Here is a 143,719-nt window from a genome sequence, read left to right as displayed (position 1 = left end):
TTAGATCCGAGCCCAATGACTTGTGAGAGAAAAAGGAAACAGAATAAAACCATGGAACTGATTAGCAGTAGAGAATACCCCCTGGGATTGTTTAGCTAGAGAAGAAAATGAAACTGAGGAGAAACAGGACAACACGCTTCATACCAAGAATGGTCAAAATAATGGGAGATGAAAAAAGTTTACAAGTCCTGTTTGTGTTTGCTTGAAGCAAAAGGCAGTCAGCAAACACAAACAGGACATTTCCTGACAGTTGCTCAGTATTGAAATTGATTATATCCACAGTAGTTCTTTACTTGCAGAATTTAAGAAAAATGCAAATTCATTGCTAAACTGTATAGAGCTGTGGTTTACATTCTTGAGTACATCTGAGGAATACTGTATAAGAACAAACACCCAGGAGGCTCAGATGCTAGTGTCAGCCAATTGCAATCTGAGACTGCCTTTTAAAGATCCTTCTTCCTGCCTCCCGCCCCCATATGGGGTTGCTGACTTAGAATTTGTGAGCATCTTGATGTCTTATTCAGATAGTGATTCTTCTCTATTTCACACGGACCACACTTAATAGGATCATCATGGATAAGTCAGTTTTTCCTACCCTGTCACCGAAAGAAGCATCCTACATCATTGATCAGTAGAACCAGAAAGTTCTGCCTTGGCTGGAACTGACCAATGTAGGTGTCCTTTACCCCTGCAAGGCCATAGAATATCAAGTTGAAATTTGCAAAAGCCATCTAAAATGATCAAAGTCATTTTTATCTTTTAATTGAAAACCCACTTTGGGTGTGATTTATCACTGCCTATAAAGTATAAAAGCACAACCATAACACAGAGTTGTTTTTTTTTTTCAGGTTTTTATTATCTGTTTTATGCATATTAGTGTATACATGTCAATCCCAATCTTCCAGTTCATCCCACCACCCCCACCCCTCCCCCCACTTTCCCTCCTTGGTGTCCATACGTTTGTTCCCTACATCTATGTCTCTATTTCTGCCTTGCAAACCGGTTCATCTGTACCGTTTTTCTAGATTCCACATATATGCGTTAATATATGGTATTTGTTTTTCTGTTTCTGGCTTACTTCACTCTGTATAACAGTCTCTAGGTCCATCCACGTCTCTACAAATGACCCAATTTCGTTCCTTTTGCACCACATCTTTATCCGTTTGTCTGTCGATGGGCATTTAGATTGTTTCCATGACGTGGCTATTGTAAATAGTGCTGCAGTGAACATTGGGGTGCATGTGTCTTTTGGAATTATGGTTTTCTCTGGGTATATGCCCAGTAGTGGGATTGCTGGGTCAAACGGTAATTCTATTTTTAGTTTTTTAAGGAACCTCTGTACTGTTCTCCATAGTGTCTGTATCAATTTACATTCCCACCAACAGTGCAAGAGGGTTCCCTTTTCTCCACACCCTCTCCAGCATTTGTTGTTTGTAGATTTTCTGATGATGCCCATTCTGACTGGTGTGAGGTGATACCTCATTGTAGTTTAGATTTTCATTTCTCTAATAATTAGTGATGTTGAGCAGCTTTTCATGTGCTTCTTGGCCCTCTGTATGTCTTCTTTGGAGAAATGTCTATTTAGGTCTTAGGCCCACTTTTTGATTGGGTTGTTTCTTTTTTTGATGTTGAGCTGCATGAGCTGTTTATATATTTTGGAGATTAATCCTTTGTCCAACACAGAGTTTTAAAGAATGGTTTGTATGAGGAAACAACAGAAAAAGATATTAATATAAAAGTGGAAAATCAGTTGGATGCGGCAAAGATTATTGTTGATGTTAGACCAAAAGAGGAATAAACTGTATGTACAACACTGCCTTGAACTTGAAAGTAGGGTTTTTTTAAAACCAGAGGATAAACAGAAACTCCAGAATGTCAAATCCAAAGAGCAGTGCTCATGACACTATTTCCGAGGTAGGTGGATGACCCCGTTGGATAGTTCTGTGATAAATCATTCTTAATTATCTTTTTCACAAACACAACTTGGCAGATTTTACAGTTAACTATTGGCATACATATTTGGGCTGATTGTCAGAGTAATTACAGGTCAATACAGGTTTTAATGTGTTACTAGAAATGTAAAGTAACTTGTTTTTTAAAATAAAAATTGTGACCACACAGGTACTTTCTTTTACCACAAGAGGGCACTCTGGTGCCTTTGAAAAGCAAACAGTTTCTTCCCCTCACTCCACCCATGGTTGGTTATGAAATATACAATTTAGAGAAGCCCATTGTGATTTGTAGTATTTTGTTACAAGTGTTTATTAACTTAATCCAGCCTCGTGTGTGTGTGTGTGTGTGTGTGTGTGTGTGTGTGTGTGTGTGTGTGTGTTTGTAGAACCCAAACACCTTTCAGGTGACTGGTGCCAGTCAGTGACAAAGTTTTCACCAAAAATAAAATGAAAAAAATAAGTATGTCTATGTGTGCATGTATAATCACTTATCTAGCAAATAATTACTGAGCACATACTATGAACCAGGCATTGTTTTAGGTACAGGGGATATGATGCTGGGCAGTAAAAAGGCACGATGTGCGCCGTGATGGGCCTTACAGGCTAGTAATCTGGTGGCAACCTTACTTGACAAAAATGTTAACTTGGCAACCCCAAATGAGAAAAAGTATTTTACTGATCTGTCAAATCCAGAGTCTGAAAACATACTTAAGGATATCTGTCCAGAAAAGTCAACCTGTAATGTCAGTCAGTGGGTACAGAATAGAGCCATGTTTTTTTCAGATCTGACCACATGGCTGGTCTGGCTCAGCACTGTCAGAGATTTTTCTATGGTGATGGATATTCTGTATCTCTGCCGCCCAGTGTAGCCTCTGCCACACGTGGCCATAGATCACTTGAAATGTGGCTGGTGTGAGTAAGGGGTTGCATTTTTAATCTTACTTAGCATTGATTAACGTGGATAGCTACAGGTGGCTTAGTGGTTACCACACTGGACAGCGCATGTCTGGTTGGACACATTGGAGTAATGAACTGTTCTGCCCTTGAGTTTCCAGTATGCTGCATATCCTTTGGCTCTCTTTGTTTCTTAACTGGCAGAGCCAGCCTAGCTTCTTTTCACTTTGATTGCCAGGTTTAATTTCCCAGGAGAGGAAAGAGTTGCTTTCTGAATCATTGTTGATGGGCCTCAGATTGCTGCACAGACAGCTTTCTCTTTGATCACAAAAGACAACTACATATACTTCGTGCCTTTATGTGCACGAGGGTAAACCAGTTGCAATATTGAAACACCACAAGCTGTTTCTGATGGGAAATATTGAATCAGCGGAATTGAAAACACAGCTGTGCGGTGCTAATGGTAATGTAATTTCTTCTGTCAGTCAGTGCTCACTTAGTGTTCATTGTGTGCAGGGCAGTCGCCATGCCACGCTCTGCAGGGAGACTTCAAGGGGACGATCAGTACATGTTCTTGAATGACACTTTCTGTCTCTATTGACTCTTTTAGGAATTTAAGAGGTTCATAAAATAGTGAACAGTTCAGGTCTCCAGCGAGAAGTCTAGCACTTTACAGAGCAGCCTTGGAAAGAGGCAAGTTGTGTACGAACGGGAGGGCACCCTGTGCGTGGGTGGTTTTCATCAGTGATGTGTTGGCAAGGATCTTGCCTCATTCTTGAGCCCAGTGACAGGACCGCTGGCCGCAGGAGGTAGGGGTGACACCCAGACCAAGCTCCTCCCTGCCCCAGCCGCGTGCGCACACCTCTGCTCTCTGCTCCTTGTCTCTCTCATCCTTTGCATCCAGGCACTCCAGCATTCTCGAAGTTCCTCTTCCTCCTCCACTCCCAGCCCTCCCTTTCCCCAGCCTGCTTTGACAGCCTCCTAACTGGCCTTGTCCCCAGCCCTGCTCACCCTCAGTCCACCTGAGCACCGCTGCCAGAGGAATGTCCACTCACCGCTCACAGACCTGAAGAGCTCACATACCCACAGAATAATGTCCCTTTGTGCAAATTGCATGTTTTCCTTCTTCTTAATTTAGCTTCTCTATGTGTTTTCCAAAAGCAGAATATTGTTTAATGTTTGTTTTTTAATTTCACCCGAGTCTCTTTGATGGGGAATTTAGACCATGGGTGCTGGTGAGGAATGTTCCAGTGGTCTGCTGTCTCTGCTGGCCCCTCGGAGCCAGACACACCTGCCATGTTCAGATCTGTGCTCCCTCCTTGCGTGATCTTGGGGAGCCTGACATCCTGGGGTCTGAACCCATTTCTTCATCTGTAGGAGAGAGATAATTGTAACACTGTAGGATTATTGTGAGGATTAAACCTCATGGTATGTACCAATTTCCTAGCGAGATACATGGCATAGAGGAGGGCGCATGGCAACATGTTAACTGCTCTTTTTATTGTTAGTATTATCCTTTTTTTAAAAAAAATAGTATTTGATGTTTGTTTCCTTTTTGTTTCTTCTAATGTGAATTGAAATCAGTTTCTCTTTAGCTACATCTATTTATTTTTAAAGTACATTGCTCTTTTTTTATGTTTTTTAAAATTTATTTTATTTATTTATTTTTGGCTGTGTTGGGTCTTTGTTGCTGCGTGCGGGCTTTCTCTAGTTGTGGTGCACGGGGGCTACCCTTCGTCGCAGTGCGTGGGCTTCTCATTGTGGCTTCTCTTGTTGCCGAGCACGGGCTCTAGGTGTACAGGCTTCAGTAGTTGTGGCACGCGGGCTCAGTAGTTGTGCCATGAGAGCTCTAGAGCGCAGGCTCAGTAGTTGTGGCGCATGGCTTAGTTGCTCCGCAGCACGTGGGATCTTCCTAGATAAGGGCTCGAACCCGTGTCCCCTGCATTGGCAGGCGGATTCTTAACCACTGCGCCACCAGGGAAGCCTGCTACATCTATTTTGAAGCAAATTCCCCGATTAAAAACCCACCAGGATCATGTGACTGGCAATTCTACTCCAAGGTACAATCCCCAGAGCACTGAAAACATACATCCTCACAAAAACCTGTACATGAAGGTCCATAGCAGCATTATTTATAACAGCCAGAAAGTGGACACAACCCAAGTGTCCCTCAACTTATGATGGATGAGTGGATAAACAAATAGTGGTATATCTACCCAATGGAATATTACTCAGCCATAAAAAGGAACAAAAAGCCATAACATGGATGAAACTTGAAAACATTATGCTAAATGAAAGAAGGCAGACACAAAAGGTCATATATTGTATGATTCCATTTATATGAAATGTCAGGAATAGGCAAAGCCAAAGGTACAGAAAGATTGATGGTTGGCAAGGACCAGGGAGAGGGAGGGGTTAGGGTTTAGGGTTAGGGAGGGGTTTGGGACTGTCTGCTATTGGGTATAGAGTTTCTTTGTTTGGGTTTCTTTTTTGGATTAGATAGTGGTGATGGTTGCATAGCTTTGTGAATATACCAAAACCCACTGAATTATACATTTTAAAAAGGTGCATTTTATGATATAGGTATTATTTCTCAATTTAAAAAGCCTGCCAAGATTTCTTAAATTTTCTACAAATTCTTTGAATTGTCTGCTCATATGTTTATATCAATGTAGTTTAAAAAACTTACTTTGAATTCCGCTTAATGAAAGATGTGGAGTTTTGCACTTCAGGTTTTTATTCCTTTCAGTACTCTTGCTATTTATTCTGAGGTCAGTGTCTCTATTTTTTGTGCTTTCCTTTGTTCCACTCATCATCCCAGTTGCACTTAGCTGCAGCAGGCAGCAGACCCCACCTCCCTTCCGGGGCTGTCACACATCTGTTTCAGGGAACTCTGATATCACCGGTTGTGAGGACCACAGTCAGCACTCCTTCCTAGCAGTCTCTGAGGAGAAGGTAGACTGTGTGAGACTTGACTGATCTGATGATCTCTCTCTCTTGGTTTAGTATATAAGTCACTGACAACTCCTCTAGTTAAGATCATCCTTAGTTCATTCATTCACTCAGCAACCATTCACTGAGGGCACACATTACAAGTTCCTTGAAGGCGGAATGTTTATTAGGTGTGAATACATGGCTGGGGCAAAGAGGTTGAATGAGAAAGACCCTCCCCGCCTGGAGCTGACCTGCTCTGACCTGCTCTGGTGGAAAGGCAATAAACCCATCATAAACAAGTATGATCTCTCACCTCTGACCTTGTGAGGTGATAGTGACCTGGGCTGGGAGGGGGTGAGGAGAGCTGCTTTGGATGGGGTGGTGACCTGCCCTAGAAGACGCCAGGCACCCGAAGAACTAGGGAAAGACTATCCCAGGCTGAAGAAACAGCAGGTGCAAAGGCCTCTACAGGGAACTAGCTCAGAGGGTTTGAGTAGCAGAAGGTCAGTGCAGCTTCTGACCAATAGCTTAGCGAGTGAGGGCCAGTCCACCATTATAAGCCAGGAAGGGTCTTACAGACCATGGTGGAGAACTTAGATTTGGTTCTAATAACAGAGGGAACCCGCTGTGGGCTCTGAATTACATTCTTCAAGAACCTCCCAGCAGTGTTCTTGCTCATGTGTTTGTGACCTCCATTTCTTACATGGTGTTTGGCGCATTCATCGTCAGCACTGGGTTCATCCAGTGCGTGCATTTATTGAGAACATTCTATGCCAGCAAGTATGCCAGACTGTGCACCCCAAAGCTGTCCACCCCGTCACTCTTTAAGAGTGCTCTGCAAAGAGACTCGGTGCTCTCCTGCAAAAGTCCACGAAGATCCAGGCAGAATTTAGTAATTTGTAAACTTTATGACTAATGTCTCTCACAGCTGCCCTGATTTCTTCAAAATCCTAGTCATCACGTGTTTATAAAGTTAGTTGGCAGTTTAAATCCTATTTGATACATAAGGAGCACACTCTGCAGCCCTTTGACAATAGCCAATAGATGACAACAGGGGTCTTGAGGGGAGCGGGAGGCCCTCTGGTTTTCTTCTTATTTCCCCAGTATGTCTGTATGGCTCATTTCCACATTCATGACGGGGGAAAGTTGTCCTTTTGCTTCAAGCTGTTACGGCCTTTTGCTGGGAGACAAGAAGCTATGATCACCGCTCATTAATTTATTAGATAAATCTATCATATAGATTGTTGCTACTCTCACTTCTCTCTTGCCCTCTGCCTCTTAAGTCAGTTAAGGTATTCATTTGGCTCAGCTGTTATCGAATTCCTGACATTCTTTTAGGAGCAGTACTGTAACTTTGGAGAGGTGTGACCATTGGGATATATGAATTGATTGCTTGAGAAGTGCTAGTGTTAGTTCTGGAATGGGGCCTGTCTAATTAGGTACTCAAGTTGAAAGGAAGTGTCAAGTTTTCCACAAAGCTTTACAGATTTTAATGGGCTGCTTGCCCCTCGTGTCAGAATTTCTTTTCTGAAATAAATGATTTGGAAAGGTCTTATCTTTACACTCAGGCACACAGCTTCAGTTCCTCCTGTCTGGGAAAGTTAACTCTCCTGTTCAGTCAGTCTCCCACAACTCCTCAAATCCCACATTGAAATTGTAAGGCCACAGTAACGTTTATTAGACTTCTCCTTTTTTCCTTTTTTTTTTTTTCCTTTGATGCCTTTGCTTGTCTTTCATGCCTTATTTTGTTTGGTCACAATCTTTTAACATTCTGGATCCCTTTTGACTGTTTCACCTTGGTGATTCTTACTTATTTTTCTTTTTTTAGGAGTTAATTATTATTATTTTTTTTGCTGTGTTGGGTCTTCGTTTCTGTGCGAGGGCTTTCTCTAGTTTTGGCAAGCGGGGACCACTTTTCATTGCGGTGCGCGGGCCTCTCACTATCACGGCCTCTCTTGTTGCAGAGCACAGGCTCCAGACGCGCAGGCTCAGTAGCTGTGGCTCACGGGCCTAGTTGCTCCGTGGCATGTGGGATCCTCCCAGACCAGGGCTCGAACCCGTGTCCCTTGCATTAGCAGGCAGATTCTCAACCACTGCGCCACTAGGGAAGCCCGATTCTTCTGTTTTTTATTTTGTCTTCCTTTTTTCTCCATTTCAGTACCCCTTTCCAATGAACCTGCTTTATTCTTCTGTAAGGACTGCAGTTTGCACGTTGAAAGGCTTACTTGCCGGAAACTTCATGATGCTAAGCAGCCGTTTCAGATCCTCTCTGAAGCTGAGGCGGATGAATGGTAAACTCACGCAGTGAGGCAATGGAGTAGTTGGGATTCTCCAGAGAAACAGAACCAACAGGATACTCACATAGATACTCTGTGAAGAGATTTATTATAATGAATTGGCTCACACAGTTATGGAGGCCGGAAAGTCCCAGATCTCCAGAGCTGATGTCCTAGTGTGAGTACTGAGGCCATAAGCTGCTGTAGAGTGAGGAAGAGCTGATGTCCCAGCTCAAAGGCCGTGAGGCAGGAGAATTCTCTCTTACTTGTAGGAGGAGAGCCTTTTGTGTTATTCAGGCCTTCAGCTGATTGGATGAGGCCCATCCACATTAGGGAGAGCAGTCTGCTTTATTCAGGTCCACCCATTTAAGTATTAATCTCACCCAAATACAACCTCAGAGAAACACTCAGAATAATGTTTGACCAACTATCTGGGCACCCAGTGGTCCAGTCAAGATGATACATAAAATCAATCCATTATAAGCAGCTCTTCCTTTCTCAGTAACCACACAGTCCTGGGCTTAGGGTTATTTGTTGTTTGATATGTACAGAAGTTGAACCAAAATAAGGACTAGAATCTCAGTCCAGAGCTGGAACATTATTTTTAAGTTTTACAACCACTCTGGTTTTACAACCTGGTTATGTACCCTTTCCCATGTTTTGTACATGCTCTTTTTACTGGTCTCTGTCTCCCATTCCTCACAGGAATTGTTCCAAATCTTCCTATTTTTCTTTTTTTTTGCGGTATGCGGGCCTCCCACTGTTGTGGCCTCTCCCGTTGCGGAGCAACGGGCTCCGGACGCGCAGGCTCAGCGGCCATGGCTCACGGGCCCAGCTGCTCCGCGGCATGTGGGATCTTCCCAGACCGGGGCACGAACCCGTGTCCCCTGCATCGGCAGGCTGACTCTCAACCACTGCGCCACCAGGGAAGCCCCAAATCTTCCTATTTTTCAAGGCCCCTTCCCAACTCCTGCCCCTTTGATCTCTGCTTAAGATCTGATCTCTTCTTTCACAGATGGGAGATACTGAGACTCAGAGGTCAGTTGCTTTGCCTAAGGCCACACAGCCACTGAGCCGTCAAACTGGGTTTACAGTAAGCCCTACATACAAACGAGTTCCATTCCAAGAGCATGTTCGTAAGTCCAGTTTGTTCATAAGTCCAACAAAGTTAGCCTAGGTACCCAACTAACACAATCGGCTGTATAGTACTGTACTGCAATAGGTTTTTAATACTTTTCACACAAATAATACATAAAAAACAAACACAAAAAATAGAGAAAACATTTTTACTCTTACAGAACAATACCTTGAAAAGTACCAGCTACATCACCGTTGCTTTTACACTTGCTTCTGGACATCCTGGCCTTAAAATAGGTACTGTGCTACTGTATTCTCTACAGTACTGTACAATAAAGTACACAAAAGCACAACCACTTGTAGAGGATGCACACACGTGACAGTGTACGTCAGACACATGAACTAACTTTCGTGACTGGACATGTGAACACATGTTCGCATCTTTGAAAGTCGCAGCTTGAAGTTTCGTATGTAGGGGACTTAACTGTAATTTGAAGTGATTGGACTTGTTAGTCCTAAGAGCGTGCTGGGTGCGAGGCATCATGCCAAGCGCTAAACACCGTCGCTTTTCCAACACCTCCGGACTTCTCTCTGCCTTTGTCCTTCCCATTTCTGGAAAGGTATGTCCTGTTCCAACCAGTATTTCCCTGCTCCCGCTACATGTAACACTCTGCTTGATCTTACTGTCCAGTCACAGGCATCTGGCACTTTGCTCCTGTAATGTTCATTTCTTTGTTTATTTTTCCCCTTGGTATTATATAAGCATAATTCTGTTCTTTCATCCTAAAAACTCTCCCTTGACTCTGTGTCCCTCTACAGCTACTACTGATCTCTCCTTTTCCTTTTACTGCCCCTATTTTTTTTTAAATTGCAGATAAACCCTCAGTTTTCCCAACCATGAAAAAACTATTCCTGGCAAAGTCATTGAGAGCATCCTGTTTCATCAGATGTAGTTTCTGCTCTGCTTGACTCCATTGCATTTGTCACCATTGACCACTTCTTCCTCCAGAAACTATCATTTCTTCTCTTTTCTTGCACTGCTTTCCTCCATTTTCTGCCCAACCCTTCCTTCAACGGTTCTCACACTTGGTTGTGCATCAGAATCACCCAGAGGGCTTGTTAGACCACAAGTTGTTGGCCTCACCCCAGCCATAAAAAGAATGCAGTGTTGCCATTTGTGATAAGGTGGATGGACCTAACTGAAATAAGTCAGACAGAGAAAGATAAATACTGTATGATTTCACTTACATGTGGAATCTAAAAAACAAAACGAATCAAAAAACATAACAAGGGCTTCCCTGGTGGTGCAGTGGTTGAGAGTCCGCCTGCCGATGCAGGGGACCACGGGTTTGTGCCTCGGTCCAGGAAGATCCCACATGCCGCGGAGCGGCTGGGCCCGTGAGCCATGGCCGCTGAGCCTGCGCGTCCGGAGCCTGTGCTTCGCAACGGGAGAGGCCACAACAGTGAGAGGCCTGCGTACCGCAAAAAATAAATAAATAAATAAATAAATATAACAAAATGTGAACAGAGTCATAGATACAGAAAACAGGTGGTTGCCAGAGGGGAGGAGGGAGGGGGGAGGAGAAATAGATGAGGGAGATTAAGAGGTATAAACTACCAGTTGCAAAATAAAAACATTCAATTTTGGATTCACTCTTCTCATGGTATTTTGCTAGTGATCATTCTGATAGCAGGGCCTGAAGTGGCTAAGAGCCTTCCATGTTCTAGTGTGATCTGGGCTGGGGAGGCTTTTGTGTCCTGACTTGGAGGGGTAGCAAGGAGTTGAATCCTGAGCAAGTACTCCCATTAGCCTCCAGGTACAAATGTGGAACATTTCCCTCCTCCAATTCCATCACCTTGACAAGTGTCTAGGGACCTCCTCTCCTTGAAGAGGCATTATGCCTGTCCTGGGACATGAAAGTGTAAGTGAGAAAAGGACCAAGTCTTGGACACAGACAGGTGCCCCCTGTCTAATGGTGGGGTGGAGGATGGCTAGTGGATGACAGACAACCTGATATCAGGGAGGTTGTTGCTTACATTGTTGGTTGTCTCTCCATAGAGTTGTTCAAATTCCTTTTCCCTTCATACCCTGTTGGAAGAACTCACCTCCTACAGTGGAGACTGAATATGCCAGACATTCCCAGCCTCCATTGCAGCTTGGGGAGGGTAGGTGACCCAGTCCTCATCAATAAAATGTAAAGAGAAGACTGCTGAAAAGTGTCTAGGAAAGATTTTCCTCCCTCCTAAAGAAATATGCACAAGAAGAGCTCTTCTCTCCTATCTCCTCTCATTCTTCTTTGGATGCAGTTATATGAGGATGTAATGCCTGGAGCCATGGCAGCCATATTGCCTCCATGAGTTGACAATCCTAAGAAAAACCCCAATCCTCTGAGATAGCAGAAAAGAGAGCCTGGGTCCTTGATGACATTAAGCTGCCAAACCAACCTTAAGAATTCTTTCTTAAGACTTCTTTCTTAAGACTTCAGGTACTTCCTCGGCAGTCCAGTGGTTAAGACTCTGCACTTCCACTGCAGGGGATGTGGGTTCGATCCCTAGTCAGGGAACTAAGATCCCACATGTCATGCGGCGCAGCCAGAAAAAAAACCACTTCATATAAGATGACTAAGTGTCTTCGTTGTTAAGCTATCTTTAGACAGATATGTTGCTTGCAACCAAAAGGGTGGATGGAAGCTGAGGATGCTGACTTAGCTCCTCAGCCAGAGACCCTTTCATATATAAGGGCCCCTTGTCTCGGGCTCTGCTGACCTCTCCATTTCCCCCCTCATTCCTGTTGTCCTCCTAGTCTCTGCCCCCAATAGCCTGGACAATCTTTTTCTAGTCTGAGGGTATAAATATATGGCCCATACTCATGATTTTTCTGTGCTCTGAATTTTCTCAGGGCCTAGGCTTTTAAGACTAAAAACAGACTCTTTTTTTTTTCTCCTTCCATCATGGTATTTTTCAATTTACAAAATAGTCTAGATGCTTAAGTGGGGAAACATCCAAGAGGATGTATATGTTGTAGTGGAGGGCAGGGGTGGGGTGGGGGAAGGTGATGGTGATGGTGGAGAGGATGAGGCAGATAGAAGAAGAAGGAAAGAAAACAGTATCATTTACTATTTTAAGCCTTGTATCCATTTTTAAAACTGTAGCCTTTTTAGAGATGCTTGTGGTAAACATAATATTTCGAGAAGGACATGGGTAAAAATCACAAATAACATTTAAAATTTTTTAAGCTTTGCCCCTTTGTGATCTGTGAAAAAGGTAAAGTCATTTTCAAATCCAATAAGTACTCTTCATTTGCTTCATCCATTTAAGAAATATTTTCAGAGCCTACTGTGTGCCAGGATCTAGGTGCTAGGGTTATAGCAGTGTACAAAGCAGAAAGAAATCCCTGCCCTTAAGGACTTTACTTTCTAGAAGGGGAAGACAGACAACCAACAAATCAAGTAAAACAGAGAATGTAAGAAGATGACAAGTGCAATGGAGACAGAGAAAGCTGGAGATGTGGGGGGAAGGGTGTAGTTATAAATGGGATATCAGGGTTCCTGAGAAAGTGAGAGATTTGAACAAGGGAGATGAAGGAGGGAGCCATACAGATACATGGGGTGGGAGCATCCCAGCAGAGGGAACAGCAAGTGCAAATATCCCTGAGGCAGGAGATCGCTGGGCATGGATAAATACAGTTTATGTCAGTGTGGCTGGAATGGAATGAGCAACGGGCAAACTAGGAGGAGACCAGTTCCCAGAGCTAGTGGGGAGCCAGACTGGGGAGGGCCCTGCTTTGGACCAGGGGAGCTTAGAAAAATGCCTTTTCATTGATGCCCTTCCAGAAGCCCAACTGGCTGATGCTGTGTCCAGTAGAATTGATTGTAGGGGGTCCCAACCTGCCTCTTGGCTTGTTTGATGCTATCTGTGGTAGACAGCGAAGCAGAAGCCTGCTTTTAAAGCTAACTGCCTGCCTGTCAATCACCCGATGTGTATGGATTTCCGGAAAATCTTGAAAATTCAAAAGGCATTGCCACAGATGCTGGGCGATGGAATTTTCTTTGGATTCATTTGAACGGAGCTTCTGGTACATTTCCTCTTCCTCAAAGGCTACAGTAACATTGAATATATGACAGTGAATATTTTTTTGCTGTTGCAAAACACAGGAAACCAAAATTTGCATTTGAAAAAACTTGGTAAAATAATAATATTTAATCAAAACGACATACAGTTATCATCAGTTATTTTAAAAGTGCACCTCTTTGCTTGGCCTCTTCAGTGCCCTCAACCCTCTATGCGTTCATAAGGCCTCTCCACGATCTCCATCAGTTTCCCTTTGGGTAACTTTTCTCTCCACCTTTCACAGGAACAGATTTAGCTCTCAACCTGTTCATCTCTCCCTTCGCATTTTATCTCCGTGGGTCTTTCTCTTGGGCATGTTGGTGTCAGCTGGGGGCTCATTCTGGGGAATCCTGTAGGTTTGACAGCACTGAGAGCAGCTAGAGCTTCATTTCTTCCCCCAGCATCCATTTATTGACCCCTTAAGGAATCTCTCTGAAATTTTGACCTGGTGGGAAATCCTTGAACTGACAGGGCTTCTAAAGGACAGCCTGTTTCTGCCCTCATCATCAACACATCTGCCCTCAAACTGTTTTTGGCAGGTGAACAAGGGATCTTATAATTCCACAATCTCAACGTATTTCTTTTCCACAATCTCTGCACTCACGTATTGGTACTGTGTTCTGGTTAGAAATGCTCACCACCAGCTCCTCATCAACTACGCACTGAACCTTGGTAGTCTTGAGTGGAGTTCTGAGTGTGCTCAGTGGGACAAATATATCATTCATTCATTTCCAGGGTAGACATTTGCTGAGTGGCTACTGTGTGTTGGTCACTGTTAGCTGTAGGAGATACAAAGCAAAAGAAAAAATTCTGACTCTGGAAAAACTCATGGGTTTGTTTGTTTTTTTCCTTTGGCAATGTTGAAAGGACTCAAAATATTATTTACTTTGCAGCTCAGGGGTCCATTTTGGACCTTTCCTTGTGGATAGAGGGTCTTTCATTCTTCTGAGGCCAGAGGACATGGAGGCAGCTGCTTAGGTTAGGGTGCTGACGATGACCTGGGAAACTGAGACTCAGAGAAGGCAAGTGCAACCTCGGGGCCACCTGGTGGTCTGGTGATGGTGCTGGGACGGGCACGAGGCATTGCAGGGGGAAAATACGTGGAGATGCTGCATTTCTGAAGTACAAGATCGGCTGAATTGCTGTCAAGCCAGAACATCTCAGAGCATGTAGGGAGGGGTTCCAAGTCCGCAGATGTTCCAGAAAAGAGAAAGCTCGCTCATTTCCTTCCTCCTTTTACCTGCCATGCTTCCTTACCCCAGGACCTGGAAGGAATTCAGACTCCGCCCATCCTTGGGCCTGAGGAGAGGACTGAGGACTTAATACACGTAATGTGCTTGGAACCACGCCTGGCACAGAGTGCTGTATACGTCTGTCTGTCTGTTGTTATGTTATTATTATAGTTCTCAGATGACCAAACAGATGGACCTGGACTTTTCATTTGAGTAGCCTCTCATCGGCAGCGGGAGTGCTGGTCTGAACTTTGTGCAGATGGCACGTCTCTACTCCAGCCCTTGCCAATGTCACGTGACTGGATCCCTCCACTGCCGATTTTAGACCTCACTTTCTAAAGCACGGGTCCCCAAGCCCCAGACCACAGACCAGTGCTGGTCGGTGGCCTGATAGAAATAGGGCCGCACAGCAGGAGGTGAGCAGTGGGCGATCAAGGAAAGCTTCAACTGTATTTACAGCCGCTCCCCATCAGCGGCATTAGATTCTTTTTTTTCTTAAACATTATTTATTTGGTTGAGCCGGGTCTTAGTTGTGGCAGGCAGGCTCCTTAGTTGCAGCTCGCGGCCTCCTTAGTTGTGGCATGTGAACCCTAAGTTGTGGCATGCATGTGGGATCTAGTTCCCTGACCAGGGATCAAACCCAGGTCCCCTGCATTGGGAGTGTGGAATCTTATCCACTGCGCCACCAGGGAAGTCCTGGCATTTAGATTCTCATAGGTGCGAGAACCCCACTGTGAACTGCACATGCGAGGGATCTAGGTTGCAAACTCCTTATGAGAATCTAATGCCTGATGATCTGAGGTGGAGCTGAAGCAGTGATGCTGGCACTGGGGAGCGGCTGCAAATACAGATTATCATTAGCAGAGAGGTTTGACTGCATAGAGACCGTAATAAATCAATTGCTTGCAGACTCATATCAAAACCCTATCAGTGAGTGGCAAGTACAAACGAGCTCGGGGATCCCGCTGATTCCTGCATTATGGTGAGTTGTATAATTATTTCATTATATATTGAAATGTAATAATAATAGAAATAAAGTGCACAATAAATGTAATGCGCTTGAATCATCCCCAAACCATCCCTCCGCCCGCCCCAGTCCATAGAAAAATTGTCTTCCACGAAACTGGTCCCTGGTGCCAAAAAGGTTGGGGATGGCTGTTCTAAAGGGTAGGAGGTGGAGGGAGGCTCCCAGGCTCCATCCCTTCCTCAGAGCAGGGCAGAGTGGGGACAATGAGGTGTCTGCCACGGGTAGTTCTGGTTGGTATCCATGCAGCGAAGAGCCCCCAAGACACCTCAGGTACAGAAGGGCAGCAAGAGGGGGCTCAGCTCTTTGGGAGGAGATGAGGAGGATGGAGGCTTCTATCTTGGGGGGAAGCTCTAGAGTACTCAAGAAGCATGAAGAAATCCCAACTTACCGCACTCTTGGAGAGCATGCCCTGTTACTATGGAGAGGGCTGGTTTTCTCATGGTCTTAGCAGTGTGGGACGTGTTGTCATGGTTAACCAATCCTCCTGAGCCTTTCCAGGACTCCTAGAAGGTTCCTAGGAGTTTGACTGAGAATTGAATGGGAAAAACCCCCAAAACCAGGTAGTTAGGGCTCCCCTGACAGTAGGGGGCTCCAGTTACCCATAGGACAAACATAAATGTGTGCATTGTAGGAGATTTGTTTTGGTAGCGTTATTGGAAGTAGAGTTTAAGATACATGCTTAAATATCTTTTACAAAGGATATCTTAAAGGGCTGTCATTATAGAAGGTGCTCAGAAAAAGTAAGACCAGGGCCGTTATTCACAGTATCTAGTATCAGATATGTAGCATGAGATAGTTATTGAAAATTTATAGTATCATTATCATCAACACTTATAGAAGGTTTAATAAGTGTCTGTACTAAGTGCTTTACATTCATTATCTCATTTAATCCTCATAACAACCCTGCGATAATAATAACTGTAGGTAACCAGAGACAGAGAGTCATGGTCAACTGCCCAAAGTCACACAGGGCTCTCCCCAAGCTTGCTTTCTTTGAACCACTAGAACTTACTGCTGGGAAATCCTTCTTTTCCTTGTGAATAGTCACAAGTATCCTGGAAACCAGTCAAGCCTTTATAGGAAGGCTCTTGTTCTGGGCTTGGAGGGAGAGAATATTTATCATACCGTGGGGTAGAAAGAAAAACAGGAAATAGTCTCATTTGTTTTGAAATCTGAAACTAAATGTCAAGTGTTCAAATCATTTCAGCGAAGTGGATTTTTGTTTCTTTTCATTTGGCCATTGCAGGTCTGTTTTGTGTGTGTGTGTGTGTGTGTTGCGGGGAGGGTCCATGTTTTCAGACCCAAAGTTCCCTTTACCTCTCTTTTTGGTTCAGGATCAGACCAGGAGGCAGGGAACCCGGATTCCAGCCCCGGCTGCTCTCTGGCTCCTGGAATCTTCGTTTTCTTGCGTGTGGAAGTAGGGGGATAGCACCACCTCCCTCAGAGCTCAGGTTGGCACGTCAAGTGTGCACAGACATGCAGCATCACCGTCGTCAGGAAGATGCAGAGGGAGAGTTGAGGCACTTGACAGGGAGTAGCTGTGCGCGAGATCCACGCGGCTTCCTTTTGAGGGGGCCTGAATGAGGGAACGGGCTGCTTCTGAGCGTGGAAAGCTCTGCAGAGGTATATTTTTGAGACTGATGCAAAATCCCAGGCAGTGACGTTCTAGTGACTCAGCCCAGTGGGTGGAAGTGATTTTAAATAATGACAGTATCAACCGTCTTCCTCTTCCCGCAGTGTCACACACCATCAAACACAAACTCTCTGGCTCTGCACCCACCGAGTCGGCTAGTCTCTGTGGGTCGGAAATGCATGGAACTACGCATGTAGGTCACAGTGCAGCCCTCGCAGCCAAGGGGGTAAAACTACACATCTGCCCAGCAGTGTCCTTCCTTCTCTTCCCCACAACCAAGCCCAGATAAACAAGGGGTGATAAAAAGGTCACCTTGCACATTCCCCAGATTTGGACAGTCCTTTCAGAGTGAAGTGGGGTGTAATTTTAGCCGTCACCGTCAGCGAAGAGGCCACTTGAGTTAATTAGAAAGGGAAGCCACCCAATTTCAGTTAAAACCATTTAGAAATTGGTGGCATTTTAGAGAGAAAGCAACTGCCATAATTGGATCAGGCAGCTCACAGATGTCTCTTTTCAGACAGAACAACAGGGGAATCAGCTCAGGAAAGAGGGTGTGCAGGTCATGGCCGGGTTTGGAGCTAGTGAGTTTCTCTGCGACCAGCACAGAGATTGACTCATGGAACCGAAACAGTGCCTGGCCCCTGGGTCCCTGCGACGCTTATGTCCCCCTTGACCCCCGGGGGCCTCCGGAGGTGAGGGGCCGATCAGGGATTTTTCTGGGGCTTCAGAAGGATTGCAGGGACCCTTGGGCTAGCAGTGGGAGGAAAAAGGAGGGTGGTTTCTTAGGAGAAGAGAGCTCATGAATAAAAATGAGTTAGAGATGGAAAAGATGAGATCGGAAGAGAACACTAAGCACAGAGGCTATTGTGTGAGTCGGCTTGCAGGGGTAGGAGCCTTGGGGTGGCTCACCCCAAACCCTGAGGCCCCAGATTGGGAGATGCATGACTAAGGAACATTCACTGTGTACTGTCAGGACAAAAGCAAATGAAAAACAAGAGGTTCCATCTTCCCTGTTGAAAATAAAGGAAGAGATTTCCCTTTCCTCCTTTTTCTTTGAGTACTGACTTCAGAAAGCTTGTCATTGTAAGTACTTTCTTCCTTCTTTGAGAGATATATAAATCCTTTTAAAGACTAGATTGGCATTTTGTCCCTTTTATGACCCAGGGATGGCTTCCTCGGGCACCTCTTTGAAATGCAAACACCAAGGGAGATGGCCCCTGTCTTCCAGCTTAGGTGGGAGGCCAGGTGCCCCCCTCCTTCTAAATTGCAAAACAACCTCCTGTCAGGAAGGAGGAGAAGTTTGTTTTTCCTCTGGATAAAGTCAGTTAGCTAACTAACTGGTCACCCCAATTACCACGTAAAGTTAGGATGAACTGAGTATGACCAATGGTGCTGTCAAGTCCTCTGACTTGAGGACCAGTGATGGTTTATCCTGAGAACATGTATGTCATGGGTTGTATCTGTGTGGCTCTCTAAAAGGGTGAGATTTCTGTCTGCCTCTGTAATCCGTGGTGGATTGCCTGTGCCGTGCATCAGCTTCTGGTTTAATGCTTATTCAATAACAAAACGGATTTTGTTCTCCACTACCTTTGTGGAGAGAATTTCTGGGTTGGGAGAAGATTTTGTTTTTAGTTATATTTTCGCAATAGTACCCACCATATATCTGTTCTGTGCCTGACCTCCTGCATTAAGTCCATATTTGTAAGTACAGTGTACACCACCTTGGCTTTTTATAGCTAAAGTTCTCTCAAAGGATCCAGCATTTTCCAATAGATGATCTTATAGCTCACTGAAGGATCAGATATTCATTTTGTGATGGTTCCTGAGAGTAAGGGACTTGTCCAAGCTCATGCAGCCTGGAGAAAAACAAGGGATTGTTAAATTCCTGGATTCCAGGACTCTCCGTACCTGCTGCCGTATCCCGCATCCTACAGGAGCCCACATTATTTGGATTTTCACTGTATTACACTATTATAATTTCTTTTATAAATCACTTACAATGTTCAGATTTCCCCCAAATTCCTCATCATGGTCTGCTTCATCACATTTGATGAATTTTAGAAAAGCAGTTTGATCCACTTCTAAGTAGGTGTGTGAGAGAAATGAGTGCATATTTCCACAGAATGACTTGTACATTCATGTTCATAGCAGTTTTATTCACGATAGCCAAACCTGGAAAGAACCCAAACACCTGTCAACAGGTGTGTAGATAAGACAATTGTGACCTGTCCATACTGCGGAACACTACTCAGCCATTAGAATAAATAGATGGTTGATACATGCAAAAACCTTAGTGAGTCTCAAAAACATTATACTGAGCTAGAGAAGCCAGACACAAAAGAGTATATACTACGTGATTCCACTTAGATGCAATTCTATAAGAAGCCGACTAATCTATGGTGATAGAAGGCAGCTCCGTGGTTTTCTGGGGTGGAAGTGGCTGAGGCTGCAGATGGGCACGTGGGAACTTTGGGGGATGGTGGAGATGTTCTACGTCTTGATTAAGCTGGAGGTTGCACAGGTGTATCCATTTATCAAAACAACCTGTATACATAAAATGGGTGTAGTTAATTGTATATAATGTATACTTCAGTAAAGTTAATTCAAGAACTAATCCTGTTCTTCTTCACGCACAAAATTTGAAATAAAAAAATGCAGTTTGCTTTCTCATCCCAGGTGACCTGGTTCGTATGAAGATGGGAGCATAGCCCTTCTGCAGAGCCCTCTGAATACGTCACAAGCTCAAACGGGCGTTAAGGGTATCCTGGTCCATCCGCGATCTCTGAGAAGAAGTAAACAGGGGCCTGGCTTGTAATAACACGCAGCTGGGAGTGGTGTGTTCCCAGCGTTCTTCTCTGGGGGAAAGCCTGCCCTGTCAGAAGAATAAAGCGCAGCCCACAGCTAGCAGGGCTGGTGAGGAATCATGATGCTTTTATAGGAAGGAAAGGGCTGTGATTCACACGTGTCAGAGTTGATGGGAAAATTAAGGGCTCCCTTCCCCAAGGAGGGGCAATAGAACTCTCTCTTTAAATATTACATTTCTTTAAATAAAAAGAAAAGTCACTTCAGCTCCTCCCCACTGATTCATTTGGGAGAAACACCTGTCAGGTTTTGTATTTGGTTAAGTCAAATCCTTCCTCTGAACAAGGCAGTGCAGGGGGTAGGAAGATCACCTAACTCTTGTTGGTGTTTACTTAATGTAGAGAGAAAACACGCCTCTCTCTCCGTCACGTGAGCCATCGCTCCAGCTAGGCGAAGGCAGGGACGTCGCCCTTCTCTGACCGGGTTACCACCCTCAATTACGGGTCAGGCAGAGGAAGATGGGCAATTGTAATTCAGTGTTTCAAAACAGACATCATGGAGCTGGCAGATTATCAGATTGGGAGCCTAGAGAGATTTTTAGAGGCCTTTGTACATTCATCAGATTTCCATCTGTCCTAAGTGTGGGCTTGCATGAGGGTGTGGGGGAAGCAAGTACGGAGCAGAGATTTGAGTGATGCATCTACAGACCAAGGAACACCAAGGATTTCTGGCCATCACTGGAGAGGAGGGAGGCACGCGACAGGTTCAGCCTCAGAGCATCAGAACACACCAATCCTGCCAGCACCTAATTTCTGACTTCTAGCCTCCAGAGCCATGAGAATACATTTCGGTTGTTTTAGCATCCAGTTTGTGGTACTTTGCTCCGGTAGCCCTAGGAAGCTAATACAGGAGCCCTAGCAGGAGAAAGAGCTTGGTGTGTCTGGAGGAAGGTCAGAAGGCCGACGTGGCCGGAGGTGATGAGTGAGGAGAGGGCCTCCATAGTCCCTCCCTGCCTGGGCTGTGGGCTGCCCCCAGGTGGCCACTGGGGGATCCTTCCAGCCCCACACGCTGGCCTCTTGCCATGGAAAGAGCATGCAGATTGAGTCACAGGAGCTGGGTTCAGGCTCCCACTCCCTCTGCTTGTAGCTGTGTAACTCACATTTCCACTTTCCTCATCTGTAACACGCGAGGATGTTCATGACGAGCTTGGCCTGTCCGTCTCTTGGGGTGCTAGCAAGGAGCAGCAGAAGTGTTTGAAAGCCTGCTGTGAATCCTGCACCAGGGCATCAGATGCAACTAACTAGTCCTGCTGGTTCAGAGTTTCAGCAGAGACCCCCCAAAGGAAAAGAAAATAGGATGCTGCATATCTAGGCCTCACTAAGAGATTATGAGATCAGTGTGGAGACTGCTAGCCCATCACCTGCCTGGAGACTAAGTAAGATGAGGCTGGGGGACCCAGCAAGAGACAGGCAGGGAGGAGTTCTCCAGAGTGAGAGCTGTGCAGGAATGGGGGGGCAGGTGCTTCTCCCCTCACACCCCCCGGTCCCCACAAGAAGCCTAGTGAAACTCAGAGGCTTCAAAACGCCCACGGAGAGCTCGACAGGTACCCTCCAGAGTTGGAGGGACAAAGGGACTGATACTTGAGCCACTGATACAGAGACTGGTTGGAGTGGCCTAGGGTGGCGGGCCGAGGAAAGGGGTGAGTTGCAGTGAGCTACACACAGGACCGCAGGGCTCAGGAGGGAGTTTCCATGGCGGCGGGGGGACCCTCAGAAGAGAGCTGCGCTGAGTTGCCTTGAAAGGGACTCTGCCCCAAAGGACCATCTGCAAGGCAAGGTGACCCCAGCAGAGCGACTCAGCGTGGGGTGGGTGGCAGAAGCCAGGGCTGGGAGCCATTGTACGTGGGCAGCTTGAGGAGCAGCACCTGGGTGCAGTGCGTCCTCACAGCGGGATCTCCGGGGCATCTGCAGAAGCTCCCCATGGGAACGAGTAAGCGTCTGGGCAGGACATACCCAGGCACTGGTTCCAGACACCCGCGCTGATCAAGCACTCTCCTGGCATTCCCTGTCCCCCTTCTCTGCTCCAAGTCTGGAGGGATCAGAAGAGGATTTGAGCAAGGTGAGGAACTGGGGAGAAGTCCTCCATGTTCCTCCTCCTTTATTTTGAGTTTCTTAGCCTGAGTCAGGCCTGAATTGTAAACTGGATGTGGGGTTATTGCTTTGAGGCAGACTGAACTGGACTTTCCAATACTCGAAAAAGGAGACTATTCATTAATAAATAGAATGACTGGAAAACCTATGGGACTTTTCTTGGAATTTATCCAGGGAGAGGGAAGAACAACTTGACAGCAGTTGCTTAAAGAAGCAGTGGTGAGAATCAAGATGATTTTCTATTCATACCATACTGAATTTTCCTCTTAACAAAGAGCTTCTAGTTAGATAAATTAACCTTAGAACCTCCTTTCCTGGGAATAAAAGGATCAACAGAGCCCACTCTCTTTATTGTGTCTAAACACATATTCACATAGGGACATGTTTTAAACAATTATTAAATACGGGGTGCTAGAAACCATTGTTCTCTTTCATTAATTTTATTTAGGTTGAATCTTGAGTTAGCAATAGGAGAGGCCTAGGGTTTCAGATTTCAAAGCCAAGAATTTCAAAGACTGAGGTTGGAAAACCCCGTTCCCAGGAGTTCTGCAGGGGCAAGCCAGCCACCTGGATGCAGGCCCCTGCGGGGGTAGCTTGCCTGAATCTCCTCCTGAGGCCTGGGGGCTAGTGAGAGTAGGGCTTTGGCGGCAGGTTTCTGTGGTCCCCTTCCTCTGTCCTCTGTCTGACAATACCGCAGTCACTCATTTGGCACTTAATATCCTGTCATCCTGTCACGGTTCATTGATTTTTACTGTACGAATACTAACTCTTGGAATAGACCATAAACTCCTTCAAGGTAGGAGTCTTGCTTTGAACATTTTGTGTCCCCATTTTATCATTCTTTCCAAACAACATATGCCAGGTAAGGTGCTGGGGCTGGATATGGAGTTGAGACCTGGACCACTTTCCCAGAGTTCAGTCAGCCAGGGGAGATCGGTAAGTAAACAGAACTCTGGCTGTGTTTGCTCTGGGCTGTGCACTGGTAGTCCAGGGCCATCTCATATCCTCCCTTCTCCACCTTTTCTCTTGGAAACCATCCCATACCTGAGAGGCTGCTTCCTCTCAACTTCAGAGGTGGCACCTGTGGTCCAGGCCACAGGTATTAACAATCCTGAACTAATTTACCCACACACACAGTGAGTGGACACGTGACTGAAGAGGTGGGCCCGCTGAGGGAGCCTGCTTTCCTGCTGAACTTGAACCCAAGAGGTTGAGGTAGAGGCTGCTGCAGTCAGGATGCCTGAGCCTGTACGTTCTCCTCAGGTTCTAGTCTGAGCTGAATTTTCTATCAACCAATAGAAAATACAGAGAAGCGTTATGAGGGAGGGGTGTTACGGGATCACGTATGATTACATGTCACAAATGTGTGTGTGTGTGTGTGTGTCTGATGGCTTCTAGGAGGAGGTGACACTGAACCAAACCTTGAAGGACCAGCAGGAGTTAACCAGAGCTGTTGCTTGCAGAGACTGGCAGGTCTGCACTTGCATCCTGACATCAGAATAGGTGAAATTCCAGAAGCCTTGAGGGTGTCTGCATTCCATTCCAGTGCTTCCCCCAAACATCTGTGGAGGGAAAATGCTTTCAGGAGATATTACTAGATAGATGTGCAGAGAGAAAACTGTGAACAAAAATCCTGAGAACAACATTGCTCTACTTTCTCCATTGCTGGGTTTTTCTGAGCCTTTAATATGTTAGTGTGCATACAACAGAATGCTTTGCCTGCAGAGCACAAATCATGCTCTCTCTTGAACAGTTTTGGATAGTTTATGAAGTGCACTTCTCCCTGACGTGTGGATAAATCATTCAGCAACACTCACATCCTGCCATCCTGGGCCTAATTGGCTACACTGTCATAAAACCAAATTACATGGTACCCAAGACAACATAAACACACTATTACAAATAATAGCATGATAGATTATCGTAGACTTGTCAATAGTTCCTGCACATTTCAGCCTTTCTCTGTTTTGTATACAAATGGCTCTCACGCAGCATTATTCTGTAGTTCATTGGAATACAGTATAGATGGCTGGGTTCAGTGCAATGTGTGATGAGGGTGTATGCATATTGGCTTAGTGGAAACCTCCAAAAGATAAAGCCATTTCTATTAATGATGCCATGGGCAGTTGCAGAGACCCTGAATGGACAGGCCGTGGCAGGAACAGGGAGTTGGGGTTTCATCCTCAAGGTAATAGGAAGCCTTTGGAGGCTCTTAGGGGCAATAATCAGGTGTATTTTAGGAAACCCATTCTCAGGGAGACGGGATTTGAAGTGGGGGGTGTTGGTAGAGACAAACTAGTTACTAGCTAAACAAACTAGTTACTAGCTAGACAAACTAGCAAGCTATTTCAGTAATGGGGGAGAAGTCATTTAAGGGTTGACTTACGGGAGTGGATTGGTCATGGAGGAATGGAGGGAAGGCATGACAACCTGAGAAATATTTAGGACGTAGAACTGGGGATGGACTTGGCTCTGGAGCAGCTGTGAGGGTGAGAAGCTGGCGTTGGGGCAGGTGGGAAGATGACCCATGACTTCTGGCTTGTTTAACAGAGTGAACAGCTGTGGCCCTACAGTTACCTGACAGCCTAGCCCAGTGGGTGCAATGCAGAATAGATCTCAGTTTGCATCCTGGCTCTGTCAACTACTTCGTATTATAGTTTGTGCAAGTAAGCTCATACCTTTCAGCCTTGGTTTCTTCACCTGTGAAGTGGGATGATACTATCTTGGCAGTATAAAGTGACTGGCACATGGTCGATGCTTCAGAAGTAGAAGCTACTGCTCCTGAGATAGCGAACACAGAAGGAGGAGCCATTGAAAGAGAAAGACAGTGAGTTTCATTTTAGAAACACTGCACTGGAGGTAACTTGGGCAGCCACGTGTGGGTGTCTGGTAGGATAGTAGATATAAAGGTATGGAACTCAGGAGAAAGGTCTGGGCTGGAGAGAGAAACCGGGGGCCATCAAGTTTTTGGAATTAGACCAAGGGAAGGAAGTAAATGAGAATAACCTGAAAGCATATGGCGAAAGGGGAGAAATGGAAGGCCTGAGAGAGAACCGTGGGAGTGTCGACATTCAGCAGGTGAGCAGGAGGGAAGGGGAGCTGACAAAAAGGCTTGTCTTGATGAGGAATCAGAAGGAGGGAAACTGGAGTCAGAAGACCTGGGTTGGAGTCTCAGCTCTGTCTCGTTTACTGGCTGTGCAATCTCGGGCAACCTCTCTAAGCCTCAGTTTTCTTATTTGTAAAATGGGAACGCTACCGATAATGCCTACCTCAGGAGACTTTGGTGAGTTAAGGTTCGTCAAACTGTTTTTTAAGCTAGAAAGGCTGATAAGTGGTTCCATGTGAGCAGTTTTTTCCCCGTAGACTGAATCAGCCTGGGTCTCAAAATGAGGTAACTTCAAGAGGGACTCTGTGACTCTGGCCTCACTTGCTCAACAGGACTTGCAGCCCACGCAAATTCCTCCTGAGCACTTCTGGGATTCCCAGGCAGGGGGTACCACCAAGGAGTCTCTTTTGCTCTGAGCAAGGGGTCCCAAGCTCATCCTGAGGAAATGGATCCTTATGCACTGGCTACTCATGCCCTCCCACTTGACCCCGTCAGCCTGGCTACACCTGGGGGGGATAGGGGGTGCGCTGTGCTCCCGGGGCAGCTGACTGGCCAGCAGCTCCCCGAGCCTGTCCGGGGGCCAGGCGCTGGAGACCCTGACCTCTCCCGTGTGGAGGTCTGGACCCAGGTGCACCAGAGGGAGCCCAGTGATGCCGAGGGCTGGGAGCCTTAGCGGCAGAGGAAGGGTAGCTCCTGGAGCACCTCCCAGCGGAGGGGGCAAGGGTGCTGGGCGGGGCTGCTCTGCCTCCTGCTTCTCCAGCTGTTTCCGTTTCCTTTCTTGCTAGTGTCTGCACAATAAATCCCCACGGGTCAAGGCGACCTGAGAGTACTGATGTGTCTTGCAGCTAAAGGAGCCTAACTGTCACGGGAGAGCCTCAAGATCCGTCCTGAGGGAGTGGAATTTGCTCAGAATAAAGTGCATTGGCTGGTTGGCTACTCCACGAATGGAAAGGTGGTTAAGTCTATTGCTGCAGACTGTAAACAGAGCCATGGTGCCTCCACACAGCAGTCAACCCTGCAGCTGGAAACAGAGCAAGGAAGTTCTTTACGTACCGCCATGGACGGGTCCACAGGACATGTTCCCAAGGGAAAAGTGTGAGGTTCAGAACAGTATGTATAATCTATTGCTTATATAGCAAAGTGAAATCCATAAACTATCTTGGGAATATCACACATCATCTAATGACATTGGTTGTCTATGAGGAGGGGAGCTGGGTGACTGGTGGTAGTGGTGAGAGAAGGAATTCTCAGCGTAATAATTCTAGTAACTCTTCTAAATCTTTAACGCATGAAATTAAATCACCTACAATCATATCAGAAAAGAAATGTAAGAATATGGCCTATGAAGTCGAGCCGTCCTGGGTTTGAGTTTGGCTCCATAATTTATTGCTGTGTGATACTGAACAAATTATTCAACCTCTCTGAACTCGGTTTTCTCATCTGTAGAATAATAACAGTAATGCCTGCCAGATAGGACTGTTGTAACACTCCACCCTGCTGGGCACATAGTAGCCATTCAACTTTGGCTGGCTATTGGTGTCATTGCCAATTTCCTCACAGGGATTTTCCATTTTCCTCTTAGCCTGTCCCATGCTTCTTAAGCTACAAAACTTCAAAGCGGCACTTTTGTTTGCATTTTTGCTCTTTTGTTTTTCCGGTACTCTCTAGAATAAGGGCCATTGGAGACTGGTCCTGGTAAATTAGAATCAGCCTCTGCTGTACCCAGATCAACTCTTCTATGTGAAATGGGCTCATTGTCTTTGGACCCAGCTTATGCCTGACTCTCTTCCTTAAGAGTGAGTTCTTCTCCCACCCCTCCTTGGTCCCGCCTGCAAAGAGTCTCCCGACAGCCCACCTCAGGGATTCTTTAAGCACTAAATTCTAAATTCCCAATGAACATGGTCTACATTAAACTATTATAACATTAGTAATTATTATGGCCCCCCGCTTCCCATCATCTTCAACCACATTATCTTGTGCACTGCAGTCACTGAAGTGTGACCAGGAGTCCAGCACAGCAAAAAAATGGGTTTTTCAAAAAATGCTAGTATTTTGCTACTTCTTGATCCCTCAGTTTTAAGCAGTATCTACTGACCTTCCCTTAGAGAAGATGAGACTTTAACTCCATTCTTTTCTCTTCCCACAGCACACACGTGGACCCTGCCCATATAGTTACATCATAATTTTGTTTAGTTTGATAATCAGTGTTTATCAATTACATGGTGATATTGAAAACGGAGCCATGTAGTAAGTCTAGATTACTTTTTCTTATACAACTTTTCATTTTCCTTAGGAATAACTTTCTTCGTTTAGTTTTCTATGTACTTATCAGCAGTTTCACTTCAAACTGTCGTTCTTTAACTCTCCCCTCAAAATGTTTAGATTTTGCTATCAATTCTATCCTCTTGAAGAAATCTCTTCCAGAGCCTTCAGACCTTTGCCAGTTTAGATCTTTTCCAGTCCACCCTTCAGACCTGGTGGAGCACTGTCTCCTGGGAGGTCCCTTCCCTTCATCCTACGGATTCTCTTCATCTTTTTCTTGGGGCCTGAATTCAAACTCTTCATCTTTCCTGTTTTTGTTTTCTCCTTCTTGAGAAGAGTGTATGAAAGGTAAAATTTCGAGAGCTTGCAAGTGAAACTGCCTTTATTCTAACATTTAATCGATTGTTGGGAATTTAAAAAATCTAGACAAAAATAACTTATTCAGAATTTTTTTCTTCCAATTTTATTGAGATGTAATTGACACACAGCACTGTATACGTTTAAGGTGTACAGCATAATGATTTGACTTACATACATCATGAAACGATTATCACAATAAGTTTAGTGAACATCCATCATCTCATATAGATACAACATTTAAGAAATAGAAAAAAACATTTTTCCTTGTGATGAGAACTCAGGATTTACTCTCTCAAAAACTTCTGGAGGGGCGGAGTCAAGATGGCGTACTAGGAGGACGCGGAATTCGCGTCTCCTCAAAACTAGGGCACCTACCAGGCACCGGTGGGGCACCACGGACACCTAAGGGGACAGGAGGAACCCCCAGCGACCGGGTAGGACATGGGGCATGGGGGGAGTGAAGGGGGAGAAGTGGAGGCGGGACGGGACTGGCGCCTCTGAAGGGCGGCTGGGGGAGGGGAAGGGATCCCTCGCCCGAAGGGGAAATTGGGGAACCACTGGGAGGACAGAGGATCAAAAGGGAGTGTGGCCAGGTTTCCCCTGCCCACTTGGGCCCCCAGGAACCTGCTGAGATCCCGGGCGTGATCCTCAGCCCACCGAGGAGGTCCAGCCGCGCGGGTCCTGAGGGAGTGGGAGGGAGGGAAGGGGGAGCAAAAGTAAAGGCTGGACCTCCGGGACCGGTACCCCTGAGGGGCGGCTGGGAGAGGGGAGGAGTTCCTGTACCCAGCGGGACCCACCCACGGTTAGGGGTCCAGTGGCGACGGGGGAGAGCCTGGCGGAGACGGTGGGGGAGGAGTACGAAGAAACAGAAGGGAACGAGGCCAGTGCTTTCCCTGTCCACTTATGCACGGGGAAGCCTGTTGGGCTCCTGGGCCTAATCCTCTGCCCTCGGAGCCTCCCTCTTGCCACTCAGAGCCCGAGCCCCGCCCCTAAACCCCACCCAGGGCCCCACCTCTACACTCGGAGACCCCCTCCAACGAGATGGGCCTAAACCCCACCCAAACACCCTCACTCAGGACCCTACCTCCAAACTCGGGAACCCCACACTCCAGAGGCCCTCCTTTCCACGTGCTGCCTGCCCCCTTCTGAGCAGGTCCTAAGCAGAGGCCCCGCCCCACGCTTGAACGTTGCCCGCCTAGGCCCCGCCCCACACTCAAACATCACTCCCCACCCGCCTAGGTCTCCCCCAACCCCCCCCCCCCCCGCACCTGCCAAAGTTCCACACCCCCACCTAAACTCCGCCCCCATAGCCAAGGCTTTTTGTTTTTTAACCTCTTTTAGATTGGGATTGTGTTTAACCTTGTTGATTCATTGTTTTTGATTCTTTTATATTTTTATTTTTCCTAATGAATCTTTTATTTTTCTAATTTTTTAAAATTTTAATTTATTATTTTATACAGCAGGTTCTTATTAGTTATACATTTTATACATATTAATGTATATATGCCAATCCCAATCTCCCAATTCATCACACTCCACCCCCCCCCGCCACTTCCCCCCCGTTGGTTTCCATACGTTTGTTCTCTACATCTGTGTCTCAATTTCTGCCCTGCAAATTGGTTCATCTGTACCATTTTTCTAGGTTCCACATATATGCGTTAATATACAATATTTGTTTTGTTTTGTTTTGTTTTTGCGGTACGCAGGCCTCTCACTGTTGTGGCCTCTCCCGTTGCGGAGCACAGGCTTGGGATGTGCAGGCTCAGCAGCCATGGCTCACGGGCCTAGCCGCTCTGCGGCATGTGGGATCTTCCTGGACCGGGGCATGAACCCGTGTCTCCTGCAGTGGCAGGCGGACACTCAACCACTGCGCCACCAGGGAAGCCCCATACGATATTTGTTTTTCTCTTTCTGACTAACTTCACTCTGTATGACAATCTCTAGATTCATCCACATCGCTACAAATGACCCAATTTCGTTCCTTTTTATGGCTGAGTAATATTCCATTGTATATATGTACCACATCTTCTTTATCCATTCATCTGTTGATGGGCATTTAGGTTGCTTCCATGACCTGCGTATTGTAAATAGTGCTGCAATGAACATTGGGGTGCATGTGTCTTTTTGAATTATGGTTTTCTCTGGGTATATGCCCAGTAGTGGGATTGCTGGGTCATATGGTAATTCTACTTTTAGTGTTTTATTTTTTATTTTTATTTTATTTTATTTTTAGCAGTACACGGCCTCTCACTGTTGTGGCCTCTCCCGTTGCGGAGCACAGGCTCCAGATGCGCAGGCTCAGCGGCCATGGCTCACGGGCCTAGCCACTCTGTGGCATGTGGGATCTTCCCGGACCGGGGCACGAACCTGTGTCCCCTGCATTGGCAGGCGGACTCTCAACCACTGCGCCATCAGGGAAGCCCCTACTTTTAGTTTTTTAAAGAACCTCCATCCTGTTCTCCATAGTGGCTGTATCAATTTACATTCCCACCAACAGTGCAAGAGGGTTCCCTTTTCTCCACACCCTCTCCAGCATTTGCTGTTTGTAGATTTTCTGATGATGCCCATTCTAACTGATGTGAGGTGATACCTTATTGTAGTTTTGATTTTCATTTCTCTAATAATTGGTGATATTGAGCAGCTTTTCATGTGCTTCTTGCCTTTCTGTATGTTTTCTTTGGAGAAATCTCTATTTAGGTCTTCTGCCCATTTTTGGATTGAGTTGTTTGTTTTTTTTAATATTGAGCTGCATGAGCTGTTTATATATTTCGGAGATTAATCCTTTGTCCAATGATTCATTTGCAAATATTTTCTCCCATTCTGAGGGTTGTCTTTTCATCTTGCTTGTAGTTTCCTTTGCTTTGTAAAAGCTTTTAAGTGTCACTAGGTCCCATTTGTTTATTTTTGTTTTTATTTCCATTACTCTAGGAGGTGGATCAAAAAAGATCTTGCTGTGATTTATGTCAAAGAGTGTTCTTCCTGTGTTTTCCACTAAGAGTTTTATAGTGTCCAGTCTCACATTTAGGTCTCTAATCCATTTTGAGTTTACTTTTGTGTATGGTGTTAGGGAGTGTTCTAATTTCATTCTTTTACATGTAGCTGTCCAGTTTTCCCAGCACCACTTACTGAAGAGACTGTCTTTTCTCCACTGTATATCCTTGCCTCCTTTGTCATAGATTAGTTGACCATATGTGCGTGGGTTTACCTCTCGGCTTTCTATCCTGTTCCATTGATCTATATTTCTGTTTTTGTGCCAGTACCATATTGTCTTGATTACTGTAGCTTTGTAGTGTAGTCTGAAGTCAGGGAGTCTGATTCCTCCAGCTCCATTTTTTGCCCTCAAGACTGCTTTGGCTATTTGGGGTCTTTTGTGTCTCCATACAAATTTTAAGATTTTTTGTTCTAGTTCTGATTGAATCTGTAGATTGCTTTGGGTAGTACAGTCATTTTCACAATATTGATTCTTCCAATCCAAGAACATGGCCACCATCACCCTGATACCAAAACCAGACAAAGATACTACAAAAAAAGAAAACTACAGGTCAGTATTTCTGATGAACATAGATGCAAAAATCCTTAACAAAATACTAGCAAACAAAATCCAACAGCACATTTAAAGTATCATACACCATGATCAAGTGGGGTTTATCCCAGGAATGCAAGGATTCTTCAATATATGCAAATCAATCAATGTGATACACCATATTAAGAAAATGACGGATAAAAACCATATGATAATCTCAATAGATGCAGAAAAAGCTTTTGACAAAATTCAACATCCATTTATGACAAAAACTCTCCAGAAAGTGGGCATAGAGGGAACCTACCTCAACATAATAAAGGCCATATATGACAAACCCAGAGCCAACATTGTTCTCAGTGGTGAAAAACTGAAACCATTTCCTCTAAGATCAGGAACAAGACAAGGTTGTCCACTCTCACCACTATTATTCAACATAATTTTGGAAGTTTTAGCCACAGCAATCAGAGAAGAAAAAGAAATAAAAGGAACCCAAACTGGAAAAGATGTAAAGCTGTCACTGTTTGCAGATGACATGATACTATACATAGAGAATCCTAAAGATGCTACCAGAAAACTACTGGAGCTAATCAATGAATTTGGTAGAGTAGCAGGATACAAAATTAATGCACAGAAATCTCTTGCATTCCTGTACACTAATGATGAAAAATCTGAAGGAGAAATTAAGGAACACTCCCATTTACCATTGCAACAAAAATAAAAAAATACCTAGGAATAAATCTACCTAAGGAGACAAAAGACCTGTAAGCAGAAAACTATAAGATGCTGATGAACAAAATTAAAGATGATACAAACAGATGGAGAGATATACCACGTTCTTGGACTGGAAGAATCAACATTGTGAAAATGAATCTACTACCCAAAGCAATCTACAGATTCAATGCAATCCCTATCAAACTACCAATGGCATTTTTCACAGAACTAGAACAAAAAATTTCACAATTTGTATGGAAACACAGAGGACCCTGAATAGCCAAAGCAATCTTGAGAAAGAAAAATGGAGCTGGAGGAATCAGGCTTCTGGACTTCAGACTATATTACAAAACTACAGTAAGTAATCAAGGCAGTATGGTACCAGCAGAAAAACAGAAATATAGATCAACTGAACAGGATAGAAACCCAGGGATAAACCCACACACATACGGTCACCTTATCTTTGATAAAGGAGGCAACAGTATACAATGGAGGAAATACTGCCTCTTCAATAATTGGTACTGGGAAAACTGTACAGCTACATGTAAAAGAATGATATTAGAACACTCCCTAACACCATACACAAAAATAAACTCAAAATGGACTGAAGACCTAAATGTAATGCCAGACACTATAAAACTCTTAGAGGAAAGCATAGGAAGAACACTCTGACATAAATCACAGCAAGATCCTTTTTGACCCACCTCCTAGAGAAGTGGAAATAAAAACAAAAATAAACAAATGGGACCTAATGAAACTTAAAAGCTTTTGCACAGCAAAGAGAACCGTAAACAAGACGAAAAGACAACCCTCAGAATGGGAGAAAATATTTGCAAACAAAGCACCTAAGAAAGGATTAATCTCTAAAATATACAAGCAGCTCATGCAGCTCTATATCAAAAAAACAAACAACCCAATCCAAAAATGGGCAGAAGACCTAAATACACATTTCTCCAAAGAAGATACACAGATTGCCAACAAAGACAAGAAAAGATGCTCAACATCACTAATCATTAGAGAAATGCAAACAAACTACAATGAGGTATCACCTCACACCAGTCAGAATGGCCATCATCGAAAAATCCACAAACAGGGCTTCCCAGGTGGCGCAGTGGTTGAGAGTACATCTGCCAATGCAGGGGACGCGGGTTCGTGCCCCGGTCCGGGAAGATCCCACATGCCGCGGAGTGGCTGGGCCCGTGAGCCATGGCCCCTGAGCCTGCGCGTCCGGAGCCTGCGTTCCGCAACGGGAGAGGCCACAACAGTGAGAGGCCCGCGTACTGCAAAAAAATAAATAAATCTACAAACAATAAATGCTGGAGAGGGTGTGGAGAAAAGGGAAGCCTCTTGCACTGTTGGTGGGAATGTATATTGGTACAGCCACTATTGGAGAACAGTATGGAGGTTCCTTAAACAACTAAAAATAGAACTACCATACGACCCAGCAATCCCACTACTGGGCATATACCCTGAGGAAACCATAATTCAAAAAGAGTCATGTACCACAATGTTCATTGCAGCACTATTTACAATAGCCAGGACATGGAAGCAACCTAAGCGTCCATCGACAGATGAATGGATAAAGAAGATGTGGCACATATATACAATGGAATATTACTCAGCCATAAAAAGAAACGAAACTGAGTTATTTGTAGTGAGGTGGATGGACCTAGAGTCGGTCATAAAGAGTGAATGAAGTAAGTTAGAAAGAGAAAAATGAATACCGTATGCTAACACATGTATATGGAATCTAAAAAACAAAAAGTGGTTCTGATGAACCTAGGGGCAGGACAGGAATAAAGACACAGATGTAGAGAATGAACTTGAGGATATGGGGAGGGGGAAGGGTAAGCTGGGACGAAATGGGACTTATATATACTACCAAATGTAAAATAGATAGCTAGTGGGAAGCAGCTGCATAGCACAGGGATATCAGCTCAGTGCTTTGTGACCACCTAGAGCGTGGGAAGGGGAGGGTGGGAGGGAGGCGCAAGAGGGAGGGGATATGGGGATATATGTATATGTATTGCTGATTCACTTTGTATAAAGCAGAAACTAACACACCATTGTAAAGCAATTATACTCCAATAAAGATATTAAAGGAAAAAAGAAAGAAAAAAACTTCCGTATATCACATACAGCAGTATTAATTATGTTTGTCGTGTTGCACATCTGTAGTACTTCTTTATCTTATAATTGGAAGTTTGTTCCTTAGGGGTTTTAGTTGTTGTTTGTTCTCTGAACTCCTATTTTATTTGCATTCTGGGTTTTTTTTTTTTGAGGTTGCAATATCCCTCTGATATCTGGAGGATATTAATAACTTGGGGGGGAGTTTTCTTCCTCTTGTATAGTCTCAGTTCTCTGCAAGTAGCTCTTTCATATTAAAGGCTCTCTTCAGATATTTTGTAATACTTGCTGTCTGCTTATACTTGACAGTGAGGACCAAATAGCTGATTTGAAGCTTTGTTCACATGAGTGGAGCTTACCAATTGTGAGCTTCATAGGAGGGCAGTCTGGCTAGGCTGTTTCCTTGGGTGACCCTGATGTAAGTATCTTTCCTCTGGACTGGTTCATTTCCCCAGAGAACCCTCCCTGTCTGTGTTCTGGAAGGTGAGGAGGGGAAGATCCCTGAGGAGTCTTGGCACCAGTAATCTCACTGTCTCTCAGTCTTCCCGCTTGGAACTGCAGTCTAGGGACTCAGTGTTTCATCTTCCTAGAGAATAAATCCAGTCTTCTGCCAGGAGGGGAAAGAGCAGTTCAAAGACTGTTCAGGGTATGGTGGGGATCCTGCAGATGTACTTACTTTTTAAACTGCTTTCAACCAATTCTCCTTGTTTTAATGCCAATTCCCAGCCCCCTTGCCTTACCTCCACGGTTAAAATTTCCTGGTGCCACCAATTACTGAGACTTTGAAGGTGTAAATTGTGCTGGTTTTACATTTCCTCACTGCTGACTTCAAATTCAGCTTTCTTCAGTCTGCTCGATCAGTTAAAACTAATCTAGTTGATTTCCAGCTCTCAAAATTTTGTGGTTTTGTCCTCTCCCCTTCTCACCATCCTTACAGGTTCATGTTAAATACAATTGCTTCATTGTTGTTTTTTGGGTTTCCAGGAGTAAAATGAGATGTCTGTGTTCTCTCTCTCATTAACCCTCTACTCTGGCTCTGACTCCACCCCTCCACTTGATGTCACTCGTACCAAGTTCACCAGGGACCTCTCCTTCTCAAATGTGGTGGGCTGTCTTTCACCCTCGACCTAGCCTCTCAGCAGCCTTAGTCAAAACTGAATACTTTCGGGCTTCCCTGGTGGTGCAGTGGTTGAGAGTCTGCCTGCTAATGCAGGGGACACGGGTTCGTGCCCCGGTGCGGGAAGATCCCACATGCTGCGGAGCGGCTGGGCCCGTGAGCCATGGCCACTGAGCCTGCGCGTCCGGAGCCTGTGCTCCGCAACGGGAGAGGCCTCAGCAGTGAGAGGCCCGCGTACCGCAAAAAACAAACAAACAAAAAACAACAAAAAAACCTGAATACTCTCTTACTTCCTGCACACGCAGACTGGAGTTAGCACACGGCACGACCCCAGGATACCCAGAGACCTCAACAGCGTGAACTGTGATGAACTTGGACCACTGCCACCCGGTTGGGAAGTCCAGAGTACAGTTTCCGGGAGAATATATCTTGTAGATCATGATAACCAAACAACTCAGTTTACAGAGCCACGGTTACACCGCATCATGAACCACCACTGCCAACTAAAGGAGCCCAGCCAGCTGCTGCCACTGCCCAGTGAGGGCTCCATGGAAGATGAGGCGCTTCCCGCCCAGAGAGATGAGAGAGATTTAGTCCAGAAACTGAAGGTCCTCAGACATGAACTTTCACTTCAGCAACCCCAAGCTGGTCATTGCCACATGGAGATACCCAGAGAAGAAATATTTGAGTATCACTTGCCGTGTGCTGCAGGTTCTCTTCTCTCGGCTTCTGGGACACCACACCTGTTTGGTTTCCCTCCCACTCTCTGCTCTCCTCTTCTCAACTTTCTTCTCAAGTTCCTTTTCCCCTACCCATCCTCTACAGAGTGGTTTCTTCAAGGTTTGAGCCCAGGCCATCCTCTCTTCTCCCCTCTACACTCAGGGAATCTCTCACTTTTGTTCTTGGCTCCGACACCCACCTTCCTTTGACTTGCCATCTTCTCTATCCAGTTGCCTATTTATCTCCCAAGCATGTTTAAGTTCAAAGGAGCCAAAACGGAACTCTTTCACTGGGAGATTTTTGATTACTGATTCAATCTATTTACTAGTAATTGGTCTATTCAGATTTTCTATTTCTTCCTGACTCAGTCTTGGTAGGTTGTATAGTTCTAAGAATTTTTCCAGTTCTTCTAGGTCATCCAGTTTGTTGATATATAGTTATTCATATGATCCTTTGTTTTTCTGTGATGTCAGTTGTCATGTCTCCTTTTATTTTTATTTATTTATTTTTAAATATTTATTTATTTGGCTGCTCGGGTCTTAGTTGCGGCATGCGGGATCTTTAGTTGCAGCATGTAGGATCTAGTTCCCCGACCAGGGATCGAACCCAGGTCCCCTGCATTGGGAGCATGGAGCCCTAACCACTGGACCACCAGGGAAGTCCCTAATGTCTCCTTTTACATTGATAATTTTGTTGATTTGCAAAGCAGAATTCCTGATATTTTTCTCTAAATTTATTCCTCATCAAGTCTTGTTACCAAGTTCAAGCTCATACTGCTCATTGCACGACAGGCCAATAAATTAAGAGATGAGCTGTTGGGGCAAGGAATAGCGACTTTATTTGGAAAGCCAGCAGACCAAGAAGATGGTAGACTAATATCCCAAAGAACCATCTTCCCCAAGTTAGAATTCAGGCTTCTTTCACACTAAAAGGGGAGGGAGTAAAGTCCTGGTTCCAGCCAAACTCCGGAGGGGATGTATTAATTTCTTCCTTCATGCAGCCATTCCTGGTAGGACTGGCCAGAGTGTTTCCTGTGAGCTAAACAAAGGTATTTTAGCTTAATGCTCATTATCTGGGAGGCAGGGTTCCTAGAGATGGGCTATTAAGTATAATTTAAGTTCATAGGCAACATCCCTTTAGCGATTAACTTGTAATAGAATACAAAGTTTCTTTCCTGTTATAGTCTCCCACATCTACCCAAATATGCAAGCAGAAATCAGAGTCGTTCTTGTTTTCTCCCTCTTCCTTACCCCAACATCCAAAGCATCAGCCAGCTTTCTTGACTCTTCCTCCGTAATGTGTCTCAAATTGATCCATTTTCTCCATCCTCATTGCTACCACGTTAGTCTATAAGCGACTGTCATCTCTTGCCTTGACTCTTGCAAAAATGTCCAAACTGGTCTCCCTACTTTTTCTCTTGGCTCTCTAAAATCTGTCCTCCACACAGGTGATCTTTTAAAAACCAAAGGTTATTCTCTCTTCTGATAAAAATACTTTGCATTGCTCTTAAAACAAAATCCAAACTTCTTACCATGGTCTACAGCAGACACCATGGTTTTTCTACTGGGCACCTGTTATTTCTCTGGGTGCATATACTTCTTCTGGGTACCAAGTCTCCTGCCAGGACATTGGAGCCCTAGAGGTGCCAAAGCACATATCTCTCTTATTTTTGTGTATGTTTCATCTGGTTGGTTGAGTGCAAGGGAGGGAACTCTATGCCCTAACAGCAAACATCTTTTGAGTGAAACTGTTGTCTAGTTTTGCTTACATCCTCCTCCTTTCTATAGGATTTGGACACAAGTTCACAGAGGAGGGGAGTTTGGGAGACCAGGGGCATGAGGAGGGCAAGAGGTGACTTTTAATAACAGCACTGGGACGCACTAGGAACCATCCGTCTTTCTGATAGCAAAGACCTTGCTCTTTGAGCCAGCTTGCTTTCCCCAAATCGTCCTCCCAAGAGGCTTCTCAGCCTCTCAAGCAAATAGAGCCACCCAAGCCTATGTCTAGATAGATTTAGATATATTTGAACAATTTAGCTTTACACTGTTCCCCACCACAATCACCTGCTTTTCAAAAACTCTGTAATCACTCCAGGCCCTGCCTTTCCCCCCTAAAATATCTGCATACATGCTCGAGGGACCAAAAGAAATACACTGTTCTTTCTGTATGGGGCTTCTTAGTAAATGCACCTAAAAAAATCCTGACGTTCTATTCTTATTTGAGACGCTTTGTTAAGAGTGAAAACACCTGCTCTCTGGCCTGTGTGATAGCAGCAATTCTCTGAGATTCGGAAGTGAGTTGCTTGCTGGTTAGCTGAGAACCTGAAATTCACATCAATTCATTCAGCCTTATGAAAGAATCTAACAGGAGGTAAAATCAATTAATGCAGATAATTCAAACATTCTACCAGCCCACACGTAATGTTTTGCTAGCTCATTTCTCCCCAGCGCTGCCAGGATCACACCCTATGCAACACAGATAATAAACAAAATCAAATCGTCGCTCTCATATTTGTGGCTTGTTCCTGGATTTGGTCTCATGGTTGTTTATGAGGGAGTTCTAAACTGTGGAAGGAGTATTTTTCACCCTATTTCCAGTAACTGTTCTATTTTTCTCAATCCTAGATAGGATTACTCACAGCATAGACGCTGCTTGGAACTGGTAAATTTCTCCCACGGCCTTTTTAATCTTCATTTTTCTCCTGTGAACAGTAGGAGAACACACATAGCTTTCCCGCAGTGGGGTTGCCCTTGGAGAAGACCTTGCAGGCTCTCCACCCTGGAGCCATGACATACGCAGCTACTTAGATGTTTGCAGGTCGCCAGCCCAGGTGAACAGCTCTCAAGTGGGAGATCAGCATTGTGATCAGTGAGTGCATGGACTTTGGGTCATAAAGACCTGGGTTTAACTCTTGGCTTTGGTGTTATGGTTGACATTGGATAAGACACTTAGCCCCCCTAGGTCTCAGTGTTCTCATCATGACAATGGGACTTTTAATGGCACCTACCTCTTAACGTTGCTGTGAAGAGTAAATGAGCTAATCCATGTTCAAAGTGCTTATTATACAGAGACTGGGACATATAAGTTCTCTGTAAGTGTTGGCTATCATTAGTCACAGGAGCTGTTCCCCCAAGTATACCCGTTCCAGCCTGGAAGCTGTCCGTGCGCAGCCAAGGGCCATCTGATCCACTGTCTATCAGAAAGGTGTTCTTGCGGGGATGGACACCAGCCAGTAGGCCCGGTCAGTTTCCATGGTCACCTCTGGGTGCAAAAGGCAGCTGCCTCTGGGCAGAAACTTGTACCTGTCTATGAGCTCTCTGCCTGTCTGGCCAGAAGTGGAGACACCAAGAAAGGGAGAGGGGCCTCTGTACTTTCGGAGTCCCATTGGGGGTTAACTTAGCTTGTCCCCACTCTTTGTCTTGCTCTGAGGATGCCAGGGCTTTAAGGACACTGTGAGAGAGCAGGTCCAGGCAGCCCAGCAATGTCAAAAACTGGACAGAAAGAAGACCCGGCTGTCCCAGTCAGTCAAGGAACAACAGTGGCAAGAATAAAACATTTTTAAGGATTAAAATCATAGCTGCCATCTCTTGAAGACTTGCTGTGTTAGGACTTGTGTTCAGAACTTTCCAAGCACCGTGCCCTCTTTCCAACAACACTGTAAGGCCGGTACCATGCTTATTTCCATGTCATAAATGAGACCAAGGCACAGAAACATGCTTGTGGTCTCACAGTTAGTAAGTGTCAGAGCCAAAATTTGAACACAGGTTTGTTTGAAGGGGAAAATGCACAGAACATTCTAAATCCTTGGTTTACCTACCCCCCAGCACAGGCAGAGTCGGGTGAACCTCCCTAATGGACAGTGCACCGGGTGCTTCAAGCATCTGGACAAATTCCGCCTTCAAAATGCCCCATGGGCTCTCTCGGCTTCTTTTCATCAGCTCCTGAGCTGCCAGCTCTCTGCCGAGGCAGCGCTTTCACTGGATTATTACAAATGAAAGACCTGATTGTCTGTCCTGCTCTTTTTTTTCCTTCCCCTATTTACTATAATCAGGAAGTCATGTTTTTCATTTAGGGTAAGGCAATTACTTTTCTGCTGACTGAAGACTAGCAGAAAGCAAACTGAGCCTCCTTTCTACATTAATTTTATGGGGACAGGATTGAGAGATGGCCTGACTTTCCAGGGTCTCACCCCCTCTCTTCTAGGTCTATTCCTTATCTGATGAAGGCATCAACCACAACAGCCACCACCGAAATGGCATTGACAGTGTAAATGACTGTGGTCCTTTTCCCCTCACCTGGGAAATGATGAATAAAAGTTGCCATCTGCTGCCCTGAGCTCTGCTGGGGTGTGATCTAACTTTATACTTAGGTCTAGTTAACGGTCTGCCTCGCCTGAAGGAGAAGTGTAATAAATATGAAAATCAATTTGTATTTTTTCACTTGCCTGGGACTCATTTTTATTTGCTCTGCCTGCAGAGGCAAGCAACTCTTTGCAAAGGGAAATGAACAAGACACACCGCCTCTCTTTAGTGATCAGAAGTCCAGGTTAACTGTGATATGATTAAGCAAACAGCAAACAAAAATGGTCTGAAAGTGCTTTCTTTTCTTTCAGAGAAAGAATCTCAATTATCTAGCCTACTCTGTGCTACGTGAACATTTCTGAGAACCTTCAAGAGCCCCAAGAAACAAGTTGCCTCCATTTTCCAGGCCACGGTCAGAGGTGAGGAGAACTTTCTGTTCCACATCTTTGAGCTTTGCCTCAGAAACGCAAGCCCCGGAAGTGCAGAGGATGATATTATTAATTCAGCCAGTACAATGTTAGAAGACATAGATCATGATGACTCTAAAGGCTCTTAAGAATATGTAATGCTATGTGGATATTTTATCAAGACCTTCTCTGGGTTTTCAGAATTCTCTTTGGAAGTAGTACTGTGTGAGTATGCCTTTCTGGATCTATTCTCACCTCTAATTCAGTACCCCTCTTTTCCAACTATCACAATCTACAATTTGAAGTTGTTCTGACAATTAAAAAACTCACCCGTCCACCTCATCATCACCAGATTTTCCTCTCCAGGCCATTTCCAGTAGACTGTGGCTCATATTCCTTTGTGAGAGAACAAATTGGTTATTCCTTACATCTTACTAATGAGCAGTGCTACACAGGAAGGAAGCATAATGAAATCAGAAACTCGGAAATACCCGCAACTGCTTTGTCCCGGGTTTTTATTTGGGGTATGATAAAGTGCCACGGGACATTGATTCAGGCACTGAGACAGATTTTGAAGTTATTGAAAGAACTTGCTGAATTTCTTTAGAATTAACCCAACGGAGCAGACCTCTCTTCTCATGAGAATTATTTGGTTTAAAGATTAGTGGAGGGAGAATTTAGTGTTTCATTTCACATTTAAATTTCATTTCCTATATAAATGTTTTGTGGTATCATATTTAATTACTTTTATTTTCCAAAATTCCCTTTTTCACATTTTCTAACCTCCTCAACCAAGTTAAAAACCCATTTCCCCTTTTGCCATTTTAATAATGATATTTCAGTTTCCCTTTCTTGTTTCCACCGTGGTTGTCACGTTTACCCCATCTGTCTGCATCACCTGAAGTCCAGGTGCATCGTACATTTCCCCCGGGGCATGGAGTCATTCTTCAAAGGCGAGAGATGCATGAATGGGCCCACGTCGACTGGCACTGGCTGACTTTTTTTACCCAGATGCAGAGAATGGCATCAGATTTTGTCGTTTGGGGCGCTAACCTCAAGCTCTTCCTTCACGACAAAAATTACAGTTTGTAGAATAATGAGGACCTGTCAGCTAGCCAAGACTGGGGACTGGGAGGGGTGCTCAGTGGAAGCTGCTTTAATATCCTCCAGAGGGAGGGTAGGGGCTACAGTTCTGGTTTGCTCTGCTGAATCTGGAGCAGTGGAGTCCTTGCTGAGGGCTGGCATTCTGGCCTAAAGAGACTTACCTGGGGTCTGCCCTGGAGGCCAGAACTATTGCTGCTATTGCTCTTCCTCTGTATTACTTTTTTTCACTTGGAAAATTGAAACTTATAAGGCAGTGAATCTATCTTTACTCATTTTCAGATGACTGATCCTGATGGCAGGTTTGGGGTCCTGTGGAGCTTCTGTTCTGAACCCTGACCGCCTCACCCAAGGTCTCCTTTCCCTGGCTCACCAAAGTTTGGGCAGAGCCAAGCCCAGTGCTCCAGTTTCCATAGAAATGAGTCAGTGGTGGTGCCCACCACAAGGGGTGTTAAAGTCTCAGATATGTTATTTTGAGAATCCCATCACGTAACAAATACTACTCAGCAATATTTTTTTTTTTTAAGGTGTGTAAGTTTTATTTTGTACTGTCTCCTCCTTAAAAAAAAAAAAAAAAAAAAAAAATGCCTGTACGCCATACAATGTTTTTTGCCACATATTCAGGTATTTTTAAAATTTTAATATATTGACCATTATCTATCTGGCATATCGTGGCTAATACTTATTTTTAAAAAAACTTTCTGTATCACCTGGCATTAGTGAGTATTTCATAAAAGTATGTAGTCCAATATTATTTGTTTGTTAATCCAATCTGAAAAGCCTTCTCTTTAAATGAAGGACTTAAATGCATTATTAATTATTATTATATATTTTTCCCATCTTCCTACTATAATCTAAGTCTACATTTATATTTTTAATATTAGCTTGTATCCCTGTTTTATTTTTTTTTAACATCTTTATTGGAGTATAATTGCTTTACAATGGTGTGTTAGTTTCTGCTTTATATCAAAGTGAATCAGTTATACATATACATATATCCCCATATCTCTTCTCTCTTGCGTCTCCCTCCCTCCCACCCTCCCTATCCCACCCTTCTAACTGGTCACAAAGCACCGAGCTGATCTCCCTGTGCTATGCGACAGCTTCCCACTAGCTATCTATTTTACATTTGGTAGTGTATATATGTCCACACCACTCTCTCACTTCGTCCCAGCTTCCCCTTCCCCGTCCCTGTGTCCTCAAGTCCATTCTCTAGTAGGTCTGCGTCTTTATTCCTGTCCTGCCCCTAGGTTCTTCATGACAATTATTTTAGATTCCATATATATGTGTTAGCGTACGGTATTTGTTTTTCTCTTTCTGACTTACTTCACTCTGTATGACAGACTCTAGGTCCATCTACCTCACTACAAATAACTCAATTTCGTTTCTTTTTATGGCTGAGTAATATTCCATTGTATATATGTGCCACATCTTCTTTATCCATTCATCTGTCAATGGACACTTAGGTTGCTTCCAAGTCCTGGCTATTGTAAATAGAGCTGCAATGAACATTATGGTACATGACTCTTTTTGAATTATGGTTTTCTCAAGGTATATGCCCAGTAGTGGGATTGCTGGGTCGTATGGTAGTTCTATTTTTAGTTTTTTAAGGAACCTCCATACTGTTCTCCATAGTGGCTGTATCAATTTACATTCTCACCAACAGTGTATGAGGGTTCCCTTTTCTCCACACCCTCTCCAGCATTTATTGTTTGTAGATTTTTTGATGATGGCCATTCTGACAGATGTGAGATACTGCATTCAGCCATAGTTTTGAAAGGCATAATCGACTTCATTGCTCTGGATGACTTTGGCTAAGGCTTTCCAAAGTTGCAACCATCCCCACTTTAAAATAATTCATTCTTTTGTTTGTTTTTCAGCTTGATGGAAAAAGATGCCTAATCCATGCCAGTCGAGTTCTAGATTCTGAACAGATGGTTTAACACAATTTATTACACTTTATATATTACATTTAATTTATTACACTTATTCTGAAAGTTTGGGGAGAAAATTCAGTACCAGCTAGAGAGTCGTAATTAAAGGAGCACAGAGCCAAGCAGAGGCTCCAAGCCCCTATTGAAACTTCAGCTCTACCAGAGACAGCACCTTCTTCTGTGACTCTGGGTGATTCCACAAACCTCTCTGAGCTATGATTTCCTAGTTGGTAAAATCGAAGGACTGGATCAGCTGATCTCTAGGTTTTTCTGGGTTCAAAATTTCTCTGAATTTATGGCACTACATAATAGCCAGAAGAGATTCCATGAAAAAAATAGACTGTTCCTCTGCGATAATGATTTGGTAGGGATGGTGGTAAGAAATTTTGTTTTCAGGAAGGTTGATAGTAGTAACATCATAAAGGGAAGGAAGGAAAAGAAAAAAAGGCTACCATTTACCAAACTTTTGCTGTGTGCTAAGCGAATTCACAGACATTATCTCATGTGAAAACACATAATTTCGGAGATTTCCTCTGTAAGGGAGAGAGATGCCATTGTTTCTCCTTTCCCCCAAAGTGCAGTGATAGGTAACAATGATGAGTGCTTTCTATGTGCCAGGCACTCTTCCAAGCCTTTACACCTACTCACACAATTCATTATCCCCATTTACAGATGAGAAAACTGAGGCATAGGTGATAGTAACTTGTCCAAGGCTATCCAGTTGGTTAAGTGGCAGCGTCAAGCTCCACACTCAGACAGTTGGGCTCTAGAATCTATATTCTTAACTACATCCCCATACTGCCTCTTGTCATTCATTCATTAAGCAAATATTTGATGAGCATTGACTACATGAAGGCATTGAATTAATCTTTCTTAAGGATTCCAAGCTAAATGAGACAATATCCTTGTCCTTGAGAAGCTTAAAATATACATGGTAGATGTTCAGAAATGTGTGTGCAATCAGTGACCACACTTAATCCGAGAACTTTACAACTATCTCCTGTTTTCTGGAAGTGTTTGCAATTCCATTCACATCAGTGGATAGTACCTGGCAAGAGGGAGCCCTGCTCCAGGCCCCTGTTCTAGAGGCCCTACTCTGGTTTTCTCTAGGGGCCAGGAATCCAGGGGCCATGGGCTGCATCCACCTGGAGTCTGGGCCTCAGCTCCTTCTAACCTCCCTTCTGGGTATCCGGGACCTTGCAATTCCCTGCCCCAAAGGCCCTGACCCTACTTCCAGAGCCTGCATTGGAAGCAAGCCCCTTGAGGGCACATTGCATCCCCCAGCCACAGACTCCTCAGCCAGCGGGGTGGCCAAAGGCAGCGATTTGTAGGAGGAGAGCGTAGATGGAACGTGGACTTGTGGGTTTACAGCGACGTGTGTCCACAAGGACTCTTGCAGAGCAGGACTGACTTGGGGGCAGGGAGAGGAGTCACAGACTGGGTCAGCTTGGCCTGCTCTGCCATGTTCAGCGCAGAACTTCAAAGACTCCGAAAATTCTACTTTAGAACCTGGCCTTTCAGGTCGTTATGAAGATAACTTGTCGAGATAAGAGGATAGAACATATTTTTCCTAAGTGTGCTAACTTGGTTGATAAACCTTTAAAAAGTAGGTATGTGGTATGAGGGTTTCCATTTATACTTTTACTCGGGCCCCTTAGCCTGTCCACAGGTTTTGAATGGGCAGTTGTCTGATCTCAGCACTTTTTAGGGGTCCTTCTGCATGGGGTTTCAAAGTCTTGCTGCTGCTGTCTCTACCGTCAACCCCCTCTTCTCCCAACCGGCTACCTAAGGGCCCTACAGTAGAAGCTTCTTGGCCGCCGTGGAGCCTCACCTCGTCCTCCTCCCCCATCAGCTCCCTCCCACACAGTGGGTTCCACGTGCCACTATTTCAGCCACTTCCTGGTCCCTCTGTCCTTGCACATTACCTCTTCCCAGGCTTGGCTGAACCCTCACTCATCTGGAACTTGCCCCCGGGTAGCTGAACTCTGCTGAGGAATCTCCACAATCAGCAGCCTCAACTGGGCTGAGGACTGCCCCCCAAAACTTACAGCTCAGTCTTCCAGTCTCTGTAATAATGATGAAATCCTTCTCTATTTTTCTCAGTCTCTGAAATCCTCCTCCACCCACTCTCAGTGGCTAACCTTGCTTCTTACTTCACAGAGAAGATAAACCCCATCCCTTTGGAGAACGCTCAACATCCTAGTTCCAAATTTGAAATCCTCCCAGCCCTCCTCCTGCACTCCTGTTACAATAGTGCAGATAGGGGTGCCCTCCTCCCACGGGGGCAATCCCATCGCACTTCTGTGGCTCTCCCCATCCTACCCCCAGGTTTCAGTATCCTCACCTCCTCCTCTAGCCCTAAACACGCTCTAGTTTCTTCAATTAAAAAAAGAATTCTAATGTGGACTTTCCCTCCAGCTGCTACATTGCTGTCTCGTCCCTCGCCTCTCCTTTACTCTTGAACCCACTTCAATTTGGCCTCCACTGCCAACATTCCACTGAACTTGACCTCCCTGATGTTAGATCCCACGGTCCGCTTCTCGGTCTCTGTGTGATGCAATCTGCCTTTTGTAGATGCACAGTCAGAACTCTCCCCTCTCTCAAGATCGTCGACGTGCCACGCTCCTCTATGATTTCCCCTCTTTGGCCTTTGCTGGCTCTTTCCCTCCACTCACCCTCCAAATATTGAACATCCTCCGTGCTCACTACCAGATTTCTCTTCCCATGCTACCTCCCTAGGATCTCACTGACTCCTATGGTCCCAGCCTGGACCTCTCTTCTGGACTCCAGCTTTGTATTTATCTAACTGCCAACTTGACATCTTCCTACACATGTCACCTGGGCAGCTCAAAGTCAACGAGATCACAATTTCACTGCACCTGCTCCCTAATCTGACTCTGATGATCCCCATTCCTGCCTCTTTTCACACTCACCACTCCAGCTTAGCCTCCTCCCAGAGCCTCAGGAAGCTGGGTTGGCAGAGTACCTTCCTGAGGTGTTAATCCACATGGGCACTGAAACATTGCTGGAATCGATCAGAAACATGATGCCGGTTTACGCAGTTTTCCATTCCTGTCTCCGGTCACTGGCAAAATGTCAATTGGCCCTATTCCCAATTGGTACATATGTTAGATACCTTATTTAGAAGCTGAATATGTGACAAGAAAAAATGATTGTTATTTATGATCCTCCACTGCCTGGTAATGGAGGATCTTTCAAAGCTGAGTGTGGACAATATCTTCGTCTTTCAAGTCTTTGATACGCCTGAAGAAAGTGTTAAGTTGTGGTTGAAATATCAAACGAGGAGTCAGATGCTGGGACAGAGGTAAGTTGCTTCTCATAAGAAAGGGAGCAAGACGGGGGACAGGAGAGATTGAGCTGCAAGGGGTTGGGGGCGGAAGGCAGGGGCTGGGGAGGTTGAACACTAGAAAACAAGAACAGGGAAGGCCAAGCTATTTGGGGAGAGAGACATTTCTTCAGGTATATTTCATATGCTGATGCCTCCTAAATTAATTTTCTAGCTGAGACCTCTCTCCTGAGTTCTAGACTTAGAGCCATGTGATAAGGAGAACTAGCGCTTATAAAGCCACTTGTACTATTCTGGCAACTGAGCTAAGTGCTTTATCTATGTGAACTCATGTCTCAGAGGCATTGCAAATTCAACCAAAACAGTATTCCTCATCTACCTGCCATTTCCAGACCTCTCCATGCAGATAACAATACTAGTTTGCCTCTAGGATTCCTCTTCTCAGTAACTGGCAATCCTATCCACCCAACTCCTCGCATCCTCCCACATCATCATCTCTCTCTGCGAGCCTCCTGATGCTCTCCCAGGACCCAGTCTGGCCTCTCTGCCACCTACCTCCACCTACCTCCAGAGTGACAGTTCACTAAAGCAGATCTGATGCTGGCAGTGCGTGGCTTCAAGCTTACCAGTGTTTCCCATTGCTTTTAGGATGAAGTCTGAATCCCTTTCTATAGTCCTTTCCATGCCTGGGCTGGCCCAGACTACTCCTGCAACTCCTCTCATGCTCATCTCGTTTCCTTTGCTCACAATGCTCTGGCAGCTGAAACAAGGTTGAGAAGACCTGCTGGGGCGTCTTAAAAGGAGAAGCAAAGCCTGCAGAGGAATGGCCAGCCTGGGCCCTGGGGTTTGGCAGGCTCTGGGCTCAGCGTGCGGAGGAGGAGCCCCTGATCTTGGCTCAGTGAGTCTTTGCTCACTTCTGCATTATGGATCCTGATTAGTACCTGCCGGAGGGACGTCTAACAGCTCTGTGCTAAACTAGATCTTCTTTAGTCCACATTACTCATTCCTACTATGTGCCAGGAATGCCCTGGACTTAGCCTACCTACTAGATGCTACATATTGAGTGCTATAGACCCTGTAACCTAGTCTACATTCTATCCATTATATAGGATATAATGAATACTATACCTATATTCTGTATACTTTATAAGATATAATAACAGTACACATTACAGTATATATACAATTGGTAATAAACAAAATGTATTAGATGGGTATTATATCTACTAGCAGTGTTTTGCCATAATAGGTATTTAGTAAATATATGTTGAATGAGGGAACATACCTCAACATAATAAAGGCCATATATGACAAACCCACAGCTAGTATCATACTCAGTGGTGAAAAGTTGAAAGCGTTTCCTCTAAGATCAGGAACAAGACAAGGATGCCCATTCTCACCACTTTTATTCAACACAGCAGTGGAAGTCCTAGCCACAGCAATCAGATAAGAAAAAGAAATAAAAGGAATCCAAATTGGAAAGGAAGAAGTAAAATTGTCACTGTTTGCAGATGGTATGATAATATATATAGAAAATCCTAAAGACCCCACCAAAAAACTATTAGAACTAATAAATGAATTCAGTAAAGTTGCAGGATACAAAATTAATATACAGAAATCTGTTGTACTTCTATTCACTAAAAATGAACTTTCAGAAAGAGAAATAAGGAAAATAATCCCATTTACAATTGTATCAAAAAGAACAAAATACTTAGGAATGATTCTAATCAAAGAGGTAAAAGACTTGGAAAACTAGACATTGATGAAAGAAATTGAAGATGACACAAATAAATGGAAAGACATACTGCACTCATGGTTTGGAAGAATTAATATTGTTAAAATGACCGTACTCTGCAAGGCAATCTACAGATTCAATGCAATCCCTATCAAAATACCAATGGCATTTTTCACAGAGCTAGAACAAATAATTCTAAAATTTGTATGGAAACACAAAAGACCCCAATAGCCAAAACAATCTTGAGAAAGAACAAAGCTGGAAGTATCATGCGCCCTGATTTCAAACTATACTACAAAGCTATAGTAATCAAAACCATATGGTACTGACACAAAGCAGACCCATAGATCAGTGGAACAGACTAGAGAGCCCAGAAATAAACCCATGCTTATATGGTCAATTAATCTATGACAAAGAAGCCAGGAACAGAAAATGGGGAAAAGACAGTTTCTTCAATAAATAGTGTTGGGAAAACTGGACAGCTGGATGCAAAAGAATGAAACTGGACTACTTTCTCAAACCATATACAAAACTAAACTCGAAATGAATTAAAGAATTAAATGTAAGACCTGAAACCATAAAACTCCTAGAAGAAAACATAGACAGTATGCTCTTTGACATTGGTCTTAGCAATATTTTTTTGGATCTGTCTCCTCAGCAAGGGAAAAAAAAGCAAAAATAAACAAATGGGACTACATAAAATTAAAAGGCTTTTGCACAGCAAAGGAAACTACCAACAAAATAAAAAGGCAATCTACTGAACAGGAGAAGATATTTGCAAACAATTCCAATATCCAAGATATGCAGAGGACTCATACAACTTAACATCAAAAAAAATTTAAAAATTTAAAAATGGGCAGAAGATCTGAATAGACATTTTTCCAAAGAAGACGAACAGATGGCCAACAGGTATATGAAAAGATGCGCAACATCACTAATCATCAGGGAAATGCAAATCAAACCCACAATGATACCACCTCATATCTGCCAGAATAGCTATCATCAGAAAGACAACAAATAACAAGTGTTGGTGAGGATGTGGAGAAAAGGGAACCCTCAGGAACTGTTGGTGGGAATGTAAGTTGGTATAGCCACTATGGAAAACAGTATGGAGTTTCCTCAAATTAAAAGTAGAACTACTATATAATCCAGCAATTTTACTTCTGGGTATTTACCAGAAGAAAACAAAACTACTCATTTGAAAAGATATATGCACCCCAGTGTTTGCTGCAGCATTATTTACAATACCCAAGATATGGAAGCAACGTAAGTGTCCATCAACAGATAAATGGATAAAGAAGATGTGGTATATAGACAATGGAATATTACTCAGCCATTAAAAAAGAAATGAAACCTTGCCATTTGCAACAACCTGGATGGATCTAGAGAGTATTGTGGTAAGTGAAATAAGTCAGACAGAGAAAGACAAATACTGTATGATATCACTCACATGTGGAATCTAAAAACCAAACCAAACAAACAAAACAAGCTGAAAACAGACTCATAGGTACAGAGAACAAAAGAATGGTTGCCAGAGGGGAGGAAGGTGGGAAGGTGGGTGAGATAGGTGAAGGGGATTAAGAGGTACAAACTTTCAGTTATATAATAAATAAGCCACAAGGATGTAATATACAGAATAAGGAATATGGTCAATAATATTGTAATAACTTTACGGGGACAGATGTTACTAGAATTATCATGGTGATCATTTCATAATGGATACTAATGTCAAATACTATGTAGTACACCTGAAACTAACACAGTATTGTACATCAAATATATTTCAATTAAAAGTGTATATATAATCTTGAATGAATGAAAACAATACTTACTCAACACTATGGCATTCTGACAGAGCCTCGTCATTGAGGATTTATTCTTTCAACCCTTCTTTCTTAGCTGTCTCTTTAAGGCAGTTTCCTTCTTTTACCACGTGTCCTGGCTCCTTTGGGACAGGCAAATTCTTTGGCTTACCCAAGTCTGAGCTCTAAGTGTGCGCACATGGAGCACGCAGAGCTGAGTGTGCACCTGGAATATCAAGGCCCTCAGTGAATTTGGAGGGAAGCCTGCCACACCACCCAGCCCCATCCAGAGAGTGTTCCGGCTGCCCTGCGATTCCTGAGAACAAAGTTCGAAGTCACAGAACTGGAAAGGGTGTTAGTGACAGAGAGTCCAGCCCAGCTCTCTCAGAAATTATAGGCCCTACTCTCTGCTCCTCAGACCAACTAGGACAGGCAGGGGGTCTGACTGCTCCTTAATTCTTCGTAGCAATAGTTTCTCCCCTGTTTCTGGGCTGTCACCAGCTCCACTGGTTTTGAACAAGTGGCGAGAAAGCTTGGGGTACCTTCCAAAGCCCCCAGGATGGATGAATGGAACGAAGGTGGAAGGAAGAAAGGAAGGAAGGGAGGGAGGGAGGTTGGGAGAGACGGATAAATAAAGGGGTAACCCTAGCCGGCGAGGCTGAACCCCTCGCGGAATCCACCCACTCCCATACCGTCCTCCTCCTATTCTCAGGCCGCCGCTCTTGCGTCCCACGTCCGGCTGGGGCGCACCGAGGGAGGATGCGGGGAAGCGTTTGACTTGGCACGGGGTTGGGGGTAGGGCAGCAAGGGCGAGGGGAGGTGGGGGAGGAGAGGTGGGGAAGGGGAGGGCCTTGGAGGAGGAGGAGAGGAGGGGCGCGCTGGGAGCCGGCGCGGCGGAGGGGTCGGCTGGCGCCGCGGGAGCTGGGCGCCTGGCTGCGGCGCGGGCGGGCAGGCGGGTCGAGGGACGCGATGCCGCCGCCGCCGCCGCCGCCGCCGCCGCCTCCTCGCCGGCCCGGGCTGCGCCGCCGGGGCTGAGCCGCCCTAGAACCGTGAACCGAGCGGCCGCTGGGCGCGCCAGCAGCGCAGGAGGATGGGCTGCGGCGGGAGCCGGGCGGATGCCATCGAGCCCCGCTACTACGAGAGCTGGACTCGCGAGACGGAGTCCACATGGCTCACCTACACCGACTCGGACGCGTCGCCCAGCAACGCCACCCCGGACAGCGGCCCCGAGGCGGGCGGCCTGCACGCAGGTGAGTGCGCCTGGCTCCCGCAGACCCCCAGCGCTGGGAGGCTGGGCACGGGAGGGGGAAGCGGGAGGGACGCGGGGCGCCGGGGCAGCCCAGTCCCCCAGAGAATTCTGTGTGGAATGGTGTTGGTGGTGTTGGGGCCGGGGGAGGAGCGGGGAGGCGGGAAACAGCACCTGTCTGCTGACAGACCGACCGACCCAGGCCCAGGGAGCAGGGCCAACCAGAGACCCCTACAAAAGGCTGAGCTAATCCCCTGGGCCTCGCGGAAACCCCGCACCTCTTGGCCTCCGCCCGTGCCTGCTCATTGGCCGGGGCCGGGTCGGGTGGGAGGACAGCCCGCGCGGCTTGCACACCTGTCCCGCCGCCCACCCAGGCTTCTCGCCCGCTTGGACTCGCCTCCGCTGGATTTTGGCCCGTTTCCTCCTCTGGCCGCCTGGGCACTCTCTCCCTTGATTTATAGACTGGTCCAGATTACCTGGGTGGTTTCTTCCTCGTGGCTTCCGCCTTTTCTCCCGTGTCTCGGGTTTTGAAAACCAGAATCCTAGTTCAGGGCAAAATAAACAACGGCCGCCCCATCACTAGTTCTGCACTTCAGCTTACTTTTCAGGCAGTTGTTTCATAGCAAGGACTTCCTCTCTACCTCTCTTCCTCACCTCCCACGGTGCAGGGCATGAAAGCGGATTACGACTATAAATTAAATACTCTTACCATTCTGGCAGAAATCTGATAGAAGGATATGCAAAGAACTTTCTGGACCTGTCGCAAATCACATTTTGTTTTTTCTTTTAAAGCAGACAGTAATAATTGTAACGTAGAGATGAAAACAGACTGTTGCCACAGACTGACCTTTAATCATAAACTTGTTAGTGACGTTAAACGGAAAAAACCTCACTGCTTATTACATGGATGTTGTCAGAAGCCAGATCAATATTTGTATAAGGATGTTTTAACTATTTCCCTTTATGTGGCTGGCATTTTTTAATATTGAAATCTAAGATAGAAAATGAGGTTAATTTGAAGAATAGCATATATTATAAGGAGGAGGAGAGAAATGTCAACTACTCCTAACACATCAGTAGCCCTAAATTCCTGCCTCCTAAATAAGAGCTGTCACTTTAATCCTGAGACTCTGTCTCCATCTTTTAGGACCAAGCTGGGTCCTTTTTCACATGAACTTTGTGATTTTTTTTTTTTAAGCGAGAACCATCAGTGAAAATTGTGCAAGGCGTAATACTTCATTTGTCTCTAATTTTTCTGACTCACAGTAGCAATCATAATGGTTATTTCGTATTGCTGACGCTTTCAGTGGGCTTTCAGATGGTGTTGGCTGAATTCAGTGTCAGAATGAGGATAAGACACGCGCCTTCAAAATAGACCTGGTAAATGTTAGATGTAACAACATTTCCTGAGGAGGTAAGGTACCTCTCAGGAGACACTCAAAAAGACCAGAGCTGCACTCCAAGGAAATAAGGTTAAAAACATCTAACGTGGAAAAGAACAAAGTACAGCTTCAGGGAATGGTTGCCTTGGTGACTGGAACTATATAGTGTGTGTGTGTGCATGTGTATGAGTGTGAGAGAGTTATTATGGGATGACTAAATATGTACATATTTATTTGTTTCCAATGTTTATTCATTTATTACTCTGCCATCCTGAGTCATGTCCCATCGTGCATCATGAGATCTGGTTCCCGCAACAGGTGGGGTCCGGGACAAGCATGCTCATTCGTGGTACCCTACCAAACATGGGACAGCCCTGACAGGCAAGTGGTACTGAAGACCTGAATCATTCACAGGAAGGGCTCGGCTCCAGTCTCAGAACAGTGCCCTGAAATTGGCAAGACACTTAGATGGGCAGGATCATTTCAATTCCCTAGAAATTTCCATCAGCCTCAGAGGAGAGGAACATTTCTGAAGATCAAGATGGACTCAAGCTGTCCCTGGAAATCCACTGGCATTCTCTTTAGAGCCTTTAGAAAAAATGCCTTCTTGATTCTTGTGGATTTTCCAGACTAGCAACTTGTCATCTTTGGTCAGAGTGGGTCACTGGAGAAAGCGACAGTTCCCCTGGGTTTCAGCCACCCTGCGAGATTAGCCAGCATCCTTTATTTTTTTCTTCCCTCCTGCTCCCCCAGCCTCACCCACCTGCTGCCAGTGCACCACCTGTGAATTCAGTTCCAGTCTTCTGGGGGACACCCACTGGCCCGCAGTGACTGTGTGGTGATGAGAAGCCAGAATGCCACTTTTTCCTGTTTCCATCAACTCTTTTCTGACGGGGGGACAAAAGGAAAAGCTGGATTTAGGGGAATTCAGGTTGTAAAATCATCACTAAGGCCTTCATGACTAGAACTCTAGAGCTGCAGAGGCTCTCTGAAGGTCATCTGTTGAAGGCAGATGGGATTCAGTTAAGTTGCCCCAGTCTGCACCGCACAGCCTCCCAGTCCTTTCACAGTTCTTACCCCCAGCTCCCTCAGTCCTCAAGAGTCCTTTCTTTCTGGGCCCCTGGTCACTCTCCTTTAGTAGCAAATTGAAGCCCCTTTTCTTCTAGCCCTCCCAACCTCAGGAGCTCTGAGGGCAGGGAGTGGACTAATGCATCTTTCTATCTTGTGCTTAGCCAGTTACACTGTGGAGCCCCCAGCTGGGATTTTCTTGAACGAGTAGGCTCTCCGTTTAACCCTCCCCTCCCCTGTCAGCTCTTCCTAGATTCCCCCCCTTTGCTCTGCCTTGCATCCCTTGCTGCTGATGTTTTCCCACTTGAATGAGTTTAACCTAGATTCCTCCAAGTGTCTTTCTGAGCCCACAGCTTTTCTTTAACAAGTGCCCCCAGCTTTGCCCTACCCCATTGAAACCCCTGGCCCAGCTCAAAGATGCCATTTCTTCTGTAGCGCCACCACCCCTCAACCTCAACTCCACACCCATATCTACCAAAAAGCCCTATTTAAGCACATCTGCTTGTAAACCTCATTTCTATTTCTCTTAGTCCAGTCCAGATTGAGGTCACGTCACATGACAGGTGTTCAGTATTTGTTGAATGAATTCTGCATTTCACCGCAGGAAGGAGGCATGTTTTTCTGCCAGTTCCACAAAGGAGAGAGTTTCTTTCCTTCTTCTCCTTACTTACAGGATCCTTACATGATCCTGAGCCTTTGATCTCTGTGTTTGGGGATCACCTCCACTTGCCAGCAGAATTCGATTTTTAGATTTAGCTATTATGTAGGCTGGAATTAAAGACCTAACTGAAGCCACAGTATCTGATATCCATTGCTTCTCTGTGTCATCGAAGCCTGTCTCTCTGTCACAGGAGGAAATTAAATTGGTCTGGTGTGATTTAGTTCTCATAAAATCAGTTTACTGGATTGATTTTTACCTCTGTGGTCTGATGGAGGTCTCCTATGGAGAAAGGGCGTCTCTGAGGTTGCTCTGCCCCAGCCTAGCTCAGCCATTCCATACATGAATAACTTCCTAGCTTCACCTCAATTTAATCACGAGTCCCTTAAACTACATCCTTAAAGATCCCCTTTTCTTTCTTTTTTTTTTAAACCTAGTATAGGACATAGACTATTTTAGATAGTCTATAGATTTTTTCTTTTTGGCTTCATTGGGTTGGGTCTTCGTTGATGCGCGCGGGCTTTCTCTAGTTGCAAGCGGGGGCTACTCTTCGTTGTGGTGCATGGGCTTCTCCTTGCGGTGGCTTCTCTTGTTGTGGAGCACGGGCTCTAGGTGCGTGGGCTTCAGTAGTTGTGGCACGTGGGCTCAGTAGTTGTGGCGTACAGGCTTAGTTGCTCCACGGCATGTGGGATCTTCCCGGACCAGGGATCAAACCTGTGTCCCCTGCATTGGCAGGTCCCTCCCCTTTTCTACTGTTAGTATTTTTCTAATGTCTCTAGAGAATAAAACATTTCAAATTTCTCTAAAATGCTTCTACTTTATAGTTTTAAATTGCTATAATAAGTGCTTTAGTGAATGCAAGATGGAAGATTGCAGAATTAGACTCACAGCAAAATGATTTATCTAAATCAATTGAAATATGTCAGGTGAAATGAAGGGCACTTAATATTACCATGAGCTAACATTTATTGATATCTTACCAAGGGCCAGGCGCTATACTTAGTGGCACTTTATGTAAATCATCTCTCTTAATCCTCACGAGGGGGGAAGAGGTAGAACTATTACTATCCTCCTTTTGCAAGTGAGGGAATGAGGCTTAGAGTGTGCAGTAACTTTTCCCGATCCAAGACTCGAATCCAGCTTTTTCTGAATCCAAAGCCTGCACTCCTAAATCCTGCCCTCCTGATGAATGGGGGGATCAACTATAGAATTCTTGATTTGACAGTGGATGGAACTCAAAGTCTAGTGTGGTCTCTTGGCAGTCTAGTCTGGTCTCAGCACAGTTTTCTTCCGCAGCATCTCTGAGGAAGGGATATCTCTTCCCTAGGGATGGAGGTCTACCCATACCTTTGTGGAGCAGTTTCCCTTGCAAGAAACTCTTCCTGCTGCCTTGTGATTTCCACCTGGTCTCACATAGATCGTTCCTTCAACATTTGAAGATTGCTGTTGTATTTTCTCTCACTGTTGGTCCTCCAGGCCAAACACATGCAATTCCTTCAGTCATTTCTCAGACTTCTGTGGGACTGACCATATTCCTACAAATGCACCGTTTGGTTTGTCAAAGTCCCTCTTGATACAAGGGACCTATGCTGCTGACGTCAGCTGAAGAGCCCAAGGAAATATGAGATCTGTTATGATGTGGACACTGACTCTTTCCCGATGCAGGTAAAACCAGGTTAGGATTTGTTTGTTTTCCTGCTGTTGTTGTTGCCATATTACCTTGATGACTCACATGAAGCTTGCAATTAGTTAAAACCCTTAGATCTTTCTTTCTAGTCACATTTAAGTTCTATGACATCAGTGACATTGTCTGGATTTCACTCTACATACCCAGCACCTGGAACAGTGTCTAGAATATAGGTGACACTCAATAAATGTTTGTGGAATGAGTGAATTTTTTTCCCTAATGAATCCTACATTTGTACTATTGATTTCCATATCCCAAATTTGGGATTTTTACATTTCTTCTTGTTAAAACTAATCTTGTTGGTTTCAGTTTCATGTTTAAACTTACTGACCTTGACTCATTTGGGTAGTGCCATGAAGACAGTAGTCTAGGTCTTTGTTGCCCTATGTTGGAAGTCTAAAGATAAAGGACATTTATTTGCTCGTTTGTTTATTCAGTATACCGCTGGCACAAAGATGAGTGAGGTATGTTCCTCGACCTGAAGAACTTAATAGTACAGGGGACACAGGTGGACATACTTCAGGTCAGCATGGTGTACACTGGAACAGCATTAAGGAAGGGTGCTGGGGGAGTGCAGAGGACTGAGTAGTTCATTTTGCCTGGGGAGGGGCCGGTGTGTACAGACCCCTGCAGGAGGCTTCCCTGCAGAAGGAAGCAGGACTGCTCCTGCAGACTTGCACAGCCGGTTACCCTGAGTCCCTCCTTGAGTGAGGGCACCTGTGCAGAACCCACCAGGGGCTTCCTGGTGGATAAGCCTCCCTGCTTCCCCCAGCTCTCTCTATATACCTGTTACCACTTGGTTATATTTTCAAACAATTTTTTAAATTGAAGTATAGTTAATTTATTAATTTACAATGTTGTGTTAGTTTTAAGTGTACAGCAAAGTGATTATATGTATATATATATAATTTTTCAGATTCTTTTCCATTATAGGTTATGACAAGATATTCAAACAATTACTGACTAAGGTCTTCCCCCGTGGGAATGACTTGCTCTGTTAGTTAGGTAAGGTGTCTTTCCACTGGCCATTGTAGTCCTGTGCCTAACGCTGGGCCTGGCTATAGTAGGACCTCAAGCGATCTCTCTTCAATGAATACATCTCCTAAAACTTCTCTGTGTCCATTTCGTTCTTCCTGCAGTGCCCAGAGATAATGTTTTCTTTCCTCAAGAGTTCCATCTGCTTGTCCTTTTCAGGTTCTTGTCTACCTGATGGGTTGTATAGTTAGAAAACATCCCCACCTCTCTACACCCCCTTTGCCAAACACAAGCCCCTTTGTTATAAGGGTGGTTTTGCAAAAATCACTTCAAGAAACAGGTGGCAGCAAACCCGGGCAGTTCATCAACATCTAGGAAGTCTCACCTCTCATGGCCCTGGTCTCTTGAGCAGTCGCCCGTCCTGCCCCAGGCTCTCCAGGTGCTTTGTCCAGCCCAGTGAGAGCAGCGGTCACACTGCACTGCCAGGCTTGTTCCCGTCTGTGTCTCGGGGTAGCCTGTGAGCTCTGCCAGGTTGCAGACTGCATGATTGGCATTTGCATGCCTGACATCTACCACATGTGTGTTGAATGACTGTAAAAGTACCTAGGTGGATGAATGATCCAGCTAGGCAAGTGAGTTTTGTCTGTCTGTCTTGTACCCTCTTTCCTGAGTCCTATCTTAGATGATTTTGTCTTGGACATTAGTCCAGTGAACTGTGTCTTCATTGGACACTAGATAAAGCTATTCTGGCTCTGATCAGAAATGAATTTAAGGCTCCAGGCTTGGGCCCCAATGCGAGGAAGAGAGTCCCCTCTCAATCAGCAGGGAGTCTTTTCGTGCACTCAGCAATCCCCCAACCCCTGGAGGTCCTGCCTTCACCCTGGGATCTGTGCACCTGTGACCCTCAGCCCCTTCCCGCAGATAAGACCATTCTGTCCTTGAGTGAAGCTGGGAGTCTGAGCCTGTTGTTCCTTACCCATGGTGTCTGGGCTTTCATCCCAGGAGCCCTTCTGTGTCAGGCCCATGGCCTCTAGCCCCTCTCAGAAGACTATTTGACCCTGCCAGGACTCTTACAGAGGCTCTCTGGCTGGTCCCAATGCCACCTTTGCTTCCATCTGTAGAGGAGACTTGGTGGGTGAACCCTGAGCCACATTGTGGTCCAGCCCCTTCCAGCTCAGCCACCAGCAGAGTTCACGTCCTCACGTGCTCCCCTCCCACTCTGCCCCCCGCCCAACTGCCTCCTTCTCTCCGGAGATAAAGCTCTTTCGCATTGTTGCCGTGGGCTGAACTGTGTCCCACCAAGTGTTTATGTCGAAGTCCTAACCTCCAGAATGTGATATTTTTTGGTTTTTGTTTTTATTTTATTTTTATTGAATTCAATTTACAATGTTGTATTAGTTTCTGGTATATAGCAAAGTGATTCAGTTATACATATATATGCATATTATTTTTCATATTCTTTTCCATTGTGGTTTATTACAGGATATTGAATATAGTTCCCTGTGCTATACAGTAGGACCTTGTTGTTTATTTTATATATAGTAGTTTGTATCTGCTAATTTCAAACTCCTAATTTATCCTTCTCCCACCCTCTTTCCCCTTTGGTAACCATAAGTTTCTTTTCTATGTCTATGAGTCTGTTTCAGTTTTGTAAATAAGTTCATTTGTGTCACATTTTAGATTCCACATATAAGTGATATCATATGGTATTCTCCTTTCTCCTTCTAACTTACTTCACTTGGTATGATAATCTCTAGGTTCATCCATGTTGCTGCAAGTGGCATTATTTCATTCTTTTTTACGGCTGAGTAGTATTCCACTGTATATATGTGCCACATTTTCTCTCTTTATTCATCTGTTGATGGACATTTAGGTTGTTTCCATGTCTTGGCTATTGTAAATAGTGCTGCTATGAACATGGGGGTGCATGTATCTTTTCAAATTAGAGTTTTCTTTGAATATATGCCCAGGAGTGAGATTGCTGGATCATATGGCGACTCTATTTTTAGTTTTTTAAGGAACCTCCATACTGTTCTCCATAGTGGCTGCACCAATTTACATTCCCACCAACAGTGCAAGAGGGTTCCCTTTTCTCCATAACCCCTCCAGCGTTTGTTATTTGTAGACTTTTTAATGATGGCCGTTCTGACGGGTGTGTGGTGGTACCTTGCTGTGGTTTTGATTTGCATTTCTCTAATAATTAGCGATGATGAGCACCTTTTCACGTGTCTATTGGCCATCTGTATGTCTTCGTTGGAGAAATGTCTATTTAGGTCTTTTGCCCATTTTTTTTATTGGGTTGTTTGCTTTTTTGTCATTGAGTTGTATGAGCTCTTTGTATATTTTGGAAATTACGCCCTTGTCGGTCTCATTGTTTGCAAATATTTTTTCCCAGTCCATAGGTTGTTTTTTCATTTTGTTTATGCAAAACGTTTCATTTTATATAAGCAAAAGCTTATAAGTTTGATAAGGACCATTTGTTTATTTTTGTTTTTATTTCTATTGCCTTGGGAGACTGACCTAAGAAAGCACTGGTATGATTTATGTCAGAGAACATTTTGCCTATGTTCTTTTCTAGAATGTGACGTTTTTTGGAGATAGGGTACTTACAGAGGTAATCAAGTTAAAATGAGGTCATTACAGTGGGCTCTAATCTAGTGTGACTGGTGTCCATATGAAAAGGGAAATGTGAACACACAGACAGACACTCAGGGACAATGCCATGTGAAGGTGAACGCAGAGGTTGAACGGCCAAGGAAGGCCAAAGATGGCCAGCCAAGCAGCAGAAGCTACAGGAGAGGCATGAAACAGATTCTCCCTCACAGCCCTCAGAAGGAACCAACCCCACCAGCACCTTGATCTCAGACTTCTAGCCTCTGGAACTGTGAGACGATACATTTCTGTTAAGCCAACTGGTTTGTGGTACTTTGTTACAGCAGCTACAGAAGACTAATAAACATTTATTTATGAGCACAGACACTGAACATTTGGAAATAATAAGAAGATTTCTGTGGTCACTACCTCACACTTCCTTCAGAGATTGGGTCTCTTTCCTTGTCATTTATATTCAAATAGCATATATTGAGCATCTACTATAGGTGAGAATTTTTCTCTTGGGATGTTACCTTACATAACTCTCTAAAATAACCTCAGAAATCATTGCTATCACCATCTACCAGATGAGGAAACGAGGTTCAGTGAGATTAAGAGATTGAGCGGTTTAAACACAACACTGTAAATCAACGACGAAAAAATTTAAAAAATAACAGTACTAATAATAAAAGAGATTGAGCGGTGGTCACCCATCCAGGAAGTGGAAGCACCCAGCTCAGAATCCAGTTCTCTAGTTTCTAAATGCAGGGCAGTACTAACGACTAAGCACAAATTTAGGGCCCTCCTCCACCCCATCTGGTTTGGCTTTTTTGAAAATATGAGCCACTTGGAGTGGGAGCCTCCTGCCAGCGTTCTCAAGGATGAGGACAGGAGTCTTTGAAGAGACACGTGCAGCTCTGTGACACTAATGCCACCCCCTGCCTGTGCTGAGTGTCCCCAAGCAGGGCTGCCGGGGCTGCTCAGAAAATCACCTGCATCCCACTCACCTGATGGGCTCGTTAAAGGTGGAATAGTCTTTGGGCAGAATAAGATTATTTTCTGGTTTCAATGAAATGGGTGCTCCTCAAGAAAATCTAGAAAGTGCAGAGAAGCACACAGAAGGAAATAACGCCTCTGTAACGTTTAGGTTTTGTCCTTAAGGTCCTGCATCTAGGTGTATATGGTGCACATTGTATCTTCTGTAGGGTTTATGTTTAAAGTTTGAGGGGGCATGGGAAAAATATCCCTCAAATTGCTTGGAAGCTCAAAGGCCAAGAAAAATAACTTTTTTGTTTCTTTGTGTTGAGGAAAATATTTAGAGGTCGTGGCAGCCAAAGTCTAGTTTGAATGGGGGAAGAGCAGGGGCCAAAGACCGTGGATCAGCGAAGGGATTTTTCTCCCTGTTTTCTTTCAGTACTAAGCAAACGTAGTTGAATTCAGGTAAGTTATATACCAGGCTAATGCGTAGTGTGAGTCCACTGTGTGTAACCCCTCCACCTCCCCCTTTCACCTCCCTTCCGTCCCCCACAGTTGGCTCGGGCTGAGGATGCTGTTTTATATTCTGCCTAGCTGTTTGCTGGGGTTTAGAGTTGCTTTATGGGTGTAGAAACATGGTGTGTGTGTGTGTGTGTGTACGTGTACCAGCTCTCTGTCTGAGTCACAAATACCCATGAGGTCGTGCAGGTTGGCTGCCCAGCGTTGGGGTTGCTACAGCCCCGTACATTGCAGCTCTGGGTCTCTGTGTCAGACAGAATAGATATGGAGTGTCTGCCTACATCTTGCCATGTGGCTTCTGTGTAATGAAGCAAAGCCAGAAGCCTGAGTAGATTTTCCTTAATCTAGCTCTATCTGCTTTACGAATAGTGCCAATTTTTCCCAGATTCCAGGATTAGGTTGTCCATTAGTCCTTACTTTGGGTAATGTTGTGAGTCTTGGTCTTTTTCTGTCTTCATAGGCATTTTAATGGGCATTTGGGCAAGAATGAGTCAGAGGCTCCTAACTAGATGCCCTTCAGCCTGGAAGTCCAACCCAGAGCTGCTAGACCTTTTCCTCCAAGCCACTGCACCCACAGCTGTCAAACAGCCACACCTACGGGAGGGACCACTCAGCCAGATCTGATCTCTCTGTTTACAATCTCCTTCTCATGTGACCATGTCCTAACTTTTCTCTTCATCATCATCATCATCATCATCATCAACTTCCTTGTTATTTTGCTTGGAGATAGTATAGTTCAGTGGTTAAGGAATTAGACTTTAACAACAGACATTTACCAGCTGTGTGACCTTGAGCAAGTTTCTTAGCTTCTCTGGGTTTCAGTTTCCACACTGTAAGATGGGAGTCATTGCAGAATTCATGTACTCACAAATATGAAGGGCATAGTGTTTCTTTCTTCTTTTTACACAAAAGGATTTATTAAAGAAACAGTAAGACCCTACTACATCATGACACTGTCACACTGGGCTTTTAACACAAGACTTGCTCTACAATACTGGTGAGGGCAGGGCATAAAACACAAATTGATTCTGAAGCATAGCAATTAAGAAATACAGCAATGAAAGCAAATTTCTTTCCATGAGAACTCAGAATTAAACTCCAGAGGGACCCAACATCATACTTCCAGTTCGGGGACTTGGTACAAAAAATTTAGTTTGAACTGCTATCAGCAGGTGGCAGGGGCCACCTTTAAGTGAATCTTCAATTTGGAAAATACTGCTTCACCACCTGTTGGGGCTAAGTTGCAAATGGAACAACTTAGTATGGTTTGCAGCTGTTTTGATGACCACCTCACCTGGATACTTTCCCATAACCACTGTGCTGGTCCCCACCTCTTGCGCGAGCTCTTCCTGCAAATCCTCCTCTGGATCCCCACTGTTGCTGTCGCTGATGATGTTCCTTCGACATAGCTACTTATATCTCACATTTACTAAGACCAGCATTGCGGTATTTCTTTTCCATTATCTTCTTCACTGGTTCCTCTTCCTTAAAGGTAATAAAGCAGAATAAGGGCATAGAGTTTCAGTGCTGCCCATCCTGGCACCCAGGATCCCCCGCCTCTTCAATCTCGCCCTGGACTCATCTCACCAGTCTCAAACCCGGGGTCACCCCTCCTCTGTTTCTGAGTTGCTTGGCATTGCTGTTGAAAGTCATGAGTGTTGGCCATTGCATTCAGTAGTGATTCATGCCTAGAACCTCAGTGTCCTTACCAGTTCTTGGCAGTTCTGTTAGTTCCTTATTAATGTGCTGTTTTAGTCCCCATGTAATACTCCCAATGATATTATTCTGTTCTTGCCCTCTGAATGCTAAAAAAATGGAAGACTTTCTGTGAATTCTCCCCTCTCTTCCTCCAATCACCTATTGTATATCCTTCTTGCCACCTCAGCATTTTTAAACATCGTTAGCCATCCTCTCTCCTCAGATCTGCCTGTTTGGATTCTAGGCCCGCCGATGAGGTTGTTCCTTGTTGTAACAATAGATGAGGCCATCACAGGTGGTTCCATATTTTTTCTGCACTTACAAAAGGTCTGGAGATTGGTAGCCACGCTGCTCAAGGCCGCTATCAAGGACCCAGGCTCTTTGAGCTTATTGTTTTGCCATCCTTGTTGTGTGGATTTCATCCTCATAGTTGCAAGTTGCTGTGGCATCTTATTTTAGATAGGAAGAAGGGGGAAAGGTAGAAAGAAGCATTCCACCTAAGTTTTCTTTTTAATCTGTAAAACAATAGCTTTCCCAGAATCCAGTAAACTTTGCTTGCATGTCACACTGGCCAGAACCGTGTTACATGGCTATCACAGGCCTCAAGAGCCTAGGAAATCAAGACTTTTAGCTGCGCTCATGACCCCCTAAAAGTAATGGGTCCTTTTGCAAAGAAAAAACGGGGAGAACAGATATTGGGTAGGCTGCAGGCAGGTGCATGTACCTTTCATCCGAAGACCATGTCAGAGGAGAGAAGAGTAGCAGGAGTCAGGGGAAAGGAGAAAAGGAAGTAGAGAGGGGAGAGGGGTAGGTCTGCCAGAAACCAAGACAACATAATTACTAGTATTAAGATTTTGCTGTAATAATAATATATAATAATAATAATTGTGTGTTTTTAGCTTTCCCATGTGTCAAGCGAATTCATAAAGGTGAATATTTGCTGAAAAAGTTACATGTGCCAATATTGAACTAATCTCAGAAATACTGCTGTAATAGCCCAAACTGAAATCTTTTAAAATGGTCTTTCGACATCAGACTCTGTGCTGTGTACACGCGACGCGTGGTGGACATTTCCTTGTTTTCCGCTTCATTTTCTTGCAAAGTTAATGCCAGCCAGAAACTGATGTGCCAGCTGATCCTCTGTGGTACCTATTTCCAATTAGTGGGAACATTTGTGCAGGTTCACTGTGCAGGGTCGCTCTGATGCCCGGGCTGGGGGCTTCTGCTGGAGAAGCAGCAGACAGCCAATTGTCTAATTTAAAGAGTTACAGTATTTCCTGTGAAAGTTTTAAAAAAATCACCCTGCTATTGTCTCTAGGTCTGGTGGACTTTAGGGCACAGGGAAACCAAAAGGATTTGTAGAAAATAGCAGGGCTGTTTGGGAAACTGGTCGCCATAACAACAGGGCACAGCACAGCAGCAGTTACAAGGGAGGTGGCGATGGCCAGCGCCCTTCACAGGAGGGACGATTCAGGTTTAAACACCTCCATAAACAACAGTTGTGTTTGACAACGAGGCGTCCATAAATTATTACGTCCAAGAGTCACTTTTCAAGGACTGTCTTCATAGCAGTCAGGTTCAGATTTGCTTGCTGGGGAGATAAGTGATGTGTGTGCCAACGCTAAGGAACATAGCCACTGCTTCGTGAGCGTGGCTTCTGTTAACTGAGTGCCCAACACGTGCCAGGACTTGCATATTCAGTATCTAATTCTGTTACCCCCATTTTACAGATTGGGGGAAGTCAGGGAGGTGAGGTACCTTGCCCATGGGCTGCACATCAGGTTCTCTTGGGGAACCTAAAATAAAGCCTGCACCCCAAACCTGGGGCTTCAAATATGGTAGAGGGGTGGGGCCGGAACTCCTGCATCTTTAACAGCTTCTTTAGGTCAACACTGAGAGGCATTCCCTCTGTCTGTGGTGGAGCCAAGATTCTGCATTTCTAACAAGCTCTCAAGTGATGCTTGGACCTCTCTTAGAGAAGGGAGGTCCTAGATCAGAGCCTGGCAAACCTTTTCTGTAAAGGCCTGGATGGTAAATATTTCAGGCTACGTGGGCCACTGACCTCTGTTGCAACTACTCAACTTTGCTGTTTTTAGCACCAAAGCAGCCATAGGAAGAGATACATAAATGAGTGGCTGTTTGTTTTTTTGATATTGAGCTGCATGAGTTGCTTGTATGTTTTGGAGATTAATCCTTTGTCAGTTGCTTCATTTGCAAATACTTTCTCCCATTCTGAGGGTTGCCTTTTCATCTTGTTTATGGTTTCCTTTGCTGTGCAAAAGCTTTTAAGTTTCATTGGGTCCTATTTGTTTATTTTTGTTTTGATTTCCATTTCTCTAGGAGGTGGGTCAAAAAGGATCTTGCTGTGATTTATGTCATAGAGTGTTCTGCTTATGTTTTCCTCTAAGAGTTTGATAGTTTCTGGCCTTAGGTTTAGGTCTTTAATCCATTTTGAGTTTATTTTTGTGTATGGTGTTAGGGAGTGTTCTAATTTCATTCTTTTACATGTAGCTGTCCAGTTTTCCCAGCACCACTTATTGAATAGGCTGTCTTTTCTCCACCGTATGTTCTTGCCTCCTTTATCAAAGATAAGGTGACCATATGTGCGTGGGTTTATCCCTGGGCTTTCTATCCTGTTCCATTGATCTATCTTTCTGTTTTTGTGCCAATACCATACTGTCTTGATTACTGTAGCTTTGTAGTATAGTCTGAAGTCAGGGAGCCTGATTCCTCCAGCTCCATTTTTTGTTCTCAAGATTGCTTTGGCTCTTCAGGGTCTTTTATGTTACCATACAAATTGTGAAATTTTTTGTTCTAGTTCTGTGAAAAATTCCAGTGGTAGTTTGATAGGGATTGCATTGAATCTGTAGATTGCTTTGGGTAGTAGAGTCATTTTCACAATGTTGATTCTTCCAATCCAAGAACATGGTATATCTCTCCATCTATTTGTATCATCTTTAATTTCTTTCATCAGTGTCTTATAATTTTCTGCATACAGGTCTTTTGTCTCCTTAGGTAGGTTTATTCCTAGATATTTTATTCTTTTTGTTGCAGTGGTAAATGGGAGTGTTTTCTTAATTTCACTTTCAGAATTTTCATCATTAGTGTATACGAATACAAGAGATTTCTGTGCATTAATTTTGTATTCTGCTACTTTACCAAATTCATTGATTAGCTCTAGTAGTTTTCTGGTAGCATTTTTAGGATTCTCTATGTATAGTATCATGTCATCTGCAAACAGTGACAGCTTTACATCTTCTTTTCCAATTTGGATTCCTTTTATTTCTATTCTTCTCTGACTGCTGTGGCTAAAACTTCCAAAACTACGTTGAATAAGAGTGGTGAGAGTGGGCAACCTTGTCTTGTTCCTGATCTTAGTGGAAATGGTTTCAGTATTTCACCATTGAGGACAATGTTGGCTGTGGGTTTGTCATATATGGCCTTTATATGTTGAGGAAAGTTCCCTCTATGCCTACTTTCTGCAGGGTTTTTGTCATAAATCGGTGTTGAATTTTGTCAAAAGCTTTCTCCGCATCTATTGAGGTGATCATATGGTTTTTCTCCTTCAATTTGTTAATATGGTGTATCACGTTGATTGATTTGCATATATTGAAGAATCCTTGCATTCCTGGGATAAACCCTACTTGATCATAGTGTATAATGCTTTTAATGTGCTGTTGGATTCTGTTTGCTAGTATTTTGTTGAGGATTTTTGCATCTATGTTCATCAGTGATATTGGCCTGTAGTTTTCTCTCTTTGTGACATCTTTGTCTGGTTTTGGTATCAGAGTGATGGTGGTCTCGTAGAATGAGTTTGGGAGTGTTCCTCCCTCTGCTATATTTTGGAAGAGTTTGAGAAGGCTAGGTGTTAGCTCTTCTCTAAATGTTTCATAGAATTTGCCTGTGAAGCCATCTGGTCCTGGTCTTTTGTTTGTTGGAAGATTTTGTTTTTTTTTTGCAGTACGCGGGCCTCTCACTGTTGTGGTCTCTCCCATTGCGGAGCAGAGGCTCTGGATGCGCAGGTTCAGTGGCCATGGCTCACGGGCCTAGCCACCCTGCGGCACGTGGGATCTTCCTGGACCGGGGCACAAACCCATGTCCCCTGCATTGGCAGGTGGACTCTCAACCACTGTGCCACCAGGGAAGCCCTGTTGGAAGATTTTAAATCATAGTTTCAATTTCTGTGCTTGTAATTGGTCTGTTTATATTTTCTATTTCTTCCTGGTTCAGTCTTGGAAGGTTGTGCTTTTCTAAGAATCTGTCCATTTCTTCCAGGTTGCCCATTTTATTGGCATATAGTTGCTTGTAATAATCCCTCATGATTCTTTGTATTTCTGCAGTGTCACTTGTTACTTCTCCTTTTTCATTTCTAATTCTGTTGATTTGAGTCTTCTCCCTTTTTTTCTTGATGAGTCTGGCTAGTGGTTTATCAGTTTTTTACCTTCTCAAAGAACCAGCTTTTAGTTTTATTGACCTTTGCTATTGTCTTCTTCATTTCTTTTTCAGTTATTTCTGATCTGATCTTTATGATTTCTTTCCTTCTGCTAACTTTGGTGTACTTTTTTTTGTTCTTCCTTCTCTAATTGCTTTAGGTGTAAAGTTAGGTTGTTTATTTGAGATGTTTCTTGAGGTAGGATTGTATTGCTATAAACTTCCCTCTTAGAACTGCTTTTGCTGTGTCCCATAGGTTTTGGGCCATTGTGTTTTCATTGTCATTTGTCTCTAGGTATATTTTGATTTCCTCTTTGATTTCTTCAGTGATCTCTTGGTTATTTAATAGTGTATTGTTTAGCCTCCATGTGTTTGTATTTTTTAGAGATTTTTTCCTGTAATTGATATCTAGTCTCATAGCATTGTGGTCGGAAAAGATACCTGATATGATTTAAAGTTTCTTAAATTTACCAGGGCTTGATTTGTGACCCAAGATATGATCTGTCCTGGAGAATGTTCCATGAGCACTTGAGAAGAAAGTGTATTCTGTTGTGTTTGGATGGGATGGCCTATAAATATCAATTAGTCCATCTTGTTTAATGTAGCATTTAAAGCTTGTGTTTCCTTATTCATTTTCATTCTGGTTGATCTGTCCACTGGTGAAAGTGTGGTGTTAAAGTCCCCTACTATGAATGTGTTACTGTCGATTTCCCCTTTCATGGCTGTTAGCGTTTGCCTTATGTTTTGAGGTGCTCCTATGTTGGGTGCATAAATATTTACAAGTGTTACATCTTCTTCTTGGATTGATCCCTTGAACATTATGTAGTGTCCTTCTTTGTCTCTTGTAACAGTCTTTATTTTAAAGCCTATTTTGTCTGATATGAGTATTGCTTCTCCAGCTTTCTTTTGGTTTCCATTTGCATGGAATATCTTTTTCCATCCCCTCACTTTCAGTCTGTATGTGTCCCTAGGTCTGAAGTGGGTCTCTTGTAGACAGCAAATATACGGGTCTTCTTTTTGTATCCATTCAGCCAGTCTATGTCTTTTGGTTGGAGCATTTAATCCATTTACATTTAAGGTAATTATCTGTATATATCTTCCTATTACCATTTTCTTAATTGTTTTGGATTTGTTTTTGTAGGTCCTTTCCTTCTCTTGTGTTTCCTGCCTAGAGAAATTCCTTTAGCATTTGTTGTAAAGCTGGTTTGGTGGTGCTGAATTCTCTTAACTTTTGCTTGTCTGTAAAGGTTTTAATTTCTCTATTGAATCTGAATGAGATCCTTACTGGGTAAAGTAATCTTGGTTGTAGGTTCTTCCCTTTCATCACTTTAAATATGTCGCGCCACTCCCTTCTGGCTTGTAGAGTTTCTGGTGAAAGATCAGCTGTTAACCCTTTGGGGATTCCCTTGTATGTTATTGTTGCTTTTCCCTTGCTGCTTTTGATATTTTTTCTTTGTTTTTAATTTTTGATAGTTTGATTAATAGGTGTCTTAATGTGTTTCTCCTTGGATTTATCCTGTATGGGACTCTCTGCGCTTCCTGGACTTGATTGACTATTTCCTTTCCCGTGTTAGGGAAGTTTTCAACTATAATCTCTTCAAATATTTTCTCAGACCCTTTCTTTTTCTCTTCTTCTTCTAGGACCCCTATAATTCGAATGTTGGTGCATTTAATGTTGTCCCAGAGGTCTCTGAGACTGTCCTCAATTCTTTTCATTCTTTTTTCTTTATTCTGCTCTGCATTAGTTATTTCCACTGTTTTACCTTCCAGGTCAGTTACCCATTCTTCTGCCTCAGTTATTCTGCTATTGATTCCCCCTAGAGAATTTTTAATTTCATTTATCGTGTTGTTCATCATTGTTTGTTTGCTCTTTAGTTCTTCTAGGTCCTTGTTAAACGTTTCTTGTATTTTTCTCCATTCTGTTTCCAAGATTTTGGATCATCTTTGCTATCATTACTCTGAATTCTTTCAGGTGGACTGCCTGTTTCCTCTTCATTTGTTTGGTCTGGTGGGTTTTTACCTTGCTCCTTCATCTGCTGCATATCTCTCTGTCTTCCCAGTTTTCTTAACTTACTGTGTTTGGGGTCTCCTTTTCACAGGCTGCAGGTTTGTAGTTCCCTTTGTTTTTGGTGTCTGCTTGTGTAGGCTTCCTGGTGGAGGGGACTGGTGCCTGTGTTCTGGTGGGTGGGGCTGGATCTTGTCCTTCTAGTGGACAGGGCTGTGTCCGGTGGTGTGTTTTGGGGTGTCTGTGAACTTATTATGATTTTAGGCAGCCTCTCTGCTAACAGGTGGGGTTGTGTTCATGTCTTGCTAGTTGTTTGGCATGGAGCTTCCAGCACTGAAGCTTGGTGGCTGTTGGGTGAAGCTGGGTCTTAGTGTTGAGACGGAGATCTCTGGAAGAGCTCTTGCTGATTGATGTTGCCTGGGGCCGGGAGGTCTCTGGTGGTCCAGTGTCCTGAACTCAGCTCTCCCACCTCAGAGGCTCAGGCCTGACACCAACCAGAGCACCAAGACCCTGTCAGTCACATGGCTCAGAAGAAAAGGGAGAAAAAAAAAATTTATAAAATAAAATAATTAGAATAAAAAAATTATTAAAATAAAAAATGTAAAAGGAAAAGAGAGCAACTAAACCAATAAACAAATCCACCAATGATAACAAGCACTAAAAACTATACTAAGATAAACATAAAAATCAGAAACAAGTCAGTCGCAGACAACAAACCCCAAGTTCACAGTTGCTCCCAAAGTCCACCGCCTCAATTTTGGGATGATTCGTTGTCTATTCAGGTATTCCACAGATGCAGGGTACATCAAGTTGATTGTGGGCATTTAATCCACTGTTCCTAATGCTGCACAGAGAGACTTCCCTTTCTCTTCTTTGCTTGCACAGCTCCTGGGGTTCAGTTTTGGTTTTGGCCCTGCCTCTGCGTGTAGGTTGCCCTCAGGCTTCTGTTCTCGCCCAGACAGACAGGGTGAAAGCAGCGGCTGACTGGGGGGCTGTGGCTCATTTAGGCTGGGGGGAGGGAGGGGTATGGAATGTGGGGGGAGCCTGCGGTGGCAGAGGCCAGTGTGATGGTGCAACAACCTTAGGTGCGCCGTGTGTTCTGTTGGGGGAGTTGTCCCTGGATCATGGGACCCTGGCAGTGGTGGGCTTCACAGGCTCCCAGGATGGGGGCAGGGGGGGAAGTGTGTGGATAAGTGACCTGTGTTTGCACACAGGATTCTTGGTGGCTGCAGCAGCAGTGTTAGCGTTTCATGCCCGTCTCTGGTGTCCGAGCTGATAGCCATGGCTCGCGCCCATCTCTGGAGCTCGCTTAGGTGGTGCTCTGCCTTCTGTGGGCAGACAGGGAAGGAATCCCCTCTCCTCGAGCACCCCGAAGTAATGGTCTCTTGCCTCTTAGGCATGTCCAGAGCTTTTCCCGTACTCCCTCCTGGCTAGCTGTGGCGCCCTAGTCCCCTTCAGGCTGTGTTCACGCAGCCAACCCCACTCCTCTCCCTGGGATCTGACCTCTGAAACCTGAGCCTCAGCTCCCAGCCCCCAGCTGCCCTGGCAGGTGAGCAGACAAGGCTCTCAGACTGGTGAGTGCTGGTTGGCACCGATCCTCTGTGCGGGAATCTCTCCACTTTGCCCTCTGCACCCCTGTTGTTGTGCTCTCCTCTGTGGCTCCAAAGCTTCCCCCCTTCCCCCCCTGCCAATCTCCGCCAGTAAAGGGGCTTCCTAGTGTGTGGAAACTTTTCCTCCTTTACAGCTCCCTCTCAGAGGTGCAGGTCCCGTCCCTATTCTTTTGTCTCTGTTTTTTCTTTTTCTTTTGCCCTACCCAGGTACGTGGGGATTTTCTTTCCTTTTGGGTAGTCTGAGATCTTCTGTCAGTGTTCAGTAGGTGTTCTGTAGGAGTTGTTCCACATGTAGATGTATTTTTGATGTATTTGTGGGGAGGAAGGTGATCTCCACGTCTTACTCCTCTGCCATCTTGAAGGTCTCCCCTCTATTTGATGAGTTTCAATTAATTGCACTTATTATTATTTGTGTGTGCCTAAACTGTTCCATTTTTGACTAATGGGAGCCCCTTGGTTTGATTCCTTTTTACACAACTCCAGTAGTCTTTGATAGTCCTTGCTTTCTGGTATGATGTTTTTTCTAGACTTATATTGTATTTTTCCTGCGCTAGACTTGGAATTAACCATTTCTCTAAGGAGTCCTGGTTCCTTTAATTGAAATATGATATTTAGAGACTACAGCCTGGGCACCTGGGGTGCTCATTGCTATTGGGTTGGTTGTTGTTTATAGACCTTTTCAGAGGACAGAGCTAGGAGTTATTTTCTTTTTTAAAGAGATGATATATTTGTATTGATATTATCAATTCAAAATGTTCAATTGTAGGGCTTTTCTTATTTAATTATTATTTTTTGCGGTACGTGGGCCTCTCACTGCTGTGGCCCCTCCTGCCGCGGAGCACAGGCCCCGGACGTGCAGGCTCAGCAGCCATGGCTCATGGGCCCAGCTGCTCTGCAGCATGTGGGATCTTCCCGGACCGGGGCACGAACCCGTGTCCCCTGCATCGGCAGGTGGATTCTCAACCACTGCACCACCAGGGAAGCCCTTTTCTTATTTTTTTTATTTTTGTATTTGTCCTTTTTTTTTAGGTGCTGAAAATCTTGGTTCCTAACAACATTAGAAGTACTTATTTACTTTTTATATATCTAACAATATGTTACTGAAAATATTTTTAGATTTTTATGGGATTTTGTCCTTAAGGTGTAGTACAATAGAAATATACAGTTAGATTGCTATGTTTTACAGTAACTTGAAATAATTTCTTGCTGTATCGTTAAGCTATCAACTTGCCATAGAGATAGGTTATTTGTTTCATTTTGTGGCCAAATTGTTGCTTTTTAAAACTTCAGTTTAATTTTGTTTTATATTTAGGTAAAAAATTTACATGGGTCCAATGACAAATCTACAAAACAAGCTACATTGAAGAAGTCTAACTTTTATTTCTGCCCCATCTACTCTGTTCCCTTTGTCCTCCTCTAGTTTTGGTTATCTTTTCATATATTTATACAATATATACATACACACACACAACACACATACACATACATTCACATGCTCCCTTTTAAAGATAAAAAATAGCATATTCTACCCTCTGTTTTTTCTGTATGTTGGCCTTTTCACTTAGTATATTCCAGAGATCACTTCAGAGCAGTATATAGATAAATTTCTCATTTCTTTTCATAACTACATATTGCTCAATTGTGTGGATATGTCATAGTTCATCGGGGTTGTTTCTAGACTTTTGTCCATGTGTTTTCTCACTTTTGCCAGTGTATCTTTAGGTAGATTCTTAAAGTGGGATGACTAGGCCAAAGGCTGAATGCAGACAGGTACTGCCAAATTCCCCTCCACAGCACTTGTACTATGTTGCATTCCCATCAGCAGTGTCTGAGAGTGCCTGTTGTCCCATAGCCTTGCCAACGGAGTATATTGTCCAATTTAGGGGGTTTTTGTCACTTTAATGGGTAATAAATTGTCACTTAGTTTTAATGTGCATCACTGTGAGTGAGGTCACTGTCTTTTCATATGATTTTGGGCAAATTGCCTTTTTCCTAGGTGTATACAGTCTGTTTACATCTCTAGGCCTCTTCTTTTGACCATATTCAGTAGTTGGGAATCTTCATCCTTTGAGGATGACTGAGATATTTTGAAGAGCAAAACGTCCCTAAAGTTATTTGGTGAATGAAATTGTTGGGTTTTTGCTCTCAGGTGGAGCAGCTGGGGCTGGCTGGGCATCTTTCCTTATGAGTACAGTCCCAGGGCTTCTCCATATGGTCTTTCTGCATGAGCTAGTTTAGGCTTCCTCACAGCATGGTGACCTCGGAGCAGTCAGACTGTTTACATAACTACTCCGAGCTCCAGCACATGTCCCAGCTGAAAAGGCAGAAGCTGTATTACCTCTCGTGACCTAGCCTTGGAAGTCACGTGGTGTCATTTCTCCTGCCTTCAGTTGCTTACAAGTGAGTCACAAACCTGCCCAGACTCAAAGGGAGGGAATTAGACACCATCCCTTGATGAAAGAACAGCAGGGTTCTAGAAGAGCATGGCAGTGTTAAGAACTGTTAAGGGTCTGAGATTTTACCTGACAAGTTGGCCTGTGACAGTGTCTTGGAAGCTGGTAAGACATGAGACTCCTGGGTCAGAAACAAAGGACTTGATCACTGTGGCGCAGCAAGCCTCGTGCGAGTTAGTGTTTTCATCAGTTCCCTTTTTCCCCAAGTCTCACAGGGGTGACGCAGATGGGTCCAGGTTCCTGCACCCACAGTAGATGGCGTTACAGGAGATTTCTGTGCCTATGAATCCACTGAAGCTCTTCTCCCAAAGAGCGATATTGTGAATGCAGAGTCAGCGCTCATTGCCCTTGGCCTCTCTGCAGCTTTCAGCACTGTCTTGATCTGGCTAATCTCCTCTGCCCACACGCTCCTCCCCACTTTGGAAATCAACCTTCTCCCTGAGTTTTCCACCCCCGCCACTGGTGAGTTTCCCTTCTACCTCTGATTGCATCTTCTCTGCCTCATTCTCCCTTTCGGGCTCCTCTTTCCTGGTTTCCCCTCACCCCCCTCCCATGGGTATGTGGCTCTTCATGCCCTGTCCTGGCTCCCTTTCCTCATTCAGCATGCTCACTGCTGGGGAATCATCACATTTCCAACTGCTCGAGTGCCTTAGCTCAGGGCCTCCTTAATGCTCACCTTTGAACAGCCTCCCATCGACCTTCCTGCATGTGGGGCATCCTGATGGTGAGGCAGGCATCCCCCTCCTCTCTCGTTGCCCCATACTTGTCTCTCCCTTAACCACAGGCTCAGCTGAAGTTTTTAGATTTCTCAGCCAGTGAACAACCTTCTTTTCTCCCTTCCTTCCTTCCTTTCCACGAATATTCTTCAGCACCCACTGTGGGCGGTAGGAGGCACTGTTTTAGATGTTGTAGCAGAACGAGGCAGACAAGGCTCTGCTTTTGGAGCTTACATTCAGGTTGGGTGTAATGGTGATGGGCAGAGAAGTAAATCACCAAAGTAATTTCAGATATTTGTAAGCACCATGAAAAAAACCAAGGTAATGAAATAGATGGAGCTTGGGATAGGGTGAAGGCTAACAGATTGTGTGGTCAGGGTAGGCCTCTTAGAGGAAGTGGTATGTGAGTTAAACTGTGAGTGAAAAGCAGGGCTGGCCTTGTGAACATTAGGGGCCAGCGTGCTCCTGGACAGCCACCAGCAAGTGCAAAGGCCCTGAGGCTGGAATGAGCTTGATGTGAGGGAGGCACAGAATGAGGCCACAGTGATTGGAGGGAACTGAGAGAGGGGGATAGTAGGAGAGGATATGTGTAGGGATGGAATATGTAGTAGCACCTTGTGGGTGACGGGCAGGAGTGTGGACTTCGTTCCCGGGGCAGTGGGAAGCAGGGCTGGGATTACCCCCATGGAGCGTCTGAGCCTCTTGTTTACTTCTGACCTTTCCTTTCTTCAGTCATTCCTCACACTCCTGCCAGGATCTTTCTGGAGCATGGATGTGATCCTGTCACTCAGACCCCCAAATGTTTCATGAGCCCTGTTTCCCACTGGACAAATGATGAAAATTTTCAGCATGGCCTTCTAGGCCCTTGGGCCTCTGGCTTGAACGTTCTATCCCTACCAGCTCCACACTCTTGACCCTCACTGCTTCCTAGGCCTGCCCTTTCCTTTCTTCTTTATGTCTTTAGTCTAGCTTGCTCAGTTGGAACATTTTACCTTCACATTTGCTCATCGCACAAATCTAACTCCAAAGCCACACTCTCTGCAAAACCTCCTAACCGCCCTAGGTTCTCCCCAGGTAGAACCAATCTCTGTTTCCCTACTTCCCTATTTTTCTTCTAATCATTATTTCCACTGCTCTCTGGTCAGCCTTGGGTGCATGTGCACAGGTCCATCCTTCTGCAGGAATGAGGGCTTCCTGGGGACAGAAATTTTGTCCTGCTCATTGTCTGAGGTATAGGAGCTCCATTAATGTTTTCTGAGATTGACAAGATAGGCAAACACCAGTTTGTTATTCTCTCTTGCATTTGAAGAAGATGTTGGGCTGTTGCTTGGCTGTAACACAGTGGGGTTTCGGGCACGGCTCTACGGGCATTTAGCTGTGTGGTTGCACGGTCACATAACTGTGTGCTGCAGTGACCTCATGACTGCTTTGCTACATGACCACATAACTGCATGATCACATGGCTGTGCAGTTGTTTAGCTGCATGAGTATATGGAAGCATAGCTAGCCGGCCACAATTTGGACAGCTGCATGGCTGGCCAGCCACTTTGCCATATGGCTGTGTGGCTGCATGGCCATGTGGTTCCATTGCTTTGACAGAAAATCTTCCCTTTGCTTTTCTATGAATTGCATCAAGATTTCTACCAACATTCTGAGGTTGGTTGGGTTTTCCATAGGGAAGCCATTGGCATTTGGGGTGGGGCTGCTGCATGCAGTCATAACCATTAAGCATCCCTTGACCCTGCCACCAAATTGCAGTCTGGTTCTCATCATCAAGACAACCCAAAACGTCCCCATGCCTTTCCACACTCCCCATCTCCGCACCTGTTAAGACCGCTAGATCATGAGGACAGGGGAGTAAGGTGAAGGAAAAGTTACAAAGAAATTGTACTCATCAGAAAAAGCTTAGAGCTGAAAGGGATCCACGTAATCAAAGCACAAGTCCTGAAGTCTTTATGAGATAATCAAGACCTGCGAGCTTAAGGGCCTTGCCTGAAGTCCCACAGCTTGTCAGCCACAGGACCCAAACTAGAAAGCATTTTTAAAATCTGTGATCTGTAAAATAGGGATTTACTTTTTTTTGTTTTGGCCGTGCTGTGTGGCTTGCGGGATCTAGTTCCCCAACCAGGGATCGAACCTGGGCTCCCATCAGTGGACGCACAGAGTCCTAACCGCTGGTCTGCCAGGGAAGTCCCTACTTGTTTTTATATAACAAATACTTGTGTATTTTACTTACTTTGGGCCAGATACTGTTCTAACCACATAACAAAACTCACTGAATATTTGTAGCAACTCTATGAGGTCAGATTACACCCACTTTGCAGACGAGGCCACACAGCACTTACTTTCTTTATGCCACTTTAAAAAAATAATACAACGCACCCCCAGAATGTCGTGGGGAGGATTGAGTGGTGTAATATATGTCAAAGACTCAGCCCTCAGTAGTGCTCAGTAAACGCCAGCCATCGTTCATGACGGCTGTGACTTTGTCCCCCTGTGCTCCTCCCCGTGCCCTTCCCTCCTCTAGGTTATACAATTTCAACTTCAGAGGTGCTAGATCTAACTGTTGTCCGAGTAGGGCCGCCATTGTTTTTTCCCTGAAACGACACACATTGTGGGTACAGGACACAGATATATCTTGGGAGAGGAGGTCATCTTTTCACAAGTGCCTTTAGGGACCCAGAATTTAAACTTCTGCCACTCCGTGTCATGCTTGGTTCTTAGAATCCACTTGCTTCTGTAATTACAGAAGCACTTGTTTCCACCAGTCTCTGCTCCTGAAACGCTCAGGGCTACCCCGTGGTTGTTTTTGTTCAGAGAGTGAGAGAACAAGAGGCGAGGGAGGCAGATAAAAAAGGAGGTAGAAACTACATATTCATCACTGAAGAGAGAGCCCTGCTTTCCCAGACTGCTTTTTTCAGACCTCAGGAATACTTTCTTTGTTGCCAGGGACCTCCTTGAATCAGGGCTTGAAATGAAGATGTTGTCGCAGGGGAGCACCTGAAAACAGATTCCATGTTTTGGAATATGGGCAGGACACTGGCAAGCAGGTTCTCCCATAGCCAGCAGGTTGGGGAGAGGGAGCTAGTGATTTATTGTTATCCAGAAAGATCCAATTTTAGTTTTTAAATCTCCAGAGTGGTTTATTCAGATAAATATATTTGAATGTGTCTCTGGTTTGTTGAATTTGTTCAAACCCAATGAACACATTAACCATTAATGAGGTGCTTGGGCATCTTTGAAAGCCTGGTAATAATCCTCTTAAGAGAAAATCATATCTATTTAATCTCTTTCTCTGTGTGTAATGCTGAATACAGCATCTAAAGTGGATTTATACTCCACAATGCCCAAAGTGACTTAGCTTACTCCAGTCACAGATACATTAGGATGCTTACCTCCAAATGGACTCTGAAAATACATGTCTTACAGGTTAATTCGAATGGTTGGTTCATAAGACAAATTGAGAATCTAGTTCTGGATGAAATGTAATCCTTTTGCCCTTATGAATCCCTTGACTCCACAGTTATGCCTCAAATGATGTCATGAATATTTATTTATTTTGTTACCTAAGTTTTAATTTTCTTTGGTGCAGGTTTTGCTATTGGGATGATATAGAAATAGACATTACTGAAGGGCTTGAGACTAAGGCGAACCAAATATTGACATCCTCCTAGTCATCGAAGTGTCCCTACTTTTTACCCTAAAAAATGAATGAATTAATTTATTCAGCAGTTATTTAGGCAGCCCTGACAAAGTGCAAGACATGGTCCTAAGCACTCAGGATAGATCTATGAAGAGCCCTTGTGGAGTTTACAGTCAGAGCAACTCTGTCCAATAGAACTTCCTGTGATGATGGAAGGTTCTATGTCTGCATTGTCCAATACATTAGCGACAGCTATGGGTCTTTTGGAATGGGGCTAGTGCAGCTGAATTTTTTATATTCTTTAATGTCAATTTAAATTTACATAGCTCATTGTAGCTAGTGGCTGTTGTATTGGAAAACACAGGTAGAAGAAGAGGTAGATTAACTGATTCACACAGCTAATGAATTACAATCATTGTAAGTGCTACAGGAGAAGCCAGGTACTATGGGAAAATAAAACTCAGAAATGTAACCTAATCTAAGGGTCAGCTAAGACTCCTCTGAGATATCGATGTTTGTGTTAAAAACTGAAGAGGGGGCTTCCCTGGTGGGGCAGTGGTTGAGAGTCTGCCTGCTAGTGCAGGGGACACGGGTTCGAGCCCTGGTCTGGGAGAATGCCACATGCCGCGGAGCAACTGGGCCCGTGGGCCACAACTACTGAGCCTGCGCGTCTGGAGCCTGTGCTCTGCAACAAGAGAGGCCTCGATAGTGAGGGGCCCGCGCACCGCGATGAAGAGTGGCCCCCGCTTGCCACAACTGGAGAAAGCCCTCGCACAGAAACGAAGACCCAACACAGCAAAAATAAATTAATTAATTAATAAACTCCTACCCCCAACATCTTCTTTAAAAACAAAAACACATACGCCCTTTAAAAAAAAACAAAAACAAAAACTGAAGAGGGCTTGGGATTCACCAGGTTTGGGTTGACATGGGAACATTTTTAGCGAAAGGAACAGCACGTGCAAAGGCCTGGGGCAGGCCTCCAGCCAGTGCAGCGCAGTTGGAGCATCTTCAGAGCAGTGAGTGAGAGGAGTAGGCAGGGCTGGATCACACAGAACCCTGTCCGCCGTAATAAGGATCTGAGATGTCACCCGAACAGCAGTGAGAAGCCTTGGAATTGTTATGACCAGGAGAGTAACTTGATCCAATTACGTTTTAAAATTTAAAAAATATTTTTCAGTTATCCATGCGCATACTTTAGAGTCAATCATTTCTGTAAGGCTTGTTATGAAAATCAACAACCCCCATTACAACTTCCTAGTTTTTCAATTCCCAAGGGAACATTATTTTCACCTCTTTCAACTGATTCTCTTGGTATTTACTTGACTCTAAATAATATGCAGATCTTGTCTTGATGTTTCAGTTTAAGGCCTGATCTGTTAATTATCCACATGGAAGGTGAGGATTTCTCTCTTTCACCCCCACCTGCACCACTCCCAATATAGTTGTACATAGTTTGGTTAGATCAGTGTTCACTGTTTCTACTGGTACATTTTGTTAACACTGTTTACAGCTGAACCATGTAATATACTGTGATTACTTTTCCTTTCACAGAATTTTTTTTTTTTTGCTGCACTAAGAATTTTTTTTTTTTTTAATTTGAACTCATCACTAATTCACATTAAACTGTCCTCCGGTTGTGCAAATCTCCTTTCAACATGTTCAAGCACATTAAGAATTCTTTCAGTTTTTTTCTTTTTGAAGAAATTGCCCTTGGAGCTTTCTGACCTGCTGCAGTCCTGGGCTAGCTGCTCTCCAGGCGAGTGGCACAGCTCTTGGTTCAGAATCTGCCTTCACCATTAATCTGAGGATCCCCTTGGCCTCTCTTTTGTGTTGAATTCCTGGATCCTGTGTCTTCTTTCTTGGTTGGTTCTTTTATTTTGGCCCAAAACATCTTCAAGTACCTTCCTATGTGAGAGGTAACTTTTTGTTTTTTAATTAATTGATTTATTTTTATTGAAGTATAGTTGATTTACAGGGAGGTAATGTTTTTTGAGACCTTGCATTTCAAACATCTCTTTATGCCTTCTCTATTTAATTGATAGCTTGGCTGGATATAAAAGTCTAGGATGGAAATCACATTCCTTAGGTTCCGAAGTTGCTGTTGAGAAATCTGATGTCATTCTGATTTGTGATCATTTGTATGAAATTTGGCGTCCTCCCCCATCCCTACGCTCCCCACCCTGCCCACATCCCCCTGCATACTCTTTCCTCCCTCCTGCAAGACTTTAAAAAAAATCTGGAACCTAAGAGCTTTCAATTATGGAAACATTTTCTCAAGTTATTTTTTCTCGTAGACTGGTCCTCTATTTTTCTTATCTTTTCATTCCTAGTTTACATCTCTTTGGGGTTTTTCTGTTTTGTTTTATTTTTCCATTGGGTTTTTAAAATTTCTTATACAATTTTTAAAGGATACAGTCATTTATAGTCATTACAAAATATTGACTAAATTACCCATGTTGCACAATACATCCTTGCAGCCTATCTTACATCCAATAGTTTGTACCTCCCATTCCCCCAACCTGATATTCCACCCCCAGTGGTAACCACTAGTTTGTTCTCTATATCTGTGAGTCTGTTTCTTTTTTGTTATATTTACTAGCTAGTTGTAATTTTTAGATTCCACATATAAGTGATATCATACAATATTTGTCTTTCTCTGTCTGACTTATTTCACTCAGCATGATGCCCTCCAAGTCTATTCCTGTTGCTGCAAATGGCAAAATTTCATTATTTTTTATGGCTGAGTAGCATTCCGTTGTATATATATATATACCACAGCTTCTTTATCCATTCATCCGTCGATGGACACTTAGGTTGCTTCCATGTCTTAGCTATTGTAAATAGTGCTGCTATGAAAGTTGGGGTGTATGTATCTTTTTGAATTAGTGTTTTTGTTTTTTTCAGATATATACCCAGGAGTGGAATTGCTGGGTCATATGGTAGTTCTATTTTTAGTTTTTTGAGAAACCTCCATACAGTTTTCCACAGTGGCCGCACCAACTGACATTCCCACCAACAGTGTACGGTGGTTTCCTTTTCCCCAGATCGTTGCCAACATTTGTCATTTGTGTTATTTTTGATAATAGGCATTCTGACAGGTGTAGAAGAGATATCTCATTGTGGTTTTAATTTATATTTCCCTGATGATTAATGATGCTGAGAATCTTTTCATATGCCTGTTTGCCATCACATTTCCTCTTTGGAAAAATGTCCATTCAGGTCTTCTGCCCATTTTTAACCGGCTGTTTTGTATATTGAGCTGTATGAGCTGTTTGTATATTTTGGAAAGTAATCCCTCTCAGTCATATCATATGCAAAAATTTTCTCCCCTTTAGTAGGCTGTCTTTTCTTTTTGTCAGTGGTTTCCTTTGCTGTGCAAAAGCGTTTAAGTTTAATTAGGTCCCGTTTGTTTACTTTTGCTTTTATTTCCTTTACTTTAGGAGACGGACCCCAAAAAATATTGCTGCGATTTATGTCAAAGAATGTTCTGCCTATGTTTTTCTCTAGGAGTTTTATAGTATCCGGTCTTACATTTAGGTCTTTAATCCATTTTGAGTCTATTTTGTTTATGGTGTTAGAGGACAAAAACAGATGCATAGATCAATGGAACCAGGATAGGAAGCCCAGAAATAAACCCACGCACTTATGGTCAATTAATTTATGACAAAGGAGGTAAGAATATACAGTGGAGAAAAGACAGTCTCTTCAATAAGTGGTGCTGGGAAAACTGGACAGCTACATGTAAAAGAATGAAATTATTATAGAACATTCCCTAACACCATATACAAAAACAGTCTCAAAATGGATTAAAGACCTAAATATAAGACCAGAAACCATAAAACTCCTAGAGAAAAACATAGGCAGAACACTGACATAAATCATAGCAATATTTTTCTGGATCTGTCTCCTAAAGCAAAGGAAATAAAAGCAAAATAAACAAATGGGACCTAGTTAACCTTAAAAGCTTTTGCAAAGCAAAGGAAATCATCGACAGAATGAAAAGACAACCTATTGAATGGGAGAAAATATTTGCAAATGATATGACCCATAAGGGGTTAATATCCAAAATATATAAACAGTTTACACAATTCAACATCAAAAAACCAAAATCCTCAACTGAAAAATTAGAAGATTCTCTTTGGTTTTTTCTCTACTTTTTGGGAGACTTCCTCAACGTTATTTTCCTACTTTTCTGTGGAATTTTCATTTTTCCTACCTTACTTTTAATTTCTAAAACCTCTCGGTTTTCTGAATGTTCCTGTTTTGTCGCATCCATTCTCATTTTTTACATGCAGTAGCTTTTTGGTGATGATTTTAATTAGGTTGTTTCCCCTACAGTCTTCGTTTCTTCCTGTTTATTTTTCCCTTGCTTGTTTCTCTGCCTGTTGTTCATTTGGAAGTTTTCAGCCCTTCGCTGTTTGCTCATATATAAGGAGAGACCACTAAGATTTTGGAAGCTCCATGCACGAAGTTGGGGCTTGAAGTCTGTCCTTTTCACTGTGGAGTATCTGGCTGGGTCATTCCACTGAGGAACTCTTGATGTTTGTATTTTTAGGCCTTTTTGAAAGGAGGGGATGATCAGATTCCACTGGGCAGATTCTCCCATTTTCCTGCATGGAGGGTATCTGCCTGTTTGAGTTGGGGAAGAAGTCTGGTGTCTCATGTGCCCTATTTTCAGTTTAATGGCCCTGACCACCATTGTTCTAAGTGATCCTCAGTCCAGAAATTTTCACCAGAAAATAACACTACAACCTCCTTCAGGGTGGAGGAGGGTCAGTCATTCAGATCTACTATGTTGGGGAGAGCACCTGGGATTCTAACTGCTTCTTAACCTGATTTCCCACAAATTCCTTCTCTCCCACTTCCAAAAGTCTCCATTGTCTCTAATTCCTGTCTCTAATTGAAGGATATGAACCATGTTCATGCTTCTCAGCTTTCCCATCTTCTGCTTAGGATTCATCTTTCTTAGACGGCTAAGCCAGTAACCACATGCTCATGTCCTTTCCAGCTTCCAAAATTTTGTATTATGTCGTTCTCTCCTCTTCTCTTCGGCCTTGTGGGTTTATTCCATTAAAAAAATCCCTTACATTTGTTTTAGTGGGACTTGGGAGTAGAATAGAGCTAACTGCAATTGCAATTATAAAATTTTCCATTTAAAAATTGGAGTTCAATGAGCCTGCTTAAAAAAAAAAAGAAAACCTTGGTTACAATAGAGAAAAGGGATTTGATGGTTCTGGCGGTTTTGTATCGGATGAGGTAGTGCATAGAATTGTGTCTCCCGGAAAGATATGTTCAAGTCCCAACCGCTGCCCGCCCCCCTCCCCGCCCAGTGACCCTAACCTCTGAATTTGATCTTATGTGGTAATAGAGTCTTTGCAGGTGTCGTCAAGTTAAGATGATGTTATACTGGATTAAGGTAAACCCTAATCCAATGACTAATGTCTTTATAAGAAGGATATTTGGACACAGACACAAAGAGAACACCATGTGAAGACAGAGGCAGAGGTTGGAGTGGTGCATTTATCAACCAAGGAACACCAAGGATTGCCAGCAGCCACCAGAAGCCGGAGAAGGGCATAGAACAGGCTCTCTCTCAGCGCCTCCAGAGAGAACCAACTCTGCCAACATCTTCATTTCAGACTTCCAGCCTCCAGAACTGTGAGAAAATAAATTTCTGTTATTTTAAGCCACCCAGTTTGTGGTACTTTGTTAACGGCAGCCCCCAGAAACTAACACAGATGAATACTGTTATGTAACTTAGTGTTCTTAGAAATGAAATGTGCTTTGAGAAACGGAAGGTGATTTTCCCTGAAACAGGAATTTGTTCTCTACACCATTTGTTATCTGGAAGTTTCATTTAGTACATGTCTTAACTTTTCTTGAACGCTGTAAAATTGTCATTATGTAGCGCCCCAGTTTGGGCTCTGCCTCAACTTTGCTGCAGCTGCTTTATCTTGGAATTGTCACTCCAGGATTCGTTTAAGTGTGAACGACTAGGCTTTCCTTTAAATCCATTTTTGCTGTCCTTACTCTCTCTTTGGACTTCTGCTCTGCTTCTGCCCCTGTTCTAACCCCTGCCCCTGTCCTTGTCTGCTTCTGCATCTGCATGGGACAGTGTATAGCTCCAGCAGACTTTTCTAGACTGCCTTTAAAATAATTGTCTGGGGACTTCCCTGGGGGCGCTGTGGTTAAGAATCCGCCAGCCAATGCAGGGGACACAGGTTCGAGCCCTGGTCTGGGAAGATCCCACATGCCGCGGAGCAACTAAGCCCATGTGGCACAACCACTGAGCCTGTGCTCTAGAGCCCACGAGCCACAACTGTTGAGCCTGTGTGCCACAACTACTGAAGCCCGCACACCTAGAGCCCATGCTCTGCAACAAGAGAAGCCACCACAATGAGAAGCCCGTGCACCGCAACGAAGAGTAGCCCCTGCTCACCACAACTAGAGAAAGCCTGCGTGCAGCAACGAAGACCCAATGCGGCCAAAAATAATAAAAATAAATAAATAAAATTAATTAATTAATTTTTTAAAAATTGAGAAAAATTGCCCCCCCAATTGACAAAAAGCTATTATGAATTCAGTAATGCTTTTAAATGAATTTCCTTTTTTGAGTTCACCTACATTTGGAAAACAGTAGTTAACATGTGAGACATAGCATTTTTTCAGGCTATAGGCAATGCTTAATATGTACTTGAATTTGCAGACTTTACCATAACCCACCTGGGCAGTGGTTCCCAAATATGGCGTATGGACCAGTATCAGTCCTGACCAAGTTATCATTGGCTTGCAGCAAAACGAGAAACAGAGCCAGTTTAGTGAGATCTTCACAGTGTCACTGAAGTGTTAGCCCTACAAGGGTAGGGGCCATGTCTTCTTCATATGGTCACTGCTGTATCCTTAGCCCCTAGTACAGTGTCTGCCACAGAGTAAATGTTCACTGTTTATTGAGCGAATGAGAAAATTAGTCAATTGAAAAGACAGTTCTTTATCCTGATATTTCTTAGTGTGATGGTATATAGTAGTCTGATTTTTTCAAGCTTTATTTAGCAAAATAAAACCCTGTTTTGTTTCCTGTATCAATTAGGCTTAGGTTTAATTGTGAAGAAGAAACCTGAAAAGTAGTGATTTAAAACAAGATGAATGTTTATTTCCCTCCAGGGCCTGTATGGCAGCTCTTAAGTCCTCAGGAACCCAGGCTTCCTCTAGCTCACTGCTCTGCCGTGAGCTTACTGCCTTGCCATGCTCAGGTGGCCTTTAAACTTACGGTCCAGGCATAACATTCACATTCCAGATATCAGGATAGGGGAAGAGAAAGGAGAAGGAACTGCCTCCTTCCTTTAAGGAAACTTCCTGGTAGTATCCTATATCACTTATATCTTATTGGCCAGAACTTAGTCACATGATCACATCTAGCTGCAAGGGAAGCTGGGAAAAGTCTTTTAGCTGAGTGGCAACATGCCAAGCTAAAAACCAAGATTCTGTTACTACGGCAAAAGCAAAGGATTAACATTAGATGGCAGCTAGCGGTCTGGCCATGATTCCCCCAGTTTTTTCAGATCATTTTAAAAATATGGGAACCACTGCTGAAGGAGGCTTCCCCACTTCCATCTCCATGCATGCAATTATACAGGACAGAGCCAGTCAGAATGTGGCAGACTGTTTTACCCTCTTCAGTTACTCATTTTTCTCATCGTGCAGCACACTGGGGGTCTCATCCCTGTGACCCAGCATTGGGAACCTCTGCCCTGTGTTGTCTCAGCTCCAAAGGAGTTGAGATGGGAGGGACTGGTGAGGATGGTTCAATCTCTGCTTGTGATTGGTTTCCTTCCAGTCTTTTCCAACTGTGGACTTTCAATTCCTAGGCTATGAATTGGCTGGGGTTTTATCTTGCTTAAGTCATGATCCAGGAAGTTTTTCATTATGCCTCAGTGTAAATCAGTATTTCAAAGGAAGAATTGTGGATCAAAAACTTTTGTGTTTGAGGGTGGAGGCTCTGGGACCCTGTCCTCCCTTTCTACTGACTACTGACCCTTTGCTAGGCTTGAATGAGTTTGAGCTGATGAGTACTGGTTTCTTTTCCCCATGTGTTTCCAAGCCTTGTGTGGGAAGAAAGTTTAGACAAAATATTCTTTTACTCATTTTACAAAGGTTTTCCTTTGGGTTTCTGTTGTTCAGATGGATAGTCCTCAAACTCTAGAAATAAGATGGTGGGGATATTTGGATCTGAGAATTTCAGTTTCTTTTGATAGCCACCTATCCCATGCAAAATTCCCCACCTCCTCAACAACCTGTGTTCCTCTGGAACTTGAGTTTCTGGTTTTTACTCTGCGTACAGCTGCCTAATATCCCCACAAAGTGAGTAGGGCAAAGGTGACACTTGGAGTCATGGAGTCCAGAGTTCTAATCCTGACTTTGTCTCTTACTAGATTAAGACTCTGGGAAAGTTACTTGAACTTTCTGAGCCCTGGTTTTCTTATCTGTTGTCCTGGGATAATAAGAGCACTTACCTAGTAGGGTAGTTGTGGGTATTAAATGAGAGAACATACCGTAACTGAAATTTATTGGGAATTTATTATGTGCCACACAATATTCCAAGTGCTTTGTATGTATTAACTTGTTGAATTCTCCATGAACTTTTTGAAATAGGAGCTATTATTGTTCCCATTTTTCAGAAGAAGAAACTGAATCACAGAGAAGAGAAGTAGCTTTCTTATGGTCATTCTGTGTTTCTGGCACATAGAGTGATGGTTTTCATTAGTATACTCAATGGTGGAGAAATTAGGAACCATCTGGTCTACCACTGTCATCAGAGCTCAGCCTGGAGCTGCTACTTAGTAGGGTAATTTTGCAATGGCAAAGGAATATGTCAAAGTGTATTTCTCAAAATGTTAAAACCTTAGTTCTCATACAAATAGTGAGCAGGTGTCACTCTTTAACTCATTAATAAGGGTCACAGCAGGATGATAAAGCCAGGTCAGAAGAGAATATGCAGGTGTGGTTATTAAAAGGGCAACAGGGATCCTTGTGGTGATGAAACTGTTCTGTATCTTGACTGTGGTGATGGCTACATGAACCTACATATGTGTGAAACTGGATGGGACTAAATACAGATGCACAAATGAATACAAGCACAGCTGGGGAGATCTGAGTAAGATGGATGGATTGTACCCATGTCAGCACCCTGGATGGGATCTTGTGTGAAACTGGTAAAGGACACACAGAGCTCTCTGCATTATTTCTTACAACTGTATATGAATTTACACAAATAAAAAGTTTAATTTAAAAAAAAATATAGCTCAGAAAAAAATATGAGACACTTTTTTTTTTGTCTTCTTTATGGTACGTGGGCCTCCCACTGTTGTGGCCTCTCCCGTTGTGGAGCACAGGCTCCAGACACGCAGGCTCAGCGGCCATGGCTCACGGGCCCAGCCGCTCTGCGGCACGTGGGATCCTCCCCAGACCGGGGCACAAACCCATGTCCCCTGCATCGGCAGGCGGATTCTCAACCACTGCGCCACCAGGGAAGCCCACTTTTTTTCTTTTTAATAGGCGGTGGAAAGAAGGACGCTGAAGTAAAGTTACTAAATTAAATATAAAACTCGTTATATCCTATAGGGCAAAAAAGAAAAGAAAAACATAGTCTTTGGGGTTATCCTCTCTAGCAAGTGAAAAGACACACATTATCAGTTCCCAGGATTATAAAATATTTGGGTCATGACCAAATGTGCAAACAAAGTTGCATACTCTAGAACAGGGTTTCTCAACCTCAACAATATTGACATTTTGGGCCTGGAAAATTCTTTCTCGTGGGAGGCTGTCCGGTGCATTGTAGGATGTTTAGCAGCATCCCTGACCTCTACCCACTAGATGCCAGTAGCTGCCCCCCAGTTGACAACCAAAACGTCTCCAGATGTCTTTAGCGGGTAACGTCATCTTGGCTAAGAACCACGGTATTAGACTCCCAGGGTCCATGGAGCCTGAAGACCTTTAGGTGAGCTTGTTAGGAAGTGTTCCTAGCAGAGATGACATTTATCATCTCTTCCAGCTTTTGGGTAATTGTTCTTCACAAATAAAACTACCAATTACAGGGTCACTGTGCTGGACAGAAGCACAATGAGCTCTACCAAGAGTCACAGACTTTTAGCAGAACAGGCACCTCAGACATTCCCTAGATCTGGTCCAACCTCCTCATTTTCCAGCTGTGAGTGGAGATGGCTTCTCTAAAGGCAGACAGCTAGTTCCTGGCAGAGTGCATTCAGTTAAGCTCTCTCTTGTTCCAGAATGGATTTGAGCCAGTCACTGTGGAGTCATTACAACTCTGTGAGCATCAGTTATGGGCTGATGTGCTGGAAATGGTACTGAGGTGGGTGGGGATAGTCGAGGGTCCTGGTGGCCTTAGGGTCTCAGGGCTTAGGGATGTGTAATGAGGACTAGAATTCACAGTTCCTGATCAAGGAGGGGTGGCTGTACCCACTGCTGGAGCCCTGAGTTGTTGCTCCCGGCCAGAGAGAACGCGAGGCCCAGGCCAGGTCCTGGGATTCCTGGCAGCCCAGGAGAGAATGATAAGAGAGGGGGATGTGGAATTGGGGAGCTGTGAAGAACAAGGGAGAGAAAGGAGCAGATTTATAGCTAAGAGATAAGGCAAAGGTAGGACAGAGTGGGCTAGTGGGAGGAACACAGTTCCAAGATGGAGAACGGAGGACAGTGGAGCCCAAGGCAGAGGAAGCAACTGCACCGTGTTCAGAACCCAGAAGTGCCAGTGGCTCGTTGTTACTAGTCGTCATCGGTCCTTAGGGAGCTGATTGCATGGGAACCTGAATCCGGGTCTTCCAGGCTGCCTGCACCAGGGCTCATGCGCTTGGCCACGGGGAAGATACGGCCTCTGGAACGGGGGTTTGAATGCTAACCTCCAAAAAATCTTGGCAGAATCCAGGCCTGGCTGGCACAGGGTCTGCTTCCAAGATATTTTAGATGCAGGGCGTCAACCTCACCACAGTAGCAGTTCAAGGAAGAGGCTACCAACGTCAGCATCCTTCAAGATCTTCTGTCCTTCCTCATGACTCACTACAGGGTCCAGAGAGAAGTAAACTAGAAAATAGGGACCAGTGGGAGAGCCACCCTGCCCCAGGTGTCAGGAGGTCCCTGCAGGAGGTGGACCATTTAGGCTTCAGTACAGCTGCCACAGAATCACTAGCAGTGGTCAGTACTTTTCCAACACAGAGCTTGGGGTGAGTATTGCACCTACCAAGCCCCATCACCCCTGCTGCATACTGCCCCACTAACCTAGGTGTATAATTACTCAAGTTGGTCCCAGGCATAGAAGTCATGGTTGTGTCGTTGGAATACCTAAGTTTGCAGAGCACTGTTAGGTACTAACCGAATTCCAATGTGTGGTCCCTGAAAGCAGGAGGGGAAAACTTCCATGATGCCAGGTATATTAGTTTCCTGTTGCTGTTGTAACAAATTACCACAAATGTAGTGGCTTAACCAACACAATTTATTACCTTCCAGTCTGTAGGCTAGAAGCCTGATGCGGTCTCACTGGGCTAAGGTGTCAGCAGGGCTGCTTTCCTTTCTGGATGCTCTAGGGGAGAATTCATTTCCTTGCTCTGTCTGGCTTCTAGAGGCTGCTCACACTTCTTGGTTTATGGCGTCTTCCTCCACAAAGCCAACGAGTGAAATTGCATCTCTCCATGCCTTCCTTTTGTAGCCAGGTCACCCTTTGAGTCTTATTCTTCTGCCTCCCTCTTCTACTTTTAAGGACTCTTGTGATTACACTGGATAATCCAGGATAATCTATTTTAAAGTCAGCTTAAAATAGCAACCTTAATTGGAATTAGCAACCTTAATTACATCTGCACCCTTAGTTCCCCTTTGCCATGTAACCTAATACAGGCACAGGCTCTGGGGGTTAGGAGCAGACATTTGTGCTGTGTGTGGAGGGGCATTATTTCTGCCTCCACACCATGTCCCCAGTCAGACTTGTGCTCGAAACCTTGAGATCTGCCATTCATTGAGTGTCTTTTGTGTGTCAGACAGTAAAGTAGGTGCTTTATAAAGTATCTCATTTAACCTGTCAACATTCAAGCCCTAATTTACAAGTGAGAAAATGCTGGCTCCCAGAGGTTTAGTCACACAGCTGGTGACTGTGGGATTCAGTCTGTATGTCCTCCAGTCCATGCTGCCTTCTGCTACCCTTTGCTCCTCCCAAACAGGCCCAGAGGCTTCAAAATGTAAGTATATGTGGGATTGATGGACAGAAACACAGCAAGAAGTCACCTCTGAACTTGAAGCCAAGGAGAATCAACTTAACATAGATGAGAGGGGCAACCAGGAGCGGTGACTCATCCAAAGAGAATTGGTGACTGTTCGACTGCAGATAACAGAAGGCCATGGTGGGGGCAGGCTCGGGAGACCTATCTGGACTAGAGCACAGAGGGCTGTCATTTACTTTGTTGATTTATAACTTGCCTGACGTAGGGCTACCTTTGGAGTCTGATCAGAGCAGGATCTGTGTCATAAGAATGTCTCAGTTTTTTATCCAGCCCTCTGTAAAGGGAGGGCACAAGTGTCATGACAGAGAGTAGAGCAATCTTCCTGTCCTGGGCTTCACCACTCCAAAGCCTGGCTGGAATAGCCTCAAAAGCTTCTCATTCTTTGTGCTCCGTTCTGTACTCACCAAGCAACTTTCTGCCTGATTTGGTCTTTTATAGCTAATTGGCTGTCCTGCAAAACCGTGATTTTAATCCTCAGCCAGGCCCTGATTACTGCAAGTCGACCATTTGACTCAATCTAGATTGGCCTCGTCTCTCATTCCTTTCATTGACCCTCCAAACCTTCACCGCCCTGCAGACCCCCGTTCCCATCACTGGCCCCTTCCTCTCAGGGGAGCATAGTGCCTCCTACTTCTGCTGAGAAATGGACCAAGGAAATTCTTCAAATTTTCTTCTCCCAACTTTTCTATTATTTTCCCTGTTTTCAGCTTCTGGATTGCTGTTGTTTTTCTCCTTTCTGATGTTTTCCCCCCTTCTAGTTTGGAATTTTCTCAATCTCTTTTCTATTCTAGTGGTTATCCTACAGTTGTAACATGTACACTTAATTTATCAAAATCTGAAGTTTATAAATACCTTTCCTTGTTCCTGTGTGAGCTTAATTCCTTCCTAGGGGGAAAAAAAAAAAAAGACACTGGTGCTTGAGAGTAACACGTGGGGCTCTGTCCTGGGCCTCAAAGTTAAATGATGAAACTTGTGACCAAAGACACCTCAGTGAGTGATCTGGGGAGTCTGTAAACTGGAGTCTGTTGATACCGTGTATCTTTCCTCCCCCAAGCAGGGCCATTCGAGAAAGGATTCAGTCACCTGTCACCAGCTCTGATTTCTGCTAGTCCTGTCTCTTTGATACTAAGTGTGTTAGTTTTCTAGGGCTGCTGCAACCACGTACCACAGATGGGATGGCTTAAAACAACAGGAGTGTATTCTCTCCCTATTCTGGGGGCTAGAAGTCCAAGATCACGGTGTCGGCAGGGTGGTTCCTTCTATGGGCTGTGAGGGGGAACCTGTTCCATGCCTCTCTCAGCCCCTGGTAGTTTGCTGGCAATCTTTAGGGTTCCTTGGCTTGTAGAAGCTTCACTTCTACCTTTATATGGTTTCTCCCTATGTGTGTTTGTGTCCAAATTTCTCCTTTTTATAACGACATCAGTTATCATGGATTAGGACAATTACCTCATCTTAACTAACTAAGTTAACTAATTACATCTACAACAACCTCCAAATAAGGTCACATTCTGAGGTCCTGGGGATTAGGACTTGAATATATGAATTTTGGGGGGGAACACAATTCAACTCATTGTACTGATAGAGTAAGTATACTAATAAATGTAATAAGTTTAACTATAATAAGTATACTAATCCTTTCTAATGCATTTGTGAAAAAATCCATATCCGAAGGGTACTTTTGAACATAGGGGTTTAACCTCCATGGTACTAATGAAGCATACTTTATTTTTTTCCAGCTTTATTGAGATATAAGTGACATATAACATAAACTTTACATATAGCATGTAAGTTTAAGGTGTACAACATGATGATTTTATATATGAATATTGCAAAGTGATTACCACAATAAGGTAAGTTAACACATCCATCACCTCATATAGTTACCTTTTTTTTTTGTGGTGAGAACGTTTATTGTCTGCTCTGTTAGCAACTCTCAAGTATATAATCCAGTATTGTTAACTATAGTCATTAAGATGTGTCAATACATTAAATCCCCAGAACTTACTCATCTTAAAATTGGAAGTTTGACCACATTCACTCCCCACGCCTACCCATGACAACCACCCATCTACTCTCTGTTTCTATGAGTTCAGTTTTTTTAAGATTCCACATGTAAATGAGATCATACAGTATTTGTCTTTCTCTGTCTGACTTATTCCCTTTAGCATAATGCCCTCAAGACTCATACGTGTTGTCACAAATGGTAGGAATATTTTCTTTCTATGGCTGGATAATACTCCATTATGGATGTATATGTACGTACTATATTTTCTTTATCCGTTCATCCACCAATGGACATTTAGGCTGTTTCCATATCTTGGCTATTGTGAATAATGCTTCAATGAACAGGGGGTGCAGATATCTCTTCAAGATAGTGATATAATTTCCTTCAAATATACCCATAAGTGGAATTGTTAGATAATATGGAAGTTCTAGTTTTAATTTTTTTGAGGAACCTCCATACTGTTTTCCATAATGACTGTACCAATTTATATTCCCACCAACAGTGCACATGTGTTCCCTTTTTCTCCATCCTCGCCAACACTTATTTCTCTCTTTTTCTTAAATAATGGCCGTTCTAACAGGTATGAGGTGATATCTCATTGTGGTTTTGATTTGCATTTCCCTGATAATTAGTGATGTTGAGCACCTTTTCATTTACCTGTTGGCCACTTGTATATCTTTTTTGGAAAAATGTCTATTTAGATCTTCTGCCCATTTTCAAATTGGGTTGTTTGTTTTTTCTATTGAGTTATGTGAATTCCTTACATATTTTAGATATTAACCCCTTGTCAGATACATGATTTGCAAATATCTTCTCTCATTCTGTAGGTTGCCTTTTCACTTTGCTGATGGTTTCCTTCACTGTGCAGAAGAATTTTAGCTTGATGTAGTCTCACTTCTTTATTTTTGCTTTGACCACTTGTGCTTTTGCTGTCAAATGCAAAAAATCCTCACTAAGATGCGTGTCAGGGAGCTTTCCTTCTGTATCTTCTTCTAGGAGTTTTACAATTTTAGGTCTTACACTGAAGGCTTTAATCCATTTCGAATTTTTGTGAGTGGTATAAGACAGGGGTCCAGTTTCATTATTTTGCATGTGGATATCCAGTTTTCCCAGCATCATTTACTTAAGAGACTATCTTTTCCCCCAATAAAGCATTATACTTTAGTTTATGCCAGGGCTTCTCGACCCAGCTGGCCTGCATTATTGCCTCATACATGGTCTGGGAAAACAGAAACCAGTGTGCCTTTTACCAAGAGCCAGGTGTGCATCCTTCCAGTGCCCGGACTCTGTTCTTGAAGGTCAGCTGCGTTTCCATGGAGCACATCTTAACTTCCAAGCAATAGCTTGGTATTGCAATTCCAGAGGTACCATATGTGCTTACCTAGAGGTCTATTTTATTAGGTGCACCTGCCTTAAATTTGTGTGTGTTTGTTTCTCCTTCCCAAATACACCTGTGGGAAACAATGTCTTTCTTGGAAATGGTTGAATGGTGGAGCATCTCAGTAGCTGAATTTTGCGGGGCACTAGAACTGGAATAGAAACCCATCCCTCACCTCTGAAGGGAGGAGAGGAGATTGGAGCAGTTTACCGCTCCCTGCTTGCATTGTTCAGTTAGCTAGGAAACACCTTTCTGCAATTCTAAGAACTCTGCAGGTTGTGAGATCAGCTTAACAGCTTTTAAGAGGGGAAAACACTGAGAGGATAAAATATGGCATCAATTTAAAAATATACTCTAATATCAGAAACAAAAATGTGCTGTTTGGAATTCAAGATGTACACTATTTCCTTTTGGTTTTAATTGAAGTATAGTTGATGTACAATATTATATGTTCCAGGTATACAACATAGTGATTCACAACTTTTAAAGGTTACACTCCATTTATAGTTATTATAAAATATTGGCTATATTCCCTGTATTGAACAATATGTCTTTGTAGCTTATTTTATATATAACAGTACCTCTTAATCCCCTATATTTATTACCTCTCCCCACTTTCTTCTCCCCACTGGTAACCGCTAGTTTGTCTTCTTTTTTGTTATATTTACTAGCTTGTTGTATTCTTTAGATTCCACATATAAGTCATATCATATGGTATTTGTCTTTCTCTCTCCTCTGATTTATTTCACTTAGCGTGATGCCCTCCAAGTCCATTCATGTTGCTGCAAATGGCAAGATTTCATTCTTTTTTGTGGCTGAGTAGTATTGCATTGTATATATATACCACATCTTTATCCATTCATCTGTTGATGGACTTAGGTTGCTTTCATATCTTGGCAGTTGTAAATGCAGCTATGAACATTGGGGTGCATGTATTTTTTCAAATTAGTGTTTTTGTTTTTTTCAGATATACACCCAGGAGTGGAATTGCTGGGTCATATTGTAGTTCTATTTTTAATTTTTTTTGGTGGTTTAAAAAAATTATTTATTTTACTTTTGGCTGCATTGGGTCGTTGTTGCTGCACGTGGGCTTTTCTCTAGTTGCCGCGAGCGGGGGCTGCTCTTCGTTGTGGTGCGCAGGCTTCTTATTGCGGTGGCTTCTCTTGTTGCAGAGCATGGGCTCTAGGCGTGCGGGCTCAGTAGTTGTGACTCACGGGGTTCGTTCCTCCGTGGCATGTGGGATATTCCCAGACCAGGGCTTGAACTCGTGTCCCCTGCATTGGCAGGCGGATTCTTAACCACTGCGCCACCAGGGAAGTCCTATTTTTAGTTTTTTGAGAAACCTCCATACTGTTTTCTACAGTGGCTACACCAATTTACATTCCCACTAGCAGTGTACGATGGTTTCCTTTTCTCCACCTCCTTGCCAGCATTTGTTATTTGTGTTCTTTTTGGTGATAGCCATTCTGACAAGTGTGAAGTGATACCTCTTTGTGGTTTGGATTTGCATTTCCCTGTCGATTAGTGATGTTGACCATCTTTTCATATGCCTGTTGACCATCTGCATTTCCTCTTTGGAAAAATGTCTGTTCAGGTCTTCTGTCCATTTTTCAGTTGAGGACTTTAGTTTTTTGATGTTGAATTGTATAAGCTGTTTATATATTTTGGATATTAACCCCTTATGGGTCATATCATTTGCAAATATTTTCTCCCATTCAATAGGTTGTCTTTTCATTCTGTCGATGATTTCCTTTGCTTTGCAAAAGCTTTTAAGGTTAATAAGGTCCCATTTGTTTATTTTGCTTTTATTTCCTTTGCTTTAGGAGACAGATCCAGAAAAATATTGCTATGATTTATGTCAGTGTTCTGCCTATGTTTTTCTCTAGGAGTTTTATGGTTTCTGGTCTTATATTTAGGTCTTTAATCCATTTTGAGACTGTTTTTGTATATGGTGTTAGGGAATGTTCTATAATAATTTCATTCTTTTACATGTAGCTGTCCAGTTTTCCCAGCACCACTTATTGAAGAGACTGTCTTTTCTCCATTGTATATTCTTGCCTCCTTTGTCAGAGATTAATTGACCATAAGTGTGTGGGTTTATTTCTGGGCCCTCTATCCTGTTCCATTGATCTGTGTGACTGTTTTTGTGCCAGTACCATACTTCTTAAAAAAATTTTTATTGGAGTATAGTTGATTTACAATGTTGTGTTAATTTCTGCTGTACAGCAAAGTGATTCAGTTATATATATATATATATATATATATATTCTTTTTCATAGTCTTTTCCATTATTTTTTGTCACAGGATATTGAATATAGTTCCCTGTGCTATACAGTAGGACCTTGTTGTTTATCCATCCTATACATATTAGTTTGCATCTATCTGCTAGTCCCAAACTCCCAGTTCTTCCCTTCCCCACCACCCCTCCCCCTTGGCAAGCACAAGTTTGTCCTCTATGTCTTTGAGTCTGTTTCTGTTTCATAGATATGTTCATTTGTGTTGTATTTTAGATTCCACATATAGGTGATATCATATGGTATTTGCCTTTCTCTTTCTGACTTACTTCACTAAGTATGATAATCTCTATGTCCATCCATATTACTGCAAATGGCATTATCTCATTTTTTATGGCTAATGTTCCATTGTGTGTGTGTGTGTGTGTGTGTGTGTGTGTGTGTGTGTGTGTGTGTATATATATGCATGCCCCTTCTTCTTTTTTTTTTTCTGGCTGCACTATGTGGCTTGTGGGATCTTAGGTCCCTAACCAGGGATCGAACCCGTGCCCCCTGCAGTGGAAGCGTGGAGCCCTAACCACTGGACCTCCAGGGGATTACCATACTGCATCTTTTTTAGCCATTCATCTGTCAGTGAACATTTAGGTTGTTTCCATGTCTTGGCTATTGTAAATAGTGCTGCTATGAACATAGGGGTGAATGTATCTTTTCAAATTATAGTTTTGTCTTGGTATATGCCCAGGACCAGGATTGCTGGATCATCTGGCAACTCTATTTTTAATTTTTTGAGGAACCTCCATACTGTTTTCCATCATAGATGCACTAATTTACATTCCCACCAAAGTGTAAGAGGCTTCCCTTTTCTCCATACCCTCTCCAACATTTGTTATTTGTAGACTTTTTAATGATGGCCATTCTGACCCATGTGAGGTGGTACCTCATTGTAGTTTTGATTTGCATTTCTCTAATAATTACCAATGATGAGCATATTTTCATGAATTGGCCATCTTTATGTCTTCTTTGGAGAAATGTCTATTTAGGTCTTCTTCCCATTTTTCTTTTCTTTTTTTTCCCCATTATTTATTTATTTATTTTTGGCTGCATTGGGTCTTTGTTGCTGCCCATGGGCTTTCTCTAGTTGCAGTGAGTGGGGGCTACTCTTTGTTGCGGTGCGCAGGCTTCTCATTGTGGTGGCTTCTCTTGTTGTGGAGCACAGCCTCTAGGCGCATGGGCTCAGTAGTTGTGGCTCGCGGGCTCTAGAGTGCAGGCTCAGTAGTTGTGGCACCTGGGCTTAGTTGCTCCGGGGCATGTGGGATCTTCCCGGACCAAGGGTCAAACCCGTGTCCCCTGCATTGGCAGGCGGATTCTTAACCACTGCACCACGAGGGAAGCCCCTCTGCCCATTTTTCGATTGGGTTATTTGGGTTCTTTTGTTATTGAGTTGTATGAATTGTTTGTATGTTTTGGAAATTAAGCCCTTGTTGGTCGCATTGTTTGCAAATATTTTCTCCCAGTCCATAGGTTGTCTTTTCCTTTTGTTTTTGGTTTCCTTTGCTGTGCAAAAGCTTATAAGTTTGATTAGGTCCCATTTGGTTTTTTTTTGCTTTTATTTCTATTGCTTTGGGAGACTGACCTAAGAAAACATTGGTATGATTTATGTCAAAGAATGTTTTTTTTAATTTTTTTTAACATCTTTATTGGGGTATAATTGCTTTACAATGGTGTGTTAGTTTCTGCTTTATAACAAAGTGAATCAGTTATACATATACATATGTTCCCATATGTCTTCCCTCTTGCGTCTCCCTCCCTCCCACCCTATCCCACCCCTCCAGCCTGTCACAAATCACTGAGCCAATATCCCTGTGCCATGCGGCTGCTTCCCACTAGCTATCTACCTTACTACGTTTGTTAGTGTGTATATGTCCATGACTCTCTCTCGCCCTGTCACAGCTCACCCTTCCCCCTCCCCATATCCTCAAGTCCATTCTCCAGTAGGTCTGCGTCTTTATTCCTGTCTTACCCCTAGGTTCTTCATGACATTTTTTTTTCTTAAATTCCATATATATGTGTTAGCATATGGTATTTGTCTTTTTCTTTCTGACTTACTTCACTCTGTATGACAGACTCTAGGTCTATCCACCTCATTACAAATAGCTCAATTTCGTTTCTTTTTATGGCTGAGTAGTATTCCATTGTATATATGTGCCACATCTTCTTTATCCATTCATCCGATGATGGGCACTTAGGTTGTTTCCATCTCTGGGCTATTGTAAATAGAGCTGCAATGAACATTTTGGTACATGACTCTTTTTGAATTATGGTTTACTCAGGGTATATGCCCAGGAGTGGGATTGCTGGGTCATATGGTAGTTCTATTTGTAGTTTTTTAAGGAACCTCCATACTGTTCTCCATAGTGGCTGAACCAATTCACATTCCCACCAGCAGTGCAAGAGTGTTCCCTTTTCTCCACACCCTCTCCAGCATTCATTGTTTCTAGATTTTTTGATGATGGCCATTCTGACTGGTGTGAGATGATATCTCATTGTAGTTTTGATTTGCATTTCTCTAATGATTAATGATGTTGAGCATTCTTTCATGTGTTTGTTGGCAGTCTGTATATCTTCTTTGGAGAAATGTCTGTTTAGGTCTTCTGCCCATTTTTGGATTGGGTTGTTTGTTTTTTTGTTATTGAGCTGCATGAGCTGCTTGTAAATTTTGGAGATTAATCCTTTGTCAGTTGCTACATTTGCAAATATTTTCTCCCATTCTGAGGGTTGCATTTTGGTCTTGTTTATGGTTTCCTTTGCTGTGCAAAAGCTTTGAAGTTTCATTAGGTCCCATTTGTTTATTTTTGTTTTTATTTCCATTACTCTAGGAGGTGGGTCAGAAAGGATCTTGCTGTGATTTATGTCATAGAGTGTTCTGCCTATGTTTTCCTCTAAGAGTTTGATAGTTTCTGGCCTTACATTTACGTCTTTAATCCATTTTGAGTTTATTTTTGTGTATGGTGTTAGGGAGTGATCTAATCTCACACTTTTACATGTAGCTGTCCAGTTTTCCCAGCACCACTTATTGAAGAGGCTGTCCTTTCTCCGCTGTACATTCCTGCCACCTTTATCAAAGATAAGGTGACCATATGTGCGTGGGTTTATCTCTGGGCTTTCTATCCTGTTCCATTGAGCTATCTTTCTGTTTTTGTGCCAATACCATACTGTCTTGATTACTGTAGCTTTGTAGTATAGTCTGAAGTCAGGGAGCCTGATTCCTCCAGCTCCTTTTTTCGTTCTCAAGATTGCTTTGGCTATTCGGGGTCTTTTGTGTTTCCATACAAATTGCGAAATTTTTTGTTCTAGTTCTGTGAAAAATGCCAGTGGTAGTTTGATAGCGATTGCATTGAATCTATAGATTGCTTTGGGTAGTAGAGTCATTTTCACAATGTTGATTCTTCCAATCCAAGAACATGGTATATCTCTCCATCTATTTGTATCATCTTTAATTTCTTTCATCAGTGTCTTATAATTTTCTGCATACAGGTCTTTTGTCTCCTTAGGTATGTTTATTCCTAGATATTTTATTCTTTTTGTTGCAATGGTAAATGGGAGTGTTTTCTTGATTTCACTTTCAGATTTTTCATCATTAGTATATAGGAATGCCAGAGATTTCTGTGCATTAATTTTGTATCCTGCTACTTTACCAAATTCATTGATTAGCTCTAGTAGTTTTCTGGTAGCATCTTTAGGATTCTCTATGTATAGTATCATGTCATCTGCAAACAGTGACAGCTTTACTTCTTCTTTTCCGATTTGGATTCCTTTTATTTCCTTTTCTTCTCTGACTGCTGTGGCTAAAACTTCCAAAACTATGTTGAATAAGAGTGGTGAGAGTGGGCAACCTTGTCTTGTTCCTGATCTTAGTGGAAATGCTTTCAGTTTTTCACCATTGAGGATGATGTTTGCTGTGGGCTTGTCATATATAGCCTTTATTTTGTTGAGGAAAGTTCCCTCTATGCCTACTTTCTGGAGGGTTTTTATCATAAATGGGTGTTGAATTTTGTCAAAAGCTTTCTCTGCATCTATTGAGATGATCATATGGTTTTTCTCCTTCAATTTGTTAATATGGTGTATCACATTGATAGATTTGCGTATATTGAAGAATCCTTGCATTCCTGGAATAAACCCCACTTGATCATGGTGTATGATCCTTTTAATGTGCTGTTGGATTCTGTTTGCTAGTATTTTGTTGAGGATTTTTGCAACTATGTTCATCAGTGATATTGGCCTGTAGTTTTCTTTCTTTGTGACATCCTTGTCTGGTTTTGGTATCAAGGTGATGGTGACCTCGTAGAAGGAATTTGGGAGTGTTCCTCCCTCTGCTATATTTTGGAAGAGTTTGAGAAGGATAGGTGTTAGCTCTTCTCTAAATGTTTGATAGAATTCACCTGTGAAGCCATCTGGTCCTGGGCTTTTGTTTGTTGGAAGATTTTTAATCACAGTTTCAATTTCAGTGCTTGTGATTGGTCTGTTCATATTTTGTATTTCTTCCTGATTCAGTCTTGGCAGGTTGTGCATTTCTAAGAATTTGTCCATTTCTTCCAGATTGTCCATTTTATTGGCATAGAGTTGCTTGTAGTAATCTCTCATGATCTTTTTTATTTCTGCAGTGTCAGTTGTTACTTCTCCTTTTTCATTTCTAATTCTATTGATTTGAGTCTTCTCCCTTTTTTTCTTGATGAGTCTGGCTAGTGGTTTATCTATTTTGTTTATCTTCTCAAAGAACCAGCTTTTAGTTTTATTGATCTTTGCTATTGTTTCCTTCATTTCTTTTTCATTTATTTCTGATCTGATTTTTATGATTTCTTTCCTTCTGCTAGCTTTGGGGTTTTTTTGTTCTTCTGTCTCTAATTGCTTGAGGTGCAAGGTTAGGTTGTTTATTCAAGATGTTTCCTGCTTCTTAAGGTGGGCTTGTATTGCTATAAACTTCCCCCTTAGAACTGCTTTTGCTGCATCCCATAGGTTTTGGGTCGTTGTGTCTCCATTGTCATTTGTTTTTAGGTATTTTTTTATTTCCTCTTTGATTTCTTCAGTGATCACTTCAATATTAAGTAGTGTATTGTTTAGCCTCCATGTGTTTGTATTTTTTACAGATCTTTTCCTGTAATTGATATCTAGTCTCACGGCGTTGTGGTCAGAAAAGATACTTGATACAATTTCAGTTTTCTTAAATTTACCAAGGCTTGATTTGTGACCCAAGATATGATCTATCCTGGAGAATGTTCCATGAGCACTTGAGAAAAATGTGTATTCTGTTGTTTTTGGATGGAGTGTCCTATAAATATCAATTAAGTCCATCTTGTTTAATGTATCATTTAAAGCTTGTGTTTCCTTATTGATTTTCATTTTGGATGATTTGTCCATGGGTGAAAGTGGGGTGTTAAAGTTCCCTACTATGAATGTGTTACTGTCGATTTCCCCTTTTATGGCTGTTAGTATTTGCCTTATGTATTGAGGTGCTCCTATGTTGGGTGCATAAATATTTACAATTGTTATATCTTCTTCTTGGATCGATCCCTTGATCATTATGTAGTGTCCTTCTTTGTCTCTTTTAAAAGTCCTTATTTTAAAGTCTATTTTGTCTGATATGAGAATTACTACTCCAGCTTTCTTTTGGTTTCCATTTGCATGGAATATCTTTTTCCATCCCCTTACTTTCAGTCTGTATGTGTCCCTAGGTCTGAAGTGGGTCTCTTGTAGACAGCATATATAAGGGTCTTGTTTTTGTATCCATTCAGCCAATCTGTGTCTTTTGGTGGGAGGATTTAGTCCATTTACATTTAAGGTAATTATCGATATGTATGTTCCTATTCCCATTTTCTAAATTGTTTTGGGTTCGTTATTATAGGTCTTTTCCTTCTCTTGTGTTTCTTGTCTAGAGAAGTTCCTTTAGCATTTGTTGTAAAGCTGGTTTGGTGGTGCTGAACTCTCTCAGTTTTGCCTGTCTGTAAAGGTTTTAATTTCTCCATCAAATCTGAATGAGATCCTTGCTGGGTAGAGTAGTCTTGGTTGCAGGTTTTTCTCCTTCATCACTTTCAGTATGTCCTGCCTCTCCCTTCTGGCTTGTAGGGTTTCTGCTGAGAGATCAGCTGTTAACCTTATGGGGATTCCCTTGTGTGTTATTTGTTGTTTTTCCCTTGCTACTTTTAATATGCTTTCTTTGTATTTAATTTTTGACAGTTTGATTAATATGTGTCTTGGCGTATTTCTCCTTGTATTTATCCTGTATGGGACTCTCTGTGCTTCCTGGACTTGATTAACTATTTCCTTTCCCATATTAGGGAAGTTTTCAACTATAATCTCTTCAAATATTTTCTCAGTCCCTTTCTTTTTCTCTTCTTCTGGAACCCCTATAATTCGAATGTTGGTGTGTTTAATGTTGTCCCAGAGGTCTCTGAGACTGTCCTCAGTTCTTCCCATTGTTTTTCCATTGTTTTTAAACATTCACAGTGAGCTGTAGAAAATGGTTTGTGAAGCTTAATCCTGTCCATTCTGGCTGTGTCCTTTTGAAATTGTTACTGAAAACCTTTTCATCTAGACTGTGGTTACAGTTGATTATCCTAATTAATTTACTATTGTTTTCCTTTTCTGCCCCTTTCTTTCTAAATGTTCAGTTGCACTTGTCAGGTGTGCATTTCGGCAAAAGGCATCTTTCTGAAGTGGCATAATTGCCAGTCGCGGCCTTCTGAGAGTGGTTTCCAATTTGGTGACTCCAGCTGGGAAGATAATCACCTTAAAAATGCATTCAGAGGGCTAAGGGAGCCTCCAGAAGGGGGCAGAGCCCCAAAGGCAAGGCTCTCCTTGTTGGACTCCCTGCCTCCAGGCTCAAGCCCTTCAGGTGGATCCTCCACACTGTTCTCAGGCTGCCATTGCCCACAGGACACTGTCCAAACTCCTTGACAAGGTACCTATGACCACCCATGATTTGGCCTCTGCCTCCCTTTGGCCTATTTTTGTACTTTGCCACCAACAGTACCTCTTGGACATCTTTCTTGCCTACATCCTGAATATCTCCACCAAAGGGCAAGGACTGAATCTCTCCCTCCTTCACTGCTGCGTCCCAGCCCTAGAGCAGAGCCTGGCACGTCGGAAAAGTGCACTAAATATTCATGAACCGCTGGTCCATGGCCTGTTTTCTCTGGCTCTGTGCATTTCTCTTCAGCACAACAAAGGCCCATAGCTGGCCACGCACCAAATGATCTGTCCTTCTAAAGAAGGTGAGGCCCAGTGAGGGCTTGTGGATACTGTGTTTTATCTTTTATCCCTGTCACATGTGTCACATATCAGCCCTCTGATAACATATAGTAAAGAGACCCTAATGTACCAGCCAGCTCTGTAATCTGGGGCTCCTGCATTAGCTCAACCTTCTGACCTCTTGATGGGCTCCCTGGGGCCCTGTAGTCTCTGGGTCCTACACCCTTTAGGAGTTGCTGTGCCCTGACTGGTTCTGGGACAAAGTTGTAGAATTACCACAGTTGATCTTTGATAATACTCTTTTTCCCCATCTCTTTTCTCCATTTTCTTTCACCCACCTAGTACCCCCGCATCCCTTTATTCTTAAGAAAAGATCTGATATCAGCTCTTGTTGTGCCTGGGGGTGGGAAGTTGAGAAATCAGCCCTGATTGTGTGCCAGGCCCAGAGCCAGGCTCGCCTACCCTTTTTCCCTTTGATCACCAATCTCTGATGCAGATATCATAATTCTCATCCTTTACCCAAGGAAATTGAGGCTTAGTGATGCTAAGTAGTGGGACAATGACAGAGACAGAAGATGGGAACAAGATGTCTTTGGAGTCACACCGATCTGAGTATTGAGTCTTGGTTCCGCCATTGGCAGGCTGTTTGTCTTTGAGCAAGTTTCGTGGCTTCTCCGAGGCAGTGTCCTAGTCTGTAAAGTGGAAATAGTTATAGCAGAGAGTTTGATACTTGGTAGGCCAAAAAAGGAAAAAGAGGTGAATGTTATTATTAAGTCACTTTGGAAAGGTCACACAGCTTGTAAGGGGCAGAGCTGGGATTTGAACCCAGGCCTGCCTGGCTCCAGTGCTGCCCCACTGTAGCACGCGTGTCCTGGACGTACAGCCAGCAGGCCACCAGTGACGCTTGCTGAATGACTATGAACTTAAGTCATTCAGCTCACAGGCACTTAGGGCCCCAAGAAGTTCAGTCTCAAAATGGAGGCAGATTCAGAGATATGGAAGGAAGGGAAAAAAAGCAGTTCAAGTCCTGCTCTATCTTACAAGAAAAGTATCCCAAAAGAAGGAGTTTTTAAAATTTTTTTCAGCTTTGCCGAGGTTTAATTGACAAATAACTCTGTAAGATATTAAAAGTGTACAACATGACTTGATACATGCGTACATTGTGAAAGAATTTTCCCCCATCGAATTAATTAACACATACCCATCACTTAAGTTCTACTCTCAGCAAATTTCAATTATACAATATGGTATTATCACCCACTATAATACTATCACCCACCCATATAATATTATATGGTGATTATAACAGTCACCATGTTATACATTAGATCCTCAGACCTTATTCATCTTATAGCTGAAAGTTTGTACCCTTTTACCAACCTCTCCCTATTTCCCCCATCTTCAGCCCCTGGTAACCACTTTTCTACTCTCTATTTCCATGAGTTTAACTTTTTGTTATTATTGTTAAGATTCCACATGTAAGTGATACCATGCAGTATTTGTCTTTCTCTGTCTGGCTTATTTCACTAAGCAAAATGCCCTCCAGGTTCATCCATGTTGTCACAAATGGCAGGATTTTGGAAGGAGTTTACTTTTGATGCACAACAAAACCTCTTTTTTTTTGGGGGGGGGGTATGCGGGCCTCTTACTGTTGTGGCCTCTCCCGTTGTGGAGCACAGGCTCCGGACGCGCAGGCTCAGCGGCCATGGCTCACGGGCCCAGCCACTCCGCCGCCTGCGGGATCTTCTTGGACCGGGGCATGAACCCGTGTCCCCTGCATCGGTAGGCAGACTCTCAACCACTACGCCACCAGGGATGCCCAACAAAACCTCTTTGAAATCCTCTGACTCAGACATTTTTTACAAACCAGGCAGTGGCTCCCTTCTCCGTAAATCTCTCTCCTTCCTCTTTCTGTCCCTGACATGGCTTTTCTGTTTCTTGCTCCTTCTCCACCTAGACCCTAATAAGTAAACTTAATGTCTCCTTGTTCTTTGATGTCCTTTCTACCTGTTGATTACCTGGATTCTTCAACTCAGAAGCAAGCCATGAGATCATTCTAGCATGCAAGAGTCCTCTCTGCTTTTAAACGATTGGGAGAGGTAGAGAGAGGTGAATTTAAGTTACCATGCTCTCTCTCCTGGAACTAAAATTTAAACCTTAGCACTAATCATAGTATAAAGGATACTGTCCCCTGGGTAAGGAATTTCAAGCATTGGTGGAAAAGAGGGAGCACTTTGGAGGCTGGGGGGTTCTTCTGTACAAAGCTGGTCCTGTAGACCTTCCTGCCTGGACTCAAAAGGCCCAGGGGTCAGGCCCTTGGCACCTTTCCCAGGCCCCACCATCAAAACTCCCCTTCCCAGCAGTGAGGCAGCCATCTGTAGAGAGGGGAAAGGAAGGGCCCGTGTGACTCACCTCTCGCCTGTACCGTCACCAGCCCTCAGGCAGCATTGCCCAGTCTGGTCACCAGCCCTTCCTGTAGGTGGGTGCAGGGTGACCTTACTGGGCTGACGTTGTGGGAGAACTGCTTTTGCCAGAGGGCTGTGACATTCATGATAAGGGGAAGCCATCCCTCCTTCCTGCAGCACGAGCCCCCAAAGGGCAAATGGAATCTGGGGAGACCTACAGTACTGCCTTCGGGTTTGCACACCGCCCCAAATCCTGGAAAGACGGCAGCCTTGGGAGCCCCTGGGAGTCACAGTAACCTGAAGAGGAGTGTGGGGTCTCTCCTGGGGGCTGATGATACTGTTTATGAGAGCTCTCTCCTCTACTCCCTGACACCTCCACAGTCATTGGAACCGCTGGCATGTTGCACGTTTGCACTTGCTTCCTTTGGAATTCCGGCTGTTCGGTACATCAAGGGAGAGAACACTGAATACACAGAGGTCTCTATGGCAGCCTCTTCCTGAGTGACGATACGAGCTCTGGCAACCTGCTCAGTGGTTCACCACTCTTCCAGCAGACGTTTCTCGAATGCCTAATGCATGCCAGACCTGGCCATGAGCAAGGCAGGCATGGCCCTTGGCTTGGTGGAACACCCACACTAGTGGGGCAGGCAGGTCTGGAACAAAAAGTCCCAACTTCAAAGACGTACAGGGTGCTTTGGGAGGGAAACAGGGGAACCCAAGTCAGTGTGAGGGAGGAGTCTGGGAAGGTCCCCCGAGGAGGTGACGCTCAGGTTGAGACAGAATCAGCCAGGCCGAGGGAAGAGCATTGTGAGTAGAAGGGAGAGCGTGTATAGGGGGTGAGGCACCTTCTGCACACAACAGGGCAGGAGCGTAGCAGACATGAACCCGTGAAGCCCAAGGAGGCGGGAGAACCCACCAAGAGGCTTGTGGGCGTGTCGGGATTGGGGTCTTTCGCCTGAAGGCGGTGAGAAGTCAGTGGAGGGGTCGGCCAGGGTTAGATTCGTGGTTCTAAGAGATTGTTCTGGCTGCCTGGGAGGAATGGAGCCCACAGGCCACCAGCCCTTCTCCTCCTCGTTTGGCTGCTACTCTGTCCTCTTGCTTGGATCACCAGATGCCGGAAACCCCCTGGCTTTGTGAGCGTCCCTGGAATTATTTTCCATCCCCAAGCAAGTAGTCATGTTCCCACCTGGAATAGATATTGTCCAAGGCCAACTGGCTGCATCCCTGAAACGGGAGGTGCTGAGTGTAGAAAATGAGTGTTAGGGGATAGACGCTGAATTTTCCAGGGGGGACCAGCGGGCTGAGCACCTGGCGGGAGGACAGTATCAGGGGTCCGACGGGTAGAAAATGCACAAAGGTAGTTTAATTAAATGTACTCATCTCCCGGCTGTCTGTGCTTCAGTGTGACCTTGATGCTGCTGGCAAGTTACTTGGATTCTGAAGTATTCCAAAGACCTGCTCCACCCTGGAGGAGTAAGACCTCTCTGAGCTGTGGATTATCTATAAAACAACAAACCAAAAGCCTTTCATGTATTTCGATGGCACCATACATCTCCTTGTTATTGCCTAGCCCTGAAAAGGGAGAATATGATTCGTTGTAGATTTTTTTAAATGATGTGAGTAAACACAAATGCATGTGAAAGCAAAGGTTCTAGAGTCTGACTGACATTGAGTAGAAGCCTGGTATTGACCTCAAGCAGGTTACTTAACCTCCTTGAACTTCAGTTTCCTCTTCTGGAAAAAAAAAAAGGTTGGGGGGAGGATCATAACACCTCCTCTGAAGCTTGGTGTGATAGTAGAGTTGGGAATCAAATTCCAGACCTATGCTCTTAGCTATCAGTTATTTCAGGAGTCTTTCCATCTTTATATCTTTTTTTTTTTTTTTTCCCCGGTACGTGGGCCTGTCACTGTTGTTGTGGCCTCTCCCGTTGCGGAGCACAGGCTCCAGACGCGCAGGCTCAGCGGCCATGGCTCACGGGCCCAGCCGCTCCGCGGCATGTGGGATCTTCCCGGACCGAGGCACGAACCCATGTCCCCTGCATCGGCAGGCGGACTCCCAACCACTGCGCCACCAGGGAAGCCCTTCTTTATATCTTTAGCTCTGAGCATGGGGCTGGCACTTATCGGGAGCCCACAAATGTGAATTTCGTTTCATTTCTTCTATTACCCTTCATGCCCAAACCGCCCAGTCTTTCCTTTTAAACACTGCTCAAGAATCCTCTCTCCTGTGAGGACTAACCACATCTGAACTCAGTCACATGAGTAATCCCCAGGTTCTTACCAAGAACTATAATTTGCTCTATCCACATTTACTGTTAGGGTGCCTCAGTGAACTGTCTGACTGCCCCACAGAGAGTCAGACATCTCATCCCTTGATTTTATTTTATTTATTTATTTATTTAATTTTTTAAAAAATTTATTTATTTGGCTGCGTCAGGTCTTAGTTGCGGCACGTGGGATCTTTGTTGCTGCTCGTTGGCTTTAGAGCGCGGGCTTAATTGCCCCGCAGCATGTGGGATCCTAGTTCCCCAACCAGGGACTGAACCCGCATCCCCTGCATTAGAAGGTGGATTCTTAAACACTGGACCACCAGGGAAGTCCCTCACCCCTTGATTTTAAAGTGGTTGAACTGCCTTTATAGAATAGGCTAATAGCAATGCAGTAATTCTTGTGTATCGTCCTTGTTCTTGGGCATCGTTATATTTGATTACCATTTTTGATAGCATATTTGATGATTAAATGTAATCTAACAACTAAAAATTAAATAGCCAAATATTCTGGGAGTTCCCTGCTGGTCTAGTGGTTAGGATTCGGTGCTTTCACTGCCGTGGCCCAGGTTGAGGCCCTGGTGGGGGAACTGAGATCCTGCAAGCTGAGCAGCACAGCCAATAAATAAACAGATAGCCAAATAGCCAAATATTCTGGGTGGGTCCAAAGCCGTTACCAAGGAGAAAAGACAGAATATGACCTAGCTCTATTTTTTTAAAAATCATTTTTATTTCACAAGTAATATATTTAAAAAGTAGAACTGTAATAGATAAGTCCCCATAACCACCCTCTGATCTTGGTCCCCTGTCTTTTCCCTAGAGACAAATATTGTTATCAGTTTGTTGGGTGTATACACACCACACACACACATGCACATGCACACACACACACACACACATATATATATATATATACACACATATAGATAGATATATTTATACACATCTATATGTGTGTATGTATCATGCAAAAAAATAATAATAACATAGTATGTAATATAGTTTTTTCTTTCCTATGCAAAAGCTGTCATTTGTACATATTTATCCTCTACTTGCTTTATTCCATTCATCATTATATACTGGACTTCTATCTACATAAATCTGTATACTTTTAAATTATTGTATAGAATTCCACAGTATAGATAAAACACAGTTAATTTAGTAATTATCCAACTGATGAATGGCTACATTGATTCCATTTTTCACTGTTATGGAGGTGTAAAGAACATCCTTGACAGGCCTCTGGTAAGTGGTTTTCTACAGTAGATACTGACGACTGAAATTGCTGAGTCATGATGTGCACACATTTTACACTTGTGTAGATTCTACCAGTTGTCCTCCAACATATATAGTTCTGTTTGCCCTCCCACCAGTAATAAATATATGAGAGAACTCATTCACTGACACCCTTTCAACATTTAATATTATCAGACTTCTTAACTTTTGCCACTCTGATGGATAAGAAATGATACCTTGTTATTTAAAGTTTGCATGGCTCTATTTTCCAGTAATTCTTAAATAAGCTATTACATTTCCAATTAAATTGCAGAAGCAGCAAGGATCCAGGCAGCAAGTCTTTTATATTCCCTAAGGACAGCCCAGTGCTAGTAGGCACAGGGGAGGCACTCAGAGATGCTAGAGGACTGATAGATTTCTTTGGATGATTTTAAATGTTCAAGATTAAAATTTCAATTCAATTGACCTAAATCTCCTAATTCTGATTGACCCAAATATACTTCTTACATCTAATAAGGCTTTACCACGAAATTTCTAATGTCCACCTAAGAGAACAATTTAGTACCAGCTACAGCTGGCCTGGAAAGAGCCTGCTGAAGAAGCTGGTTGTACTAAACTTAGAAAATGTCAAGGAGTTTAAAACAAAAAACAGGAAACCAGCTGCCACTTCCTTAAAGGGCTAACCACCCCAAAAGTGATTGAACCGAGGCAAAAAGAGAATTGCATTGGAAGACGTTTTCCCTGAGGACAAGTTCCACTGACTAAGCAAGAGTCTAGGGCAGGCCATGAAGACTCGCCAGGAGCCAGCCAGTTTTGGAGCGGTGTGAGGTGTAAGCCCCCCAGGTGTTTTTAAATCCCTGACTGATTAGATCTGCAGACTTTGTGGAAAGAAGCCAGGCCACAAGCAGGATGCCTGTCTGGACACATAAGGAAATGAGCTAAGAAAAAAAGATCAAAGTAAGCCTCCCCATTCAAGCTTACTTACCACGAAATGGAATCACGAGGGGCAGGGCCGTGGCCAAGGACTGCCCCAGCCACCGGAGGAGTGTCCTCCTCCCACCCGAGTCGTGGGACCTTATCCTGAGGCATCGGTGCATCTCCCTGAGAGAGTGTTCCATGGGAAGGACACCGCTTGTCAAGGTGCCTGCGGTTGCTCAGGTGAACCGTTCCTTGGAGAGGCAGTTTCAGCCTGAGTAAGAAGGTGGGCTCCAGACTGGGCCACGTGGATGAGGAAGGCAGATTCAGATACACGATGGGTCTGATTTATTGTCTTCTAAGTGTCCTCTGCCTTGCCTCGCCCTCCATCTCTCACAGAGAATTGTGTCAACACCAGTTCAAATTCTTGTCTTCCTTCTCCCATCAATGAGAATTCAATCTTTCCCTCCATCCTCGGGATCCTTTCTGGTGTGGAACTCGGGGACTTAGAAGAGACCGGGAGAGGCAGGAGGAAAAGGAAGGCGGGTGGGGGGAGGATTGAGCTGAGAGACTGCAGCCCTACTGGACTATCAGTCGCAGGTATAAGCCCAGCACCCAGCATAGCGCCTGGCACATAGTAGGCACTGAATAAATATTTTTCAAATGTTGGGATAATTGAAAGACGGATGATAGAAGAATAAGTGATCTATGAAGAGGAAGAAGCAGATGAAGGAGGGATGAGCCTGAGTAGAAATGGTGTGATAGATAAGGGGGAAAATGGAACAGGCTTAGGGTATAATCTCATTTCTTAAAAACGATGTGTGTCAATGCAGTGAAAAATGTTTGAGGACATAGTAGGGAAAACGTCAACTAACAGCTATCCCTGGTTGGTGGGATTATGAATAATTTTCATTTTCTTATATTTTTCTTACCAATATAGTCAAGTCTTCTACATGAAACATCTATTTCTTATATCAGCAAAATAGAAACATTATTTTATAAAAGGAAAAGCAAGGTGTTACAGGCTGAACTGTGTCCCCTCAAAATTGGGATATTGATGTGACAACCAGTACCCTCAGAATGTGATTAGATTTGGAGATAGACCCTTTAAAGAAGTAATTAAGTTAAAATTAGGTCACTTGGATGGGTCCTAATCCAGTATGACTGGTGTCCTTCTAAGAATAGGTGATTAGGATACAGATAGACAAAGGGGTGACACAGGGAGAAGACAGCCATCTACAAGCCGAGGAGAGAGAGCTAAGAAGAAACCAGCCCTTAAAAAGGAACGAAATTGAGTTATTTGTAGTGAGGTGGATGGACCTAGCGTCTGTCATACGGAGTAAGTCAGAAAGAGAAAAACAAATACCGTATGCTAACACATATATATGGAATCTGAAAAAAAAGAAAAAAGGTTCTGAAGAACCTAGGGGCAGGATAGGAATAAAGACGCAGACGTAGAAAATGGAATTGAGGACATGAGGAGGGGGAAGGGGAAGCTGGGACGAAGTGAGAGAGTGGCATGGACATATATACACTACCAAATGTAAAATAGATAGCTAGTGGGAAGCAGCCGCATAGCACAGGGAGATCAGCTCAGTGCTTTGTGACCACCTAGAGGGGTGGGATAGGGAGGGTGGGAGGCAGACACAAGAGGGAGGGGATATGGGTATATATGTATAGCTGATTCACTTTGTTATAAAGCAGAAACTGACACAACATTGAGAAGCATATACTCCAATAAAGATGTTAAAAAAAAAAAGAAGAAACCAGCCTTGTTGACACCTTGATCTAGGACTTCTAGCCTCCAGAGCTGTGAGAAAATAAATTTCTGTTGTTTAAACCACCCAGCCTGTGGTACTTTGTTGTGGCAGCCCTAGCAAACTAAAACACAAGGTAGACATTTTTAAAGTCTAAGATAATTATTCAATATACCTGTAACTTTTATAATATTGTACTTCAACTATACTTCAATTAAAAAATATTTCTTTAATACAAACAAAAATAACCTGTAAACTTATAGCCACCAAAAAAAAAAAAAAAGAATTATTCAAGGAAAGACAAAGAGGACAGGGAAGGACATCAGAGACGTGTTTTGAGCAATTTGGGAGGAAGGCTTCAGAAAAGCATAAGGCATTGTTATGGACATAGCAGTATTGCCTACCTTAGAAACAAGATCTTTTTTTTTTTTTTTTTAACATCTTTATTGGGGTATAATTGCTTTACAATGGTGTGTTAGTTTCTGCTTTATAACAAAGTGAATCAGCTATACATACACGGACCTAGAGTCTGTCATACAGAGTGAAGTAAGAAGAGAAAAGTAATATCTTTGATGGGCGGGAGAGCTGAATTTTCATTACAGAGTTGAGACAGCTGCACGGTAATTAACGCAGAGATATGGCCCTCACCCACCCTGGAGAATCTGCTCTGTAATGATCTCAGAGCAGAGGTGGAAGCCGCAAGGAAGGGAGGTGCCACTGAGGGATCAAAGAGAGAGGGAAGGGTAAGACTGACAGGTTGTAAGGGCATCAGTAGGAAGAAGAAAAGTGAGGTTTTGAGTTTTCCTTTTGGGCTGCCTCCCAGTTCTCTAGCTTGTTTGCTGTCTCCTGGGTGTCTCTTTGGGGAGAGAAGAATTCAGGCCTGATTTCACCAAGGACAGATGGGACTTTCCTTCCTTCTCGTGGTCCTTTCCGTTCCAGCTGTTGCTGTCAGCAGGTGTCTTTCTTGCACGCTGCTGGGTACCACGGTGGTGGAACCATTTCCACCACCAAGCCCCACGGCCAGGGGCAGATGTGACAGGCTGGTGATTCATCTCCAGTGCCCTCCTAGTCAGGACCCCATGACCTTTGGGGACTGTGAGGCTAGTACTGCAGGTGTCTGTATAGACTTGAAATCACTGGTCAATCCCTCTCCCTGACTTTTTTTTTGCGGTATGTGGGCCTCTCATTGTTGTGGCCTCTCCCGTTGTGGAGCACAGGCTCCGGACGCGCAGGCTCAGCGGCCATGGCTCATGGGCCCAGCTGCTCCGCGGCGTGTGGGATCTTCCCGGACCGGGGCACGAACCCGTGTCCCCTGCATCGGCAGGCGGACTCTCAACCACTGCGCCACCAGGGAAGCCCTCTCCCTGACTATTGCTGTTCAAATCCAAATGTGCTTCATTCTCTCTAGACAGTATAACATTCCAAGATGTGTTGCTCACCATTTTTTAAATTACAGCTTCATTGAGCTGTAATTCATATACCATACAATTGACCTATTTCAAGTGTACAATTATGTGGTTTTTCGTATAGTCTCGGAGCTCTGAAACCATCCCCACAATTTTAGGACATTTTCATCACCTTAAAAAGAAATCCTGTGTCTATTAACAGTCACTCCTCATCTCCCCCACCCAACCACCCCAGCTCCAGGCAACCACTAATTTACGTTTCTGTCTATAGATTTGCCTCTTTCTGAACGTTTCATGTAAATGGAATCATACCATATGTGGCCTTCTGTAACTGGCTTCTTTCACTTAGCATAATGTTTTCAAGGTTTACCAATGTTGCAGCATGTATCAGTATTTCATTTTGTCTGCTGCCAGATAATAGTCTGCTGTAGGTATATACCTAATTTATTTATCCATCCATCAATTGGTGGATATTTAAGGTATTTCAACTTTTTGTCTATTATGAATAATGCTGCTATGAACATTCATGTGCACGTCTTTGCATGGACGTAGGTTTTCATTTCTCTTGGGTATATACTTAGGAGTGGAATTTCAGGGTCGTATGGTATCTATGTCTAAGGATCTGCCAGGCTGATTTCTAAAGGGACTGCACCATTCTACATTCCCCCCAACAGTGCATGAGGGTTCCAACTTCTCCACGTCGTCGTGAACACTTATTGTCTGTCTTTTTTGTAGCCATTCCAGTGGTTGTGAAGTGATACCTCATTGTGATTTTGATTTGTATCTTCCTGATAGCTAGTGCTGTTGAACATATTTTCATGTGCTTATTAACTATTTGCATATCTTTTTTGGAGAAATGTCTCTTCACCTCCTTTGCCTATGTTTTAATTGGGTTATTTGTCTTTTTATTGTTGAGTTGTATGGGTTTGGGGGAGTAAGAATCCCTTACCAGATACATAATTTCAAAAATTGTCCTGTTCTGTGAACTGTCGCCTCACTTTACTCATGGTGTCCTCTGGAGTACAAAAGTTTAACATTTTGATGATCTGCAATTTATCTACTTTTTGTTCTTGTTGCTTGTGCTTTTGGGATCATTTTTAAGCAACCATTGTCTAATCCAAGGCCGTGAAAATTTATGCCTATGTTTTCTTTTAAGTGTTTGATAGTTTAAGCAATTACATTTGGCAATTCTTTGATCCACTTTGGGTTAACTTTTGTATATATTGCGAGGTGGGGTTCCAATTTCAATCTTTTGCGTGTAGATATTCAGTTATCCTACACACTTGAAAAAAACAGTTCTTTCTCCATTGAATTGCTTTGGCACCCTTGCCCAAAATCAATTGACAGTAAATGTAAGGGTTGCTCACCATTTTTAAGAATTTTCTTACACTAGCCATACAAAAAGTTTCGTATAAGCCTCTTACACATTATGTATGTTCAAAAATTACCCATCAGATTGAAGAAATGACAGGCACCTTCCTATTCTAGTTCATTTTGAAAAATGAGGAAACGGATTCTCGGTAAGTGGCTGGGTAGGTGCAGTTTATTTAATTTATAACTCGGTTCACACAGCATTACCATCACCTATGTGTTCTGAGCCTGAGCCCAGATAGTGTTTGATGAGCCAGAATTTTATCTGATGTGACAGTAGGAGATTCTTCCCGAACAGACTGCTAATGACTTATACTTTGGATTTTGATCATTGAGGGAATGACCTGCAGGTGGTTTCAGTGACTTTGAAATCTGTGATCGCCTTCACTGAGGGCTAAGGAGGAATTGCCCCTTGTCCTGCTCCCCACATGGCTTCTGGCTATCGTCTTTAACTTCTATGCTCTGCCCCTCTCCCAGCTCCATTTCCAAAATAGCAAGAAACTGGCAAGAAGTCCTTGGCTGCAATTTGTCTTCAAGCTTTGGACACAGCTGTTTGCCATCTTTTGGCAAAGTCAGTGATTTGGCTTGTCTTCTGGGTGGAATGAACATTTTGTGAAGGGTGTCCAAAAAAGACATACCCTAGGGGCACACAAATGTCCCTCAATTTACTACCACTGTGGAGAGAAATAGAGATGGACATTTTCCAGGCAACCTTCAAAACCAGTAGGAGGGTTGATCTCTATGTCAGGAGCCTAAAAGTGTAGTCTTTAGAATTCCCTGCTTCAGAATCACTGGAGGTGAGGAAGGATGGAAAGAACTTGTTAAAATGCATGTTCCTGGGCCCCTACTGAATCAGGAGTTCTGGGGATTAGATGTAAGGATCTGTATTTTAAAAGACACTTCAGGTGGCTCTCATGCACACTAAAATTTGAGAACTGCCTGCTTGGGAGTATTTCCTCAAAGGAAATGTGAATACTTACTAAGACCACAAACTTTGGAAATATACGTAACCTGAGTTAAACTTCGGTTTTTCTCTCCTATAAAAAAAGGGTCGCTCCTCCAGGCACTAGGCATGAGAGGGGTGGCGTGGAGTAGAGATGCAGATGGAGATCGGTGTCTAGTACAATGCAACTTTCACAACAATGTCCCCCCAGTCTGGGGCACTTGGCACCCAGTAGAGTTGCCAGATAAAATTCAGGACACCCAATTAAACTTGAATTTCAGAAAAGCAACAACAGTGTTTCAGTATTAAGTGTGGCAGCAATGCTGAGGTGAGTTGCCAGGGTCCAGGGGTTGGTGGGACAAGGTCCACAGAAGGATTTGGGACATTGTTCCTTGATTGATAGCCTCTGTGTCTCAACCTCTAGCCCTTCCAGATGTTCTCTGAGCACCTCAGATCATTCAAATGAGTCACTTTTCTACTCTACTTCACCGGTGTCAACTTTTGTTGCTTGCAGCTACGCACTCTGACTGATACAGCATCTGTACCCCCCTACTCAGCAACTTACCATCTGTGTTCTCTTCCCACCACTCCTCTGAGCTCTCCTTGAAGTCTTCAGGAACCTCCTAATGGCACAACCTCCCTGGATTTTCTTGGTTCTCTGCCCTTTTCTGGTGGAGGAGTGTATAGAGGACACGGTGCACCGGTGGAAACCCTGCCGGGAGGGAGCTACAAAAATAAAGGCCCGACCTCAGAATGCTGCTGAAGAGCCTCCACCTCAGTAGCTAGCGATGCCCATTGGCAAACCCAACTAGAAGCCAGTGGGCAAGGGAGCCTGTTAATATGGTGCTTTCAAGTCAGTGTTCTGGGACCTGGAGCAGGGTGAAGAGGAGGGGAGGGTGAGTGTGGAGGGGCAGACAGAACGTATCCAGCACGCAGGGTATACATGCTGTCTTAGGTTTGGTTCTCTAGAAGCAGAGACCGACATGGGGATTTTATGTGAGTGACTCCTAGAGATGCTCCTTGGAGGAGAACCGTGTGAGGGAGGGAACAAGGGAAGCAGGATGGGCCAGGGGCGGGAGCTGGGCAAAGATGCAGTTTCAGGATCAGTCTAGCCCTGGCCTGATCCCCTGAGTTTCTCTGGAGAAAAGTTGCTTTGTAGAAATTGTCCTGCTCAGGGGCAAGGGGGCTGGGCTGTTGTACACACACCTCTCCCCCACCTATCCCACCTACACACTTTTAGACACTTATCGGGCATGGGCTGTACCTGACATAGTCAGCCAAGCCTCTGCCCGTGATGGGGGCCTCCTTTGGCCAAGGACAAGCCTTAGGAGAAGAGGGCAGGCATGAGCTATCAGCCACCAGCATCCACCACAGCCGGGGGATGCGTGCAGGGGTCGGGTGAGTGAACCTTGGCGGGGGCGCCAGTAGCATCTATCAGAAGGACATCGCCTCCTTGTTATCTCTGCATGGTGAGGTAAAAATTATTTTTCCTTTGTGCGCTTTTGTAGTTTACAGGTTTTCTAATATTGAGTTTATTATTTTTGGAACTAGAAAATACAAGTCAAATTAAATCCATGCAGCAAAACCACCTGATTTATTGCAGGCAGAAGTAACAGTAAATGACCCCATATTCCTGACCCCCTGCAGCGAACCCTTGACCACACTGAGCAGATGAGCCTGCTCGCTGGCAATGCCAGCCCCAAGCCTGGCCCTGTCTCCCTGCTTATGGTCAGAGCTTTCCTGCTTGTGTAGCAGCCTCAGTGGGCCAGTCTTTTAGCACTTCACAGGGCCTGATTGTGTGACTCATAAATCAAGAATGGAACTAATATGGCTAATGGAGCGAGATGCCATGAGGAGACAAGGCAGCTGGTGTTGGACCATAAGTAATAATAAGTACAATGTATGTGCCAAACACGTTAGAACCTTAATATATATTGTCTTGTTTAATCCTTAAAACAGCCCGTGAAGTAGGCATTGTTCTTCCCATTTAATCAATGAGGAAAGTCCCTAGATTGGGGATTAAGAAACCAGAGTTCTTTATTTGCCAAGCAGAAATAGAGACACAGGCGTAGAGGACAAATGTATGGATACCAAGGTGGGGAGGGAGGGTGGGATGAATTGGGAGATGGGGATTGACATATATACACTACTATGTATAAAACAGGTAACTAATGAGAACCTACTGTACAGCACAGGGAACTCTACTCAGTGCTCTGTGGTGACCTAAATGGGAAGGAAGTCCAAAAAAGGGGATATATGTATACGTGTGGTTGATTCACTTTGCTGTACAGCAGAAACTAACACAACATTGTTAAACAGCTATACTCCAATAAAAATTAATATTAAAAACAAAATGAAACAGAGTTCTAACTTTTGTTCAGTTACCAATGAAAACTGAAAACACTAGACCAAATGAGTGACTTTCCAGCGGTGTTTCTAGAAACCCTGGGGCTCAGTAGAGATGCCCAGGGAATAACTGGGCTGCTTAGAGGGAAGGACTGCCTATTTGTACTTCAGCCGCAGCAGCTCTGCCTTGATCTCTTTTAAGTGTTGTCAGGACTGGCTTCGTGGGTGTGCAACCAGTGCAGCCCCACAGGGCCTGCCGGGCTCAGAAGGGGCCTGTGCTTAGGGTTTAATGCTCTGCAGTCGCCATCTTGAAATTCTTAATAATTTTGTCTTTGAATTTGTGTTTTGTATGTGAAATACTATGGAACGATGGCACGTGTGCCAGGGGCTTGGAGCTCTAAATCATGCCTGGTCCCACTTCCTGTCGCCTCTCTGCTTCCCTCGATGTGTTCTCCACTGTCTGCTCTTGGCCCCTGGTGCCCTCAGCCTCCCCTTCCTGCCTTGCCACCTTCCTCCTGGGTCAACAACTGGGTTACCTTGTGGGGGAAGGGGGAAGGGATCTGTGTTCCATGTCCTGTAACCCCCTTAGGGGCCTGGCCATGGGCAAGGGGAGGACCGGGGTCAGGTTTGCATCTTGAAGTGTCTTAGGGTGGGACAAAGTGGGGGTCATCTGGACGCAAGCTGGAAGCACCATGGTGCATTCAGTGGATGGCTCAGGAGGGCCTCTTACCTGCCCTCAACCCAGGTACCAAGTTATGACCCACAGAGAAAATGGTAACATCCATATGGCCCCTTGTGGTAAACAGTCAAGGCAATACTGGCCAATGTTGAATCCCACTCAGCAGCCCCAAGGGCAGGAAGCACCCTACACTTAGGTAAGCAAGGTATCTGCCTTGGTCTTGTGCTTTAGAGACCCCCCTTTCTGCCCACCACCCCCTTCCATACAGGGCAGGTTATCCAGGGGCCAAGGGATCATACCTACAAAAGCCTCCATCCCTCCTTCAGGACCAGTTGCCTTTTTTCCCCCAGTCCATCACAGACAAATATGTGATCCTATGTGCGTGATTAATACACAGCTCACAGCACTCGTGACTCACCTTGTGAGTTTGACAGCACTGGTACTGGTCTTATACCCTCTTCGATCAGACAAGTTCAATCTTGGGTGTTCCAGCAATGTCAGATTGCCATAGATATTTCCAAATGCTTGTGTTCAGTTTTTATACTTATCCCACAGCAGACCAGTAACAACAGTTTGCCTGGACCAAAATGAGAAGCTCTATTTTATTTATATTTATCTATCTATCTATCTATCTATCTATCTATCTATCTATCTATCTATGCATGCCATGCTGCATGGCTTGCGGGGTCTTAGTTCCCAGAGCAGCGACTGAACCGGGGCCCACAGCAGTGAAAGCGCTGAGTCCTAACCACTGGACCACTAGGGAAGTCCCAAAGCTCTGTTTTAGACTCTTCTGTGGGTGCCAGGACCCTGGAATTACCAGCCCAAATCACACCAAACCTGCTTCCAAGGTCTTCATGGGCCTCTTCACCTGATTCGTTCTCTGGGTTTGCACTCCCCTAGGCCAAGGGACAGCTGCTTGCAGGAGCAGTGGGGATGGAGATTGAGTATGTGTACTGGGGCGTCTATACACATGCATCTGAGGCACTGTTGATACAGGATGGTGGGAGGATGGGAAGAGAAGGGGGGCAGCCTGCCAGCTGGTGGAGGAAGAGGGACACAAAGATTTGGGGTGAGCCCAGCTGAAGGCATCCATTTCTCTGCACGTCTGGAACTTAATCACAGTGCATGCCAGTCAGGAAACTTTGGACCAGGCATCTTCTATTGTGACTTACAATGCTCTGAATTCTGATTTCATTCCCATGGCCATGGTCGAGAGCCTGCACTTTGCAGAGCAGGTGGGTGACACGTGGACATGTGTGTCCTTTGGATCATTACCCCCTCAGCTGCATTGGGACTGCAGCCTCATCAGTTCTGCTCCTTCCTCCCTTAGTATATCAGATACACTGTGCCTGCCTCATGGCAAATAATTTCTCAACACTCTGGGAAAGGATTTTGTTTGTTTTCCTCAAGTTTCATTGAAAGCAAACCTAGGCTATCACCCCAAAAGTAAGATAGGCAAATGACTTGACAATTAAAAAACACATACATTCAATTAGCCAACAGGAACATAAATAATATCTCTAGTAAATAAAGAAATATAAACCAAAGCGATGAGATAATTTATTTTGCCTCTTAAATTGGCGAAGATAAGAAGCAAGAAAACGTTCAGTGTTTGTGAGGGTTTTGGGAACATTGCCATTTCATATACTGTTAGCAGAAGGGCAATAGGGTGATTGGAGAAAGACTTATAGAGATAAATCTGGCAATGAATTGCAAAAGACTTTAAAATGTGTATATCTTTTGAAATCTTGACGACATTGCATAGTTTCCTTACATCTGTTAGCTGCTGATGAAAAGCCTGATGTCAATCTCATTCTTGACTTTTTTCCCTCTTCTGAAACTTTTGTTATCAATGACATTCTGAAATTTCACTAAGATCTCTCTGGGTTGCGTTTTTCTTTTTATTTGTCTTGCCAAGTGCGTGGTAGGCTATTTCATATACATTTTAAAAATTTTATTGAGGTATAGTTGATTTACAATGTTGTGTTAATTTCTGCTGTACAGCAAAATGACTCAGTTATACATATATATTCTTTTTCATATTCTTTTCCATTATGGCTTATCACAGGATGTTTAATATAGTTCCCTGTGCTATAGAGTAGGACCTTGTTGTTTATCCATTCTATATATACTAGTTTGCATCTGCTAATCCCAAACTCCCAATCCTTCCCTCCCCCACCTCTCCTCCCCTTTGGCAACCACACGACTGTTCTCTATGTCTGTGAGTCGGTTTCTGTTTCATAGATATGTTCACTTGTGGGGTATTTTAGATTCCACATATAAGTGATATCGTACGATATTTGTCTTTCTCTTTCTGACTTCACTAAGTATGATAATCTCTAGGTCCATCCATGTTGCCATTATTTCATTCTTTTTTTATGGCTGAGTGACATCCCACTGTCTATATATATGTCACATCTTCTTTATTCATCTGTCGATGGACGTTTAGGTTGTTTCCATGTCTTGGCTATTATAAATAGTGCCACTGTGAACATAAGAGTGCATGTATCTTTTTGAATTATAGTTTTGTCTGGGTATATGCCCAAGATTGGGATTGCTGGATCACATGGCAACTCTATTTTTAGTTTTTTGAGGAACCGCCATACGATTTTTCATAATGGCCGCACCAATTTACATTCCCTTGGTAGGCTATTTCAATTTGGGCTTTCATGTCTTTTGTCAGTTCTGAGAAATACTTAGTATTATTTCTGTGAGTATTGCTTCTGCTCAATTTTTTTCTGTTCCTTCTTTCTGGAACTCCTCTTAGATTAAGGTTGTAATTTCTGGATTTCTATTCTGTGTCTCTTTCTTTTCTTTTTTTTTTTTTTTTTGAGGTACGCAGGCCTCTCACTGTTGTGGCCTTTCCTGTCGCAGAGCACAGGCTCTGGACGTGCAGGCTCAGAGGCCATGGCTCACGAGCCCAGCCGCTCTGCGGCATGTGGGATCCTCCCAGACCGGGGCACGAACCCGTGTCCCCTGCATCGGCAGGCAGACTCTCAACCACTGTGCCACCAGGGAAGCCCTATTCTGTGTTTCTTAATGTGTTTTTCATACGTTCACTTACCCCTTCCAAGAGAGTTCCTTGGCTTGCTCTTCCAGTTCACCAAATTGCTCTTTAACTGTGCCTGTCCTGCTATTCAGCTTCTCTATTGAGTTTTTAAACTTCATTTCAACAGTTAAAACTATTATTTCAGGGGCTTCCCTGGTGGCGCAGTGGTTAAGAATCCGCCTGCCGATGCAGGGGACACGGGTTCAATCCCTGGTCCAGGAAGATCCCACATGCTGCGGAGCAACTAAGCCCGTGCGCCACAACTACTGAGCCTGTGCTCTAGAGCCCGCGAGCCACAACTACTGAAGCCTGCGTACCTAGAGCCCGTGCTCTGCAACAAGAGAAGCCACCGCAATGAAGCCCACACACCACAATGAAGAGTAGCCCCCACTCCCCGCAGCTAGAGAAAGCCCACGCGCAGCAACGAAGACCCAACACAGCCAAAAATAAATAAATTTTTAAAAAGCCGAAACTATTATTCCAAATATTTCTAATTGAACCTTTTTGGTCACTCTTGTCCTCATATTATCTTCCCTTACTTTTCTGAGCAGATTAAATACACTTATTTAAAATTCTGTGCTACATCCTGTATTAATTCCATTTCCTTTGAGGTCTCCATTATAGAGTCTGTTGTCTCTCTTTTTTGGTGTTGACCTTCTCCAACTGTTTGTATATTCTTATTTTTGTACTAATTTCTGTCACTGAAATTTCCTGTTACAACATCAGCTACATCTCTTTAAGAAGCCAGCTTGGAAGGCAAGGATGGAAACAACTATTGGCTTACTCTACTGGTACTGTTTTCAGGTAGCAAGCCTTCTTGGCATGACTTTTCTCTTTCTCTCAGATGTCACTAGCCCCTGAGAGCACTGCCCTTCTCTCTGAGCCAAGGCCCTCTCTGTGCTGTTTCTACTCAACTATACTTCTGACACCAAATGTGTGGGGTTTTATCCCCCAAATCAACCAATTCTCCAACTCTCCAGACACCAACTGGGTGTCCTACTACTCAATTCAATTCTGACACTAACTGTCTGGGGTTAGCATAGACCCACAGGTTAAGGGCCCAGTCCCCCAAGACTGCCTCTCCCCCACTTCAGACACCAGTTGCAAGTCCCAGGCTGCCACCTGTACTTCTGACCAGCTGGCTATAAATCAGGGTTCTCATACCCCCTCCTCAGGTTCAGTAATATGCTAGAATGACTCACAGAACTCAGGAACACTTTACTTATGTATACCAGATTATTGTAAAAGATATTATAAATGAAACAAATGAACAGCCAGATAAAGAGGTACAAGAACTCCAAAAGAGTTCCAAGTGCAGGAGCTTCTGACAAGCTTCTGACTGTGGAGTTGGCGTGTGCCACCCTCCCAGCACATATATGCTTTCACCAACCTGGAAGCTCCCCCAAACGTTGTCACTTAGGGACTTTTATGGAGGTTTCATCATGAGGCATCATCAATTACTAACTCAATCTCCAGCCCCTCTCCCCTCCCCAGAGGTTAGAAGGTGGGGCTGAAAGTTCCAAGCTCCTAATCAAGGTTAGGTCTTCCTGGCAACCAGCCCCCATCTGAAGCTATCTAGGGGCCACCAGGAGCTGCCTTGTTATAACAAATAGGGCTCCTCTGTGTCCTATCACTCATGAAATTCCAAGGAATTTGGGAGCTCTGTGTCATGAAGTGCGAGCAAATACCAAATGTTGTAACAAAAGATGCTGCTGTCACCCCTGTTAACTCAGGAAATGGCAAGAGTTTTAGGAACTCTATGCCAGGAACTGGGGACAAAGACCAAATATATATTTCTTTTTATATCACAATGTCCTACCCTCACAGACTGCTCCGTCGTTGCCATCTGGCCTCAGCTGGTGGAGGAATAGAATGACTGACCTACCTGGCTGCCCTTGGCCTCCCTGTGGCCATGACAGAGCCTCTGCTGGCTTCTCGTCTCCCACTTGGCACTCGCCCTCACGCTCCCTGGACTGCGTTTTATCTTTTCAATCAGATACTCTTTATCCATGAATTTCTCTCTGTAGTCCTCCTCTTGCTTGTTTTTTTTTTTTTTTTTTGGCCATGCCACGTGGCTTGTGGGATCTCAGTTCCTTGACCAGACCAGGGGTTGAACCCATGCCCTTGGCATTGTAAATGCAGGGTCCTAACCACTGGACTGCCAGGGAATTCCCTCCTCTTGCTTTTCAATTAGGCTATATTTAAACTTCATTCTATCATTGCTTGGCATTTCATGGAAGGAACACATGCTCAGTCCAATACCTTGAGGTGGAATTATGTCAAAAACGATATATAAACTTCAAACCAGTAACCCACTTCTAGGAATTTATCCTAAGGAAGTAATTAAGAATAAAGCTTTAACCCCAAGGAGTTTCGTCATAGTAACATTTGATATGAAAAAGTGAAAACAGATATCCAGTTAGAGGGGTTTAGTTAAATGGTGACACATCCATACAATGACAGAGGAAGTATGTGAAAAATAATACGGCAGAACATTTAAGGGTATAGAAAATGTCATTGATGTATTATTAAGTAGAAATTTCAGGTTACAAAATTATTTTAAAGTCTCATTTTTGTAAAAAAAAAAAAAAACGACACATGTTCTTATAGAAAATGGTAGCTCTGCATGGTGGGATTTCGGCTTGACTTTTTTTTCTTGTTTTTGGCTGTCTTTTTTTCCACACTCTTGGAGATTGTTTTCAGTAACTGCTATGTGCAAGACTCTAGTCGCATCCTCTGCTTCCCTCCCCCAGGTGGGCTGGAAGATGGCATGTCCTCCAACAGTGTGCCCCGATCGACAGCCCCAAGTGGAATATCCAACCCAGAGAAGAAGATGAGCTGTGGGACCCAGTGCCCAAATCCCCAGGGCCTCAGCTCAGGCCCCCTGACCCAGAAACAGAATGGCCTCCGGACCACAGAGGTAGGTCGCAGCCACAGAACAGACTTGGGACCGGAGACAGGGGAAGAAGGTTGCTTCAGGGCAGAGCCAAGCTGAGACAGCACCCAGGGAAGGAGCAGTGACAGCTCACCTTGCCAAAGGAAATTCTCCACCTACCCGTGTGAAAATTGTTGCAAAGAAAATAGCAAGGCTCCCCCTTCCACCCCCTGCCTTGAGGGTTGCTGTGTTTTGTTGAATCAGCGGAAATGGGTCCTTGATATTAGCGCTCTAAAGGAAGTGTGTGTTTGTTTAAATACAGCTTTGTTCAAGGACCTCCTTTGCTGTCGCAGCTCTCAGCATCTTGATAGTGAGGTCTGTACTGGCTACGGGAACTAGTCTCAGGCCAGGCAGTCGGCCATCGCAGGGGCTGGCAGGGAAGAAGACCAGCGTGGTGGGAGACAAGCCTGGTGTTCTACCTCACACCCTCCAACCAGGTGGGCAGTGGGAGGGTCTGCAAGGGGGGTTCTTGTTGCAGAATGTGGTGACAGCATCACCCCACACTGTTGCTGTTGGAGATGAGGCAGGGCTGCGGAGTCCCTGGACCTACCTGGCATCCTGTCTGATTCTTTTCTCTCCTGCTGCCCCGACCGCTCCTTAGCAGACCAGCGCAGCCGTCTGCCATTCCTCCCTCATCTTCCCCATCCCTTCTAGCTCCCACCTTCAAAGTCCACTACTTACCCAATACTCCAAATCCATTTTTCCCCTCTCCCCTGTCAAAACTTACTGGTCCTGTCCCTCAGGCCAGCGCCGTCTGTTTTCTGAGGATCCAACTGGGTTATCTAACGATGGAATTCTTGCCCACATCAGTGAGTTCCCTTTCTAATCTTTGGTCAGAAAACCTGTTGCAAATCCAATTAAGTAAGTAGCTTTGCAGGAATCACTCAGTCTCCCACAGTCTCAGGTTCTTTATCCACACAATGGAAATAGTACCAAGATGAGAGAACAGATGGGCCTGTTCTTTGTGAACTGAGAGGTGCTGTGAGAAAGGCAGTAAGGCACCCAGCACCACAGGCCAATTAAAGGAAACACTGATGGTGGCTCTTCAGACATGTAGAAGGTCATGGGTGGGGGGTAGATCTGAGGGCAGCAGTGGCCTTCCTGGTGTCCTGTATTGCCTGCTTTGTCTGTGTATAAGCTGGCCTTCTAGAGGCCCCAGCATCATCACCATCTCCCAAGGCAGTCTGGGCCCCACAGAACTATGCTCAGAAGCTTGGTCATTGCTCTAGGGCAGGCCCTGACTTTTGTACCCTAACCTCCTCCCCACACTGTGCCCTCACCTTTTGAGCCAAGATGTTCCATGAATGGGAGGAAGTGGCTTTGCCTGTCACATGCTTGCTTTCCAACCTCACTTCCGTCATCCATCACTTTCAAGTTGTGTTCTGCAATTTACAAAGTGCTTTTAGTTCTACTGGCTCATTGAATCCTCCCAAGAGCATGTAAAGTAAGCGTCATCCCATTTCAGAGACAAGGAAACTGAGATGCACTTGATTGATGACATGAATAGGTCATATAAGTGCTAGAGATGGGTGTTGGTAACTTTAAATTGAAACAGGTGACTATTAGAAAAGTGGAGCGTAGAGATCTTAAAGTACTTTTTTGTCAAAGAATAATGTGTCAGTCAGCTAATGCCACAATAATGCTGCATGACAAAGCAAATCAACATTCAGTGGCTTAAAACAACCATCTTTTTCTCCTCACAATCAGCCACAATTTGAATGGCTAGGCCTGACTTCAGGCTCCAGGCTCCAGGTCTAGCTCAGTCTGTTCTGTGTATTTTATTCTGTGAATCAGGCTAAAAGAGCAGCAGCTCTCTGAGGTATATTATCATGGCTATGGCAGAAACCCAAGAGGGCAAACGCATTTCATGTCTCTGCTCACACCATACCATCTAACCTCCTATTGGCCAAACCCAACATCAGTAGGACAAGGCAGTGTACTCTGTCCCCCGTAGAGAGACAGCAAAGGATTAGGGGCAATAGTGCAATCTACCACATATAACATATATATAGAAAAATGTACAAGTCTGTCATAAGTGCAATGAATTTTAATAAGGTGACACACCCGTGTAACCATCTTCCATAGGGAGACACAGAACAGTATCACTACTCCAAAAATCCCCTGTGTGCCCCTCACCACGGTGACTGGCATATGCCAGTCACTGTCCACACCCCAACAATATAACCACTGTTCTGACATCTAGCATCATAGACCACTTTTGTTTATTTTTGACTTTTATAGATGGCATCATACAGTATTTGCTCTTTTGTGTCCGGCTTCTTTTGTTCAACATTATGCTAGTGAGAATCATCTATGTTGTTGTGAGTTGCAAAAATTTCCTCATTTTCATTGCTATGTATATTTCATTAAATGAATATACCACAATTTAACCCTTCTACTTGAAGGACATTTGGGTTGTTTCCAGTTTGGGGCTATTGTGAACAATATAGCTGTTAACTTTCTTGTACCCTTAGGTGGACATTCACTTCTCTGGGGTATATAGATATACCCAGGAGTAGAATTCCTGGCTCATAGGATGGGGATATATTTGACTTTAATAGATACTGACACAGTTTTCCAAAGTGGTTATACCACTTTACATGCTGACCGGCAGCAGATAAGTTCCAGTTACGGACCATAAGAACTTAAGGCCAGTAAGTCGTGCTTAGTCCTGTCTTTCTTAGGCCCGTGAGAGCAGCCTTCTAGGTGCCGCCTGGGGTGCTGAGCACTTCCTTGTGTTATCTCACTTGATCCTCACAGTGACTCTACAGTGTGATATTGTTGTCTCCAGTTCACAGACAAGAATGGAGACTCAGGCGGCTCAGGAAACCTCTCCGCACACCACACAGGCGTGCACTCTGGGAGCTTGCGTGGTAGTTAAAATGGGGCCGTGTGGAGCCAGCCCGCCTCGGACTCCAGCCACAGTGAAAACTGTGTCGCAGGGGAGTGAGGACCACGCACCTCACCAACACAGCACCAGGGGGCAGATGCCACACACTGATAAGCTGGTCACAAAACCAAATGTGAGATTTTGTTGTCACGATTCAGTGAACAATGCTGTGTTGTAAGTATTTCCAAAATAAGATCAGGGAGCAGATAGCTTCAGTTTTAAGCATTCAGACAATTGCTGAAATGCATCAGGGGTCTTCCTGTCCTGAGACCTCACCAGCCACCAGGCATCCTGACTTCCTCAAAGGCAAAGGTTTCTATTTAAGGTGTCAGCTTACAAGACAAGTCAACCTCTGATTGAAGCTTCTGTCAGCAGAGCTATCTCGTACCAACACAGATCTCAGCTGCCTAGAATCTGCCTAAGGAAAATAATTTTCTTCCTATTCCGTCCAGGGCCTTTGACATACTGTCTCTTCCTAGCTTGTTTCATACTCCAGGCTAGAGGTTCCTGCGTTTTCTGTGCCTGGCTCAGGCAGTGTCTGGCTCACCTCTTCTGGTCCGCCTTTGCTCCCCCCAGGATGAACTATTCGCACCTCACCGCATTCCCCTGGACGTTATCGGGCCACCGGCTGATGGTTCTTGGGCACTTTTTTAAAAGCTTTCCTTCTCCAGAAGAACCCGTTCATAAAGCATGCATCCTCATGCACGTGTCTACACAGTGTTCCCGTTACGATTTTTTTTTTTTTTTTTTTTTTTTTTTTTGCTGTATGCGGGCCTCTCACCGTTGTGGCCTCTCCCGTTGCGGAGCACAGGTTCCGGACGCGCAGGCTCAGCGGCCATGGCTCACGGGCCCAGCCGGTCCGCGGCATGTGGGATCCTCCCGGACCGGGTCACAAACCCGTGTCTCCTGCATCGGCAGGCGGACTCTCAACCACTGCGCCACCAGGGAAGCCCCCGTTCAGATTTATAGACCAAGTTTGTCCAGTCACTGGGCATGGAAGATTTCCTCATCAGGTCCTATAAGCACTCTTCGGATTCCTTCATCTAATGTTCGTCCACTGAGTGCCATCTGGGTGCCAGGCACTGTTCTGACGCCAAGGATCCAAGAGGGGAACAGGCACACATGCCCTTTGCTCTGAAGCAGTTGCCAATTTCTTTTTTCTTTTTTGATGTTCTAGAAAGGCACGATTTAATAAAATAGAGTCCTTGGTCTCAAGGAGTTCACAGTCTAGTAGAAGAGACATAGCAGTGAATACACTATTATAACACAGTGTGGTAAGTGCTATTATACAGGGGGTCATGTGATGCTGAGGGAACCCCCAGGAGGGGCACCTCTTGTGTGCTCAGTACAGTGCCTGGCACTTAGCAGGGGAGCAACAAAAGCCTGTCAAGGGATTGAATGAATAAACCCAACCTGGATGTCAGAGAAAGCTTTCTGGGGGAAGAGAAGCCATATCTGAGAGCAGGAGAAGGAAGGGGGAGGGCTAGCCAGGTGAAAGTGGTGGACTAGGGTTGGGACGAAGGGGCACGTGATATAGCAGCGGAATGTGCCTTGAACTCTCCCAGGTTCTGGAACATGTGCCCAGCTCAGGATATTGTGCATAGTAGGTGCTCAGTGAAACCACGGGGACCCTGTAGGGTCTTCTATTCAGGCCTCTGTTGTGCCACTTCAGGAAGCAGCTTCTACCACTCCCTTGCACTGTGTGCACAGGGCAGTCACAGCCTGCAATGCAGGTGCTGCCTTTGGAGTTGAGCAATGTGGTGCTACTTCCTCGGAATCCAGATGTCTCTGTCTGTCCTTTTTGATGCTGTCTGTCATCTGCTTAGTGCTTAGTCTCCCTGTTTTCTGCAGTCTTCTCAGTACACACCCTTTGCTCCTGCAAAGCCAGCAGCTGCCCATTTTAATGGCGCTGAGCCTGGGGAGGCAGATAATACAGAATAAATGAAGACAGATTTGAAATGGTGCTGCGAAGGAAAGAGAAGGCCCTTGGAAGGGGAGAGCAACTACTCGATTTAACATAGATGTGGTCCACAGTTCAGAGCACTTTCCAAAGGGCCACGAGGGGCGGCTGGCTTTGCTGATGCCTGGGAGCAGCTGGGAGCAGCAGCGTTCGGAGCCCTTCTCCACTCTCTGTCTCATCAAACAAACCACATCTTCTTTCAATTCCCTCTGGCCCCTGTCTCATGCCCAGCGTTAATAGGTGCTAACTGGCAGAAAGATTGTGGCAAAAATGATGTCTCACAAATTGGAACTGTCTCAGTGGGGCGCTCTTTCTCTAGTAAACCTTGATTTGCTCCAGTCACTTGGGACCTTTCTGACTGTGCAGCATCTGATAAATCATCGACTGTCTCCTCCCCCGGCCTTCCCTGAGCTCAACAAACAAGCAAGGGGAAGCTCTGTAGCTGCTTGTTCTCTGCTGCTAATTAATTACTCAGGAACTCTGGGCTGCCTCCAGACATTTACTCTCCAACGTGAATGTGCCGTTTCTTCAGGCTTAGGACTCTTGTATTTCTCCTCCAGAGGTATAGCCTCAAGTATTCAGCTAAGGTAGAAAAGTGGATGGTGGATGTAGCTCGGGGCAGACGAAGCTCTGAGTCTGTGGCTGGCCTCCCAGTGAGCCTTCACGTCTTCAGAAGTTGCATCTCTTTTAGTTGCTTTATTATTCTTGGCAAAGTGGCCGGACCTTGCCAAAGAAATTAGCTGATGCCTGGACTGATTCTCAGCTAAGTAGCCTCATCCTTCTGCGCTTCCTGCCCACCCCTCCTCCGCCCCCCCTCCAGTGTCTGACTGTCAGCAAGGCTTGGTGCGGTCCAGGAAAGGTAGGTGAAGCCTCAGAGACGTAGATGTGACCAAAGAGGGAGGCCTAATCCAGAAAGGAGGATGGGACCAGCCCAGAATTTCTCCTGGTTGGTGGTAATACGAGATCGGTGAGGGGAGTTTGGAAAGTAAATATGAGTCTCTCCTAGAGAAACAAAAACATGACATTAAAAGGTGAGCGAAAAAAAGAAACCATTGAGGACAACCAGAGAGGGAAACCTCTTAGAAGGACACTTTGGTGCATATTCTAGTTTAAGCCTGGGAAAAGGAAGCAATGTAGCAGCATAGGGATGTGTGTGTGCGTGTGTGTGTGTGGGGGGGGGTGATTTCCACAATGCATCTATATATCAGCTGTTACCTTATGTAGACGAAGAATTGCAAAACTCAGTATTCACCTGAGGGTCTGCAGAAAAACCAATTCGATTAGAAGACTCTCAGGGCAGAGACCTTCTTCTTTGTATTCTTCCCTTGCCCCCTGAGCCTGCTTTAGGGGTATGTACCTAGTATGTACTCACTGATTGTTGCTTGAATGAGGTCGGCCTAGGACTTCATTAAGATTAGAAAAATTGGGACTTCCCTGGTGGTCCAGTGGTTAAGAATCTACCTGCGGGTTCGATCCCTGGTCAGGGAACTAAGATCCCACATGCCCCGGGGCAACTAAGCCCGCACGCCACAACTACTGAGCTCGCACCTCAACTAGAGTGCCTGAGTGCCACAAACTATTGAGCCCACACACCCTGGAGCCCGGGCGCCACAACTAGAGAGAAGCCCGCGCGCTGCAGCGAAGAGTCCATGTGTCGCAGCGAAAGATCCTACAGGCCTCAACGAAGATTCCTGCGTGCCACAACTAAGACTGGACGCAGCCAAAAAAAAAGGATTAGAAAAATTTCCCACGGCTCCACTCCCCACTCACCCCCTTCCCACGTCCAGCCTCCCACCATCTTTAGTTCAACTCAGTACCTCTGTTGACATTGGCCTCAAGCAAATTGCTTTAGCCTGAGTGACTTCAGTTGCCTCTTCGGGAAAAGTGAACACAGCTACATTCCTGGCCATGTCTCAGGGATGATGCAAGGAACAATCAATCACGAGCATGATTGAAATCCTAGGAAAGTTCTAGAATGTTTAGGCAGGGCAATGCAGATTGATGACTGTTCTGTTGGATCCCAACTGCTCTTCTAAAGCAGGTTCTACTGCCCTCCTAGTGTTTGATCTATCTGAGGTTTAAGTTGGAAAGCAACAACTCCCTTTGGCATCCGATACCTGATAAATAAAAACCCCTAGACTGAGTTAGCCTGAATTAGTACAAGTGGCTGCGGTCTGCACAGGATTTGCTTGAGGTATGGGGAGTTCTTGAGAGTTTTGCCTGAGACATAGTCTGATCCCTGCCTCTGGAGGCTAGCATCCTGGCCCTTGGTGGAGTTGCTAAGATCAAATGTTTCCTGAATGACCTCTCATTAATGCCAATAAAGCAGCAGCAAATAAATTCATGGAATTTGGGAGCAGCTCGAAGTCTGTTATTGTGTGTCTCCTTTTAATGGGACTTGACTGAAAAGAAGAAAAATGTCTTGAGTTGCAGCTGACAAGGCTCAGGCTTTAATGTTTTAGGAAGGCAGAGAGGAAGGAACTGACATTGTCAGAGTGTCTGCTGTGAGCCAGACACCCTATATAGATGGCATCCTCTTTAACCCTCACAGCTCTGAGTGGTAAGTAGCATCATTCCCCAGCTGGGACAGCCGGCTCGGGAAGGTTAAGTATTTGGCCAGCGTGGCAGAGGGAGTAGTGACTTGGCTGTGCTGGAGTTCAAACCCAGGTCTGTCTGCCTCTAAACCTCATGATCTTCCTTCTCATTTCCTGAAGCAAAATGGTGGAGAATGTAGTGTGAGCACTGGCAGTTGTGTGAGGCTGGGTGTGAGGCCCACAGCCCACGTCCAGCCTCCCACCATCTTTAGTTCAACTCACCACCTCTGTTGACATTGGCCTCAAGCAAATTGCTTTAGTCTGAGTGACTTCAGTTGCCTCCTCGGGAAAAGTGAACACAACTACATTCCTGGCCGTGTCTCAGGGATGGTGCAAGGAACAATCAATCACGAGCATGATTGAAATCCTAGGAAAGTTCTAGAATGTTTAGGCAGGGCAATGCAGACAGGTTCTGTTCCCCAGGATTTTTTTCTCTTTCTTTCTGAAGATGAATCTTCACACACATGTTTTTCATCAAATTATTTGTCAGAGATCTATTATGTGATGAGCACTAAGTTAGATGCTGAGAACACTGTGGTGAACGCAACAGACTGGGTCCCTCCCTCCTTGAAGTTTTAATCTGATGAACATATAGAAATAAGCAAGTAAACAAGCAAATAAATATATAATCCAAAGTCTGGTTAAAGGCCAAGAAGAAAGTACAGAATACTGGGACAGAGAATAAGGCGGCCCCGTACTGTGTCTGCTTAGAAAATCCCTGCAACACTCCCTAGGAAATGACTGGCCGTGATTACCTCTGGTGAAAACACAGCGTGGCCAGAGCATGGGAACAAGTGTTACTTCTCACTGTGCTTTTTCTCTACTCTTTGGATTTCTTTTACCATAATTATGTATCATTTCTATAATTAAAAAATACTAGTTATGCAGAAAATTGGTGTCTGATAAATCATGAACTCAGTAAGCGTTCTTTCTTCATTGTCTAAAAGGAACTGTGAAAAGGTTGGTGCAGCCCTGTGTTAGGTATATTTGTGCAGTCAAATTAAAGCAGAGAACATCGCTCTTTCCATTTGGGAGAAAATGAGAAAAGTTGAGCTGACTTAGCTGCCCTCTTGGGTCCGGCCCTCCTTCCACGAGAATGAGCTGGGTCGTTGACTTCTAAACCCCAAGAGAAACACGTCCATCTGCCAGGAAGTTATCACAGTCAATCTGGTTACCTTTGAGAAATGGCAGCTAATAAATGACTTTTAATTAAAGAGGCAGTATCAAGAGGACTAAAATCTATGATTCTAAACCTGCGGAAGTTAAAATGAGGCAAGGGAAGAATAGAAAAGCTGTAAAACCAGGTGAGAAACAAGAGTGTGGCGCATTAACAAAAATCAATGGTGATAAAACAAGAATTTTAGAAGTGACATTAGCAGACAGCTGCAAAAAGAAAAGGTACCAAATAGGCTTCTCTCAGCATTGAGTTGGGAAGTATAAGATTTTTTTTAGGCCAGTAATTGCAATAGGGACACGTTTTCTTTTCCTGTCATTGAATAAAGAGGGTTGGCTGTTAAATTAAAAGGTTTGGCTGGCTAAAAACCACATCAGAGGGGAAAATATCTATGTCATACAAAATGTCGTAGTCCCAGAGGTACAAATGGTGTAATTGTTCCGCGTATCTATATAGCTCTTTTCTCAGAGGAGGGCAAAGCAACTTCTCTCTTGGAACTTCTAGAGAAACTCTCTGGCATCGTGGTTCTCTTTCTCATTCATCTTTGTCCCTCTCATTTGGGCTTCAAATCTGAGGTTTCCAAGCTGTGACTAGATTTCAGCAACTACCAACCTCCTAGATGATCATGCTGCTTTAAAAAGGGTGGGCGCCTCTCTGAGGTCTCAGACTCGGAAGTTTCTCTTCTATAAAACACTTTCAAGTCAGTGCATTGTTGTTCTGATTGTTTAATTTGCCAAATAAATACAGTGTAATTATTTGAAAGTGGATTTGTTTATGGCTTGGAACCTCTGTGCCCATCATTAGAATACAGAACTCCAGTTTGTTCTTTATCCAAATGTGGATCTTGTAGAGTTATTACTATTATTGGTATTTAGAAGTAGTCGTAGCAATAGTCATGGTTTCAGTAGAACAAGCAAGTTTTTGATTTAAATTTGGTATGTTTGACTGACATTATTTTGCGAACAGAATTAATGTCAAAAGCTATATAATTGGGGCAACTAACTGTCCTGGTTTGCAGGGGCCTGAGGTGGTTCCTGGAATGTGGGACTTCCCGTTTGAAAACGGGACAGTCTTGGGCAAGCCAGAAGAAGTTGATCACCCTATTAATGCTAAGTGACATGCTTAATTTTCTCCCCCCCCCCCCCGCAAAAACAAACAAACAAAAAAACCCACTAAGAAGTAGGCATTATCCCCGCTTTTGGATAAGGAAACTGAGATTCAGAGGTTAAAGCAATGTCTCGTGCAGCTAACTAATGGCAAAGCCTCGTGCCAAATCCGGGTCTGCCTGGCCCCGAAGCTTGTCCTCTGAACATCTCCATTGTCAGGCTTTTGCTACACAGATTTAAGAGATTGCCCCACTATACTTGAGATGCAAACCATACATATTCTGTGGCTGTTCTGGGAATGACTATTTTGTAGCCTCTGATTCTTAAACAGGCTGAAAAATTAAGAATCATCCAACTATTGAATGTTTGCTTGAATTCTTAAGCTTATGAAGGCAGACTGAAACTTAGAGCAGAGCACTTTCTGTGTAGAATCTTTAATAACTTTTTGTGAAATCTTGCCAATAACTCTAAAGAAAAGCAGTTATGCAGTTCAGAAAGTTTACATTTCCATTCTGGAAAGCTCTCTTACTGCCCACTGGTTTGAGGGGAATGCTGCCCTCAACTTGGCTCATTTCAAATAAGGCCTCTGTGTCTCTATTCCATGTCCCAGTCCTCAAAGCTTTTATGCAATAACGCCCGAAATGGAAATCAGGTGGAATTAGCCTCATAATTGCCACCGTTTTCTTTCGGAAACAAAATTGGTTGTGGGACTTTGTGAGTTCTCTGCTTTTAGGAGGAAATAAACCCATAAAAGTCACTGCTAGGCCCTAGTGCCGGTTCAGGCCTGGAGGAGCTGAGCGTTAAGACTAAGTCCTTAGACAGCATTGACTTCTGATTTTTTTTTTTTTTTCAGTACGCGGGCCTCTCGCTGTTGTGGCCTCTCCCGTTGCGGAGCACAGCCTCCGGACACGCAGGCTCAGCGACCATGGCTCACAGGCCCAGCCGCTCCACGGCATGTGGGATCTTCCCAGACCAAGGCACGAACCCATGTCCCCTGCATCGGCAGGCGGACTCTCAACCACTGCACCACCAGGGAAGCCCTGGTTTTGTTTTTAGTGGCTTCACTACCTTCCATCTGGTCATCTTTAATATTTAATACTTTGTCCCTTTTTCTAGCCAATCAGCTATATTAAGTCAAATACTAGAAACTGTATTTCCCTAAATCTTTTTGCACCTAGAAAAGGGCTTCTGCCTCAAATGTAATGATACAGATAATAACTAATGTCCTTTGATATGCAAAGCCAACTTTATACCTAATTGTGCATCATGGGCTGCTCAGGACTATATGTCATTTTCTAAAATGGACTTAAAACAAATGGGATAAGTATGTGTTGTAGGGTGATAAGTGGAGGAAAATATGGAATTAAATTTTAGAGAAACTGGAATTAAAGAAATCTCGCTGTTTCTGCTGTTCAGTAGAAAAGATTTTATAGAGGAGGTGGGCTTTCGGAAGCAATGGAATGTAAAATTTTTGAGAGATTTGGTGTTCCAGACATGGTATGTGGATTGGGAAACAGGATAGTTTAAAACAATAGGCCTTGTGTGTTTTCGCTGGAAGGCAGAGGCAGATTTACCATGAAGCTAATGACGCTCAAGCCTCAGAGCTCCATTTAATTTTACATTTGAAATCTGACCTTCTCTTAAAAAGAGTCCCTAGGGCTTCCCTGGTGGCGCAGTGGTTGAGAGTCCACCTGCCAATGCAGGGGACACGGGTTCGTGCCCCGGTCCGGGAAGATCCCGCATGCTGCGGAGCGGCTGGGCCCATGAGCCATGGCCGCTGAGCCTGCGCGTCCGGAGCCTGTGCTCCGCAACGGGAGAGGCCACAACAGTGAGAGGCCCGCGTACCGCAAAAAAAAAAAGAAATGCATGGTGTTTATTCGTTCATTCATCCATTTATTCAACCAAAGTTAAATGGAGGGCCTCTTGGGTCTCAGACTGTGCTAGGCACTGGGAACTTGAAGAGGAAAGCAATGAAATCCTATCTCATGAAATCAATGGATAAGGCTAAAGTTGCATATAGTCAAAATGATCCTTAAACATCCCTCAAATGACCCATAGAGTATTATCTTAGGTCAGGGTCCCTGGAAGCAGAGCCTGAGATGAGGATTCTTGTGCAAGTAAGTGAGTGAAAGCATAGTCTCAGGTGAAAGAAACCCTTAAGGTAGTGGGAAACAGGGTAGGGCAGAGTTCAGCAAATATGTGAGCTCAACTGAACAGCTGTAGTGTAGCCTCAGCCTGATCCCAAAGGGAACTCCAGAGCACGAATGGCATCATAGATTTATACCCCCTTGAGGCCAAAGGACCCGCTTTTATATTCCCAATAGTCAGGCATTGGCTTTAGGCTGTCTCTGGAAATTAGGGTATAACCTCTGTGGTATTTCTGGATGAGGTGACTCTGATCAGATGAGGGCAAGTCTCAAAAGAAGGGTGCAGCTCTGAGGGATTAGCGGCCAACACAAAGCAGCTGAGGGTTGGATGCACCAGCCAAGTAAACGGAATCTCAAAGGGGCATCAGCAGTGGCTACCACACAGGATACATGTGCCCTGTTAAAAACCTGCATATCATTTGCTAATAAATACAACAGCGCAATTTATTTTTCTCCAGTGGTGTGATAGACCACCATTTCTTGGGATGCACTGCAGATGAAGTATGGATACTTGGCTTATGTGCAGGGACCATGTTGTATGAAAAATCTGCATCTATCAGCACTAGACTCATATCCAGAATGGGGAGATGCTCACACTGTGGGAGATGCTCCCACAGATCTGAGACTGACTGCTTTCCAGGAAGCTGACTATGAGATGTCATTATATGAGATGTTCTTTGGGAAGTGCCCTGTCAACACTGCGGGAGGGAGGGCCGGAAGCAGGAGCGGGCAGAGGGAGAAGTGGAGCCACAATGCAGGACTGCCCACAGCCGTGGCTGACCCCACCCCACGGGAAGCTCTGAAGCTAAATGGCAGGTCAGAGCTGTCCTGCTTTGGGTCAGATGGCCAGGCGTTTATACCCCTGCACTGGGCCACCTAGGAAGGGAAGGCCCTGGGTGAGGGGTTTTTCTGCAGCTGAGGCTGCCCTGAAGGGACAGCTGGAGGCTATTTGCCTGCTGCACTCCCTGCAGCTGGGCAGAGGGCCTTCCTGGAGTGGGGTTGGGGGCACACATCTCTGTCCATCCCCGACGGAGACAACTCGTGAGGCCAGTCTCGGGCTCACTCCGAGCACATATCGCTGAATGGAACGGGCACAGGATGACCCCCCAGTGGTCCAGCCGTCTTCTCTTGAGGGGGAATGGGAGGATTGTGCACAAATGCTTGAAGAACCTGCAATTTAGTCAATGCTTTAGTATTTAATATAGATTCTGGACTCTCCTCACTTATAAGTGGATAATCTACAGATTTAGAGAACAAACTAGCGGTTACCAGTGGGGAGAGGTAAGGAGGGAGGGGCAATATAAGGTTGGCGGAAAAAAGGGTTATTATGGGATTACATGAAATCATGTACGTGAAACTTCTGAAAATTGCAAGGCACCATGGAATTTAAAGAATCTTTCATTCAATAAAAAAATTGAAATAAGAAATGGATAATATATCCTACTTTTTACTTATTATACTTGTCAAGTCTTTTTTTCCCCTCATTTTTAGTTAATGACAGGCATTGTGCTAAGTACCTTACATTCATTACCTTAGGTAATCCTTATAATAACATGATGCGTTAGGTACTATTATTATCCTCCATCTTATGGATGAGGAAACTCATCTAAGGGTTAGAGAGGTTAGAAAAAACTTGCCCACGGTGAAATTATATAGTCAGTGTTCAAACCAAAGTCTGTCTGACTCCAAAGCTCAAACCCTTAGCTGCTCTACCAAAGCCAGCTGTGAAACCTCTCACATTGCCCTTTTTTTAATAGATTTTTATTGGAGTATAATTGCTTCACAATACTGTGTTAGTTTCTGTTGCACAACAAAGCGAACCAACCGTATGCGTACACATGTCCCCATATCCCCTCCCTCTTGAGCCTCCCTCCCACCCTCCCTCTCCCACTCCTCTAGGTGGTCACAAAGCACCGAGCTGATCTCCCTGTGCTATGCTGCTACTTCCCACTAGCTAACTATTTTACATTCCATAGTGTATATATGTCGATGCTACTCTCACTTCACCCCAGCTTCGCCCTCCCACCCCATGTCCTCAAGTCCATTTTCTATGTCTACCTCTTTATTCCTGATAAAGAAGATGTGGCACATATATACAATAGAATATTACTCAGCCATAAAAAGAAACGAAATTGAGTTATTTGTAGTGAGGTGGGTGGACCTAGAGTCTGTCATACAGAGTTAAGTACATCAGAAAGAGAAAAACAAATACCGTATGCTGACTCACATATATGGAATCACATTGCCCTTTGATGGACCTTTGCCAATTCATTCATCCATTCATTCAACGGTGCTTTACCGAGCATTTCTATGCCAAGCTCTGCTCTAGGTTGGTATTAGAGATTCAACAGAGCAGCCTATGAAAAGGAGTATATGTGCATGTGTCCTTGTGGGTTGTTCTTCCTGCATCTGTGTGTGTGTGTGTGTGTGTGTGTGTGTGTGTGTGTAACAACTTCAAGAGATTAATGCAAATGTAAGGACCTTTGGATATTTCCTAGTAACTGAATTCACTGTGTTTAAACTTTTTAACAGGCTAAAAGAGACACTAAGCGGACGTCTGGAAAAGAAGTCACCATTAACGTCGCAGACAGCATCCGACAGGTGGACAGAAGTCGAAGAATCACAAAGAACTGCGTCAACTAGCAGAGTGTTCAGCCAGTTGAAGGGCAGAGGGACTTCTTTGGTGCCCTTCACATCCTGGACCCCATCACGGAACCTTGAAGATGTGGGTAGCCCTTGCTGTGTGGGAACGCTGCTGAGTGCCTTGGGAGACTGTCTTAGCCTGTTGGGACGTTCTCAGCCTCTATTTATCACGTAAATGTATTGGCAGAGTACTCCCATAGGGTAATACACTGCAAATGTATGTTCAGTTTGCCCCTTGCAACTGCTGCAGTGTGGTCTGATGGAAAAGTGGCGAGCAAAAGCACGGGCCAGTTTAGGAAACAGAAAAGTAGAAGGGGTAGGTTCCTGGCTGAAAGAGGCACAGTCGGTTCTGAGCTCTCCTGGCCATGGTCGTGCGCACTTTCAGGCAAGCTTATTCTTTCATTCTTCCTTTTTGAAATACCACCATCTTAAAGCTTACCGTGTTCACTTAAACGTTGGCTTTCACCCAACTCTAAACCCACGTGTATGAGGAATCAAGAAACAGGAAAACTCTCTGTTACCCTTGTTTCCTTAGCTCAGGATGAGGTGGATTCAGATCCAATTTTACACAAACTAACCCCACCAACACCCATGGTATGTCCCCTGGGAGGGCCTCTGTGATACAGTCACACCCATTTCTCTCTCATCTGCTTTCAGCATCCCTCCGGGCCAGGGTCCACGTCAGCCTCTGAACCATAGTATCACGGTAGTGGTCACCTCGGAGCCCTCAGGGTTCAGCAGACATTGCATTTTTCCAGCTTTCCACTTCCCTTTGCTTGTGTTCTTGAGTGTTTTTTCTCTCCAATAAGGCCATTTGCAGTTGTTAATCAAAGACCGGGCTCACAAGAGGGAGAAAATCTGGAACATGTTGGCTTCCCTTTGGCCTCTCTGCACAGCCCGGGACTGTGTCATTTGGTATCTGCAAAGGAATTGCTTTAAAATGTCAGTAACTAGTTGGTATGCGTTCACATGGACATTAGATCCACATGCACTGTGTTAGAAATCTGTAGCTGAGGCAGTAAAAAAAACAAAATTGGTAGGAATAAAATTTTCTAGCATTTCTTTAAACATGTTAAGGTGGAAGTATTTTCCTCCGAAGTAATGGAGCGTGATTTTTAAAGGACTGTCAACAAGCCTGGAATTAGGAAAGGTAGGACTAAAGTTGTACCGAATGATACCAATAAACTCCATGTTTAGCAGAAATAGGTAGTCTGATGGTGTGTATTTATCTGTCATAGTCCGGAGAAGGTTAAAAATTCAGATACTTGGCCTCTTTACCTGCCAACTCTGTTATTCCTCAAACACAAGTGGGCAATGTCCGTCCCTTCCTTCCTTCCTTCCTTCCTTCCTTCCTTCCTTCCTTCCATGGATTGTATATTTATTCAGTAAACATTAAATGCCAACCCTGTGTCAGGCACCGTGCAGATGCTGAGAGATCTGGAGTCTGGCCAGTCACGGTTGTATATCCTGAATTTGACAGTGAACTTAATAACTAGGGGCCTGGCTTAGACGCTGGGGTATAGTGTATGGTGTGAATTGCTCTGCAGTGTAATCTTAATTTTATAGCCAGCATAGGTTTCTGTCCTAAACTCCAGATATGGGCATTCTCCTAATCACTGTCCAGGCCTTTACTGTGCACAAAACTACACTGTCCCAAACCTTTGTCATTTTGTGATTCTTTGAGAAAGGGCTTTTAGGGAACTTCATGTTCCGAAACTTTTAAATAATAAAGCAAAACCTGTGACTTCCATGACCCCTCTGGTATGATTCAGCAGCAGCCACCCACTGCCAAAGTTTGGCATTGATCCTGCAAGTTCAAGGGCTTGCTGTCCCAGGGCACCTGCACTGTGTTTTTGTGCAGTGTTTCTTCACCCGTCACTAGCTAACCTCGTTCCTCTTTGCAACTTTGTTTTTGCATCCCTTAACTGCAGCTCCTTGTTTGGAATTTATCAACTTGAGAGGGTGTCTCTGTCTTACATAGAAACAGTTTCTCACTTCTGGAGGAGAGGAGAATGAAGGGCATATATGATCTTCCCCTCTCCAGAACAATCTGGATTTCACCAAGACCAGAAGTTAAACCATGTTACTGGAAATTCATCTGGCAACTTCTTCATGTGTGTATGATACAGGAACCGATTCTTACCGTCCTATTAGCGTAACACTTTCTATTGCAAAGTTTGTGTCAGTAAAGTCATCCATTTCAAACACATGGACAGTTACAGAGAATCTTTACTGGAATGTTAAATTTGTGTGTAGAGCTGGTTAGATTTTTTGTTTCTTTCAAACAAAGGGCTTTTAAGTTAAGTGATACCTGTGAATCCTCCAAAAAGCCTTGTGAAATAGGTAAGGGGAACACAATTAGCCCCCATTTACAGTTTAAAAAGTATTTATGGTCCACGGATCCAGAAAGGGCGGAGCAGGGATTCAAGTGAGGGAAGTTTGCTGGCACATCCAGTGCTTTTTCTACTGTATAATGAGGCCTTTCCCAGCAGGAAGGTCTGGCGTGGCTGGGAGATTCATTTGGAGGGGAATTGCCACGGAGGTGAGATTAAGCTGGGCACAAATCTAAGAGGGTGACAACAGTGACAAGAGAGGGCTGGTGAGCTCCTGGGGCATTTGGGTTTGGCCAGGCTCCCTTCTCCCTCCAGAGAGGGTGACCCTGACCTAGTGTGAGAGGCATCTTCGGTGAAGGTCAGAAAGAGGAGAGACTTTAGGATTCAGAGGAGATTGAAATTGCCCCCCTCAGAAGAGCTGCTAAGAGACGGAAGCCAGGGCAGCCACTTCTGCCAACACCCGAGCCCTCTCTGGGTGCCCAGGTGAAGGGCTGGACCTCCTCATCCTTTCCCGGCTGTCACCCCCACCCCAGTGATCCCACCCGACCCCCACCTCCCAGGCCACCTGAACACGCTGCTGCTTCCACTCCCTGTCTAAGCCCTGCTGTTTACGACCCTCACCAGCCCTGCTCACTGGCTGCCCCACATGCCACAGAAATGTATCCCATCCTTATTTGCTCCCCTAAGTAGGGTTCACAAAACTGTCAGCTCTGCTGAACCAGATGGCAGGCGTGCTTTGTTTGGCTGTTATGGTGTTAAAGCTTGAGAATGTCACAGAAAAGTCAGCTCTGGCAGAGACGCCTGGTTTAGAACTCCAGTATCCATTCTCCTCTTCCTCCTGCCCATTTAGAATAAAGATTATACTTTCTAGCTTCCTTTAAAGTTAGGAGTAGCTACATTATTAAGTTCTGGCCAATGAAATGAGTGATGCTTGGAAGATTCCAGGAAGTCTCCTTATAAAAGAATGATCAGGCCCTTTCTTCCCCTTTTTCCCTCCTGCTTCCTGGAATGAGGAGGTAATGGCTGGAGTCACAGCAGTCCCCAGGATCATGAGGTAACCTTGGAAATGGAAGACATGCCACGCTGAGCAACAAGTTAGAAGAAGCCCGGATCCCTGATTCCACTGAGTCTCCATGAGCCCAGGACCATACACCCCAGACCTCTTTTTGTGAGAGAGAAATATACTTCTACCTCATTTAAGCTGCTTTTTCAGGTCATTACTCACAGCCAAACCTAATTCGAATTAATATACAAACTTTATCTTCTTTTGAAAACTTGGAAGATCTTTCATCCTTGGGCCCTTGTCGTCACTCACATACAGTAAGCCAGAGCTGATAAGGTTGTGTTAGCTGAAGTTGGGGGTCTCCAGCTCATGAGGGCCCCCACCACTCACTGTGGCCGGCACACGGCAGCCTTCCCATTTGTTACCTGCTGGAGCCCTGAGACATTTGTGTTTGCAACCCCTGCTCCAAACTGTGTTCCCAATATATTGTTTTCATGTTCTTTTTAGGAGTCATCAAAATATAGAAGGTCCTTTTACCCCATTCCACATTCTGGAAAGTCAATCTCAGGAGAATTTTATGTGCAGGCAAACTACAAACATGATTTAATGGTTAACATTCTATATTCACTTCCCCTTTCACTTACTCCATACGTATTTACCAAGAAGTTTAATGTGTCAGAACGTGGGATATGGTGAGGAATAAAATAGACTTGTACCCTGCCCTCGTGGAGCTGGTGTTCTAGTGGAGAAAACAGACAATAACGACATAAGGAAAGAAATTATTACGATAATTTAAGGTGGTGATGAATGCTGAAAAATAATGTTAACAGGAGAATGGATTGGAGGGAGGCAGGAATGGAAGCAGGGACCATTTAGGAGGCCACTGCAGCAGCCCTGGGGGGAGATATATAAAGAACAGAATAATGGTTGTGAAGATGGGTAGAAGTGGATGGATGCTGAGTACATTTTGGAAATAGAAACATTAAGATTTGCTCATGGTTGTAGGAAATGAAGAGAAGGGACAAACCAATGTGATTCCTAAGTTTTTTTTTTTTTGATCATCAGGGTTCTTGGTAAGATAGTATAAGACGAAGTGAAAAAACTTGTTTAGGTTTTTTGACAGGGCGGGTGGCTCTCTCAGCTGGGCCATGTTTAC

The 143,719-nt window shown here is 44.1% G+C and overlaps 1 protein-coding gene and 2 long non-coding RNA genes across 6 annotated transcripts; 2 read left to right on the top strand and 1 right to left on the bottom strand.

The window, feature by feature from the left end:
* Positions 1-17,109: 17,109 nt before the first annotated feature.
* On the bottom strand, positions 17,110-28,953 carry LOC307175963. 2 transcript variants are annotated; one of them, XR_013824570.1, is made up of 3 exons: positions 28,900-28,953; positions 23,509-23,649; positions 17,110-19,679 (listed from the first exon to the last, which is right to left on the bottom strand). It is a non-coding gene; the product is annotated as an uncharacterized lncRNA (long non-coding RNA). The 2 variants fall into 2 exon arrangements; XR_013824571.1 differs by lacking the exon at positions 17,110-19,679 and adding an exon at positions 22,294-23,372.
* Positions 28,130-43,862, top strand: LOC307175964. The gene is made up of 3 exons (XR_013824572.1): positions 28,130-28,249; positions 40,626-40,733; positions 43,703-43,862. It is a non-coding gene; the product is annotated as an uncharacterized lncRNA (long non-coding RNA).
* Positions 43,863-51,501: 7,639 nt separating this feature from the next.
* On the top strand, positions 51,502-139,363 carry BAALC (BAALC binder of MAP3K1 and KLF4). 3 transcript variants are annotated; one of them, XM_079901114.1, is made up of 3 exons: positions 51,502-51,850; positions 124,532-124,698; positions 139,117-139,363. In XM_079901114.1, the coding sequence occupies exons 1-3, from the start codon at positions 51,691-51,693 to the stop codon at positions 139,225-139,227; spliced, it is 438 nt and encodes a 145-aa protein (XP_079757240.1). In that variant the 5' UTR covers positions 51,502-51,690; the 3' UTR covers positions 139,228-139,363. The 3 variants fall into 3 exon arrangements, with proteins under 3 accessions (XP_079757240.1, XP_079757242.1, XP_079757241.1); XM_079901116.1 differs by lacking the exon at positions 124,532-124,698 and having other exon boundaries at positions 139,117-139,222; XM_079901115.1 differs by lacking the exons at positions 124,532-124,698; positions 139,117-139,363 and adding an exon at positions 116,216-116,299.
* Positions 139,364-143,719: the final 4,356 nt, after the last annotated feature.

This window comes from Stenella coeruleoalba (genome assembly GCF_951394435.1).
Source record: "Stenella coeruleoalba genome assembly, chromosome: 17".
Classification (NCBI taxonomy): Eukaryota; Metazoa; Chordata; class Mammalia; order Artiodactyla; family Delphinidae; genus Stenella; species Stenella coeruleoalba.
Note: the sequence above shows the minus strand (reverse complement) of the source record. Positions and strands in the feature narration are given on the sequence as shown.

Coding starts and splice junctions, on each gene's coding strand:
- BAALC (XM_079901114.1), top strand. CDS start 51,691: ATGGGCTGCGGCGGGAGCCGGGCGGATGCCATCGAGCCCCGCTACTAC. Junction 51,851..124,531: donor GGCGGGCGGCCTGCACGCAG/GTGAGTGCGCCT, acceptor TCCCTCCCCCAG/GTGGGCTGGAAGATGGCATG. Junction 124,699..139,116: donor ATGGCCTCCGGACCACAGAG/GTAGGTCGCAGC, acceptor ACTTTTTAACAG/GCTAAAAGAGACACTAAGCG.